Below are 102,722 nucleotides of genomic sequence, written 5' to 3'. Positions count from 1 at the left end.
TCTGAGTTGGTATTATGGGGGAAACTGAGGGGCTGTTTTTTTCAGAAAAATATCAGGGTTTCTGGAATCAAGAGTTCATAAATGAAAAGAACATGGGAGAGAACCAAGAGGGACAGGACCCAGGCCCATGCAAAAATAACCTCCCTCTGTTCTCCCATGGCTTATGCAAAGGGAAATTCTATATCCCAGAAGGTCACAAGTTGGTGGCTTATAGGCTAAATGCATCCACAGATGCATTTTATTTTGCCTGCATCCTTTCAAGCAAGTTTGCAACAATATTGTAGAAATTTTTGCTATTTCATATACAAAATCTGGTGCTTTCTGGAACAAAGGACTCTGGTTTGCCTTCCTATGCAGCAAAGGCTGCCCGTGCTAGGCGTAGGTGCCTCTTTAAACCTATCTGAAGGTGTTTAATATCAAAGGTGTTTAAACAATGGCTAGCGGTCAGGGGTTTATGTGCTTTTATTCTTGGAGAAGAGACTGGGTTAGGGACTCTTGTCCAAGTGTGCCTGGAACCCCCCGCTCCTCTTTCCCTCTGCCAGATATGCAGACATCTCAAGTTGGGGTTCTCCTTTTGGTCCCCTGCTGCAGAACCAATGAAGGGAAGACTTACTTAGAGGGACTCCGGGAGGTCAGAGGAAAAGAGGATAGATCTGAGGAATAACAGAACCACCGGCGTTGGCTGGGAGGGGAGGGGCGGGGAAGGTGGGGTCCAGGATGGCTGGACTTTGAGCTTAGGTAGTCAGCAGCAGACCATGAATGAAGCAGGACACAGAAGTGCCACTGACCAAGCTGGAAAATTTGGCAGAAGGAGCAGTTTCGAGATGAAATTCAAATCCGGATATGTTTCCACCACGTGCCTAGGGCCCTTACCCTCACGTTGCCCTGCAAGGCCCAACTTCACCTGCCTCACCCACTCTATACCCCTCAGACTTATTTTTTTCCTTTTCTCGACTCCTGCCTCAGCTGTAGCCGTGCCGACCTCCTTGCTACTCCTCAAGGAGCAGGCCCCTGTCTCAGGGCCTTTGCACTCACAGTTCCTTTTGCCAGGAACACCTTTCTGGATGTTCACAGGGCTGATTTTTTTCTCCTTTGAGTTTTGTTCAAATGCCAGCTCAATGGTTTCCTGATCACCCTCTTTAAAACTTCTCACACACGTCCAGCTGACACTCCCTTCTGTTAGTTTTTGTTCTTACTATAGCACTTATTCTTTGTGTTGTCTTGCTTACCCACGACATTATCTCCAGGAAGACAGGGAGTGTGTTTTCTTCATTCCTGTTCCTCCAGTGCCTAGAGGAGTGTCTGACACTTAGTAGGTACTCAATCAATCTTGCCTGAATGAAGGCCAAGGAGGTACCTTCTTTTCCCTGGCTCAGTCCCAACCTCAGCTCTCTTCCCATCTACCTCCAGTGCTTCCTGTCTGGAAGCATAATTCCTAAAATCAGCCCAGTTCATGGACACCTACTCTGCCTTTTTCTATCCCAAGGGTAGCTGCACAGGACATTTTTTCACATGCCCCTACCCCCTTGTGTCTGTCAGGCTGTTCCTGAGTGGGACATTTGGGCCCTGGTTTATGTGCCTTTTAGATCCCTGATTGTCAATCTTAATGTATCTGACTCCACAGTGATGCTGTCCCAGCCCCCTTGCCTTGTGCCAACTGCCATGGGGTATTTTGTGACTTCTGATTCTGGCCAGGTTGCCAGGGGAAAATGGTGTCATTCACACTTCTCTAGTAAGAAAGGAGGCCCTGCATCTTTTCAGTCAAGTTGCTTTTGCTAGGATTTCAAGTGTTTCCTTCATGGGAACAACCTGGACACCATCTAAGAAGCACCACACGCCCCTCATCACCCTGCCACAGGATCAGGCAGATCCAGGTCCAGCTCCCTTGGAATACCACAAACACTGGATGCACTCACTTCTCAACTGGTGGCATTTTATCTGTCCCTTCTCCCTCTCAAATGCAGACCAGAGGGATGTCTCCTTAGGTGTTAAAACATGGGTGAAGAACCACCTTTCCAAGTTCTTCTGGTGATAGTTAAAAGATCCTTGATCTTGTTTCCTTAGCTGCAGACTAGTAGCAGCATTAGATACCCGAGTTGTTCTGCTTGTTTTGGCAGCATGTATACTAAAATTGAAAGACACCTAAGTTCTTAAGAAAAAAAAAAAAAAAAATCTCCAAGAAAAAAAAAGTGTAAGGTCTTATCTGAGTATAATTTGGTACAGTTTACATACTCCACCTACAGGCTCAGAGTTTAAGAACAGTGATCTGAGTGGACCACACCATACCACCCACTCCTGTGCCTGGACAGTCCACCCTCCTTGTGAGCAGGGTATACTCCCAACAGACAGAAAGAATGAGGAGGACAGGGAGAGAGAGGAGAGCAAGAGAGACGGCGTATCTGTAAGAAAAGTCAGTATATTTATGGTTTGCTTTATAAAAGTTACTATAATACAATGGTACATAGTATTGAATTCACAAAAATATGAACAAATATTTACAGCAAGACACACCCACAACGGAAACACTTCTCTTCAAAACAAGTTACACACTGATGGAGGACAGAGTCTATACGTACAAACATCTCTAAAACTTATTAGTTCTCTTCTTTGCAGGGGGAGGGAAAGAGGAAGAGGGAGGGGAAGAGGAAAATGAAAAAAAAAAAAAAAAAAAAAAAGCAGAAACCCCCAACACTTCAAAAGCAGAGAATCTGTTCAATGAAAACAAAGGCTTTGAGAGAAAAATGGGCCAACACATATGTGGATTATTGCCTGGGGGGTCCCGGGGAAGATGGGGGCCCAGTCCCTCGCCCTTGGTCGAGGCCGGTCAAGAGTTAACACAGCCTCCTTGCCGGGCGAGGGGAGGCACGGTGAGGGCCCAGGTGGGCCCTACCTGGATTCCTCACATCCTCCCCACTTTTCTTTTATGGGGGCGGAGGGGAGAGAATGGAGACAGCCCCTTGGGGGCTGCACAAGTAACTTAAGTCAGCTGTCTACAAACTACACATTTCCTTGTGTGAAAAATAAATATTTCCTCAGTTGCACCATTAAGCAGAAAACCGCAAACGGAAGAGAAGGTCGTCGCTGTGTCCAGGTAACCCCCTGTCCTAATGCCATCGATTTCCTTGACCTTGGAACTGGTGGGCACGGTCTCAAACAGAGGGCCTGCGGTGAAGAAATTAAAACAAAAACAAAAACAAAAAAAACCCACACACACACACACACACACACACACACACACACAAAACAAAACCACCAACGACAAAAAAGAGAAAAATAACAATTCTTTGTACAGAATTTACATGATAACAAGCTTGACACAAGCTGAGATACCAGAGGCTGGCAGCCTGGGCCGCGGTGGGCGCGGCTCCCACCCGGCGCTCCCCTCGGTGAGCACCCGGGTCACAACAGTCAGTTCCAGAGATTATTTACACGCCTGCTCTGCTTTCCAGGGGGTGGGGGACTTGCGTTCGTGTCTTGTTTTTTTTTTTGTTTTGTTTTTTTTGGAAGTACAAAGAAATGAGCAAAAGTCTTCCCACATGTTTCTACAAGAAACAAGTTCCCGAGAAAAAGTCCTTTATGGCAGTCTATATACAAAGTTGGTTCTGAACTTCAAAAACCTATTTTTTTCCCTTCGTTTTGATTTTATACACGCACTAGAAAAAAAAAAAATCCATGGAAATAAACCCTGAAGAGGATGAGAAGGGAGGGGAGGAAGGGTTAAAAGGAGAAAAAGAACCACTGTCGAAGACTTAGATCTGAGTTTTAAAATCTTTCCCAAGATTTTTCTTTCTCTGGGAGAAATAACCTGCTCACTCCAAAAATAAATATGCTCTGGCCTTTGGGGGGCTGGGGGAGGGTGGCAGGGGAGGTGGGTGTGGGTGGGGGCGAGCGGGTGAAGCTTATAAATGAAAAAATGCCACATGCATAAGGTCAGACAACCCGTAATGGCAAGGTGGGGGACCCCTGCCCTGGGAGCCCCCTCAGCCTTCGCGGGTTGAGGGCAGTGGAGAGTGGAGACCACCCTTGCCAGTGCCCCCCACGCTGGGCCCCAGGGAGGCCCCCTCATTGCTGGCATCAGAATGAGAAAGTAAACATTGAGCCCAAGGATTTGGGGGGCAAGGGGTGGTGGCAGGGAGTGCCCAGAGGACCCTCCTGCCTAGGACCAGCTTGGCTCCCCCAGGGTCTGCCCAGGGAGATGGTGCCGAGGTCCTGGGGAAGGGACAGACTGGGACGGGTCAGGGAAGGTGTGGGGTCTCCTCACTGCACCCACTGGCAGAGAGGGGGCCTTTCGGCTTTGTAGTGTTGAGGTCAAGGCCACTGGCCCAGCCCTTCCCCCTCAGCACCTGGCCCGGTCTGCCCAGAGGGTGCAGGAACCCTCGGTCACAGAGGCCTCTGGCCCTGCCGGGTTCCCCCTCTCTGTTCTGCCTTCACATTTCAACGGTTAATATGTCTTTTCTTATGACAAGGAGGAAAATAAAAAGAAGACAAAACAACATAGCAGCATTCGTGGGAAGAGGCCGAGGCGGAGGACGGGAAGGAGACAGAAGAGAGCAACAGGGACTGGGAGACACACCAGGGAGAGACAGAGAGATGGTGTCCGGTTAAGCACACCTGGAAATCTGGAAAGGAGCGTTTCTTAAAAAACGAAAGAGACACAGGTGGAGAGACAGAGAAGCCCTTTCCCGCAGCGGGGCTGGAGCTGCGGGTGGGTCCTGGGGTAGTGTTGGGGGCGCCAGGCCCTGATGTGGCCGCGGGGGTGAGGGACAGCACCTGAAATGGGGCGGGAGGGGCCGGCCCGGGGCCTGGGGGCCGGCCCAGGCGTCAGCGGACATCCTTCGGTTTGGTGCTGGGGGCCTAGTTGAGGGTCCCCCGGCAGTTCTCGGAGCCGCAGAGGCAGGGGATCTTGACGTCCTCGATGGGGAACTTGTAGTCATAGGTGATCTCCTCATTCACATTGATGTGCTGCTTGGAGTAGATGACGATCTTCTTCTGTGACTCCACGGTGATCACCTTGGCGTAGCAGTTGGGCTGCAGGGAGGGGTGGGTGGTGAGGCAGGCGGCAGGCCCAGGCCCAGGCCCAGGCCCTCAAACCTAGCCTGGCCGAGACAGGTCAGCTGCTCCAGGCTCAGCCCATCCCCTCCTCTGGGTGACAAGAACCCCTTGCTTCTGATGTTAAGTAAAAATGACGACCATGATGGTGATTTCCCGGGGCCACCGCTGCCTTTTCCGTTTCTCCGTAGGTGACGCCTAGAATTACATTTCCGGCCCAGGCCTCACTTCTTTTCTTCTGCGTGTGAGCCCAGGGGACTTTACCACTGAGCTACATCCCAAGTCCTGTTCTTATTTATTTGTTTATTTTAAAATTTTGAGGTAGGGGGGTCTTACTAAATTGTCCAGTCTGGCCTTGAACTTGCAAACCTTCCCCCTCAGCCTCCCAAGTTACTGGGATTATAGATGTGGCCAGGCCTCACTTTTCTGAGTCCTAAATAGGTCAGCAAACTAGGAGACTCAGCTGCCTGTTTTTGTGAATAAAGTTTTATTGGCACACAGCCACACTTGTCCATCACTTGCTCATCACCTGTGGCTGCTTTTGTTACAGGGTACAGTTAAGCCTGCTACAGAGGTCACTGGGGCTCAAAGACAAAACTATTTACCACCTGGCTCTGCACAGAAAAGGCATGCCAGCTCCCGACCCGCAGCCAGAAACCCAACTGCCTGCTCAGGGACAGGAAGTAACCCTCACTCCTGGCGTGCTCCTGCTCCGGCCCCCAGCACCCAGCTACCACGTCCTCCATCAGTGCTGGCTCTGCACCCCCTCCCATGTCTAGGTGACTCTCTTGCCTAACGGCCTCTGGAGTTTGACCTCTGCTGCTCCTGTCACTGCGCACCTGGACCACAACAGCCCTTGCTGCCACTGAGAGAATCAGCAGCCAGGGGCGGGTTTCCCAAGGGACGGCAGATTCTGTCACCCCATGGTTCCATACCCTCTAGTGGCCGCCTAGGCTTTTATATTTATTCTATTTTTCAAATTTCTTTGGTGCTAGGGATTGAACTTAGGGCCCAATTTGCCTTTTCGAGAAACTCCTCAGCTCAGCTGACAGGCCTGTGACTTGGCATGCCTGCCTGTCCCCCTTGTCCTCTCCCACACTCCACACCCATTGTCCCCTTGCTGCCCCTCAAATAGGTGTTCTCCACTGCCCAGGGCCGCTGGCCACATGCCTGCCCTAGTCCCTTCCCGGGCGATGCCCTCCTAACCCTCAGATCTCACAGGACAGTCACAGAAAAGACTCCACTGGCCCCTCCAGCCCAATCAAGGAGGGCCAGCACATGCCAAGGACTTGTCACTGTCGGCACCTTCCACAGGGCACGTGCAGTAGCACATCTGACTCTCCCCACAGCCTCCAAGAAGGGACTTCACAGCCCCTGTTTACAGATGAAGAAACTGTCCATGGGAGCCCATTAAGCAGCACTGCACAGCTCGCACCCAGCCCCGGCCGGCCTGCTGCTGCGCGGAGCTTCCTGCCTTCAGCCTTCGGTGCTCCCTCCCATAGCCATGAACACTGTCTACTATGAAGTTCGTTACAACTAAGTAACGCTGAAACTCCATTTCTCAGTTGCAGTGGCCACTCAAGTGCTCAAAACACACTAGAGGACAGCACAGTTGATGTCACACCACTGTGGAAAGGTCTGGGGCTGGCATGCAGCTCAGTGGTAGCGCACTTGTCTGGCATGTGTGAGGCCCTGGGTTCCATCCCCAGCACCAGAAATACAACAACAACAAAAACAAACAAACAAACAAAAAAAACAGGATAGTTCTTTTGGGTGACTTGAGACGGTCTTGCTGAGTTGCTGAGGCTGGTCTCAAACTTGCAATCCTCCTGCCCTAGCCTCCCGAGGTGCTGGATTGCACGTGCGCACCACCGCGCACTGTGAACCGACCACTTCTGGAGCACCTGCAGTTCCCACCCAGCAGTACTCAGCCCGAGTCTCACTGTACTCAGTTTACAGATGAGACAACTGAGGCTTCGATGCGACAGGCCACACCTCCCCACACCCCAGTTGACGCGAGTGTGGAAGGAAGCCAAGCCAGCTCCTGGGCTCGGGACTCCCAGGGCCCGGTGCAGAGCCCCCCTTGTCGGGCACTCACGTTGCAGCTGTGGTTAATGAAGCGTGCAAAGTTGCCGCACTTGGTGGCGTCGATGATGGTGTCATGGTCCACCCGGAACATGTAGCTGCTGCCGATGCCCTCGTCCTCATACCGTTTCTCCCGCATGTCTGCAATCACCTAGCCACAAAAGGACGTCAGTGTGGGCGGACCCGTGCCCACCCTGTGCCCATCCTGCTGGGCAGCACCTACCTGTCGGATGTTCTGGCCCACGTACTCGATGACCATCTCATCGGCTGCGATGGGCTCCATGGCGAACAAGCCCCAGTCATGAATGTGGCTCTTGCAGAATCTGAGCTTTTTCTTCCGGAACTGGGGGAGGAAGCGAGGGGAGGGGTGAGGTCCTGGCCTCAGGTCCTGCTTCAGCCCCGGCGGCCCTGGGGGCCCCAGCCTCACCTTGAGCTGGTTGAACTTGAGCAGGTCACTGTCGCAGCTGCCAGTGAAGGAGGACAGCAGGCGGCGCTGCTCTGAGCGCCGCTCCGAGCCCGCACGAGTGGAGGCGTGGGGCTGTGCGGGGATGCTCATGCCCTGCCGAGCACAACAGGGACGGTCCGACACAGACGCAGGCCAGAGGCCCCACCTCCTCGTCCCTAAGCTCTGCGTCTCTGTTGTCCCCACTCCCGGGGTTCCTTGCCCTGGGCTCCTCTGGCCTGTCCACCCCTAGTCATTGAGCTCTCTGCCTCCTCCTTCCCTCCGGCATCTACATGCACCCAAGTTGTTCCCATCGTAAAAACATCACAACTTCCCTTCAACCTTTGCCACCTTTTCCTGACCTCAGTTAAGAGAGGTGAAGTAGGCAGGTGTCTGCCCCAGCCTCCTGAGAACCCCAGCAAGGCTCCAGCATGCCACACGGTTCCCTCCTTCCCTGGCCTCCCCGACCTCCACCCCACCCCTGAGCTTCCAGGTCGGCTCCCTCCTCTGGCACGCTCTCCACTCTGCCTAGGTCTTGGAAAGCCAGCTCCATCCTGATGACAGCTGTTCAGAGTCCCCAGACCGGAAGCCCCATCCCCAAGCTCTACGGCTATACCTCCCTTCCTGGTGTCGCACAGACCCCAAACTGAGGTAATCCCAAAGTGAAGATGTCATCTGCATGCCCACCTCAGGCTTGGCATCCAGCCCAAGCTGCAAGTCAGACCCTTAGCTGCCCACTCAATTTCTTCCTTTCCTATCCCCAATCCAGGCCCAATTCTGTCCATCTGACTTCCTGACAGTCTTCGAATACATCCACTCTTCTCCTCATGGCCACAAGAGTCCAACCCGCCCTCAGGTCTGGCCTGGAAACTGCAGCACAGCCACTGCACTGGCATCTCCCCTGTGTCCCTGCAGCCAATTCTGCAGTGGCCAACGTGAGCTTCCATCATGGAGTGATCCGCAATGCCCCACTTCTCTCAACAGCTGTCCCCCAGCTTGCCAGCACATACAGAATACAAATCTGACCTTGTCACCCCAGCCCCCAGGACCCTGACAACCTGTCCCCTGCCTCTCTAGCCAGAGCTGGTCTATCTCCGCTGTTGAGCTCCCCCTGCCTGAGGACCCTTGCACATGCTGCTTTCTTTGTACACGACCTACTGGACTCAGGGAGCTCCTCTCCTGTATTAACTTTTTGTGGGAGTCTTTCTACTTCTCTGTGGTCTCTCCCTGTTCCACGTAGCTGGTTTCCTCACCTCATTCAGGTCTGGTTCAAATGTGACCTCTGAACTCTGCCTACCTGCCAATCCCTGACTTCCTCTCCCGTCTTCTCTGTAGCATTTGCTTTTCCTGTAATTATGTGACTATTGTCATGGGAGTATTTCCTTCCCATCCCACTAAAACATAAATCCCGCCAGGTGCAGTGGTGCATGCCTTTAATCCCAGCAGCTCAGGAGGCTGAGGCAGGAGGATGGTGAGTTCAAAGCCAGCCTCAGCAACTCTGGGAGGCACTTAGCAACTTAGTGAGACCCTGTCTCTAAATAAAATACAAAAAAGGACTGGGGATATGGCTCAGTGGTTATGCACCCCTGGGTTCAATCCCTAGTACCAGAAATAAAATAAAATACAAATCCCATGAGGAAATGGCTTTTGTCCACTCCTGTACCCCTCACACAGTGCCTGCTACTCAGCAGACGCTCAAGGAATATTTGCCAAATTAAAAAAAGGAATGAGCTGGGTCATGCCTGAAAGCAGCTGATGGGGAGGCTGAGGGAGGAGGACCTAGGCCAGCCTCAGCAACTTAGTGAGACTCTGTCTTCAAATAAAAAAATAAAGAGGGCTGGGGTGTAGCTCAGTGGTAGCCCTTGGGTTCAATCCCACACTACTGTCAATATTTAAAGAATAGGATGCATCAACCTCTGGAAGTATAATTCTACTTTGTCCCTGATTAAAGCCCTCTGGAAGCTCCTCTCTGCCCACAGAACAAAGAGCTGGGCTGTCCTGGGTCCTAGGCCACACCCACCCCTGTCCTCCCCAGCATATGGGTGGGGAGCATTCTGCAGGCCAGCGCCCCCTGCAGGACGGCCCCACCTGAGGCTCCACAGGGGGCTCCACAGGGGGCTCCCGGTGCCAGTACCTGGGTATCTGCAGGGGGCTCATCAGTGCTGGCCCGGCTGCTGTTGAGGTATCTGAGCTTGTCCTTCTTGTCGATGGTGTAGAAGCCCTCGCTGCGGGCACAGCCTGTCACATGCTCACGGATGCCATCGTCCCGTTTCTTTTTCTTAGCTGAAGAGAGGCTGGTGGGTGGGTGTGGGTCAAGGGTCACATGGACATTCTCAGAGCCCTCAGGAGATCTGTCCCAGCAGGTCCAGCCTTGCCAACCTCAGACCCCTGTCCAGGGGCATCACCGCCGACCTCCACGCCGCTCTGCCACCTCCACCCCATGGCCCCACTGCTCCGATGGTGCGCCCTGGGCACGTCTACTAACCACCTTGCCTCAGTCTCCCCCTGCACACTGGCATAAAAATGGTGCCTCTGAACAACTAAACATACTTAGCAGGGTCTCTGAGGCAGAGTAAAGGTTCACTGACGGGTTTAGAGCCGTGGGGACACTGAAAGCTCCGGCCTCACAGTGACAAGCAGCGAGAGACAAGCAGCGAGAGCATCCTGGTGAGGAGCTCCCATTCCGGAACCAGATCTGCCCAAGTCCAAATCTCAGCTCTGCACCTTATAGCTACATGACTTGGGCAGAGGGCTTTGCCTCTCTGTGCCCATTTCTTCACCTATAAAGGGAACGCCAACTGCCCTGCCCCTGCTGGACCGTGGGATTAAACTAGACGGGGAGGCGCCAGCAGTGGACGTACATCAGTCTCGGCCACTGTTGCCAAGTTCTGCAATCTCGTCCCCACTGACTCAGGATGAGACGGGCCTGGCACAAAGGGTGTTTAAAGTGACAGTGGTGACTCAGTCAGGAGCCTGGCACAGTGCCAGCACAAGTACTACCTGGGCAACAGTGGCCAGTGCCACCAGCTTCATAGGGACTGAGGACTGCTACAGGCGGGGAGGGGGGCCCGCAGGGTGGTGAGGACTTCCTGCATCCTAAAAGACGTCTAGCCACGCCCAACAGGATATAGGGATGGTAGACCCAGAGTGTGTCGTTGAGCCAGTCCATGCCATTGTCCTGCTGCAGTAGCCGCTCATAGGTGACACACAGGAAGCGGATGTCCTCCTCATCGATGCCACCATTCCAGATGTCATACAGGATGGTCATCTCCTCAAACTCTGAGCGGGGCCGGAAGAGGGGCTGGGGTGGCGAGAGCTCAGGTGAGGCAGAGGGGGCCACCAGATCCTCATGGCGCTTCTTAGGTGGCCGGCGCCATGGCCCCCGGACCTTGGTCAGATCCATGTACTCCTCAGTGACTTCATCTCGCCCACGAGGGCCTGGGGGGATGGCCTCACAGGGCCACTGGTTGTCCAGCTCCTTAAAGGGCAGCTTGGTGGGCTCAACAGGGGGTGGAGGCGGGGGTGGAGGTGGCTGGGGGGGAAGGGGCGGAGGGGGTGCTGGGATCCCTGCGTTCCGGAAGTCCAGAGTCACAGCCCGGGGATCATGGGTGCTGGGAAAGATGGGGGTCTGTGGCTGGCCTGGCAGGAGCAGGAGGTCCCTTCCAAGGGCAGCCCCTGCTGGTGGCCGCACCAAGGGCCCATCCAAGGTCAGCATAGATGGTGGCGATCGCCGGGGCCGGCCCGGCTTCCTTTTGATGGGGGGTGGGCAGGGGGCCAGGGTGGCGGGAAGCAGAGGCGGCAGCTGGGCAGGGGCCCGAGCCTGGGCCCTCAGCACCGGGACAGGCAACGCCAGGGGCAGGGGCAGGGGCAGGGGCAGGGGGAGAGGCAGGCCCGTCTCCAAGAGCACCGGGGAGGCCAGAGGGCCAGAGCGCTCGTCACGCCGGCCAGCCGGGAGGGGGCAGACAGGTAGGAGCAGGGGCCCACTGGGTTCCGGGAAGGTGGGCGTGAAGCTGAAGTCCCGGCCAGGTGTCCGTGGGAGGCCCCCACTGCTCAAGCTAGGGGACTGGGATGGGTAGGAAAAGGGACTGCCGGGCACCTGTGGGGAGCTCAGGGACAGGCTGCTGCTGCCCCCTGACAGCGGGGGCTCCCCGCCTGGTGTGGCTGGCACTGTCTCCGTGCTCTGCGACTTGGCCAGGCTGCCACAGAGGCCAGGAGTACGTGGGGGCTGGTCCTCAGGGGGAGGTTCCAGAGGGACAGGTGGGTGTGGGGGTTCTGGGGTCTCAGGCTCTGGGGGTGGGCTGGGTGGCCGTGGTGGCCGGGGTGGCGGCAATGGTGGCTGCAGGGGCAAGGAGAGCACTGGAGGGGGCTCAGGTTCTGCGTCCAGGTGATCTGCAGAGGAGGCAAAATCCAGAACATCGTTATCTGATCCAGACATCTCTTAGTACATTACTACTGCAGCCCTACTATGCACTGGGTACTGGAGGGCCCCTGGTTCTGTGGGCAGACATTAAACCCAGTTAAACCAAAGACTGCTCAGCCCCCAGCCAGGGGCGCAGTTGGTGCGTCATTTAAACGGTGGTGGGGCTTGTCGAAAACACAGGAAACAGTTGCTAGCCGTTCCCTGTGTCTTCCTGGGGCTGGGCTGTGGCTCAGTGATGGCGTGGTTGTCTAGCATGCATAGGCCCTGGGTTCCATGCACAGCACCACGAAAAACACAAGCAAAAAAACTACATTTCTGTGGCCCAAGAAAACTTGCTCTGCGATGGAACAAGATCCAACAAGCCTCCTCTGCAAGGCTTGTCAGTGCCTGCAGGGAACCCTAACACACTCTTCGCTGTCACAGAACACATTTTTTAATGGACCTGTTGTCACCTCACCCTGCCCCAGAATATAAACTCCACGAGGACAGGTATTCTTGTCTGTCTGATCCACTCTTGTATTTTAGTGCCTAAAATAGTACTGGGGACCCACAGAATCTTAATGTTGAATCTGTATTCAAAGATCTGTGGTTTGTGGTCAAAGAAATAAAATACATTAAACTGAATACAGCAGTTTGTGTCCTAATGACTTTGTCAAGGCAGGTACTAAGCACATGTGGCTATGCTGAAATTAAATGGCATCACACGTCTGGCTCCACAGCTGCTCTGGCCACGCTGCAGCTCAGTAAGCGCCACCGCATCTGAGGGCCACGGCACCGGCCCGTGCAGACAGAGCATTTCTGCTGACGTGCGATCAGAGCCTCTGATGCTCTGCGCAGCTCCACCGAGGCAGTGGGGGGTGCAGAGCTCGCAGCCCCTCTCCCTTGGACTGGTACCTCAAGGCCACCCCACTCGCCTGGAACTAAAATGACCAGGGATATCAGCCCTCCCCTCTGCGAGCATCTCATTGGACCAACGGTCCACGGATAAACTGCAGGGGAAATCCTGGCACTGTGGAAGGGAATGGCCTGGCCCCTGCCGGGCTCGCTCCTGAGGTTCTGTGGCATGCCAGGTACCTCATCTCACTATGAGCCCCCATGCGACCCCGTGAGGGAGATGCTTCTGTTGATGCCATTTCAGAGGCAACAGAGACTTGCGACAGGAGCTGGGCTGATTCTGACAGCAAGGACTTCGTGCCTCCCCCACCGCCCTCTCAGGAGGCAGCGTGCGGTACCTGGAACGCGTTCAGGGGATGATGGGGGCCGAGCCTCCGTCTCCCCAGCAGGGGGCTCTGGAGACAGCAACATGGCCTCTTCCTGGTTCAGGCTAGCCTCTTCCAGGGGCTCCTTGCACCCTGCCAGCTCCTCGACACCCACAGGCAAGGGGGGCTCCTCCAGGAGAGGGGTCTGCTCCTCGGAGGCTTCAGCCTCAGCCTCAATGTCCACCTCCTCTTCCGTACCCAGCGACTCCACTGCAGGTGCCCCTGGGGCCAGAGACACCTCTTCCTTATCCTGCTCAAAGTCCTTGGCAACTGCAGGTGGCGTGCTCTCCTCCGCCACTGCCACTGCCTCCTCCGCCTCCACCTCTTCCTCCTCCTGTTCTTCCTCTTGTCCTGCCACCATCTCCTCTTCATCCTCCGAGGATGAGGACGAGGACTCGGAACTTGACTCAAATTCGGAAGACTCAGAACTCTCGCTGGATGATCCCGCCTCTGCCTTGGAGGTGGCGATGCTCACTGTCTCCTCTGCATGGGGGGCAGAGAGGCTGGTGATCCGTGGTGCTCCCGCCCCATGCCAGATGCCCCCCCAGGAGCCACCAACTGGGGCACCTGGGCTGAGCACCGCCCTCAGGTAGGTGTGGGGGGGTGGGGTTGATAACTACACATCACTTTTTAAAAACTGAAGTGAAGTTCACATAACAAAACCAACTGTTCACTTTAAAGTGAGCAATTCCACGCGGCACAGTGGTGCAGATCCAAGGCCAGTCTGGGCAACTCAGCAAGGCCCTGCATCAGAATAGAATTTAAAAGGTAGGGGGCGTAGCTTGCTTGCCTAGGACATATGAGACTCTGCATTCCATCCCTGATCCTGCAAAAAATAATAGATCAAGAGAACAATTCCAGGGCTGGCCTGGGGCTGAGCGGTAGAGCGCTTGTCGAGCACACGTGAAGCACTGGGTTCAAGCGTCAGCACCACGTAAAAATAGATAAAATAAAGGCATTGTGTTCATTTACAACTAAAACAATTATTTTAAAAAAAGAGAACGATGCCAGTGGTTCACCAAGCTTCTCCAGGGGCAGGACATCTCGTATGCTCCCTGGCCCGCTGCCGGCCCCACCCCAGGCGCGAGGCTCTGCCCTAAAGCTCTGTGGCCTTGCAGATGCTGGCTACTTCAACAAGTGGCACCAGAAAATATTGTCGGTGCTCTGGTGAGTGAATATGTCAAGAGCATGAATTGTTGCCCCAAAGCACTCTGACTACTGCTCTCTGGGCTCCTTGCACCCTGCCAGCTCGACACCTCTGGGGAGGCCCAGGGCTGGCCACCTGCTCGGCCCACTCACCGCCTTCGGAGTCCCCTTCGTCCTCACTGGCTCCCGACAGGGCTGCATCTTCACCCTCGTTCTCAGTGTCATCGCTGTCCTCGTCGTCTTCGTCATCCTGGGGGACGGGGATGGGTGAGGACAGGTAAGCAGATGGCCTAGGGTTAGGGTTAGGGTTAGGCCTAGAACCCGAGGCGGCCCCTCCTGAGTCGGACCTTCTTGGACGTGCTGGAGCTGGAGGAGCAGGACACCTGGCTCCGGGGGCCCTCCTCCTCCTCCTCCTCCTCTTCCTCCTCCTCCTCCTCCTCCTCCTCAGCCTCCTCCTCCTCCGCTTCCTCCTCCTCCGCTTCCTCCTCAGTGCTTTCCCGCTCCTCCTCCTTGTCAGAGGCCGAGGATGAGGGTGAGGTGGTGGACGACCCCGAGGACGAGGATCCCGACGAGGACGAGGACACTGACAAGGACTCCTTCTCATCCTCCTCCCCGCCGCTGTCCAGCTCCAGCGGCCGAGCTGGCCGCCGCCGCACACCCACACCCTTGGGGTCCCGCTTGGCCAGCTCGCAGGGGGCATCCGCCATGTCACGGTCCCGCTCCCGCTCAGACTCTGCAGGAAGAGAGGGGAGTCACAGCCAGGTGGGGGAAATGGGGGTGACGGGGAACCCCAGCACCCAGTGAGAAGCTGGAGGTGACCAGGCACAAACCTTCATCTTCCTCATCCACAGAGGTTGAGGGCCGCAGCCGCTTCTGGTCACCAGATGAGGTTGTGTCTGGTGGCTCCTTCCTCTTGACCTTGAAGGAAGGCAGGCGAATGGCCCCACGCAGCCCAATGCCCAGGCCCAGGCCCTCGTAGCCCAGGCCCTCACCCTTGCCCCACGACTCTAGCAGGCAGGAGGCGATTCGGTCCTTGGGCTTTGGCCGGTCCTCATCCTTGTGCTCGCCCGACTTCACAGGGGTCAGCGAAGCCTGTGATGGGAGAAGGGGGACGTCACTGTGGCTGGAACACTGCTGCCAACCCCACGGGCCGCCTTCTCGGAATGGCAGTGACAGCAGCCTCAGGCGACAGGGACCTGCTCTCCGCACACCTGGCACACAGCACACGCTTCCTCAGGAGGCGCCAGAGCCCTGCTCCGCCTCACTGACCTTCATCCTCCTCACCTGCAAAGTGGGCTACCTTCCTCACAACAGAGGCCCCTGCACTAGGGAGGCGGGAATCCAAAAGGACACATTCTCACTGTAGGCACGTGATCTCTACCACTGGGACGCAAGTTTCACAAATAAGATTTACACTGTCCTTACTTTTCTGTGCTGTTCCAAGGCATTAAACAGCACCCACAGACCTTTCACTGCACACTAAGAGGCGGCCCCTGCAGTTCCAAAATGCTCTGCCTTTGAGGAACATTTTAAAACAAGCCACATTAAAAGCTTCACGTGGTGCAGGTCACCAAGGCATGGTGGGTCCTTTTATGCAAATTGTTATTGGTAGCTATTAGTTAGCTGTCACCCTGACTCATCTGGCAGGCCAACGTAGTTAAGGTGAACCACAAAGCTTCAGACATCCGTGGTGTCAGGAGGCTCATTCTCCTTTTACTGTCCCACCTTACAGATGAGGAACGGGTTCTGACAGGTGTGCTTACCTGGACTGCAGAGAGCAGGCTCTTAGTCACGGCAGCGTTTCCCAAAGCATGCTTGGGGGAAGGGGGGACAGCAAAAGTGATAACCCTGGTCACCTCTGGGGGCGGGGGGGGCAGGGGGGACTGGGCCTAGGGGTAGTGACTGAGGGAATTTTGAGACAGTAAAGATGCTGGGCATGATGGCACACAGCTGTGGTCCCAGCTGCTGGGGGCAGGGCCTGCTTGAGCCCAGGAGTTTGGGGCCAGCCTGGGCAGCATAGCCAGAACCCAACTCCAAAAAGAAAGAAAAGAAAGAAAGAAAATGCTCTCTCTTATGTAGACTGAAAGAGGTTGCAACTCATTTCTAAGATCATGAATAGACAAACACTATGTAAAAAGGGGACTCTGCCAAAGGCGCCCAGGACAAGGGGGCAGCCCAGTTCAGAGCACCTTGGTGTGGCCCACCTGTGCTGCTGGGCACGTTGTGCCTCTGTGCCGTCCCAGGTGGTGGCCACTGGGCACGTGAGAATGCTGAGCACTTGAAATCTGGTGAGGGTGAATGAAGAACCCAATTCATGCTTTCATTTCAACCAATTTAAATGTAAACGAGCGGACTAGCGGGCACTGTTGACAATAGTCAGTAGCACTCTGAAAGTGCCAACTAGTCCATCGCCCCCACACAGGGGTGCAGATGGCAGTGTACCCATAACACGCCTTGGAGGAGGGGGCACCTGGCCAGCTTCCTGCCCACCCCCACGGGGCACCTGGGGTGCTCCACGCCCGCCTACCCACCTTGGCCATCCGCTCCTTCTTGTCCCACCACTCGTCAAAGGCCCGGAAGGCCACCACCTCCACCATCTTGCGATTCAGGTCACGCTTCATGATGGCCTTAAGCTCCTTGAGTACGACCAGTAGGACGCCATCCACTGTGGCCTTGTGTGGGTCCTCCTGACGCGGCACATAGCCTGGCGGTGGCACTGATGGGTCAAACTTGGGCAGGGGTGGCCAGGGCTGCCCACGGCCTGGGCCACTGCTGCTTAGGGAGAAGGGGCCCCGGTAGGGTGGCAGGTTGACAAACTGCAGCCCAGCTGAAGCAGCAGCGGCTGCAGCGGCCATGAAGGGTGGGTAGGGACAAGCACCCTGGCCTGTCATCAGACGGCTCAGCATCTGCGTCTGCATCTGGAAGGACATGGGCATGCCACCCCACTGGCCGCCCAGCACATGGCTCATATCCACCTGCATCACAGGAAACAGCCCTGGTGGAAAGGGCGGCAGAGGTGGCAGGATGGGTGGCGGGGGGACGCCTGGCGGCGGCGCTGGTAGGGGTGGTGGGGGCACAGTCACCGCAGGATGGGCTGGCGGTGGCGGTGGGGGTGGTGGAGGCAGAGGAGGGGGCATGGGGAAGCCGGGCTGGGGCGGGGGTGGGGGCGGGGGCAGTGGAGGGAAGCCGGGTGGCGGGGGCAGTGGCAGGGTCGGGGCCAGCACGTTGGGGCCTGCCACAGCTGCTCCCCCTGCGGTCACCACCATGGGCTTGGGGCAATCGGCACTGGTGATGGGGGCTGAGGGCATCTCGTCATCCGAGATCTCCATGTCCTCCCCTGAGGACTGCTGGCCCTGTGGAGAAAGCAGAGAGGGCAGTGAGGGAGGCAGGGAGGCCAGGCAACTCCAGAAGCCCTTCTGAGCAGCCAAAGGCTGGAGCTGAGCCCTCCTGCAAGGTGGATTAGCAACCTGGGCTCCCGGCTGTGTGACCTATTCCAAGTCACTCAACTTCTTCAAGCCTCAGTTTCTCCATGTGCATAAGGGACATGACAGCGCCTGCGTCATGGGGTTGCCAGGGGATTTGAGCAATTATTCATTCAACACACGATCAGCACCTGCACGCCAGGCACAGTTCTAGTACTCAGGGACACAAAGGCGAGCGAGAAAAACACAAATCTTGCTTTTGTGGTGCTGAATTTCTAGGAGGAGGAGGCAAAAGACAGCCAGAATGAAGGCAGGAAGTACATCATGGAGAAAGAGAAAGTGGTTGGGTAGGGGGCAGAGAGAGGGAAGTAGCTTCTGTTTCAATTTGAGACCGTTTCAGTGTGTATTCAGAGAAGATGATATCAAGAGTTAACACTTCTACAGCGTTTCCTACGTGATAAGCAACTTCACGCATATTAACGTAGCTGATCCTTAGAACCACCGTGCAAAGTAGATGTTATCTCCATTTTTACTAATGAGGAAATTGGGACACAGAGAGCTTAAGCAACTTGCCCAAGGCCACACAGTCAGTCAGACACAAGCCAGGATTCAAACCAGGAAGTGGCTCAGTCTGCCTGCTATCCTCACTCTGGCCAAGAGGGTCTGGAGTAGGTGACAACTGAGCTGGGGGTGGGTGGGTGAGTGAGCGGGGTTAGCAACACTAAGGACTTGTAAATAGGAAGCATGTCTTTCTTTTTCCTTCATCATTCCGCACCTAGTCTTGGGGCTACACACACGTGGGCCAGTGTGGGGCTGAGAGCAGGACACCCTTCCACATCTCATTTCCTTTTTGTTTTCTGCAGTGCTGGGGATGGAACCCAGGGCCTGGTTTGTGCTAGGCAAGTGCTCTACCTCTGAGCTACATCCCCAGCCCCCCACATCTCATTTCTTATCTGAAGAAGAACCCAAGAACCTTGTAACCTGGGGCTCCTCTGTGATTCCTTTGGACAGATGAGGAAATAGACTCTGCAGGGGCAGTCTGTCAGAAATAGGGCCAGGACCACCCTGCAGACACCTGTCCTCAGGGGCTGTGGTGGGAACGCAGGATGCAGCAAGGGCTGGGAGGTGTGTCGCTTTGCTGTAGGACCCAGGTGCACAGGCTTGGATGTAGGGGAGGCCTGGGTTCCTCTTGCTGTAGGTGGAGCTGGAAGCTGGAGGAGGGGTGGGGGTGAGAGGGAGGGGTCACCCCCTGGGCTCTTGTGTGGCCCAGCCCCCAGCCCCCAGCCAGGGCTTCTGTAGGCTCAAAGCAGGAGTGCTGCTGGGAGGCTGAGAGGATGGGGTCGGCGAGGGGTGCAAGGTCAGAGGTCAGGCCTAGAGGTGAGGCAGGCCTCAAAGACAAACTGGAGGTGAGGGAAGAAGAAAAACACCAAAGTAGGAAGCCCTGGATTTTACTAGGCACCCTACACACACACACACACATACACACACACACACACACATGCACGCACGCACGCCTCCCTCCCCCAGAGTAGTTTTGCACTTGAGGAAGGGCAGGCAGGTTGGGCTAGATATTGAGAGACAACGCCCCAGGACATCCGTTCTGGACAGTAGTGAGCAGGTGAGCAAGCCCAGAGCAGCACACAGAGGGTTAACCCAGGCCACTGCAGGCGGCCAATCACAGGAGCCCCAGCAGAGTTCCAGCCCCTTGGCCGAGCAGGGTGGAGCCGGTGCCTGGCGCTTCCCAGGCAGCGCCTCCCTCCATCTGAGACAGGGAGGCAGGGGGTCTCACTGGCCCATTTGACAGATTGATGAAACTGAGATGCAGAGAGGGAAATGTCACATAACCCAGAAGTAACAGAGCTGAGGTTTACGGACTGAAAACCAGGCTTTTCGGAAGCCTCTGTGGAGCAGGAACTCTCCTCCCACTGGTCCCTCTGGGTGGCTCCCCAGCCTCAACCCCAGCCTGGACTGCGACTCGGAGTACAGCACGCGCAGCTCTCTACACACACACCAGCCCCGGGGCCCCATCCTGCTCTACTGGCTGCCAGTAGAGGGCTCCCAAGGGCCAGCCTGGAGCTCAGCTGCGCTCAGGACTTCTGTCCCCAGGCACCCGGGAGTCCCCCAGACTCCAAGTCGCAGGTCCTCACTATCCCCTTGTCTACAACAGCCCAGAGGAGGAGACCCTACTGGCTGGTGACTCTGGGTTTCTTAGCCCTGGACCAGCTGGTCAGCATGGGGAACACCCCCAGCCCCAGGCGGCCCAGGAGGGGTTAGGGCCCGCGGCTCTCCACCTCTGCACACCTGTGTCAACTCCCCGTGCCTGGACCACTTGCTGCCAGAAACCACTTCCCCAGAACTGCCTGGGGGGGCCCTGGAGCCCCAGCCACCTGCAGCCCCTTCCCAGGGAGGCCAAGTTCCTCTCTGTTCCTCCCTGAGGCAGCCAAACCGGTCTCATCAAAGGGCCCAGAAAGGGGGGACTCTCCTCCCTGCTGCCCACAGGGGCACAGAGCTCTGTCTGCGCCCCTGGCTGCTCATGCCTGCCGGGCCCACAAACTCCAAGACAGGTGTCTAGGAGGGCCAAGGCACAGGCCTGGACCAGGAGCAGAGGGGGCGGAGCCAAGCTATAGGAGGGTGACCTAACCCTCTCCAAAGAGAACCTGGCAGCACCCAAAACCCAATCCCTGAGTGCAACTTTCTGGGGCTAGAGATTTGGGTGAATGAGATCAACGTGAAGTGAGGAGATAGCGGGCACAACTAACTTTGCCCACTTCCGGCTACTGCCCCCTAAACCAACTCCTCCCCTGAAGAAGCCAGCAGGAGAGGAAACCTACCTGCCTCCCCTGCTTCCCCATCTCTTCAGAGGGCACCAGGCTTTAAAAGAGACCTCCTGCTGGCCTGGCTCAGCACAGCGCCCTGGCCAGTCCCTCTCCTCTCTGCCTGAGCATTCCTAAAAATGTTCAACAAAGAAGCGGGCCTAGAACCATCACCAGAGCCCATGCTCTCTAGGGGTCTCTGCAAACTCCATCAGAGCAGCTCAGGTCAGCAGGGCACAGTGGCCCACACATGTAATCCCAGTGGCTTAGAAGGCTGAGGCAGGAGGATGCAAGTTTGAACCAAGCCTCAGCAATTTAGTAAGGTCCTATCTCAAAATAAAAAATAAAAAGGGATGTAACCCCATGGGTAAAGTGCTTCTGGGTTTAATTCCCAGTATCAGGGGAAAAAAAGCAGCTAGGGTGAGAATTTATCCCTTGGAAAACTCTCAACTGCCCTTACAAGGAGAGCAACAGAACTCAGCCATGATCTCTTTTTCTCCTTGGCTGCCAGGGAGCTGAGAGACAAAGCAGCTGCTCCATCATAGCCTCTGGAGATTTTGCCATCCTCTTTTTATTTTCTAAATTCAATCTGTTGTACTAGCTTCCCTGTTGGGGAAGGGATTGGTCTCCTATCCCTTTTGCTTCCAGGTCTTAGCTAGTTATCTTAAATGTTTTCGGGGGAAAGAGCGGGACAGAGATAGACAAAATCAATCCCAGACAGATGGACAGACACGGTGGTACCTCATCCATCTTCTCTGAGGTCGGTGTCCTGTCTCCAGCCAGGTCCAAGGCCCCCTCAGCTGTCTGGCCCAGAAAACCGGCAGGGTCTGGGGGGCCTGGCTCGGGTGGGGGTCGAGGCCCCAGGCCCACATCCAGTTCATCATCTTCATCAGAGTCGGGCAGAGGCGTCGGGCTGATGTCCTCCAGGCCTGTGCTGGAGGGGCGTGAGGACGGGGGTGTCGGGCCACGGAAGCCCGGCTGGGAGTTAGTGCCAAAGGGGGCCAGTGGGGAGAGCTGGGAGGAGGAGGAGGAGATGGGGCTCCCCTCCATCTGCAGCTCGGGGTCCGAGTCCTGCTCCCGCAGGAAGGGCAGCTTGGTGCGCTGCTCCTTCAGCAGCATCTCGATGCGCGAGTCCAGGCTGTCGTGGGGCTTCTCTGGCCCGGCGGGAGACGACTCTAGCGTCGGCGTGCCTGGGCTGTCACAGGGCTCAGGACTCCAACCGAAGGTCGGCCGGCCGCCCAGCTCCATGCTGTTGGCGTCAGGGGGCGGGGGGCCGGGCGGCGTGCCTGGCTTCTCCTTGGCCAGAGGCTCGGCAGGTGGCAGGGGTGGGGGTGCAGGTGCCCTCCGGAACTCCCCACTCTCACGGGCCCCGAAGGTGGTTGTGGTGGGGGGCTCCTCTGGGGGAGGGGGAAACGGGGGTGCAGGGGTCTGGTATGGAGAGAAAGCCGACTTGAATCCAGCAGAGGGGGCTGCTTGGGCAGGCGGTGGCGTATGGGCAAAGGTGGCCGAGTCCTGTGGCTGGGCTTTGAAGGGAGGGCCACTGCCGCCCCCACTGCTGCCAACTGCCCCAAATGGGAGGTCCGAGGAGCCCCGGAAGGTAGCTGTGGCTCCGGCCACTGCAGTGACTGCAGAAGAATTGTGGACATAATGATGCTCATGGCGGCGATTGTAGGCATCAGTGAACTTGCTCTCATGGCGCCGAGCCTTGAAGGTCGCTGTGGGGTCCTGGCCGAAGAGGTAGGAGGGTGTGGGCTGGCGGCTGGAGTAGCTGGAGTCCTGGGAGAAGGGGGTGCCCAGGCGCGGTGTGAGTGGGGTGCCCTGTCCGTAGGAGTTGGGCGTGTCCAGACGGCAGCTGGAATAAGCCGTGTCCTGGGAGAAGGGGGTCCCGCCACTATTGGGGGTGACAGAGGAGGAGCCAGAGCCACAGCCTGTAGACAGGCTGCCATCCTTGAGGCGCTTCAGGGCATCTGACAACTAGAGAGAGAGAGAGAGGTGAGATCTCGGGTGGGGGCTCTGAGTAGACAGGCACAAGGGACCAGAAGTCTTCCCTTCTTATTCTGCCTGCTGGGGACTCAGAGCCAAGTTGTCCTGCACAACTTGTCTTAATGTTACTCTTAGGAGTAGCCGATCATCCTCAGGAAATCTTGAGGACTTTTTTTTACTCCCAAAGCAGAGTAAAGACAAAACCCTGATATCGTGGTACAGGCTGGGATTTCTCCCTGCTTGAGGCTGTCAGGCATTGAGAACCTTCTAGGCACAAGTATGACCGAGAGCTAGGATTTGGGGGTTGAATGGCTGCAGGCTTGGTTCTGCCCAGCCTCACAGAGTCTCAGGGTTTAAACAGTGTGGTAGGGGGAAGCATCTGACGAACGTCCTGGCTGACCAGCAGATGAAACTGAGACCTTACCTCCTGAGCATGTGGCTAATGCAGAGGAGGAGCTGGGACAGCCCAGTGAGAGTGCTGCGAGGCGGCGGTCTAGGAAGTGGGGCCTGAACTCTGCTTTCTGGGGGCAAGGATAGGGAAATACCCCAGACAACGTCCACCAGGGCTTTGGGCACAGCAGTGTTTCAGCATCGGGGTGGAAAAACAGCTCCGTCTGTGGGAACCCCATCCGTGCTGGGGGAAGGTGGGAGGGAGGGGCTGAGTGGGCTCGAGGCCACAGGGCACAGGATCAATCCCAGGGGAGCGGCACTGAACTGAGCTTAGAAAAACACGACTTGTAGACCCCACTCTGAACCTGTGGTGGGTGTGGCAGGCTCATTTCCCTCCTAGGCCTTGGTCTCCAAGACTGGAGATAGTGAGCTGAGGGCTGGGATGGGGGTCTGATCAGGGAGTTAGAAGCTTCCAGAGGTGTGATGGGGGCACTGGTGTGACAAACCCACCTGCAGGGTCTCATTCACGATTGGAGAGACAGCATCAAGCTCACCCACTGGGAGGGTCTGGGGGGTATATCGACCAGTAACCAGCAGTTCGTAGAAGCGCATGCGGGTTTCTCCTGTGAAGAAGGGAGGGGCACTCAGCTAAGCTCCAGGATGGGGCAGCCCCCATGGGGACTCTGAACTGTTTGGCATCCTGGTGTGCCCGTATGTCTGAGATCCTGGGCCGGGGGAGCGGTGTGACCCCTGACCAATTTCCCACTCTCCCTCCCCTTGCATCTCATTCAGGATCCTCATCTGTTGAAGGATGCTGTGAAACTGTTTGATATTTCTTATCTTGAGACTCAGAATTTAATGCCTTGTAGGGCTAGGACTCCCCCAAATCCAGAACTGCCCAGCCCTGCACAAAGTCCCTTCCCATTACCTGGGCCATGGTGCCCAAAGAAAGAGCACCCTCCTCCCCACCCCTGCTTCTCTCACCTTCCCACTTAACAGCCAGGGCTCATAGCAGGGATGGGGGAAGTCCGGTGACATGGAGGTGATAGTTTGCTAACTATCTGGGGCCAGGTGACAAGCAGAGCTTGCAGAACACATTCTAGTAGCACATTACTGTGAACTCTGCACTGCCTTCCACCAGCTGAGGACCCAGGACTGGGGAGTCTGGGGAATGCATAGGGTACTATCCCACTGAAAACCATGCAGAACCCTCCACCCCTCAGCAAAGAGGTCTTTACAGACCAGGGCCCCAGATTACTGATATTTATAGAACCTCAGAGGCAGCTGGCTGCATATGCAAAGGAGACACATTCCTTGAGCTACACTTTACACTTTGCTGGTCTCGCTCGAAATACAAACTTAGGTGGCAGTCTCTGCAGGTCTTTTTTTCCTTCTCTCTCTCTTTTTTTTTTTCCAGAAACAAAATTGTGGTGTGACCTGACTCCTCAAGATGTGGGTATGTGATGCAGGAGCAGGCTGCACACTTGATTCTCAGGGGGAAATCAGACTGCAGTCACCCATGGGGGAAGGTAGATTTAAAAGTATACAGGCCCCTCCCCACCCAGAGACTGAGGAGCTAGGGAAATGAGGGGTGGGGCTGTGGATTGGCCACAAACCTCAGATTTGTGCCCTGAGGAGAGGTACATCTAGGTATAGGGTTGGCAATTGTGGATGGGGTAGTCAAAAAACCCAGCATGGGGGCTGGGGTTGTGGCTCAGTGGTAGCGCTCACCTAGCATGCATGAGGCCTTGGGTTTGATCCTCAGCACCACATAAAAATAAAATAAAGGTATTGTGTCCATCTACAACTAATATATATATACATATATATATATATATATATATATATATACATGAAAAGGTATTGTGTCCATCTGCAACTAATATATATATATATATATATATGAAAAGGTATTGTGTCCATTTATAATATATATATATATATATATATATATATATATGAAAAGAACTTAAGGAAAAAATACCCAGCATCATCTTAGAGACTCAACTAATATGCATTAATTATTAAAAGCAAAACAACAACAAAAAGGTTTAGATTTCCCTATTTGGGGTTTGGTGCACTCAGATGCCCCCAAACCTTATGCTCACAAAACCCCTGGAGTGGCTGCACCTAGTCTTCTGAGGCAGGGTTCCCAGGTGGCCCCAGTGAGCTGGGGATCTAACAGTGTGTTCACAGGGCTGTCTGGTCCCAGAGCAGCTGGCACCTCCTTTCATATAGGTGGCAACTTCTTAGAGAGGCCACAGGCAAATTTTGGGGGACACCCACTGAGAAATGTAAGACACTCCAGCCAGCATTCCGGGGAGTCTAGGCAGCCAGAGGGTGGGAGGTGTGGCTCCCCAGCCTGGCTCTGAATCAAGCAGGACTCTGCTAGGAAGGTGCTGCGGTCTCTTTAAGAGAGAGGAGGGAAGACAAAGTGTCAACCCTTGAGCACCCAGAGCAGCCCGCCCCCTCAGCCCTATCGGGAACATTATCAATGAAACAACACTCTTGGCCCAGATTGGTTAGGGGAAGGGGCAGTGGGGGAGGGGGGTACCCATTCTTGAAGGATTCTCTTTTTAGTTGAGGGGCCTTCTCTTTTATGTATTTAAAGGTACCTTAGTGGCTCTCCCTCAGCACCCCCCAAATAAACAAACTGCCTCCTGCTAACAGGCAGCAACACTGGGGACTGCCTAAACCCAGGCCACCTCGGCTCTGAGAGGGACCCGCAAGGGGGGTTGTCAGCAGTGGGGAAGCCTCTTGGTAGTCTCTAGGGGTGCAGTGGCCAAGAACCAGCACATTTGGTAAATTATAGCCTGTCTCTTAGCAACAGACAACACATTTAGCTCCATGTGACTCTACTCTCAGGAGGGGTCAAAAAAATATACATACATATATATCTATATATCTATATATATATAAAAAGTTGTGGGAGGGGATCCCAAGGAAGAACTGTTGGGGCCTCCCAACAGTGCAGGAGGAAGCTGGGGAAAAGGGTCAAGCTGACAGGAAGCCTTCGGCTCCGCCCCCAGGGCGCCCAGCCGGTCCCCACTAACCTTTGGTGTCCAGCTCCACGTGTATGATGTTGCCCATGACCGAGGTGCTGTGCAAATGCTGAACAGCCTCCTTGGCTCCCCTGACTGTGGCAAAGACCACCTTGGCGATGCCCAGGTGCTTCTTGGTCTTGGGGTTGTACAAAATCTCCACCTCCTCCACCTCCCCATACTTCTTGCACATGTCCCTCAGGAAGTTTTCGCGGATGTTATCATTCAGCTTGGCAAATGTCACCTGCTTAGGAGGCACCGGGCCCACATAGAACTCATCGATCTGGCAGGGGCCGAGGGGGAGGGGAGTTTGGAAAACATTAAAACCGAAGGGAAATCGCAACATTCCCCACTCACCCCGCGCTTAAAACAAAACAAAACAAAACAAACAAACAAAAACAACAACCACAACAAAGGGTTAAAAATATTTTTTTTTCCCCCGAAAAATTTTTTGGAAAAAAAAAATGCACGCGGGCGGGCCCGGGAAGCGGAGGATTAAATCGTTTGGAACGTGGAAGTCCTCTGGGTTCGGAAGGAAAGGGGAAAAAGAAACAGTTTCTCTTTCCCCACCCCCCCATCCTGGCCTCCCCTCCTTGCTGACCCGTCAGGGGCTACCCCTTGGGCAAGGAAGTTGTCCCCTCAAAGTCACCCGGCTGGGAAGGGGGGCGGGTCCCGGAGCCAGGCCTCTGGACGAGCAGGAGCCAGGTGGGGATCCAGATCCCCCAGCGGGACGTGCGGGACACTGTATCAGCGCCCTGATTACAGTTTCACCGAGTGTTATTTTGTTTACAGTGGCCAGGAGGGGGACACCCCACTCCCCCTCCCCGCCAAAACTTCCCGGCCCTGGACGGCGGGAACTCAGAATCCGGCTGGGCTTGGTCAGGGCTGGCGTTATTTTCGAACTCGGGGAGGGAGGGGGGAGGGACCGCGGGCAGGGGGGAGGGGTCCTACCTTGAATTTGGGCACCGACAGCTCCAGCTCCTTGTTTTTGGTCCAGATCCCGACGACCCGGGGATCTTCGACAATTTCCACCGGGCGGTTGCTGGACATCTGCGGAGGGGATGGGGAGGAATGGGCGGGCTGGTCCCCCCCCCCCCCCCCCCAAGGGCAGGGGCAGACCCCCTTCCCCAGGTCACGATCCAACTCCAGGAGTGGGGCCCTGGCTGACAGTTGGCCGGGTGGTGGGCAGCGGGGCGCCGGCCGCTCGGCCCCTCCGGCGGCGCGGCCGGGGGGCGGTGGGGGCGGCGGGAGGCGCGCCGGCTACTCACCGCCAGGCTGAAATGCTGCCCATCGTAGCGGTACAGTTTATGATGCCCCTTTTTCAAAGCCGGGTCAATCATCAACTTGTAACTTCTCCAATGGTGGTTCCTCCTCTCGCCCGAAGGGCCGGGCTGCGGCGGGGGCTGCTGGTGGTGGTGGTGGGGGGGGTGACTGTTCTCCATGCCGTTAACCCAACCTGAAAACCAGCAAGTTGTTGTCGTCTCCGCCGCGGCGGCGGCCGCTTCTACACACACGCGAAAGAATCGGCTCGGCCGGCCCCCACCCCCTCCCACCTTACCAGCGCGCCCCGAAAGGAGCTGTCTCGCTGGCTCCCCCCAAAATGAGAATGGAGCGAGAGAATAACCCTTCCGGGAGAATTACGCGCCCGCCCGCTCGGCCACCGTCTCCGGGAGGCAGCGAGGGGCTCCCGGGGGCCCCCGGTGCGGGCTGGTGGGGCCCGGGGCGCCCGGAGGACGCGGACTCCGGCCCATGGTGCCCGCCCGGCCGCCCGGCGTGGCGCTCGCTCGCCCGCTCGGCCCGGCTCGGGCGCGGGGCTCGCGGCAGGCCTGGCGCCGCCCGCCCGCCCGGGCCGGGGGCTCGCGCCGCCCGGCTGCTGGCCGCGGCCTCTCCCTCCCCAGCCGCGCTTACATCCCCGCCGGGCGCCGGCCTCCCTGCGCCGCCAGCCAGTACATGGTGTCCCCCGCGGGAGCCGAGGCCGGGGCGGCCGGACGGGGGGCCGGGAGGGGGGGGCGCCGCCGCCGCGGCTGCCGGGCCCGGAGCTGCCGCCGCCGCTGCTGCTGCTGCTGCTGCTGCCCGGGAGGCGGCTGGCGGCGGAGGCTCGGCTCCCAGTAGCCGCACATCCCACAATACACCGCTAAGGAGCCCGACCCGAGCGCTCACCCTCCTCCTCTTCCTCCTCCTCCTCCTCTTCCTCCTCCCCTCTCCTTCCTCGCCGCTTCCCCAGGCACTCTCCCGGCGGCGGCAGCTGCGCCGCCAAAGCCCCGGGCCCCAGCGGCCCCCCACCCCTCACTCGCGCGCTCCCACACTGCCTCCCCCTCCCGGGGGGGAAGGCCTTTTAATTTATTTATTCTGCTGGGACTGAGGTGGGGGGCTTGGCTGGCGGGGGAGGGGGTCTCCCCTGGCTCTACCTCCCAAGACTGGGGCTACCCTCCGAGCCGCGGCCGCCACGGCGTGCGCCTCGGGCCTCCCAAACTGTTTCCAAACTGCCAAGACTGGAGGTGGGCGCGTGGGGACACGGGGAGAGGAGCCGAGTTTGGGGGAGGCGATTGTGTGTTTAGACGCTGGGAGCCGTGGGGAAGGCAGACGTCGACCTAAGGCGAGTTGCAATCGAGGTATCTCCGCTCCGGCTTCCTCTTCGGCCCGGCGACCCCCTCCCCCCGGAGCTGAGCTGGGGAAGGGAAACCAGGATTTTAACCACATTAGCATTCACGTTCCTGGGAGGATGCAGCCCTCGCCTGGACCTGAGTGATAGAAGCTATTTTCTCTGTTTTTATTTTTGGAGGGGAGCGCCCTGTAATTGTCCTGAACACATGCTTCTCCCCCCCCCCCACTGGCTCCAGCCACCAACGAAAGAGAGTCCCCCTTTTTTGCATTTATCTTTTCCTTCCCCTTTCTTTATTAAAGGTCCGGGAGTGGCGGTGACCAATCAGAGCGCGGCTTCCATTTTGTGAGTTCAACTCGGAGGCTCCCGGGCTTCGCGAGGACGCGTTTGCAGCCCCCTCTGCCTCTCCTCTCGGGCGGCTGAGGCGAACGAGCCGCCTCGTTGGGGCTTCGTGGTCGTGTATTTCATATTGGGGCTCTTTTCGGGGTTTGTAATTTGGCCGTGGGTAGGTAATTGGCTGGAGCAGGGCGGCAGGGCGCGGCAGCCAATCAGCGCGTGGCTTCTATAGGGCTTGAGTTATTAGACGCTGATCTCAAAACATCCTTCATCAGACACCAAGGAGAGGCCAACAGATGAGGGGAGCCATTTTTCTGCAATGGAATTAAATGGCCAAGTGGGTTTTTCCTTTGTTGCAAATGGGGAATGTTTTTCCTTTGACTCCACCATCCAGTTCAGGACGCCTGAATGTGTTTAACATTTGTCAACAGGCTAAAGGACTCACTATTGGAAGAATGAAGAAGACCTTTTAAAAAGATCTGGATTTTTCCTTATGACTTGGAATCCATCTTTGTCTTGTATAACTAGGTCATAGCACACCATTAATGTCAGCAGTTAACAGTTTTGAATTCCAAAAAACCTAAGTAAATGACATATTTAATTTTTTTCCTCTTTTTTTCTTGGGTGGGTGGGGGAGTTTGGAGCTGTCTTAATCTGTATTCTCTTTGAACAATAAATTTTTAAATATAGTTTCCTCTATTAAACACTTAAACCTGGCCATCTTATTAACTCCTTCTCTCTTTTTAACAAGGTAATGTTTTAAATGTCTAGTTTTAGGACTAGCGAAATGGCAGCTACCAAAAAAAATTGTGAGCAGTTGTTACTGTTTTAAATTTTTAAAAACCTTTTACATTGTAAGTACCCAATCCATTCTGTCCTTACGCAGTGCAGTTTTCATGTTAATGTTGGCTGAGATGTCCTTTAATTTTGCGAACCTTCATCTGCATGTATGTCTTTGTCTCTCTTGTCTAATAGAAGCCAGTTAAAATGCTTTTAGACGATTTTGCTTTTATAAAGCTAAGGTTTTTGGCTTCAAGCTTTTGAAAATGTTTACAGCAATAAATGCTAGTCAGCTTTCTTCCCAGTAACTTGTACACTTTCTTTGAAAATCGATCTATTTGAAGAAAAAAAGCTCTTGTTTTTCTCGTCTTGGTGGTGGTGGGGGGGGCGGTTAGCGAGAGAAAGGAAGACCTTCTCTTTGTGTAGAAAGACTAAAGCCGTCACAGGAAACTAGATTAAAACTGGAAAACAAGTCCTAGCTGGCTCGAGCCAAACACCAACGTTAACTCGGTGGTATTTTCTATGGTGGTTGGGATGGCTGTTGCGCCTTTTGCCTTTTGTTTGATTTGACTGTGTGTTTTCGCCTTTTGTCTCTTAATGACGATCACACCATTGCTATATCCAGAGCAGTAAACAGTCCTCAGCGAAGCCGACTTTTTGCCAACCCAACTCTGGAAAGTGCAGACGTGGAAGGAAGCAGAAAGTGCCATGAGAGTATACCTTACAAAAAGGTAACAACAACAAAAAAAGACAATACCATAAACCCAAATTTTCCCAACTAAACAATCAAAAAAATATTTTTTATAATAATGTCTCCAAAACCACCGCCCAGCTTCATCTTCTAGACTCCATGGCATCTGGTTGAGCGGGTAAGTAAAAAAAAAAAAAAAGAAAGAAAGAAAAAAAAAAGTGCCTTTTGCCCCTTCGAGGAAATGCTTTAGTGAGCAGGCCAAGGGCTGCAAATGTTTGGGAGCTGAGGGGAGAAGGTTTCTGGAACTTTGTGTTTGGCAGCCAGAGCGGAGAGCGGGGACGAGGAGGGTTCTTAAGACCCCTTTGCCTCTTCGGCCCCAGAGGCCAGAAGAGGGTCTCCCCAGCGACGCTCCGGCATCCTTGGAGCCGCCTGCGCTCGCCCCGCTAGCTCTCCCAGGTTTGAGCCCTGGTGGGGAGAAGGCATCGAAGTGCTTTGGAGACAGGGTCTCAAAAATCGGGGGAAGCTCCCCGCCCGCTCGACGGCCTCCTTCCCTCTTAATTGGGGGGGTTTGCACCCCGAAGCCGGCTTTTCGGGGCTCCAGGGCGCGCCTGCGCTTCCAAGGCGAGAAAGGACAAAAGGCCGGCGTCCATGTTGGCACCATGACGCAGCATCTCTCCCGCCTGCAGCCGGGCGCTGCCTGTCCTCCCGGCCGCGCTCGCTCCTCCCTCCCAAACACGAGTTTTATTTTCAGGTTTCGAGCAGAGCCGCGGGCTGGGCCGGGCTGCGGCTGGGGCTGCGGGCGGGCCCGGCCGGCAGGGCTGCGCTGGCTAATGGCGGCCGCTCTCCTCTTCCGTCCTCCCCCTGCTTCCCCGCTTGTCAGGCGCCCGGAGCCGGCGGCGGGCTCGCGGCCGGCCCGGGCCCGAGAGCCGGCAGTGCACGGCGCCGAGGGCGCGGGCCCGGGACGCCGGGCCCTTTTCGGGGGCCGCGGGCCTCGGGGGCGTCGCGCGCGGCGACTCCCGCGCTCGCCTCCTCCGGGCGCGGCGGCCAGGCGGGCGCCATTTCGCGCGCCGCCTGCGGCTCGGGCGGTGGCGGCCGCCGAGCGCCAGGCTGGAGGAGGGGAGGAGAGGTCTGGCGAGCCGCCGCCCGCGTTCCAGGCCGCCGGGGGCGGGGACCCGGCTCTCCGCAGCGGCCCGGGACTTGGAGGCCCACGCGGGCACGAGGAGGCCTAGCTACCTGGCCGGCTGCCGCGGCTCTTCCTCCCTCGCGCGCGGGAGCCAGTAGCAAAGGGCCACGGAGCCGGCCCGGGCGCGGAAGCCTCCCCGTGGCCCAGCCCTGACCCCCGGACACCCCCTGCCGCCCACCCGAGCTGGGCGTCAGGGCCCTGCCTCGCAGTCGTCCTTTGATAGCCGAGCCAGAGGGGCGGGTCTCCCCTTTTGTCCCCACTTGGGGCATCAGGCCCTTGCAGTGGCCGCGGACGCCCCATTTGGCCGTCCTGGGCACACCCCTCCGACCCAGCTCTCCAGGCTGGAGGTGGGGGTTGGGGCCTGGGAAAGCCGAGTGGGCCTCCCCGGGATCCCCCCAGCGCCTGGGCTCTAGGGTAAAGCCTCAGATCTCGGCCTTCCTGGGGGAGGGGATGCGGACGGGGCGGGCCTTTGGAAATGCAGATGAGTCGCCTCCTGGCGCTCGTCGCCCGGGCTGAACCTAGGTGACTCAGCCACCCCCACCCCCCATCCATTCCAGGGTGAGGGCCGCCCTGGCAGCTGGGAAGTGGGGGTAGCATTTGTGAGGTTCCCTTTCCGTCCAGAAGACCCTGTTGGTTTGCATTTGGCCAGTCAATTAATTCTCTGACACATGCTGGGGCTGCCTTACAGGCCCTGGGAATTCTTCCCTTAGGTTCTTGGCCGGAGAAGGGGTCATGTTTTGGTACCCCCCAGGGAGAACAATCCTGGACAGCAGGAGCAAGCCTAGTGTGACTGACAGTCCTCCCATTAAGGTAGGTGAGAGCCCTTTCCCAGGCTGTGAGGGCGATTTGGGGGGCTTTGGCATGAGGCCCAGGGAGGGTGAGTTGGGATCCCCAAACCCGCTGGGCTGGTTCTGCAGCCCCTCCCCCACACAGATGCCTCGGCTGTGTGTGTGAAATGGGCGGCCTGCTGGGTCCATCCAGCCCCGCCTGTCAGCTTCTGTTGTCAGGCATTTGGGGCGTGCAGCTCTGCCGAATTTAGCAGCTAACTAGAGGCTGCCCTTGCAAGTATTTCCCAGTTGTGTTTTTGTGGTGGGGGGAGGGCCCTGGCTGCTGCCTGGAAGCCCAGCAGTGCTGCAGTCCCCTCTTCTGGCCCCCAGTAAGGGGTGACAGTATGTGCCACCTCTGCTCTCTGGGTGCTAGGGAGGCGAAGAACTGACAGACGTGAGATCTGGGCCAGCTTTCCTAGAGGTTTCCTTGACTTCCCGCCCTTTCCAGAGTATCCTCCTGGCTCCCCAAAGGAGCAGGCATATGTAACCCGGTTTCTAGAATTGGACAGTGTGGAACTTTACCAACCATTTACCAGCTGTGACCTGCAGGGTCTCCGATCCCCATTTTCCCCACCACCAGACTGGATCAAGGATTCTCAAACTTGAGCAGGCACCAAAATCCCGAAGGAGACTTAAAACCGACTGTCCCTGGTCCTTGGATTTCTGGTTCAGATGGAGCATGAGAATTTGCACTTCTAACGAGTTCCCTGCTGATGCCATGTATTGAGACCCTCTGTGCTAGGCAACACCTGGGGCGTTGAGGTGCCACGTGCACAGCAGTTGTTCAGTGGGTGCAGCTGACCTCGGTTGCCTGCCCTCCTCGCCATCCAGGAAGCTGTCCGGCTGGAGATGGTGTGCTCCTTGATCCCTGGCCCCTGCTCCCAGGTGAGCTCTAGTTTGTGACTCTGACAAACCAATTGGGTCCAGGTGCCTCCTCTCTTGACCCCCCTGGCTTCAGGAGCAGCCCTGGCCTCACCCCAGTGTAAGGGCTAAACTGGCTTGGGGGAGCCTACAGGGTTTGTTGGAGGCCTCTTGGTGCTTAATCAAAGGAGACTCTAAGCAGCTGTGGGTTGGAATCTGGATGGTGCTGGTGACCTTGGGCGAGCGTCTCCCCTGTGAAATGACAGTAATGATGCATGCTGAAAAGGGCGGTGGGAGGATTAAGTGCGATTAAGGGGGCCGTCCTCCCCAGCCAGCTTCACACTACTCGGCCCTCCATTGTGATCTGGGTTGTTGCTGGGAGTGGCTGCAGGGTGGGGGCTGGGCCATCTCCAGCGCTCCTCCCCTGCCAGCCCACCTCCCGGAGCACGTGGGGAAGCCTCCAGGCAGAGTGGAAAATGCCTTCCCTAGGCAGGCAGCTTGCTGGTCTCTGCTGTAGACCGGGCTGCTGATAGCAGCCTGTGATAGGAATGATTTGGGGTAACCCACCAATGGCCCGGGAGAAGTGACTGGCCTACGGTTGGGAGGCCACTACTGGCTCAGCCTCCATGGGGTTCCAGGTGTCTTGACTCCCAGCCAGTGCTTGAGCCCATGGCACCCCGTCGCCCCAGCTGTCTGGGTTATTTTGGGCTCCCTCTGGTGCCAGCTGTCTGCTGGCATTACTGCCCAAGAGCTGTCTGGTTGGAAGTAGCCAGCATGGTGCTGTTTGCTCCTCCTGGCAAGGGTCAGCTGGGTCTCCAGTCCCAGATGAGCTGGCCTTGGTCCCTCTCCTTTGCTGGGTGTGGGGCTCCACCTCCTCCCCCAGCCCGAATGAAGGGAGAGGGTGAAAGTGTTTTGTGAAGTTGATGTGGTTCAGCTTATGCCCATGCCTGAGTCAGTTAAATGATAACCTCAGTGAGCACCCTCAGTCCACCTGGTCATTCATCCCTTTGGACAGAACCCTTATCCCCGGGGTCTTTACCTCTGCCTGATTCAGATGCCTGAATGATTTGTATCTTCCCCTCCCAACTGGTCTACAGCCAGTGCTTCCACCCCTGCCCTTGGACCCTTAGGAAGCAATTAGGTGCTAAATTATGGTCTGGATGTGATTCTTGGAAGGTAGAAATGTCCCAGAGCAACGTGGAAGGATTGTGCCTCTCCCTGCTTTCGACTTTCCTGTACCTCCCTCCCTCTTTCTCCTTTCTTTGTCCCCACCTCCCTTCTCCTGGGACTTGGAGGGGCGGGGCAATCTGGCCTCCGCTGTTCTGGCCGGGAGACGGGTGCTCCGCCCACCGGTCACCCAGCAAGCTAGGGGCGGGTCTGCTCCTGGCATGCGGAGAGAAAGCCACGCCAGCGGAAGGATTGCTAGGGCTGGGAGGTGGCTGGACTAACCTTACTACTGAGAGGCCAGTGTTCCGCCTCTTCCGGCCCTGCACCAGGAGCCCTGGTGCTGAATATGACCTTTCAGACCCTCGGTGTGGAGACCGAAGGCATCCAGCTGCTGGGCTGGGGAGAGGGACATCCCATCTTATCCGATCTCTGGACCCCAATGCTTTTTCCAGCCTTTTTGACCACCCTTTAAGTTCCTGCCTACGTGAACTGGAAGGGGAAGTTGAAGGATATAACCTTCTGAGTTCTTTCTAAATTTTTTTTAAAGAGAGGGATCTCACTTTGTTATCCAGACTGGCCTCAAACTCCTGGCTAAGTGATCCTCTGCCTCAGCCTCCCAAGTAGCAGGGACCACAGGTACATACCATCCTGGCTTCTGAGGGGAGCATTTTATACTCCAGAAGTGACCTCCCCTGCTCCCCAATGCTTATAGGCTGCTGAGGTCTAGAGGGAGTCCTCTGGCCACGTGGATAGACAGCCTGGTACTCCCAGGTACCCTGGCTTAGTCACCTGCCTTCTCTGGACCCTCAGGGAGCAGCTTAAAGCTCCTGTCTCTGGGCGGGGGGTGCTGGGGTCTTTATCTTCCACTGAGATCAGTGCTGTCAACCTTGGGGGTTAAATAATTGATGGTGCCTCAGAATACCCAGGGAAGCGGGTGCCCCATCCTACCCTGGACTGGCTGGATCTTGCCCTGAAAGACCACAGTGGATCAATGCCCCCCCACACCCCTACTCAGTTTCCCTGTTGGCTTCACTATGGCAGAGGTCTCCTTGTGACCACAGAGGCCACCTGGTATCTCCCTGGGACTTCTGTGTCCCCCAGCTCTTGCAGCAAGAACCAGCCTAAAGACTTGTTTCCCTTCTAAAACTCTCCAGGAATTCCTGGTGAATAGGAGATTGACACGGGTCTGGGTCCTGAGAACATCTTGCAGGTGAGGCAGCAAGCCTCCTGGGTGAGTGTGCCTGGCTTCACAGCTGGCCTAGCCTGGCCAGTCTCCCCTTAGGAAGCTCTGAGCAGCTGGCTGGGCTCCTGGGTATTTTTAGCTACATATCCAGCCCCACCATTACCATGAGTCCCGGGTCCAAATCAAACACGCTCCAGACTGGATGGGGCTGGGGCTCTGCCAGCCTTCTGACCAGGCAGGGGTGGGTGGGTAGGCAGTCTGGGGCCTGTGGCAGCTGTTCTCCCTGGGTCCGGGCAGGGAACACTGGTGTTTGCTCCTTTCCTCCCTTGAGTTGTGTGCAGGCTTGCTCTGTCACAGAGATCGTGGCCACATTTCTAGGATGAAGAGTGGAGACCATGGATACTGAGGTCTGAGGATTTTGAGGAATGTCAGGAGCCCTCCCATGGTGTGTGGTAAACCAGGTTTCATGAGCCTAAGGGAATTCTCAGATCCCTTGCCAGTAGGCGGTGTCCCTCTCTTCCTGGCCCCATCTTTCAGTGAGCTTCAGGGTCCTGGGTGCAGCACCAGGCCCGAGATAGCCAGAGGTGCGAAGCCTGGGGTCCCTGCAAAGGTAAGTGGTCCCTCTTCCCCTGCGCAACCTTAGGGTGCCAACTGAGAGATGGCCCCAGCTCCAGCCCTTCCTCACCAGCACACCATGGCTCCTTCCTGGTCGCCCTGGGATAGCTCTGGCCTACTTGTGGTTGGACTCCTCCCTTGCTTAGGAGCCTCCTTCCAATACCCACCTTGAGCCTGGCAGTCAGGCCCTCCAGGTTGAACCCCTGTTACCTGGACACCTATGTCCTAGTGGTCTTGCTTCCCAGCCACTGCAGAACCAGAAACTTTCCTAGTTATAGTACATTTGCCCAGTCAGGGCATCTGGTATACCATCCAACACTGTCCAGCTTAGTTCAGATGCCAGCCACCTCAGCCATCCCTGGGCCCTTGGTTGTGCTCTCTAAATTGTTCACACCTCCCAAACCCCATTGACTGCTTCCCCCAAGACTGAGCTCTTGGGGAGGCAGGAACACAATTGCCTCTCAATAAACATGTTGCAAAAAAGGAACGGATGAGTTGCTGTAAATTTGTCTAGGGAGTCCTTGACCCAGAAGATGCTTCTCTACCCTGTGTCAGGAAGGGTTTTCCACCTAACACCCTGGGTGGGTGCTGGCCCGCCCTCCCTGGCTCTGGCTGTTGTCTTGGTTTCCACAAGCAGTTGCTGCTGCCCTCTGGTGGTCAGAACTTGCCTAGCACCTGCTGGAACCAAACTAGCACTTATGGAGCACCTAGGTTGGCAAGTTACCATTTACCTCCACGGAGTGAGATTTACTTGACTTTCCTTGAGAACTAGAAAATTAAGAGTCTTCTAGGCGTGGCGAGGGGCAAGAACATCCTGAGTTCTGCCAGCTTATCCTTGAAGAAACCATGTCATTTGCCACACACACCCCAGTGATGCTGCTCAGAGTTTTATTAGACATGAGCTTTACCTACCCCAGCAGGGAGGACCACACTCATTCGACCGTGCCCCAGTACTACTAAGGATAGCTTCCACGGGTCCCTTTGCCATCTCTGACCAGGCCTCGCTTGAGTTGGGGAAGTCAGCTCACGGTAACACGAAGGGATGGCCACAAGTGATCTCAGCCAGCTATCCTGATAGTACCTGCATGTAAGCTCTTGACCAACAGTGGTTTTGATCAGGGGATGGGAGGGGTCCTGGGGTGATGAATGTGAGGCTTCTTGGCCAGAACATTTCATTACCTTTCTTGTGGGACCTCGTCCAAGTAGGTCTCCCTTGGCTTGCCCCTTCCCGAACCACGATGTCTTGCTTTAGCTCCTGCGGGAAGGAGGCGATTGTCCACGAGTTTGGGTACTAACCCTCGAAAGCCATTCACCTGCGGCCTGCTCCAAAACCTCGCCCAAAAGAGGGCGCCACACCTCCCTGTAAGACCTAGGGATGTGGAGGGAGTTGGATCACTACTGTTCCCCACTGCTAACCTGCAAACGCACCAAGGTCCCTTGAGGGTCAGAGCCATCCTAGGTGAGCAGACATGATCCCTGTGCCAGTAGCCTACCGGGCACCACCGTAGCTACATCCTATGGGGAAACAGGCCAGAGGCCAACTTGAGCCATGCTACATAGCCGGAGCTGGGGCAAAGCTGGGGACTTACCCCAGAGCTTGAAACCGGGACTCCCAGAACCGGTGCTAGGGATACAACGCTCCAATCAATAAGTTCCTGGCCGAGGGGGGCGGCGAGATGGCCAATCAGAGGGTCCTCGCCAGAAAGGCGGAGCCTGCCAATCAGGGGTGCGGATTGTGGAGCGGCGGAAAGGATCTGGCCTTGCCCGCGGGGACCACGCTGTGATGCGCTGGGGTGGGAGTGGGAACTGCGAGCCGGCGAGCACCCCGTTTCTCAGCTACCTCAGTTTCCCTGGGATTTGGAAGTGACCCAGGGCCAGGACCACGACAGAAAGGAAACGAGCAGAAGGTGGGCTTGGGAGGCTGCCTGGCGGAGGTGGCGTCGGCTCGGGGGCGGGGCCTCCTTGGCTCCGCCCTGCAGCCCCACCCCCGCAGCGGCAGCTCAGCCTGGTTTGCCGGGCGCGCAGCCTCTAGTGCTGCTGGCTCCGGGCTATGGACACCCCCGGGGCCGGGGCTCCGGCCGCCACCGCGGCTCCGCGCCCGGGCAAGAAGGAGCTGAAGATCGTAATCGTAGGTGACGGCGGCTGCGGTAAGACGTCGCTGCTCATGGTGTACAGCCAGGGCTCCTTTCCCGAGGTGAGGACCGCCGGTGGGTGGGAGGGGCTTGGGACCACTGGGAGTGAGGGACGTCCTCAGACCGCGCCCCAAGCCTCAACCCAGGGGCCCCCGAAGTCCGGAGCTTCTAGAGGGGGCTGCCACCCCGGGGTACCCCATGGGAATTCCAGAGTCCAGCGGGTTGTGGGGCACTGAGCTGCAGGGGGTGAGGTTGGTAGGCAGTGGGGGTTCAGCCGGACCCTGGGCCCCCGCCGCACCCCTTAAAGACCCCCCTGCTCTTTCTCCTACAGCAGTACGCCCCGTCGGTGTTTGAGAAGTACACGGCCAGCGTGACGGTGGGCAACAAGGAGGTGACCCTGAACCTCTACGACACGGCCGGTAAGTGCCCCAGCCAGCTCAGGTTGCTCTCCAGGGGTTTCCCCGCTGGGGCATCCCGGTCTGGCAGCCCCTGCCCAGCCCTGCTGCTCCATCAGACCCGGAGGCAGCCCAGGGCTGCTGGCTGTGCGGCTCGGGCTGCGAGCCCTCCCACCTGTAAACGGAGGTGATAGAATGAGGTGACCTCCTAGGCCACCCTCCCATGGTTGTGCTGAGAGCCCCCTCCCGTCTCCTGGCTTGTTTCTCTCCCGTGGTTCTAGAAAACGTGGGCAGTGCTCTGCCTTCCGTCGTTCCAGGATTTCATGAGTTTCTTGCTGTGGTCTCTTGAAGATTCCGTGGGCCACAGATTTGAGTCCCCAGGGATTCTCCCAGCTGCCTTTCTGAGTCCTGTGATTCTGGGATACTCAGTTCCCCATCTGAGCTGGGTTCCAGCAAGCTGTGGCTGGCAAATCTGTGTCTGTGTCCCTGGATTTGGGGATTCCGTGGACTGGATTTCCTGGTACTGGAAATCTGTAGCTACAGTTGACTTTGTGCTTTCCTGATTTTTCTCAGGGGGGAAAACCAGACAGCTTAAGAAAAGGAACTGAGGAAGAAACAGAGTTCTAGAAAACATAGGCCCCAAATAAGGCTCTGTCTGCCACCTGCAGCTTCTCAGAGGGGTGTATGATTTTCTGGCGTTGAGTTGGGGGATGGGAGAAACACAGGGAAAAGACCCTGCTTGTTTCTGGGCGTCATCAACATTGGGGAGCAAAGGTTGGGATCCCCAGGTGGAGCCTCACCCAGCTCTGTGACTCAGTCCTCAGTGACCTGGGTGGAACTGTGTCACCAAGTGTCCCTTCCCCTGCCTACCCAGCTTTGTGCGTGTGAGGTGAAGTCTCTGACTGACTTTGGATGAAGCCAAAATATAGACATCCCCCTTGGAGAGGGGTGCCCCTGGTCTGGACCTCTCCCCTATTCCTGCCTGGAGCCGGCTTTGCTTGTAGGAGTGCCCCACCCCTACAGTAGCCTCTGAGGATCCAGGCTTTTGGATGAGGGCCTTGCAGGGCTGCCAGAGTAGAAGCGTGCCTCCAGGCCTAGGTGAACCAGGAAAGCCAGAGGAGCTCCCACGGCAGGGTCCAGAGGGCAGACATCTATCTGTCTGGGACATGTTTTCATTTTCACATTTGTTGTCTAGGCTCCAGGGATGGGCAGGGCTATTAACCCCACTCTGTGGGTGAAGTGCCCGGGGAGGGGGGAAGCCCTTGCTAGCAACCTGAGGCTCTGGGAGAGGAGAGGGGAGTTTGCGCTCTCCTCCCTCTAGCAGGCCTTTCCTGTTAGATCCCGGAGTTCCCTGTGCAGGGCAGCCTCCCGCATCAGACCAGGAACAGAGACCGCTTCTAGTTTCTGGCCTTATCCAGAGAAAGATGCTCACAGAATACCTCAGAGTAGATTGTCACATGAAGGTTCCAGAAAGTTGCTTCTTGGTGGTAGAGTTTGTGACCAGAGACCTTTCTGGAGGGATGGAGGGAGTGCCTGTTAGCTGTCATTAGAAGCTTGTGGCCACTGTGCAGTGATGGTCCTGTCCACAGCTTCCTGCCACCTGTTTTGGAGTTAGACCAGGGCTCACTTGCTGTGTTTTATTAGGGACGTCCAGGCCTCAGTTTCCTCATCTGTCATCAGGGCTAAGAAGATTATGAGAATTAAATCAGACTAATACGATGTGTGGCACTTAGCACAGCGGCTGGCTCTGAGGAAGGTACATGTTGTCACTGGGATTTAATTAAATCCTCCTGATGGACCCAGGACCTGAGAGCTCTGTGCTAGCCCCTAGGCCCAGTTGTACTTGGGACAATCATCTTCCTGGCAAGACTCTTACAAGCAACAGAAAAGCCGTGCTGCGATTATATCCTCCGTGAATGTGGGGAGCCAGGGAGGTGGCCTCACAATCAACATGGTGGACCAAGGAGGGATGCTCAGTGGGGAGGGAATCTAGCTGCTCCCTCCAGGGCAGCCACTGTGACCGGGGAAGCCCTGCTGGTGGGAGGAAACTCCCTGGTTGGTGAGGACAGCAGGGATGAGCCCAGGTCATTCCTCTTATTTCCTCTTATGTACCGAGTGCTTGTCCCAGAGGCAGCTCAGGAAGTGACTGTGGAATGGATTAACAATACACCTGAATGTTGGTGATAGTTCAGCTCTACTTCGGGGAAGGAGCATGGATATTGGGAGAACTGGGCAGAAAAGCCTGGCCAGGTGATCACCTAGAGGAAGGTGGAGGCTAAGGAGGGGAAGGGAATGGCTGAGCTAGAGAGGAGTCTAGTAAATGTTGTAAAAAGTTCTAGAACCTGAAGGGTTCGCTGTGGTGAGGGAAGGAGGCATCTTCCCCATCAATGGTGATCAAAGCTTTGGGAATTGGGTGGCCCCAGGGAGGCAGAATTTCTTCACACGCCTGACCAAGTGACAGCTGTGGGCGGTGCCGGGACCTTGCCCACAGGGCCCGCATGCAAGGCCAGTCTGGCTGCCTGTCTCCCTCCTGCGGAAGCAGTTACAGACACCCAGCAGTTTAACAGAGCACCCAGTGCTCAGAGGTGGAGAGTGGGTGGGGCCCAGAGCGCCCATTGCTCCAACAGCCTAGCTCCACCCTGACATCCTCAGAGACAGGAAGCTGTGGTGAGGCCTGAAGGTTCCCAGGCAGAGGGGTGGCAGGGCCAGGGGGGCTCAGACACCAACTAGAGACTGCACTCATGGGCCTGGGGACAGGATCCAGGGTTAGAGGGGCACAGAGCAGGGAGGGAACCTGAGATGGGAACAGTAGGAAAAGAGGGGGACAGAGGATCTGCTAAGAAGAGGAATCAGAGACAAGAGGAGTGCTGTGGAGCCCGGGGGCAGGCCAGAGCTGGGGACCAGTCAGAACATGGTTCCGGCTGAGGATCAGGGCTGCCCCAGCTACTCCTGTCTCTAGGGAGGAAATGCAGGTGGGTGGGCCCCAGCAGAGCTAGTAGGAGTGGGTTCCTCCTCTTGCAGCTTCCCCTTCTCAGGCTGTCTGCACCCCTCCCTGACCAACGCCCTGGACAGAGCTGGGAACCACCTGCTCTGTGCATGTCCTCCAGCAGATTTGGGGACAGCCATGTGGCACGGTGACACTCTTTCTCTCCTCAACCCAGCTTTGAGCATTAGTGACGCCTGCCCCGGAAAGAGGACTACAGAGGTGCGGAGCCCCATCCCACACAGGAAGTACCCCCAGGTTGGGTGAGAACCTCACTTCTAGCCTGTCCCACACTGACTGTGGGAAAATGGGTGGTTTCAAAGGAGCCTGGACCCAGAGACCTTTCCTCATGAGAAACAAGTGCGTCCTTTTGCACAGGACCCTGAGACGTTTTAACCGCCAAGCCCATCATGGAGGCCAGGTGGCAGCCCTGCATGACCAGGCAGGTGACTTGGTCCCTGTAAGTCTTGGCATCAGTATGGGCAAAATGGCCGGGAAGTCCCCTAAAATTGTGGCTCTTAACTTCCCCCAGAAGTTTCTACTTCAGTAGGAACCACTGCAGCAGTCTCTCACCTCTGGCTGGCCTTGCATGGCCGACAGGTCAGCTGAGGCCCAGGAAAGGAAGGTGCCCAGGTCCTGGAGTGTGCATTCCACCCCCGCCAGGGAGGCAGGGGTCAGCAGCTCACAGAAGTACCTCGTCTGCAGCCCTGGGCCCTGTGAGAGGCGCTCACGGAATCCGAGGAAAAGCTGAGTTGGGTGGAGTCAGGCTGGGAAGGCAGGCTGGAGGAGGCTCTGGGGCTTGGGCTGTCTGCCTGTCTCCTCCCAGAGTCCCTCTTTCTTTCTTTCTTTCTTTTTTTTTTTTTTTTTTTTCCCCCAATCCCTGGTCAGGGGCACTTGACCCCTGGGTCACATGCCAGCCCTCTTTTGTGTTTTATTTAGAGATAGGGGCTCAGTGAGTTGCTTAGGGTCTCACTTTTGCTGAGGCTGGCTTTGAACTCTTGCTCCTCCTGTCTCAGCCTCCCAAGCTGCTGGGATCACAGGCATTTGCCTCCACACCCGGCAGAGTCCCTCTTTCTTGAGATGACTGTATCTGCAGCGGTGTTTCCTCACCTGGTCAGGGCTGGAGGGGGTAGGTTGAGACTTATTCCGTGCCTTCTGGGGTGGGCTGAGAGAAAGGCACCTGTATAGTCCTCTATAAAGCTTCCCCTTAGCTGGGTGACTTTGACAAGTTACTTCAACTCTTTGAGCCTTGGTTTCTCTGTCTGTAAAATGGGGATAACAGTAGTGTCTACCTTGTAGGGTTGTGAGAAAAGCTGAGGTCATGCAGGTAAAGGACTTTGGACAGGATAAGTGTTCATGGATGACAGCTGTCATTATTAACCACCCGTATGGTCGCTATTGCCAAAGCAGACCTGCTTTTCACATGACCATTTTGCAGATGAGGAAACTTGAGGGCCAGGAGTTCATTCCTAGAGGTGAAGATTGCCTGAGAGAGCTGGTACTCTTGAGTGACCTGCAGGCAGCTGACCTGGGCACTGGGGACTGAGCTGGTGTCCCAGTTCACAGGGTGTCTGCCCCTGACCCTGACAGAGGCCCCCTCAGCCACATGGGCTCTTACTGGACAGAGCCTTCCCTGCCTGGCTTACCCCTGGGTCACTGCTTGAACTGACACAAGCTGGAAAGGGAGATGCCCTTGTGAGCAGGCAGGGGAAATGCCACAGTGAGCAGTAGAGAGAGACAGCCCGTGCTCAGGGGCAGACAACAGAAAAGAGAAGAAACCGGCACGTCAGGTGGCCATTCGTGCTGTGAACCAAACACAGCTTCTGCCACAGCAGGCCAGGCTGCCAAGGAGGCTGCCATTGCAGGGTGGTCGGCAGGAAAGGAGGCGGCCAGCCAGGCTGGAAGGGGGGCAGCAAGAGCAGCGCCCCGAGCGGATCAGCTGGGTGACCGCTCCCCGCCCTTGTGGTCAGACTTCCTCCTGCAGCCTGGCTGCCACCCCGACATCTCCACCGAGACTGTTCCTCTGTCACCGCAGCCCATCGTTGCTAACCCACTGGGCACACTGCAGCCCTCATCTCTGCTGCCTTAGACAAGAGCCGAGCCACTTCAGGAAGCAATCAGCCAGTATTTCCTGGATGCCAGGAATTATTTTAAGGACAGACACGGTCCCTGCCCTCATGTGTGCACCGTCTATAGGGCAGACAGTAAACAAGTCAGTTTCGAAGGACGGCGGTGGGCCGTCAGGGGCCTGGTTAGATACGACCTCGAAGGAAAGGCCTCTCGGAGCAGGTGGTGTTCCAACCCAGGGTGAGTCCGCCCTGGAGAAAAGGGGAGGAGAGAAAGGAGGGGAGAGGGCCCGAGTGTCCTTGGGCCCCATGTTATACCACTGGCTCCCTCCTGCAGAATTTCTAGAACCCACTGTTAAGTCTTAGAGGCCCAGAACGGTTTTTTTTTTTTTTTGGTGATAGGAATTGAATCCAGAGGATCTCTACCATTGAGCTACACCCCCAGCCCTTTTTTATTTGTATTTTGAGGCAAGGTCTCCCTAAGTTGCCCAGGCTGCAGTCCTCCTGCCTCAGCCTCCATAGTTGGGTGGCATGCACCACCATATCCAGCTCCAGAGCCTGTTTTGGTATAATACAAAACCAGACAGCATTCATTTGTATCAGCAGAAGGAATATTTCATTTGGAATTTCACAAACTGGGTTGTTCACGGATTGAGTGACTTTGGGCAAGGCACTTGTTTATCTTTCTAAGAAATGGGAGGATAGGCCTCCTCCTGGATCTGTGACCACCCACAGGTTCCTAAATTCATTGGTGCTCAAGTCCCTGGTGTAAAACGGAGCAGTATTTGCATATAATCTATGCACATCCCCCATAACTTTAAATCATCTCTAAATTACTTATAATACCTCATATAATATCAGTGCCATGTGAAGAGTTGTTATTGTTTAGGGAATAATGATAATTTTAAAACTCAGTATGCATTCAATACAGATGCATTTTTTTTCTGACCATTTTCTAACCAAGGTTGTTTCTGTGGATAGGGGGCCTGACACGCGGAGGGCTGACTTTGCCATCATATTGACTTGTAGCGGAAGGATTTCTTTATCACCTGTAGACAGAAGCACTCTAGAAACTGTGTGACATATGAGGTGTATTATGAAAGTAGAAGTAGAGAGTAGGCATGAAACCTAAAAAATAAAATAATATAGTCTGAATGTTTACCAAAAAAAATGCATGAAGAAAATGAGGGAAAGGGGGCTGGGGCTGGGGCTCAGTGGTACAGCGCTTGCCTGGCATGTGTGAGGCTCTGGGTTCGATTCTTAGCCCCACAGACAAATAAATAAAATAAAGGCCCATCACAACTAAAAAAATTTTGTTTTAAATGGGGGGGAAAAGAAAGCAATGAGGGAAGAACATCCCAGGTGTTGGGGACAGTAAGCACAAAGGTTCCAAAGCACAAGAGCTTGGTGGGCTTGAGAAACGGAGCTGGTGGCCTGGATTGGACTGCAGTGGGCAAGCAGGTATGGAGGGAGACCAAGTTGGTCAATGGGTGCCAGGCTGTGTGGACCCCATTGGGTTTGGATTTTATACAAAGGACAGTAGGGAGCCATTGAAGGTGTTTCTGCTGTGGAGAGGGGGGCAGGATCTGATTGGTGCTTTAAGATTGCTCCAACAGCCAGGTGGAGAATGGGTTCATCAAGGGCTGCGGGCGACCAGGGCAGAGAAGGCTTGCAGAGGATGGTTCTGGGTGGAGCGGGGACGGCTGGCAAGCAGTAGAGCCCGCTGTCAAAGACTTTCTGGAATGACGGGGATGCTCTCTACCTGACCCACCTGTTGCGGTGACCACTGTCCCTGGGTGGCAGCCAATCACTTGAAATGTAGCTAGTGCAACTGAGAAACTGAATTCTTAAATGTTAATTTGCGTTTAAATAGCCAGATGGAGCAGGTGACAGCCCTATGGCACAGCACAGGTTAGAGGGACGTGGACAGAGGTTAGGACAGGGGATAGTTTGGGGACACGTGTGGAGCAGCATGCTGGATCAGTGTCCCCTGTGTCCAACAGCTTCCTGGTGGGGCTTGGACTCACCACCCCTTCTCCAGGGCGACAGGGACTTTGGTTGAAGGACACTAGGCACAGTCCTGGCCCAGTCCTAGTCACAGCCATGGCTTCCATTCACACTCTCATGACCCCCGTGCATTGGTGCGTCGGCTGGGGTCAGTCCTGTGAGGCAGGTTTTATTAAGACACCTGTGTTCCAGGTGGGGAAACTGGTGCCCACGGGTGACCTAAGTCAAGGTCACGTAGAAGTGAGAGGCAGCTGGGATTTGAACTCCTGTCTCCTCTGTCTGTAGTGCCCAGGACCTTCAGCACTGTGCTGCAGTGGAGCTGGCTGAGGGCCTTCAGGGTCCGCGGGTGAAGGGGGAGCCAGAAGAGAGGGTGACTAGGGGGCGTGGCCTGGCTGTGCTCCGTGGAGAGACCACTTGTCCTGAGAGGACTTTGGCCGGGAAGGAGCGGAGGGCAGACCAGCACCATCAGGGCACCCCTACCTGTGGGGTAGGTAGGGCGATTCCTGGGCCTCCACATCCTTGTTCAGTGGAAGGACATCACAGAACCTTTCTGCAGAAAGTTGCTCATGAGCCTTTAACTTCTCACTGTGGAAATTTTGAAAAAATACCAAGGCATTAGGACCAAGGAAGATGCATAACCCTGGCCAGCTCCTGGACTAGGAAAAATATAAAGGACATTATTGATGAAATGGGCAAACTCTAACAAGGCCAGAGTACAGGGTCAGTGTGGCTTCCTGGGTTTGACATCACAGGTAAGAGAAGCCTCTGTTCTTAGGAAATTACTTCTCAGCTCTTGAGGGGTAAAGGCTAGAATATCTGCAATTACCTCTCACTGGTTCAGAGACAAAAGTTTATACATAGATAGAGCAAGTGGAGTAAAATGTAAACACTGTGAATCTGAGTAGGGAGCGCTTTACAACTCTTTGTTGCAATTTTTTTGTAAATGGAAACTATCAGCATAAAAAGTTACCCCCAAACTTTAAAAAAGCCTAAGAATCCAGCCATGCAGAAGGCCAGTTTCTGTGTTCTGATTCCCCTGGGGTCAGGGAGTGTGGACGCCAGGATTGTTCCCTACTCCAGGTGGGCCCGACATACAGCTGAATGACAGAGGCTGCAGGGCCGCGGGTGCTGCTTGCTGGTACTTCCATCAGCCCCCTGCCTCCCGGCATCTCCACGCACAGGCAGCGGAAGCCAGCCAATCACCACAGAACCAAGGAGACTGGAGGCTGAAGTCCGCGCAGGCTCTGGGCCTCGAGAGCCACCCCCTCCCCGGGCCCCCATGGGTCTGAATCTCAGGGATGGGGGCTCCAGAGTTTAAACCTTCACCCTGAGCGTTGGGCAGGGGAAGTGCACAGAGCGCCTCCCAGTTTTTCCAGCAGTCAGCCCAGCTCTGAGCACTGCCTGGGTTTGTTCTCGTGTAATCTACTGCCCCATTCTATGGAAGAGGAAACTGAGACCTAGAGGTCACCCCCGCCCCACTAATGGAAGCCTAGACAGGGGGCTCCAGGCAGACAGAGATGTGTACCTGCCTGATGACACCCTCTGGTTTCAGGGCAGGAAGACTACGATCGGCTGCGGCCCCTCTCCTACCAGAACACCCACCTTGTGCTCATCTGCTATGATGTCATGAACCCCACCAGCTATGACAATGTCCTCATCAAGGTGAGGCCCCCAGCCTGTCTTTGGGGTTAGGGCCATGGAATCAGGACAGCTCCAGCCTTGATGCTCTGCCTCCTCCTTCCACAGTGGTTCCCTGAGGTCACACATTTCTGTCGAGGGACCCCCATGGTGCTCATCGGCTGCAAGACAGACCTGAGGAAGGACAAGGAGCAGCTGCGGAAGCTCCGGGCAGCCCAGCTGGAGCCCATCACCTACACACAGGTGGGCCAGGGGCCAGGGGCCCTGCACGCGACCATGGCAGAAAGCCCTCCAGACTTTTGTCCTCTGTAACTGGGGTACCTTAGTGGACTTGCTGGGAGCTGAAGCAAGCAGGAGTCTAAGAATAATTTTTAAAAATATTTTTAGTTGTGGATGAACACAATACCTTTATTTTATTTATTTTTATGTGGTGCTGAGGATGGAACCCAGTGAGTCACACATGCTAGACAAGTGCTCTACCACTGAGCCACAACCCCAGCCCTCTGAGAATAATTTTAAAAGCTTGATAGCTCATAGATCTGAAACACACTGCATTACGTGTGCCATTTAATTCTTACATCTCTGAGGCAGGTTCTGATAACCTCCCTCAGTTCACAGGGTAGAAACTGAGGCCCACGGAGATTAAACAACCTGCCCAGGGTCATGTGGCAGCCTGAAGTGGAGTCAGGATACGGTCCCAATCGCTGAGGACCGAGAGTCTGCTCTCTCAACCTCCATCCTGTCGTGTCTACCCAGGGCGACCAGGAGTGCAGTTCTTCTTAGAACTCCTCTACAGCCTCTGAGAGTCAGGGGCAAATCCAAACCTTGCAGTTTTGGGGGTGAGACATGTGAAAATAATTAGAATAAAAGGAACACAAAAGAAAATTTAATAAAGAAATTTTAATAAAAGGAATAAGCTTAATAATGACTAATTAATTTTAAAAAGTTTTTTGTTTGTTCCTTTGGTTTTAACTCACAAGCTTAGTGGTTTAATTGTGTTTTCAGAGTAGAGAAGGGAGAGAGGTGCCTAGGAGGAGGGACTTTCTGTCTTGGGGCCACCCAGCCTTCCTCATGGGCGGGAGAGACACCCCCAGCCCCACCTCAGAATCCAGCCCGCCCTCTGCCTGAAGCTGGAGAGGCTGGGGTGAGGCAGTGCCGGGCTTCTCCCAGGAGCAGCAGCCAGCGGGGTTACCACACGGCCCCAAGTTCCATCCACACACGCTGGGGCCCTGGGGTGAAGGGACAGGGGTCCAGCCAAGGCCCCCACCTCTGAAGAGGGCCCAAGCCAGCCCCAGCCCCCGAATCTCTGCAAGCCCCCACTCCGGGCTCCTCATCTAATGGTGCCTCTCCCACTCAGGGGCTGAACGCCTGTGAGCAGATCCGAGCCGCGCGCTACCTGGAGTGTTCCGCCAAGTTCCGGGAGAACGTGGAAGACGTCTTTAGAGAAGCAGCCAAGGTGGCCCTCAGTGCTCTGAAGAAAGCCCAGCGGCAGAAGCAGCACCGGCTCTGCTTGCTGCTGTGACCAGCGCAGTGGCCCTCAGGATGGGACTAGCAGGCCGGGACCCAGGCCTAAGAGACCCCTAGGATTCTGCCCTGCCCCAGCCCTGCAGCATGTGGGACCTCAGGCTGCACTCTCAGAACATTCTGGAACTCTCTCCTTTCCTGTGAACTCACCTTCAGGCTCACATTGAGTGTAGGGGTGAATGAGGGAGCTGGTTACATGTCCCTCTACCCTGGAACCAGCTTTTGTTCCCAAGACTCAGGAGGGCCCTGTCACGGTCTCCCCCATATGCGTCCCCTTTGCACACCCAATTCATGCTTTACTTAGGACTTCACGCGGGTAAGCGTGGATCTGGCACCACGCCACATGGGTGCCCCAAGCCCGCTGCACCCATGTCGCCCGCCTCCCTGGCCTCCCAAGATAGGCATGGCTGCATCCTCCACCTCTTCCTTCTTTCCCCCAGGACTTGGGGGCCATCACAGGACCAGGGCTATCAAGAGAGCACAGACCACAGCCCTGGAAGTGAGACTGGCACTAGACCCTCCCTCCTCGTCTTCTGTCCCACACAGCGGAACTCAGCCTTTAGATTGGGCACCATCACATGTGCCCAGGGGGAGAAGAAACAATCTCTCAAAAGGCCAGATGCCCTGGGCCACCCCCTGACCCCTGCTCCAGGTCTTACCTCTGGACCACACTCGCACCCCATTAGGGGCTCGGCATGGAAGGTGCCCGGGAGACCTCCGTTCTCCCCGGGACTGTTTCCCATCTGCAGGAGGCCAGGATCCGGCCACTTAAATAGACTTCCCACATGCCCCTCACAGCCTCTGCTTGTGTCAGGGTGTGGAGCTCAGAACTGCCCATCCTGGTCCCCTTCGAGAACTGACATGATCAAACCCCCTGCCCACACAGGCCCACAGACTGCCTGTGTCCCTGCCAGCCATCTGCCTAAGTCCTGAACCTTCCAGAAGGTCTGAGTTTGGGGGTCCAGGACTTTGCAAACAAGTTCTGCAGTGGCTCTAATGCTTGAGACAGAGCTGCGCGGTCGTGAGTGGACCTGAGTCAGTGTTCCCGAGGTGGTACCAGGATTTTGGCTGGCATCTGCTCTGCCCAGTACTGCCTGCCTCAATCCCTTCCAGGGAAGTCAGGGTGCCAGTGAAGGAGACTTCTGAAAACCACCCCAGTAGGTACCCAAGGCCCTGCTGTCCCTGGGGAGTCACCCAAAGACCTCTCGCTCTCTCAGAATCCAAGGCCTTATGGACACATGATGGTTTAGGGTGGAGGTCAGCAAACTGGCCTACAGGCCATATCTGGCGACTACCTATTTTTATAAATAAAAGTTTTATTGGCACAGCCATACCACTTGCGTACACGCTGGCTCCTTCTGCTCTCCAACTTCCGACTAGTCACTACAGAGGCCATGTAAGACATTTACCCTCTGGCCTCTGATAGAGAAAGTCTGCTGACTCCCAACAGGGCAAACCTGGGTGCCTACGAAGGGCCGAAGGAAGATCCAAGACCAGGGGAGTAGGGCGGGGACAAAGGGCATGGCAGCGCTGTCCACTCGGAGAGCTGGTGCCTGATCTTACCATGGGGTGCGGTCAGATCTTTTTGTGTGTGGTGGGGGCGGGATTGACCTCAGGGGCTTTCTACCACTGAGCTATACCCCCAGCCCTTTTTAAAGACACTTTCTTGCTCCAGTTACCCAGGCTGGCCTTGAACTTGTGATCCTCCTGCCTCAATCTCCTGAGTGGCTGGGATAACAGGTGTGCACTACTGAGCCCAGCTCTTTCTATTTTCTAGAAGAAGTAGAAGTCTGACTTTTAATATGAAATCTCACTGTGGGGGAGGGCATAATTTTTTAAATATAACTAGTTAAAATAATTCAAAACCCCTTTGCGCAGGGCACGGTGGCAGACACCTGTAATCCCGGCTACTTGGGAGGCTGAGGCAGGAGTATCGTGAGTTTGAGGCCATCCTGGGCACCTTAGCCAGACTGTGACACAAAATGAAAAAAAGGGCTGGGGATGTGGCTACGCTGCCCGTGTGAGGCCCTGGGTTTAACCCCGACACACACAGACACACACCTCTGAAAGCCAGACCGAGTCCGCGGGTCCCAGCTGTGAGTCTGGTCTGGGTGGGTGTTTAGGGAAATAGTCAGCTGAGGCCTGTGCACAGGGGGAAGGGGCAGGACGTTCGACTGAACCTGTTGGCTCCTCCACCCTCCCTACTACAGGCTGGCCTCTGGTAGTGAGCCTACTGTCCCCTCCTGCCCACACATTACAGAACCTCTAAGGTGGAGAGAGGTGGGGAAGGGGCAGTCTCCAAGATGGCCTAAGTCCTAGCCAGCACTGAGCGGGTGGCTCCTACTCCAAGTACTTGGGGCACGTTCTGGAAGGTGGGCTGAAGGGAGGGGTGGTGGGAGGGATGGGTACTTCCAGTATCAACCACCTGGGCACCCAACAACCAGAGGCTGGGCTGCCCTCTGCTGGCCAACTCCTTAAACCCTCCCACCTTAGGGCCAGCCTCCCAGTGACTCCAAGCAGGTCCCAGGAAGGCAACGCCACTTTCCCAAGGGCCAGCAGGCAGGTGACTCAGGAAGCACAAAGAACATGAGGCAAACACAGGCAGTGGTTCTCTGAGAACTTAAATAATCCCCCACCACTGAGGTCAGGGGCTGTGGAGGGGGCTTACAGCAGGGGCAGCCGGGGCCCAGGGGAGGGGGCTCCACAGGATGCTGGAAGGTTCCATTCCACCCTGCGCCCGGGTGCGGTAAGCAGCAAGTCAGCCTGAGTCCGACCCCTGCGAGGCACATCCAAACCCCTTCGTGAGGCGTTCAAATGACGGGAGTGGGGACAAAGGGTCTCCCTGAGGACTTGGGCCCCTCCCCTTGGAAGAGCAGCGGGGAAGGCCTCAGATTCCAGGGAAGCTGGAAGGACCGGTATTAAATATGTCATAAATAGGGAGGCTAACACTGCGGACAGGTGGGCTTCACATTCCTCATGTCCTGCTGGGAGTGGGAGGTCTCGGCCCTGCTCCCAGCAATGCCCCTGGCCCCTGAGTTGCTACTGCCCTTGGCCACCAGTGACCAGCACCCAGGGTGCCAACGGGAATCCCCAGCAGTCTCAAAGTCCGGGACCCCAAGGGCACAAAGGTCGAGAGGCTCACGGCCTCTTCATCTCATTGCTGCTCTTCTGGAATTTGGCGCACACAACCTTGCATGCAGTCAAGTCCAAGGCTCATGGCTTCTTCGTCTTGTTTCTGTTTTTCTGGAGTTTGGCGTGCACGACCTTGAGTGTGGTCAGGAAATTGCCAAGGAAGAGGACGAGGAAGGTGAGCGCCAGCACGAACACCTGCAGGCCCAGAGGGATGCAGCGCCCAGCAGCACACGGAGGCCCAGGTAGCAGAGAGGAGAGAGAAGCTGGGTCAAGTCCCCTGCTGACATGCAGGTCCCCACCGTGGGCCCGGGGCCACAGCAAAGCTGCAAGGGTTGCCAGGGACAGAGGTAGGCATGCTGGGTAAAGACAGCGAGTCCCCAGGGTTGGGCTGGCCCTGGAGGAGCATTTGATGGGGTGGGCCTCCTTGGTCCCTAGATCCCCGAGGGGCTCCGTGGGCCCCTGGAATCCCTCCCACTATCTCCCAGGCCCCGGTAGCAAAGACTTCTGGGCAGTAGGGCTGGTAGTAGAAAGGGAGGTGGCTGAGGACAGAAATCTCCCTAGGCCAGCTCAGCACCCACGAGGCCACACGCCATACCTGCCATTCTCTGCATTCTTCATGGCTGGAGAGCTCAAACAGCGTGACAGCGTTGTAGAGCTGCCAGAACTGCAGACAGGAAGACAGGCACTGCTCACCCACTGACACGCCGGGAAACGGAGCAGCCCCCAGCGTCCAGCACCAACTACACAGACACACACCTTCCCCCAGCTAACACGCACCCTAGGCAGGGCAGGTCTGAGGGCCAGTTCCAGCTCCTGTCCTTAGAGTCCCTGAACCCAGAGGGCATGGGGACAAAGGGGGACCCTGAGGCTTCTTGCTCCTGCAGGAAGACTGATCTGACCTTGGCCATTGGCCAACAGCAGCAGGCAAGGCCTCAGATTCTGGGGAGGTTGGGATTCAATACGTCATCAACAGGGTGGGCTCAGGCTGTGCGGAGAGGAGAGGTGGGCTTCACGGTTCAGCTGCCTGGAGACAACTGGTGAAGGAGGGGTCAGCACAGACAGGGGCACCCCAAAACTTCAGGGGGGACTCACGTGGCCACAGAAGAGGAAAGGCAGGAGGAAGGTGAGGCCCCGCCACATCCAGGACTGGAACCCTTCTGTAGGAAGCAGCAAGGAGACAAGGGCCTGTTGAGGGGACTCAGGGTGCCCCCTGTCCTACCAGGTACCCTAAGATTAGCCAGGAACACACAGCAGGCAGGTGGCATTCACCTTCAGTTGGGGGGTGAGCAGTCCTCTGTGGCAACAGCCCAGAGACCTGCAGAGCTCTGCCACCACACCTCCACTCTCAAGTGACCGTGAGGCAGGACTGACAATACTCACCCAGCCCCAAGTGCAGCGTTTCCATTAATTTCCTTCATTGGTGCAGGAGTTGGCATTTTTTTAAAAAAACTTTAGATGGATACAAACTTTGGATACAATTTCTTTTTTTTTTTTTGCGGTGCTGGGGCTCGAACCCAGGACCTTGTGCTTGCAAGGCAAGCACTCTACTGACTGAGCTATCTCCCCAGCCCTGTTTGTTTATTTTTATGTGGTGCTGAGGATCCAACCCAGTGCCTCACACGTGCTAGGCCAGCGCTCTGCCACTGAGCCACACCCACAGCCCAGGGTTTGCATTTTGAACTGGGCATTTGCATATATCATTTCAGTCACATCGAATTTTTTTTTCCCGGTACCAGGGTTTGAACCTAGGAGCACTTAACCACTGAACCATATCCTCAGCCCCTTTTTTTTTATATTTTAGTAGAGACAGGGTCTTGCTGAATTGCTTAGGGCCTTGTTAAGTTACTGAGGCTGGTTCTGAAGTCAAGATCGCTCCTGCCTCAGCCTCCCAAGTAGGTAAGATTATAGGCAAGCACCAAAGTGCCGGGCAACTGGAGCCAATTTTGTAGATTAGTTGGGTAGAAATGACCTCCTTCAGTGATAGCAGAGCTTTATTAGAAATCGCTTCCCCTGAAAGTTTAAAAGGAGTCTCTAAACTCTTTTGATTGGGCACCCTATGGATGAAAAGGATTAAGCACACATTTCCAATGGACATGTGTTTATACGTTTTTAAAAGTTTTTGGTGCCAAGAATTGAACCCAGGGCCTTGCACTTCTAAGCGAGCACTCTAGCACTGAACTATCCCCCCAACCCATTTACACACATTTATATGTATATGTGTAATACACGAATTATATGCAAACCAATACTAGGTTAACGGTGTGTGTGTGTGTGTATGTATTTTTTAAAGACTTTTTTTAAATACACTTTTTCAGATGTTGACAGACCTGTATTTTATTTATTTGTATGTGGTGCTGAGAATGGAACCCAGGACCCCACTGAGCCCCAGCCCAGCCCTATGTGTGTGTATTTTCAAGATGGGATCTTGCTATGTTGCCTAGGTTGTCCTCAAACTCCTGGGCTCAAGCCATCTACCTACCTCAGGCTCCGGAGCAGCTGGGACCATGTGCACACACACCATGCCCACCTAACATTTTGTATATTGTAAAATGCAGACAGAGAGTAATACCCAAAAAGAATAAGGTCGAGGCCCAGCACTGAGGGCCTGGCACTGAGCCAGCCTTGCACTGGGCAACTGAAACAGAATCCACGATGAATTATAAAAAGCAACTCAGATAAAGAATGGCGGCCCTGGCTCTGCTGGGTGGAAGGTCTCATGTCCTTGCAAGGACGTCCCCCAGCGTGGGGACCTGGGCAGACCCAGGGCTTGCTCCCCCCTGCCTGGCTACTCACCCACCGTGAGGTCCAGGTGATTCCTCTCACCCAGGGCTCGCAAGCGGTAGAGGCAGCCCCTCTGGTAATAATACTGTAGGAACTGGACGCAGCCTGCAGGGGGAGCACAGCACCGGGCTCAGGGCTGACAAACCCCAGGACAGGACTTCGCCTCTCCCCCAAAGCCCCAAGGCTCCCAAGTTCAGCAGACCTTACGAAACCACAGGCTGGTGGGACGTTGCCAGCCAGAAGACAGAAAAGCCACCCTGATACAACCTCCTCCCACCCCCCAACCCCCCCACACACACACCCTCTCCCTCTCCCTCCCTCCCTCTCTCTCTGAGCCCTCCTGGCCCCCACTAGTCTGAACCTGCTTTAGCCCTTATCCAGAATACAAAGAGAGCTCAGATATGTGAGGACCCATTTAAGCCCCAACTAGACTGGACACTTCTGGAGTTTTCCTAGGCATGCAGTAGGTACTCAATAGATGCTTGCTGGAATGCAAGATGTGCTGAGCTAAGCTGGAAGTTGCATGCAGTGCTAAGATACACAAGAGATGATTCTATATAATGGAATATTTTGTAGTTGCTAAATAAGGAGGTACTAACATAACAAAATAGCTGTGATAAATTGTTAAAATAAAAATTTTAAAAGTAAGTTACAGATGAAACGCTAGGCAGTAATATTGGCCAAATGATATTGTTGTATTATATATTATGTTTGTGTATGGATATGTAACAAACCCCACCAGTATTTACAACTATAATGCACAACAAAAAATGTGGGAAAAAATAAAATCAAGTTATAATAGTAAAGTTCTACATCCAAATATGTAAAATATGCATAATGCAATACATACACATACATGTGTATTAATAAAAACATTTGAAAGGACATAGATCTTAATGTTGCTCACCCCTGAAGATGGATTACACACAATCTTCATTCTTGAATTTATACATTTATATTTGTTTGCAAGTAAGTTTTTATTTACGAGTCAGGTAGTATCTTTTTAAAAGGCAATATGGAGGACTGGGGATACAGCTCAGTGTTAGAGCACTTGCCCAACATGCGCCAGGCCCTGGGTTCGATCCCCAGTACCTCAGGAAATTAAAAAAAGGTAATAAGGAGCCAAGTATGGTGGTTGCACCTATAGTCCCAGAACTTAGAAGGCTGAGGCAGGACCAGAAGTTTGGGGCCAACCTGAGTTACACAGCAAGACCCTGTCTTAGGGGTGCAGCTCAGTGGCAGGGCACATGCTCAGCATGCAGAAGGCTGGGGATTCCAGCCCCAGTACTGAAGAAAGAAAAGGGAAGAGGGGAGGGGAGGGGGGATGATGGAGAGAAAGCAGGAGGCAACCCTTCAGGACCGATTCATTGAACACCAATCCAGAGCTATTCTCTGTTTTGTTTTGGTTTTTGTTTTTGTTTTTGTTTTTTTTCCCTCTGGTACTAGGGATTGGATTCAGTTCAAGGGGTGGAAAGACCCAGACCCTGAGCTACATCCCAGCCCTTTTCATTATATCTTGAGACAGGGTTTCATTAAGGTGTTTAGGCTGCCTGGGACTTTCCATCCTCCTGACTCAGTCTCCCGAGTCACTGGGATTACAGGTGAGCACCACCACCTCCAAATGAAAAAAATAATACATATTTGCATTTTAAGGAATGATTTAAAACTGGGAGCCAAGGTTAGTGGCCCCAACACTGCTCAGTTCCCACAGGGTGCACTCAGGCCCACCCAGACAGAGCCAGGGGCTCAGGGGCAGGGGCAGGCTGGCTTTCCCCTCCCAGGGCTGGGGGCAGGGAGGTAGGATGGAGTTCATCAGCAGGGGGTGGAAACGGTTCTGTTCTGGATTTCTGGTCAGGGCCCTCTCCCTCCCTGGTCACCCTTCTACACAGGCCAGTAGTGATATCCACTGGGGGGGCCCTTTCAGTGAGAGCCCCAAGAAATCAGCCCTTTCCCCAAAGCTGGGTTCAGACACTCACTCTGAAAAATTGAGAATGCTAAAACTGATTGCGGAACTTCTGATAAATTAGTCCATTAGGCCTGGAGAGAAAGAGAAAGAAAAGAGCTGAGGCGCTTTGGAATCTGACATTGGTCTCTGTCCCAGCTCCACTCCAACCAAGGGAGAAGAAAAGGTTTTAAAGTTAAACCCTGGTTCCTGATTTCTGCCCTTATTTGTCCTGGAGCTGGGCCAGGTTATGCCCACCATTCTTTCCAGAACCAAGGGAGTTCATGCGGTCATTCCTAAGCCTCATTCATTCCTTTGGTCTTGCTGTTCCCTGTCACCTCTGCCCCAGCCTGCGGGCAACGGGGAAACATTCCCAGCTATGAAACTCCCAGCTGGCCCGACAGGGTCCTGTTTAAGCTCTTACTTGCCTTCCTGACCCAAAGGTCTCCCCTGGAGCACCCCCGCCCCACACGGGCCAGCCTTTAACTCATCCAGCTCCCTGGGAAGGTTCCAGGGGCCCAGACCCGGGCGACTCACCACGTCAGCATCACCCCCGACAGGAACGTAGAGACGTAATGGTGAGACACCCACCAGCCTTTAATTCTTGGGGGAAAAAAGAAGGAAAGAGGCTCAGGGGGGGAGAGAAGTACAGGCGATGGTGGTCTCTGTTCCCAACGGCAGCGGGGCTGCTCTGCAGCTGGAAACAGCTTCTCGGGGTGAGGGATGGACAACATCAAGGGCTGAGAAGTGGCTCGGTGTAGAGCACTTGCCTAGGAACGGGCGCCTGCCCCTTGGTGATCCTAAGGAGACAAAAAATCCTACGCCGACGACCTGCAGATTATCCCAGAGACCCACTCGGGGCTCCAGGGGCTTTGGAGACCCTCAGAACACATCCCTAAGGTCACCTGGCCTCAGGCCCGCCTCCCTGTCCTCCTGGGCATGCTGGCCTTTTCTTGAGCTCACCAAGCCTGCTGCTGCCTCAGGGCCATTAGGGACTGAACTGTGCCCCTCAAATCCCCATGTTGACACCCACCCCGCCCCCTGTACCTTAGAATGTGACCGTATTTGCAGACAGGTCTTTAAAGAGGTAACTGAAGTTACAGAAGTCACAAAAGTGACCTAATCCAATGTGGCTGGTGTCCCTGTACAAAGAGGAAGAGACACCAGGGATACGTGTGCCCTGAGAAAAGGTCAAGTGAGGACACACTGAGAAGGTGGCCCTCTGAAGGCCAAGGAAAAGAAAGCTCAGGAGAGACCAGTGTGCCAGCACCCTGACCCTGGGTTTCCAGCCTTTGGATCCTTTAAAACTGAAGATGTGTTAAGAGGCCCGGTACAGGACGCTTCTCATGGCAGCCCAGCAGGCTGACGCAGGACCTTTGCACCTGCTGTTCTCTCTGCTCCAAGACTTTTGCGTGCCTGGGTCTGGTCTGGGTTTGAATCAAAGTTTCAGACCAATTGTCACCTTCTCCGAAAGGCCTTCCCTGCCCACCTTGCTGAAACCCGGATCATATTCCTGTTTAACTTCCTTCACGGTGCTTATGGCCATCTGAGAGCACCTACTCACGTGTTATCTGAGCCTCCTTTCCCACTCATACCTGAACCCCAGCAGAGCAGGGACCTCGTCTCTGTTGCTCACTGATGTACCCGTGACACCCAGATCAGAGCAGCTGCTCGTAAACGTGTTGAACAGACACAGGAATTAAACAGGAATATGATCCGGGTTTCAGCAAGGTGGGCAGGGAAGGCCTTTCGGAGAAGGTGACAGTTGGTCTGAAACTTTGATTCAAACCCAGACACAGGTGTATGCACTCACACGGAGCTGGACACGCTACCCGGGACAGACACCCGATGACAGGCTCCACGTGTGGCATCTCCCTGGGAGCCACATGCCCCAGGTTCATCGTCATCTATGGTAGACCCCTGCCCAGCCCTGGACTTCATTCATCCAGCCCAGGAGCTGTGGGGGCCGTGTTCTCAGACCCCGCCTGTCCTGGCCTGGGGCCCTCAGGGTGCCTGAGAGGAGAGGAGTTGAAAGGTGAGGATCTTCACCTTTCGAAGTCCCCACAGCTGTCTCAGGTCTCTGCTGGCTTCCCCAGCTCCTCTCTGGGAGCTGCTGGCCAAACCATGGAGCATGAGCTCTTCTAAACACCCCGGGGAGCAGCGGGTGACGGCGTGGGAACAGCAGTCCCCTCCGCTCCGTCAGAACTCTACAGAGCACTGGGGCAGGACCGAGCAGGGAGAGCCCAGGTGCCGCCTCTCACCAGGAGGACCCATGAGGCTCTGCCGGGGACGGGATGCTGGACGAGGCTTTCTTTTTAGCTAACATCAGCCTGCAGCTTGCTCTCCTGTCACCATCGCCAGGCCGAGCGGCAGCCACGGGCCTGTTGTTCTTAAATGTCACACGACATTCCAAGGAGTGGCTCTGCCATGGTCTACTTGGCGCTTCCACAATGGTCACCTTGCCTCTCAGTGCTATTGTGACATCCTTGTGGAAGTCCCCTGGCATGACGCTCTCTCCATGGTGGCTACCAGAAGCAGGATGGCTGGGTCTGGGTATGTCTTGTTACCTGTCAAATCATCCTCCAAAACGGCTTCCCCAATGTACACGCCCATCGGCAGTACATTTGTTTCCCCAAACCCTCACCACCTCACCAACACTGGAGATAACATTTAAAATTTTCGTCACTGTCCTTTTTTTTTTTCTTTTTGGGGTACTGGGGATTGAACCCAGGGCCTTGTGCGTGCCAGGCAAACACTCTGCCACTGGGCTACATCCCAGCCGCTGTTATTGGGATCTTAACTTGCATTTCCTAACAGGTGGGTTGGATCCATCAGAAAACCTTCCTTCTAGCATGTGCACATCACAAGAACGAGGGCTGAATCTTAACCACCCCCTCTCCTCTTTTCAGCCCATAAGACATTTCTGGATATAAATTAGCTGTTCGGGAAATAGCCTGTGTGTGTGTGATTCAGGGATTATGGTAAGAGATGAGGTTTTACATGGCTCTGTTTTCCTAGCACTAACGGCACCAGGTAAACAACAAGTATTCAATAAATGTTGTCACGAATGAAGTGATGTCCAGGAGGTATGGTGGGTGAAAGAAGCAGCTAGTCTGTATGCCAACCACCACAGGGTGACAGGAGATCACATTCATCCAAATCTTTGTCCCCGGCACTGTCCCAATTCTACTATCCCCATCTTGCCTGTCCGAGTCTAAGAGGACCCCTAAATCCAATTTCCTAATAGTAAATACAGCTGACCAGATCCTCAGACCTGGCTTAAAGACCAGCCAAGGGCCTGGCCCGGCAGTGCACGCCTGTCACCTAGCTACTCAGGATGCTGAGGCAGGGAGATGGCAAGTTTGAGGCTAGCCTGAAACTTAGTGAGACCTTGCCTTTAAATAAAATTAAGGGTTGGGATGTAGCCTAGTGGGTAGAGTGCTTGCCCTGCAAGCACAGGGCCCTGGGTCCAACCCCCAGCACAAAAAAAAAAAAAAAAAAATTAAAAGGGCTGTGGATGTAGCTCAGGGGAAGGACACTCATCTAGCATGCATGAGGTCCTTGGTTCAATCCAGGACTGCCCTCCATCAAAGGGCAACCAAGAGGTCTCACTGCAGCCCCCAGAGCTCTGCAAAGCCACAAAGGAGCCCTCAGATCTTGACCCCCACCACTCCTTTGTCCTATACCCCCAAGTTTCCCTGAAAAATCCCCTTTCCCTGTCTGCTTGGGCCAGACCAGGCTCTGGACAAGCTTGACTGAGCAGCAGCTTTTAATTTCACAGCTCATGGTGCCCGCAGCCCAGTTCTGACAGATGCCACCAATAAACACAGCTCAGCAACATGGGGTGAAGCTAGAAATGGCATCTTCCCCAGCTCAGCATTCACGAGCCTCACTGTCCATCTGCACACCCCAGGGCTCTGGGCTGGTTTTGTGTCTGCGTGTGTTTATATAACAGGTCTGATTGTGATATAGTTCAGATACCGTCCAATTCATCCATTTGTACAATTCAGTGGTTTTTATTATATTCCCAGAGCTGTGTCACCACCACGATCAATTCAGAACCTTTGAATCACCTCAAAGAGAAACCTGCAAAAACCCCGTAGCAGTCACTCTCTGGGCCTGTTTGCCATAAAAATAAGGCCTGTGGACTTGTTTTTACAAGCAGACGGTGGAGGGCCCAGGAAGAGCAGGTGCGTGTGTGGCCGGAACGGAGGGACAGCATGTTTTGGACTCTGCGAATTGTGCGGAGAGATTGCCGCTTCTCCCTTCAGGACACACATGATACGTCTGCGCCTGTGCAGAAGAGATGCGCAGCAGGCATTGGTCAACCCACGGCAGTTTCTGGCTTTGGGGTTCCGGCAATCTGGACCACTGGGGAACGGCTTCCACAAAGGGGGCTCCTCCCCTGCCTGCCACCCGCTACCTGTCTGTTCCCAGGACAGGCCCCTGAAAAGCCAGGGACCCAAGCACTGCAGCTCCAGGAAGACCAACCCGACTGCCAGTCATTATTGATTCTGGCCGAGAACTAACTGTGGTGGACATCAGCTGTTTTGCCATCTGCCAGTCGCCACCCATCCTGGTCCATGAACTCCCGTTGTGGACAGTCACCTGACTCGCACACCTTTGGGTGGTTTGGGCAGAGCAGTCCGGCATGACTCAGAACTGGCCAGTCGGTGCTCAGCAGCTCTCTGGCAACAGCAAGTGGCTCAGGGGTCAGCAAGTCACCCCAGCCTAACTGAGCAGAAATCTGAAGATTCCCTTGGGATCAGTGAGGACACAGGAGGGGCTCTCAGCTCTGGGCTGCTGACCTGGTACCAGGTCAGCCTGGGCTGTGGGGAAAACAATAGGGCGTCGGTGTGGGGCTAACACTGCTGGAAGTGGTCACGGTGGTGCACGGCCCAATCCCAGCGACTCAGGAGCCTGAGGCAGGAGATGGTCAAGTTCGAAGACAGCCTTGGCAACTTAATGAGGCCCTGTCTCAAAAAATAAAAAGGGCTGTGGGGGAGCTCGGTGGCAGCACCCCGGGTTCAATCCCCAGTACTGGGGTGAGGGACACTGCCTTTTTCTCCTCCTTTTTCCAGTTATTTGGGCTCACAAGTGCCCCTTCAACCTGGGTGGGTTGCCATCATTTGTCAAATTAGAAAAGGGAAGCTCATTTGTTTCTTGAGCGAATGAGCTACATCTCAGGTGGGAGGCAGCACACCCTGGTGGCTCCATTCTATGCTGGGAACCCACCCCTGCCCCAAGCCTGCGTCTCAGAGTACACCTCCTGTCCAAAGTCACGTCTCAGACACAACCAGGAAATGCACGGGTCTCAGGGATCCACATCATGTACGGCCACAAGAGTGGGAACCTAAATAGAGTAGGTTATACTTTATGTATGTACGTTCTGCCAAAATACACTCTGCTGTCATGTATAACTAAAAATCGAAAATGAGATATTTAAAAAAAAAAAAAAAAAAAAAGAGTCTCAGGGAGACAAGCCTCCAGGAGGCACACATGGTTGGCTCTGCTCTACTGTCCCTAGAACACCAGTATGGTCCCAAAGACTTTCCTCACTGCAGAGCGTGGCTTGGGTTCATTTCAACAAAGTCCATGGGGTGTTCACTGGGTACCAGCCCTGAGTGCCTGGGCTACTGCAGAAATGAGAAAAGTGCGTACTGACCTGGATCCCTCCTGCTGTCTGTTTCCAGGACAGGACCCTGAAAAGCCAGGGACCCAAGCACCTTTGGATGGTTGGGGCGGAGCAGTCCGGCATAATTCTCCCGATGATGGAGGAGAGTCTGGGTTACATGCTAGGACATCTCCGCACATGCTCTTGGGGAATGGTTTCTTAGCTATTCCCTGATGAGGGGCCAGAGCGGGAGAAACCTCCAAGACCTCCTTCTTCATCTGCCCCAGGATAAATCAGCTTTGAGAAGGCGCTGGGGGAGGATGGAGGCTAAATCTGCAACAGATGTTGAAAACGAGTCGCAAGCTTGAGTCACCCAGACTCAGCCCGCCTGCCTCGCCTCCACCCCCACTCCTGCACTCATTCTAGAAGCCGAGGCCCTCACTGGGGCCAGCTCGGGAAGACAGGCCTGGAGGAACGGTTCCATCACAAGCTGAGATCGCAAGGACCACACTTACCATGCCAGGGCCGTCTTTTAACTCGCTGGGTGTTCCCAAAAGGTAGTGGGAGTTACTCTAACTCTGGTGCTCACTGAACATGTGACGAACAGCACATGCGGGGGGCAGGCAGAGCAGGCTGCACAGAGCTTGGCAGGGAAAGTGCAGAGACAACCGCTCCTGCTCTTCCTCCAGTATGGACACCCAGGCGCCGGGAAAAGTTCCAGCAAAACTGTTAGGACCAGTGAGGCTTGTCTCTGGAACTCCATCCCTCCCTTACGTACCTCCAGTGAGCGCCACGATTTCAGGGACTCTCTCTCAGTCCTGCTCCTTCTCTTGGTAACCACCCCCCAATAGCTCAACATAGTAAAAACAAGCAAACTCACCAGAATAACTCTTACTAAAGTGCGAATGGCTGTTAAGGATAAAGCATGCCCCCAAGCACTCTAATAGCTCAGCAGAAGGGTGAAACACCAAGACTGAGGGTAAGCCCACGGCTACAGAAAAGAATCAGTGGTAAAAGTGTCTTGCCAATTGCCCTGGTCCCGTTTCCCCACCATGTACTACTCTGGACTCTCTCCAACCACATCCCAAAGCAGATAGATACTATTCACTCTAAAATCAAGGGAAACTATGAATGTTACTCATTTGATAAGGTCTTCTACTTCAGTGTTTCCCAAAGTATGGGCACATGCCACCCAGTTTTAGGATGACACCAGAAAATCCCACCAGATGCAGTGAACCGCAGGGGAAGGTCCATCGTTTAGTTCTTTACCATTCTCCCGATTATGGAGGAGAGTCTGGGTTATATGCGAGGACATCTTTAATGTTCCCTCTTATTTTTTTTTTTTATTTATTTTTTTTGGTACCGGGGATTGAACTTAGGGACACTCAACCACTGAACTACACGCCCAGCCCTGTTTTGTATTTTATTTAGAGACAGGGTCTCACTGAGTTGCTTAGCGCCTTGCCATTGCTGAGGCTGGCTTTGAACTCTTGATCCTCCTGCCTCAACCTCCCTCCCAGAGATTACAGGCATGTGCCACGGCGCCTGGCTTTAATGCTTCCTGAGATCTGCTCACCTCCCTTTCTCTATACACACACGCACAGACAGCAGACCTCAGGCCCAGGAGCTAGAGAAACAAGAATAACTGACACCGGGGTTTCTACAGGGAAAATAAAGGGATGCTTTTACAGAATGCTTCTACAACTACTGCTCGCTTTCCATGAACGGTGGTGAAATCGTTTTCTTATCATCGTAAATCAACATACATTTAAGTTTTAAAAAAAAAGTAAGGTTGATTTAAAATGCAGGTTGTCGTGAATATGGCAAAAATGGCGAGGACAGGACAGAACGAGCAGTTTGAGAAACACTGAGCCGTCCGCACAGCTCTGTGCTGCAGGCTGCGGTCCCGAGTCACGGTGCGCGCTGGGCTGACAGGAGGGAGCAGCTGGTCCTTACCTCTTGGCTCTACATGCAGAGTGAGATCCGGCAGGGCACGGACCTGCCATAAGAGACCACCAGGCAAAAAAGTGAGAAGGTGGCAAGTAATTTCAGGGGCTTGGCAGATGTCCCCAGGCTTCAATATTTAGTTCTTGGCTGATCCTTACCAGTCCCAGGAGGGAGGAAGTGGGGAGGGGCTGGGAGGCTGTTCCATGGTCACCCCAAAAGAATCAGACCTTCAGAAAAGGGTCCTCCAAGGGGCAAGACGTGGGTCTTTTATTCCCCCAGTGCTGGGGGTCCAGGCCAGGGCCCTGTGCATACCAAGCACAGGCTTTTCCCGGAGCTGTACCCCCACATTAGGGATCCTAACTGGGTCCCGTGGCTCAGCTCGGGGGCAGGCAGAACAGAAAGGAGACCAAGAGAAAATGTGGGGTTTCTCAGACTCAGAGTCCTGTAGAGCTGGGCAAAGAGGGGCCCCCCGTCATGCCAAGATTCCCTCAGGACACTAACACAATCACTCCCTGCAAGGGACCTGGAACCTGCCCAAAGAGGGGACATGGCCTGCTCAGGGTCACAGAGCGGCTCAGCGACAGCACCAGGACGAACCCAGGAATCCTCTCTCCTGACACAGGACAGGCTTGGCCCAAGACCTTCACCCCTGTCCATCCTTCTCCCCCTCCAGCTGTGGAGGCCCATCCACTCTTGTCACCAAGACCCATCCGTCCTCCTAGAAATAATATCCCGGTGCTCCTCTGAGGAGCCACGCCTCTCCTGTGCTGCTCATGATGGGGCCATGGGCAGGAGGCCCCGGCCTAGCCAATCACAGCAGTGCAACGGTGGGCAAGTGACTGGTTCAGAGACCTGGTCAGCTCCTGGACCCAACCAATGGGACCCAGTTGCTGAGTCATGGAAGAGAGGAATGTGTCCTGTTTGCCAGGAGGGATGGCATGGAGCCTGAGAGTAAAGACAAGACAGGAGAGGGCAGAGGTGAGAGATGAAGAGGAACTGGGTCCTGGTGGCACTCTCAGAACACCTAGATCAAGCCTTACCTGAAGTCAGAACCAACAAACCTGCTCTTTTTTATGAGACAACAGATTTCCTGTTACGCTAAACCAGTTTGAGTTAGGGCTCCTTTTGCTCCTCAGCAGAGTAACTGTAAATAAGACGCTGTGCCAATAGCACCAGACCCAGTGTCCCTCCCTCTCTGGGTCTGAGCAGTCACAGAGCCCCCAAGGGGAAAGGGAATGCAGGTCGAGGGTGTCAACCCACACCTGAGTCTCCTTCAGGACAACTCCTTCTGGCTCCCTCTGTGCCCCCCGCCCCCAAACTGGGCTCCCAGTTACCTCGAGCCGTTGCTGATGAGAATACTCTCCCGGATCGTCAGGGTGCAGTAATACCACACCAGCAGGAAGTTAAAAACTTCATCCGTCACCCTGGCACGAAGAAAACAGCCCCGGGGTGGGGAACAACATGAGCACCAGGTCAGCCAGTCCTTCACCCCAAAAGGACAGCACACGGGGTGAGGGCTGCCCGCGGCAGGTCCCACCTCCGGAACCCCTCTCCACCCTGGCAAGCAGAGGAGTCGGGCCCTGGGACACCTCCTCTCCCTGAGGCGTCCGAGGCCACTCCGCATTCCACCTGGCCCTCCCTGCACTCCGAGCTCTGGCTGAGGAAGCCCACCTCCCCAGGCCATTCGACCCGGGGCGACCCATCTCTGTTCTGAACTCAGGCTGTCTGGGAAGCTTCGGGGTGACAACAGAAGGAGTTGAAGAACTGGAAACTCACAGTTCTATTCTAGGTTGTCCGCAGTGGTAAGATGCAAATTCCTCCCATCTCCTTAAACCAGGTACACTTTTTTGGGGAGGGTTTGGGTTACTGGGGATTGACTCTAGGGGGCTTTACCATTGAGATACATCCCCAGATCTTTTTGTTTAATTTGTGACAGGATCTCTCGCTAAGTTGCTGAGCCTGGCCTCAAACTTAGGATCCTCTTGCCTCAACCTCTATAGTCACTGGGATTGCAGGTGTGTGCCACCACCCCTGGTTAAACCAGATATAAATTTGTTATGCCTACAAAACAAGTCTCGCAGCCTGTGTGGCTATAAGGCTAATGAAGAAATAATCATTTGCCTCCTCTCCCGTGGTCACGGCCTGGAGCCTGGCTGAGCAGGCCTCAGATGTGGACAGAATGGACGGCTGAAGCCCTGCCAGAGACCCACTGGCCTCAGGCTGCCATCTGTAAAGTGAGGAGGCTGGCCCCCGATCGGAGCATTCCTGGGTGAGGGTCCTGGGAGACGCCAGTGACAGACAGCCCTCGGAGGCACCCCCGCCACCACCGACTCTGGGGAGGGCTTTGTCTTCGACCCTGACAGGGAAGCTCTTCTGCTCCTGCCTGTGTCAGACGTCTCCTGGGAGAAGTGACCACGGGCCTGGGCTGTCTGCAGAGAGGGGAGGAACAACACCCCCAATCTCCACCCTGAGAGAAGTGGGATGTCCCTGAGCTGGGAGAGGAAGGATGCAGCCCGAGTGGCAATGGGGTACAAGTAGGGGCGTCTCCGAAGCTGTGACTGTTTTGTGGGGTGAGAAGACAGTCACCCTCAGACCCAGGGCTAAACTGTTGTCGCCCACAGAGACAGACTCAGGAAGGTCAGGACCACACTCCGCAATTCCAGGGCCTGAGTTCAAATCCCAGCTCTGCCCCTTCCCAGCTGCGGGACGGAGGGTGACTGTTTCTCCTGGGAGCCGTGCGTCCCCTGGGTGAGCGCAGTGGCACCTGCGGTGCAGGCTGTTAGCAGAGTGCTTCAGACGCTGTCCCTATCCTGGGCTACAACTCTGGAAGTACCAGACCATCCAGCCTGCAAAATGAGGTTCGGAGGAATCAGAGGAATCAGACTGACAGGAATTTGACGGGAAGTGATGGTGGCCAGGGACAGGTCTCCCAAGACAGAGGGTCACTTTCAATGCAGGTTTTCCTGTTCACCTTCAGCAGGAGGCAAGCTCAATAGCCAGTCGTGGATACAAGGACACTTTTTCCAGTCCCTTCCTAAATCTTCCGGATGAAGACAAAACATTAACCAAGGGCAGTGGCACAGGCCTGTAATCCCAGCTCGGGAGGCTGAGGCAGGAGGATCGCAAGTTCAAAGTCAGCCTCAGCAAGAGCAAGGCACTAAGCAACTCAATGAGACCCTGTCTCTAAAAGAAAATACAAAATAGGGCTGGGGATGCCTGTGGTTCAGTGGGTGAGTGCCCCTGAGCTCAATCCCTGATACCCCATCCCCCAAAATGTTATGGCTCCAGCACTTGCTCCAACATGCTTGAGGTGCTGGCCTCATCTGCTTGGCTAAGCGTATGAGTCTCCTGTGGCTGCTGTAACGAATCACCACCAACTTAATGGTTCACAGAAACCATTTATTCTCCTACAGTTCTGGAGGTCAAAAGTCTGAACTGGGTCTTACTAGGTTAAAACCAACCTCTTGGCAGGCCTGATGCCTCCTGGTGGCTCTCAGGGAGAATATGCTTTCTGTCCCTTTTTAGCTCCTAGAGGCTGCCATATTTCTTGTCCCTGTACCCCTCCTATTTTGGTTTCTGTCATCACGACTCCTTCTGTGACTCTGACTCTTGTGAGGACTCTTCTGAGGACCCTGGGCCCACGTGAAAAAACCCAGGATAACCCACCCATCTCCAGATCTGTAGTCCAGTCGCATCTGCAGAGCCCCTCTTGCTCTATAAGGCCACATGTGCACAGGTTCCAGATGGGGATGTGCCCACGACTCAGCCTCTCACACAGGCAGGTGTGTCCACTGCGCCCTTGTTTGTGTGACTTCCAACTGCCACCCAGCCCCACTCCCCTGCCCCTCTGTCAGCCTACAGGAGGTGTCCCCCAAATAGTGTCCCCATTGGGACCTCAGCATGTGACCTCATTTGGAAACAGGGTCTTTATAAATGTGATTAGTTAGAAGGAGGCCATGCCGGGTTATGGAGAGTCCTCCGTCCTGGCTGTTGTCCTTACAGGAAGGCCATTAGTGAGACGCTCAGGGAAGGAGCCATGTGATGACAGATGCCAAGGACCGCCAAGGACTGCCAAGGACGGCCAGCTGGGACAGCCGAGGAGGAACCTGCCTCAGAGCCTTCACTTTGCTTTCCAGCCTCCAGAACCACGAAAGGCTGCATCTCTGTGGTTTTAAGCCCCCGGTTGGGGGTACTTCATTACGGCAGCCCCAGGAGACTCACGCAGAGGGGAGGGAGAGCCACGGGACTGTCCATCAGGCCCAGGGTGGAGCACTTGACAACACAGCCCAGGCTGCCCCGGGAGGGCCCCGGAGGGTCCCACCCAAGGGACTGAGGGAACGTGGTTGCACACCAAGAACTGTTACCCCTTCCAGAAGGGAGAGTGTGCCCAGCCTCTGCCCCCGGGGAAGTGGGCCAGGCCCCTCGCGGCAGGCAGCCCAGGGCCTGCAAGAGCCTGTCAGGTTACTCGAGTAGCTAGACCAGCAGCAGGACTCTCAGACAAGCACGGGCCAGAAAATAAACCCTTGACGCGTGGGCCAAATCCCAAACCGTACTTGGCTGCCTCCCCTCCGGGCAGAAGACCCAAGGCCAGTGGGAAGAAGGGACCCCAGGCAGTGCCGTGCAGCCCCCGCCTCCCTCCTCAGAGAGCTTGGCCACCGGCAGTGTGGACTCGCTGACTGTCACCACCCTGTGAGCTATGGCCTGCTGTCACCTTGTCTTACAGATGGGGACACTGAGGCTCCCGGGGGAGCCTCCCCATGATAACAGCCAGTTAGTCTCAAAGCCAGGGTTTAAACACAGGCAGCGTGGGCTGAATCTTTTTCTTTCTTCTTTATTTTTTTGCAGTTGAGATATAATTCACATACCATAAAATTCACCCTTGGAAAGTAGGTAATTCAGTGGATTTTGTTACGTTTGCAGAATTGTGTACAACAGATATTACCTAATCTCAGAACTTTCTCTTCACCCCAAAAAGAAACCCTATGGCCCATGAACAGCCACTGCCTGCTCCCCTCCTCCAGCCCCTGGCGGGCCCTTCACCGTCTCCAGGGATGGACCATTTGGGTATCTCATATCCGTGCCACCATGCAACGTGGCTCTCTGGGTCTGGCTCCCTCCTCGGCAGCGTGTCAGCCCTTCCGTCCGCTCCGTGGCTGAACGGCTGCGCGTCCTATGGCCGTCACCAGCCTCTGAACTGCTAATCGGCGGGCCCTCCGGCAGCCCGTTAAGGGATGGACACAGGGTGCTGGCACTGCCACTTCCCGTGAGGAACGTCCGTCCCCACCCTACGTCTTACCACACCAAACACTCCAGAAGCAGGGGGCCCTGGCCTCCACCGGACCCCTCTCTCCTGCCCCCTCCTCTTGCCCTGTGTGCCCACACACACTGCCACCCCCGCTACCTGTAGTGAAGGACAAAGCGACAGGCCACAGCACCCAGGAGCAGGATTATCGTCAGGTAGAGCTTGAACTTCTCATACTCGTCCTTGTAGGCAAACCTGCCATGACATAACCCCCGAGGAAGGTCACCCCCAGCCCCGCCAGCCTACCGCTGCCGCCACAACCCACGAGGCCCTGCCCATTCCACTAAGGGAGGCAGTGGCCTTGCGTCAGTGAGGACCATCGAGGGAAAGAGGGCCAACTATGAAAGGTCCCTCTGCCCCTGGACTCCTGGGTTAGGGCTTTGGGCCCACGATATGAAGAGGCCGGGCAGAGACAGTCTCTCCCTCAACCAAGTGCCTCAGCAGAAACACAAAGGTCACTGTTGCCTGGAAATGGAGAGATTCCAGTGGGCAGGAGCACCCTTTCCCATGGGAAATGCTCTCATGAGGCACGTAATAAATGCTGTAAGAAGGGAACAGAGCAGGGACCATTTTGGTGGGAAACGGGGAGTCTTATCCAGCAACACACTGACTCTGGGGAAAGAAGGAAGGAAACCTTTCCCAAGCAGTCTACCCACTGAGGAGGACCAGGCCAGAAAGACCGAAAGCCAGAAGCCCAAGTGCTAACCTGCTTTGCTTTACGTAATAATCCAAGCTAGGACCCATCTTCCCCAAGTAAAAAGCGCAAGATGTCTGGATTTTGAGCCAGTCTTGGGGGAGGGGGAGATCCGGGCATACTTACTTGGCCTGGTTGCTGAGGAGGGTCACGTTCACATTGCCAAGGACCAGATTCAAGTAGAGCCTGGAAGGAAGGACCTGTGATAGTCACATTCCTGAACAGCCTTGAGAGTAGGTCCCACCCAAAATTCTGCAGGCTTAGAAAGCCTGCACTGAGCACTTCGAGTGAGAAAACAGGCCCCACAGCAAATGAGAACAATAACTCAAGACTATGGCAACTTGGGCATGACTGTCTGATTAGCTCATTTGTCCCCATCAAAGCTGGCTTTTTCCCAGTCTCCCTTGCAGCCGGATGTGAGCATGTGACTAAGTTCTAGGCAATGAGATAAAGGCATAAGTATAATCTCTAGATCAATTTAGAAAGGGTTTTTTGTTGTTGTTGTTTTGTTTTTGGTGATACTGAGGACTGAACCCAAGGGTGCTCTACCACTGAACTACATCCCCAGCCCATTTTATACTTTTTCTTGAGACAAGAGTCACCCTAAGTTGCTGAGGCTGGTCTCAAACTTGCAATCCTCCAGCCTCAGTCCCTTGAGTCACTGGGATTCCAGGTATGCACTAAGGTGCCTACCTAGGATTCTATTTAAAATTAAGGCATAAACTTCAAAAGTGTATGTCTTAAGCATAAGCATGATGGATTTCTATGTATTTATACAGGTGACCAACACCAGGTCAAAGAATATGACATTTCCAGCCCCAGGAGGCTCCCTCATGCCCACCCCAACCGGGGTTAGTAGCTTCCACCATGAATTCCTTTTGCCTATTTTTAAACTCCACATGAATGTATACAGGGCAGAATCTTTTGCACTTGGCTTCCTTCCCTGGATATTCCAAGCTGCATCCATGTGGAGGGTATTTGGCTTGTTCCCTTTTCCATGGTAAGTAGTATTCCATGAGTGGATACACCACCACTGATTCAATTCTTTTACTTCTGATGAACATTTGGTTTATTTTCTGGTTTTGGTTGCTTTTCAATGTATTGCAAGAGTACCGAAAAAGTCTACTTTCAGCAAATTTCCAATACATAAGACGGCATTTTTAAAGACAGTTCTCATGCTGTGGGCCAATCCTCAAGACTGGGAGAGCACTTGCCTAGAATGTACAAGACCCTGGGTTCCAAACCCGGAAGCCGGCACCATAAACAAACAAACAAAGCCCCTCTGTGCTTAGTCAAACTATGTAACAAGTTTGTTGCTTGACATTTCCCCACTTGCCCTGTGCCCCTGCCCTTGGTAACTACCTTTCCATTCTCTTCTTCTATTTATTCACTTTTTTTTATACCACATATAAGTGAGATCATACAGTACTTTTTCTTTTTGCATCTGGCTTATTTCACCGAACATAACATCCTCCAGGTTTATCCGTGTGTTTTTGGTTTTTGGCTAGTTGTGAATATACTTTTTTAAAAACTAAGACATAATTCACATACCATAAATTGTGCCCTTTTAAAGTACGCAATTTAATGACCAATAACGCAGTTACAATGCCAAGCACCCATCCCTATTACCTAATTCCATACCATTTCCACCAAACGGGACGCAGCACCACCAGCAATCCCTCCCCACTCTCCCTCCCCCGGCCCCTGGCGACCCATCTACTCTCTGTCCCTATGGATTTGCCTATTCCAGACATTTCATCTAAATAGTGTCATACAATCCCTGGCCTTTTGTGTCTCACTAATTTGCTGTGAGCATTCCTACATAGTCTTGCGCAGGATATAAACACTCATTTCCCCTGGGGATGTGCCCAGGAACCGATTCTGGGTCACAGTGTAGGAATGTGTCCACCTTCCATTGGAAATGGCGAACATTTGCCGTAAAAAGGGATCTGCTTGCTCTCGTGCTTCTCCTTCCCTTCCAGATACCGTGAGGGTGGGAGCCGGATTTGCACCTGCATGTCGGGAGCTCTCCCCAGATGGAGGGGCATCTGCTGAAGGGCACCTTCAGCACCTCGCAGCATGCGGGAGGGCAGGATCTCCCTGCTGGAGCCATTGAATGGTTGGGCCTCCACCGCGAGAGCCACCAAAGGGCAGACAAGGGACCTCAGGGGAGGAAGGACAAATCCCACACAGGGATGGGGGTCTGGAAAGGCTTCACTGAGGTGGCGACATTTGCATTAGGCTTTGGATAGTAAACTTGAGAGGAAATAAAAGAACAAATGGAAGAGCCATCTTTCTAGCTACCATGGGATTCCTGGGGCATTTCCGGTCTGCTATAACTGGAATGGAAGTATAAAGAGGGCTCTATCTATTCTCTTCTGCCCAGCATTGAATCCCGAGTTTCTTCACCAGCAAAGCGGGAGAATCACTACCCTACTAAGATCAGAGGGGAAGGGACATGACCGTGGCTAAGCCAATCAAAGCAATGTGTCCTCATGATTGGTCAAGAATGGTCACGTGACACAATTTAGGACAATGAGACTTTCTTCCCAGAGCCACTGAGGAACAGACTGTCTCTACTGGGATTACTACACAGGTAGGATATAAACTCAGAGCTCCTGCAGACCCGTTTATAAAGTCTGCCTAGATATGAAATATACACATTAGAAAAGAAAGGTTAAAAAAGCTAAATGAGACAGGTCCTAAGGGTATCATTTGAGCAGCAGGATCCTGCAATACCTGAAGCTATATCTAGACTTTTCAGTTACAGGAGCCAATAAATCCTCCATTTCCTTTTAGGCAACTTTAAGGTGGGTTTTCTGTCATTTGTAGCATAAAGATTCCTGACTGGTGTCAAATGCACAAAGAACTGGGGACAGAGAAGTTAGGGAGGGGGGTTTGAGCAACACTGCAAAGAGGATCATGCAGTCAGGAGCAGAGGCACACGTCTGTGATCCCTGCTACTTGGGAGATTGAGACCAGGGATCATAAGTCCCAGGCCAGCCTGGGACATAAGACCCTGTGTCAAAAACAAAAAAATGCAAAGGTCCAGGGACACAGCTCAGGAGAGCACTTGCCTAGCATGTGTGAGCCCTGGGTCCCATACCCAGTACAGTGCAAAAAAAAGGTCATAAATGCTGGGCTGCTCTTTCATCCTGTGGAAAATGACTGCCACCTAACTCATGGGAGCTTTTAATCCACATAAGCAAAAAAAAAGAGACACTAGGAGGAATGGGTCAGAATGTAACAGGGCTAGAGAGCCACCTCCCATCCCACTGGGGCCTGATGGGTGGAGGCTCTGACAGCACTAGGGAGCCAAGAAACAGGGTCAGGGTCAGAATGTCTCACATCACATCCTGAGCCCCCTGGGCCGAATATTCCTTAATGCTTCTGAACCTTGTGGAATGGAGATACCCTGATCTGATGCACCAGGTTATTGAGAATAAAATGACTGATACAATAGGAGCCTCCAGCGCAATGCTGGGCATGCAGTAGGCACACAATATATGTTGGTTCTCTTGGTACGAAACACCATTCCTCTCGACCCCAGGTGGCACTCTCAAAAGAGTCCTCCCAGGAACGTTACTACCACCCGGCAGGGGCTGAGGCCTCTTCTGGACTCAAGCTCCGTGGGGAAGCACCCTTCTTCCTTTCTCGCGTCCTCCTTTCCTCTCAACCTCGGGCCCCTGAAGGGAGGGGAGAGTCCCACAGCAGGGCTGGATGGTCCCGCTCCTACCCGTTCTTCTTGGGCAGGTAGGCCTCCATGTCAAAGAAGACGTTCTGCCGCTCCTTGATGTGGGCACTCATCTGCTGGGCCAGCTCTGCCTCCTCCTGGCTGGCATGGCGCTTATACCTGTGGCGGGAGGGTGGGTGCAGAGGGAAGGGCATTACTCAGATTGGGGGAGAGTTGGGACTCTGGGCATTGCCCTCCACGTGTCCACCCCGACCAGGGCCTCTCGCAAGCTTGGTTCTCCCTCTGTACCCTCTGGGCGTGACACTGGCTCCCTGTAGCCTTGGGACCTTGGAAAAGTCCTCCAATTTCTTTGCCTTATTTTCCACACTGGAAAGTGGGGAAAGCAGGGGCCTTCCTCATAGACAACAGCCTGTGGGAATGAGTCAATGAGTCAAAGGAGTGTAAAGCACGGATCCTACTGTACTTGGCACACGGTAGGATCTCAGTGGATCAGCTGGCAAAACTATTTTTCTTCTCATGGTTCTACAGGAAAATAGGTAGAAGTATAAGCAGCCAATCACAGTCTGCCTGTCTCCCTCTGGTGAGATGTAACTCTCAAACCTAGAAAAATGAAGTCTTGAGACAAAGCACCCTCAGGAGGGTGGGAGGAAGGGGTCCTTAGTCCAGAGCCCTAACTCACAGGTTGGCCTTGCAGCTGGGGACACTGGCAATGTCTGGAGACATTCCAGTTGTCACAACAGGAGTGGGGCGCCCCACGGGCATTCAGTGGGCAGGGGTCAGGGATGCTGCCAAACATCCTACAACACCCAGAACAGTCCTTCACGGCAGAGACTCATCAACAGTGCTGAGGCTGAAAAACTCTGGGCTGAAAACAGATGGGACTCTGGAGGCTGCCATCGGAAAGATGCGCTTTGCCAAGAGTGGTGATGTGTTTACATGGAACAATCCACACCTGCTTATCCCATCGCTAATGAGCTCCCGACTCCAAACTGTGCCGCCAAAGCTACGGATGGGATCAACACCTTCCCCCAACACTGCCCACGAGGGAAGGGAAGAACTGACCAGGAGGCACGAAATCTAAAACGGAGGTCAAGGTAAATGGCCTGGGCACATTACTTAGAGCCTCAATTTCCCTGCCTGCCTGGGGATAACAGCATCCATGAATGCCCTCACCTACAAGGGATGAACTTCCAAACCTGGAGACATGAGGACCACGAGGTGAATGTGATCTGGGCTCAAGAACTAACTAAGCCATGAGCTCAAGCACTTCTCCCCCTGGGACCCCAGCCCAGGACCTCCAACACCAGAGACCCGGCGGGGAGCACCCCGCATCTGTGAGAATACCTGCTCAACCTGGCCAGCAGGACTCCTTCCATCAGCACCCCGGCTCTCACCTGAGAAACCTCTCATTCTCTTCCGCCCTCCATTTGGACTGAGGAGGGCTCTCCCGCCCACTAAGGTCCACAGACCGAGCACATGACTTAGTCTTACTCAAGCAGAGTCGCAGTGACCAGTACAAAGATGGGCATATGACCAATCCCAGCCAATGCAGGGCAATCCCAGAACTTCCTCTAAAACACTGGGAAAGACAAGTTTTATTCTACTGGGGGGACGGGACCAACCCAACAGGAAAGAAGCCTAGAGGCTCTAAACTTGATATTGTAAGTGGCCATCTCAGTGACCAGGAGGGGACAGTCAGCCTGAGAGCAAAGCCAATTTGGAAGATGACAGAATTTAGAGGAAAAAAACAGATTCCCTGTGTCCAGCGCTGCGTGAGGCTGATCCTGCTCTCTCACCGTTAGAATTTCCATTCTCTGTTTAAGCCCCACCTACCTCTGAAGCGCGTGCTTCAAGTCCTTGAGGCGCCTCTTCTGCTTGTGGATGGAACCGCTGCACAAGGCCTGCAGGGCCGTCAGCTCCTCCAGCTTCTGCCTGTAGGTCCTGTGGGTCTCCTGAGGGACGGGGTGGCCAGGGCAGAATTTAGGGGGGGAACATGAACAGGTCGTTTTTCATTGTTTGCGATCGGGGACATGACGACAGAGGTCACAGGCTGACGGAAAGCAGCATGACACAGCACCTGTCATAAGGAACCACTGCTTTTCCCTGCCCAGGTTCCCTGTTCCTTCTGATGCTGACATCAATCAAACGTGCCACCAAGGGGCTCCCGCTAGTCAATTCCTAGTCCAGATGCTTTGGTAGAACTGAGGTTCCATCCCAAGGGGGGTCATGTGACCCTGCCCGGGCCAACCAGTATCCTCCAGTTCCCTGGCAACTGCTGGGTTCAGAGTTGAACACGTGGCTCCTGATGGCCCAATGAGAGAGGGCCCCGGGACTCTGGCTAGAAGGACTGGCTTAGAGATCTTCTTTTCCTTGAGGTTTGCTGATCTGGTAGAACTTACACATGGACTCTGAGTGGGGAGAGCCTTCCTAAGAATGAAGTCAAACAGAAAAACAGAACTGAACTGAGAGATGGCAAGGGGTGCAGTTCTCATAGCATTGGATATGGTGTATCTCCCAGGGTTCACGTGCTGGAAGCTTGGTCACCAATGTAATGGTGCTGAGAGGTGGCAGGACCTTTAAGAGGTTGGACCATGTGGGAGGTGATTAGATCATGGGAGAACCACCCTTGGAAGAGATTGCCTGTCTTGCAGGAGTAGGTAAGGTCTCAGTGGGTTGGATTAGTACTCATGAGGGCAGATTGTTATAAGCAAGGCTGGCACCTTCCCCTGAATCTCACTTAAACACAGGTACCCACTGGTCACTCTCACACATGCTTCTACCATTTGATGCCATCTTCCAAGTTATGGGACAGCAAGAGGTCCTTGCCAGATATGACCACTTAAGCTTAGACTTTGCAGCCTCCAAAACCCAAGTCAAAATAAACCTCTTTTCCTTATAAAGCAACCAACCTCAGATAGTTTATTATAGCAACAGAAAATGAATTTTGGATCTTGGGTCTAAGCAAGTCTCAATGGCATGCTATCCAATACCCTGGGTTCTATGAACTGATAAATTCCTGTTCACTTACGGCTCCCTTTGACTTCAGTTTCTGATCCCAGCAATGGAGAGAGTGCTAAGTCAACTAGGCAAAGAACATACCTCTTCCCTTACAGCCACCTGCCCTCCCCCATACACAGTAACTCAATAAACTTGCTATCTCATTCTTGGAAATAACCATTCAGAGCCACAGGAGACTGCATCCCAATGCTGGGAGAATGGAACACAGTAATTTTGAATTGCTGCTTCGAGGAAAGCAACTAATAGGAAAATGTGGAACATGAAGTTAAAATCAATAAGCCAATGGACATAATTTAAATGGCTGTTTTTTGGCTGTTGAGGAAACATTTTTAACAAAGGGAGAAAAGGGGGATGGCTGGCCAGTAAGGACAGAGCCTGCCAGGCAGGGTCTCCAGATGCGAAGGTTCAGCCAGAAAATGAGGAAGCAGTGAAGTTGGTCACCTGAGCAGATACTCAGGAGTGAAGTCCCGGATGAGCGAGCGAGTCACCGTGGCCACCCACCTGGAAGACAGAAGGACCATAGCCTCCCTCGCTCTTCCTGGGTCTCCCAAAGAAGGAAATCTTGCTGGGGTTTTTTGTGTTTGTTTTGTTTTAAATTTTAAAAATGTCAAGCTTGCAGAATGATAAGAACAATTAAAAAACTTCTATTCTTGCCCTAGATTGACCCACTATTTTCCTTAAGTTGCATTTGCTTGTCACCTGTGTGTCCTGTTTCTATATCACACATCAGTCAGCTACAGCCCACAGGCCAAATTTGGCTCTCTAATTCTGTGCGGGCAGTAAGGACATGGGCTGTGCAGGGTTGAAAAGGAAAAATCAAAAGAATACTTTGTGACACGTGAAAATTAAATGCAGTTGGAATGCAGTATCCATATGTCCAGTCTTCCTGGCACACGGCCACACCCACTCATGTACATATGGTCATGGCTGCTTTGGCACCCAAGCAGCAGAGTGAGTGCCTGTGACAGAGACCATATGTCCCCCAAAACCTAAAATCGTCACTATTTGGTCTTTGACCAAAAACGTTGCCCACTCCCGTGTTAAAGCATTTGGGATTTAGTTGTAGACACCACGCCTTCCTACTTCTAAGAAAAAATCCTTCAGTGTGTGTGATATTCTCTTGTACGTCCAGAATACAATGATCAAAGAGAGAAAACTTGGCCTTGACACCAAGCAATGCTGTGGCTGCAAAGACCATCCCAACTCACGTTCTGGTACCAGTTTCTTTCCCGGCACTTCCCCCCAGGCCTGGATCCAGCTCAGTTTCAAGCCCTTCATTATTACTGCTGGTGTCTCCAGCTTCTTTTAACCTGCGATGGTGCCTCAACCTTTGTGTTTCAGGAATTGATGTTTCTAGAGAGTTCGGTCTAGAGGCTTTGGAGGACATCCCTCAGCCCGGGTTTGCCTGAGGTTTCCTGGTGGTTAGATTGTGCTTATACACAGGGGCTGGACATGGTGCCGGTGACCTTGACTTTGACTGCTGGGTGAAGGTGTCCGTCCACCAGTGTATCCGCTATACAGTGGCCAACTTCCTTTCTTCCTTTCTTCCTTTATTTATTTATTTTGGGGGGGGGCATGTGAAGCAAACATTGTACCACTGAGCCATACCCCAAACTTTCCATTTGTAATTAGTAAGTTATCTCAGGGCTGAGGGTGAGGCTCAGTGGTATGTCACTTGCCTCATAAGTGCCAAGCCCTGGGTTCAAGTCCCCAGCACCAAAAATAAATAAGTAAAATAATAAGTTAACTGTGTGGAGAAAGACCACGTGGGAATCACTTCTGAATTCCTCAGTGCGAGACAGCCCTCACACTCGAGGAATATCTGCTAGTAACAAAGGAAGCCCACCAGAGCAGGAGGGGGAAGACAGGGACAGAGATAACCTTCCAGAAGGAGGGGCTGTGGATGAGCAGCGAGGGGAGATAAAGGGCCACGCTGCCTCCCAGCTCCCTGGTGTTGGTTCCATCGTGGAGAGATAAGACAAAGGCCACACGACCAGCAGCCAGATGCTCACCAGGCGCTCTTCAGTGTGAATTAATATTTAATTTCACAAGTAAAACATGAAGACATTATCCTTGTTAAAAATTAAAACACTATGTCACTGAACCTCTCTGGCTTCAGGAAAGCAGGAAGTCTTGGTAATCGAGGCCAAATGATCATCGGCCCAGTTGTGTTTGCTTTGGAGGGACAAGACAGAGATACCCCCTGCCAAGGTTTATCAAAACCAGGACTTGACATCATTTCCCTACACACACACACACACACACACACACACACACACATTGTTTCATGTGGGAAAAAATGAACGCATAATCCCAACAACTCAGGAGGCTGAGGCAGGAGAACTGCAAGTTCGAGGCTAGCCTCAGCAACTCAGCAAGACCCTGTCTCAAAATAAAAAAATAAAAAGGGCTGGGAGTGTAGTCATGGGTACAGCAGCCTTGGGTTCAATCCCCAGTACTGGGAAAAAAAAAAAAAAATTAAAACACTACAACCACAGCTAAAGTCTGCTTTGAATATCCTTCTTCCCCAAAACTAACCGTTGTTACCCACTTCTTCTAGATCTTCCTGCTCTCTCTCTCTCTTTAGTTCAACAAGATCTCAATATGTTGCCAAGGCGGCCTCGAACTCTCCATCCTCCTGCCTCTGCCTCCTGAGTAGCTGGGGAACAGGTGCCCACTGCCACACCTAGCTAGCTCTTCTGTGAATTCTGCCAGGCTATATTCCATGTATTTCTGTTTCTTTTAAAAAGCAAAAGTTTAGCAGAGCATGGTAGCATACACCTGTAATCATAGCTACTTGCAAGACTGAGGTAGGAGCCTCACAAGTTCAAGACCAGCCTAGGCAACTCAGTGCAAGGTTCTGGGTTCAATCCCCAACACCCAAAGAAACAAAAACCCATTTTATTGAGGTATGCCTGACAAGCAGCAGCAAGCTGTACATAATCAATACATACAATGTGATGAATTTGGAGATTACTGTATACCTGTGAAATCACCACCATCTGTGCTTAAACCTGTCCATCACCTCCAAATGTTTCCTCCTGCCCTCTTTATTATCACTTCTGTGTAATAAGAGCATTTAACAAAAGATCTATCCTCTTGGCAAATGTGTAAGTATATAACACAGTATAAGTATAGATAACTGTAGGCACTATGCTATGCACTGAGATGAATTAGCCTCCAGGACTTCCTTATCTTGTATAGCTGAAACAAAGTACCCTTTGACTTACCTCCCCACTCCCTGTATTCTATATTCTTTTTTTTTTTTTTTTTTTTTTTTTTTGCGGTGCTGAGGATTGAACCCAGGGCCTTGTGCTTACAAGGCAAGCACTCTACCAACTGAGCTATCTCCCCAGCCCCCTTGTATTCTATATTCTATATAGAGCTATTTCTATACACATGAATATATATACACATATATATGCATGTATTAAAAAATACACATAGTTGCAAAAAAAATATTATCCCCAATACTTAGTCTCTTTTGTTTCCTTTTAATAATAGTATCCCACCAGTCTGTAGCTGAACACATGGCTGCTCAGCTAGGGACTACATTTCCCAGCCCCTTTTGCAGCTAGATATAGCAGTAAAGAGAGGTAAACAGGAGCAAAATGTTCAAGGTTTTTGCTTTTGTTTATTTGTTTTCATGGTGCTAGGGACTGAACTCAAGCACTTGCACATGCAAAGTATATATTCCACCACTGACATATCCACCCCAATGGGTACAAGTTCTGAACCATGTTTCTTTCTTTTTTTCTTTTTCTTTTTTTTTTTTTGTGATGCTGGGTATTGAACCCAGGGCCTTGTGCTTGCAAGGCAAGCACTCTACCAACTGAGCTATCTCCCCAGCCCTAAACCATGTTTCTTTATGGAATTTCTTGCCTGCCGCTCTGGTTCTCTGGCTGTGATACAACAACAATGGATCCATTTATCTTGAAACCAGAGATGAAAACCACATGATGCAAATGGCAGAGAACACTGTCCCCTCCCCAACCAAATCAACCTGGGTTCTAGAGTGGCATGCATCAGATTCCCACCTATGATGGTTTTAAAGCATGGTCACCCATTCGTTAGCATGCATTACATACAGAGGTGGGATCTCTGTCCCCACCCCTTAAATCTAGACAGGCTGAGACCAATTTGACCAGTAGAAAGTGGAAGAAGAAACACCATTCGGCGTCTAAAGAAGTCACAGGTGGCCATGCAGCTTCTAATTTATTTACTGGAACATTCCCTCTTGGAGCAGAGTCCAACTACCCTGAGCCTATCATGACATGTGGAAGCCCTTTCAGTATAGAGAAGCCACGTGTGGACACTCCAATCAATGATACTAAGACAAATCTTCCCGTCATGGAAGCCCAGGTGTCAGACGTGGGCGTAAAACCTCCAGAGGATTCCAGCCCCAGCCAGGTGAGTTTTTCCCAGACTTTCAGGTCTTCCCCACTAAGACCCCAGATGTCATAAAGCACAGCCAAGCATCCCTACTATGCCCTGCCTAAATCCCTGACCCACAAAAATCAATGAATTTGATAAGGCAACAGATAACTGAAACCTCACTCACCTGCACCTCACCTTCCTCTACGCTATCATGTAAAAAAGAAAGAAAAGAAGTCGGGCACGGTGGTACCCGCCTGTAATCCCAGTGGCTGGGAGGCTGAGGCATTAGGATTGTAAGCTCAAAGCCAGCCTCAGCAATGATGAGGCGCTAAGCAGCTCAGTGAGACCCTGTCTCTAAATAAAATACAAAATAGGGCTGGGGATGTGGCTCAGTGGTTGAGTGCCCCTGAGTTCAATCCCCGGTACCAAAAAAATAAATAAATAAAAAGAAAGAAAGAAAGAAATACACTACCTCCTAAAAGTGATTTTACTTTGGGATCACTGTTACAACAGAATAGCTTATGCCCTAAAGCACATTCTTCACTCTTATTTCGAGCTACGGGCCTACTACAGCTTATTTTGTCATTCCCCCACTGTTGGATGTTTAGGTTGTTGCTGGGCTCCCGACCCTCACCAACAGCACAACACTGACTAATATCCTCGAGTAGCTTCTCTGGGCATACAAGCAAGTATCTCCCTGGGGAAGATGCTCTCTGGGGAAAAGAAGTGGAATTCTTGGGCCAGAGAGCACAGGCTTGTTGTAGTTTCAACAGCTCTTAACTAACTGCCCCCATGGCTGGCTATACCAATGTCTGCTCCCTCCCACGGCAAGTGACAGCTGTACATACCTCACCAACGCTCAAGGCCATTGCCATTTAATTTTTCCCAGGTGTTTTTCTAATGTTCCACTAGCAATATTTTCAGCTCAAACCCCAAGGCATTAGACTGGATAGGGACAGAAAGTCCACAGGCCTTCCCATAACTTTGTCCTCTGGCAAATGGGGTCATTCCTACTCCCCTGCAGTTGTCTGGCTCTGCATAGGCCAGCGTCTCCGCTTCCCAGGGAGATCCCATCCTGGAGACCACACACCTGGGTCACAGACCTGGTCACTCCAAGTGACCAGGCTCCAAGGCTCAGAATTTGTCAGCCATAAAGAGGGCAAATTGGGGTGGGGGAGTCAGAAACAAGGACCTTTATATGACACACTGTCCCTAGGGTACTCCTCACCTATACCAAGTCTTCGCAGATTTCACCCAAGCAGAAGAAAAAGTTCATTTCTCGGAATCCTTTTTTCCAGACAGCTGTCTCTACTATACATATCTATTTTTTTGTACTGGAGATTGAACCCAGAGACGCTCAACCAATGAGCTACATCCGTGGCTCTTTTTATTTTGAGACAGGGTCCCACTCAGTTGCTTAAGGCCTTGCTAAACTGCTGAGGCTGGCCTCAATTTGCCATCTGCCTGCCTCAGCCGCCTGAGTTGCTGAGATTACAGGCATGCACCCTCACGCCAGCTCTCCATGTCTTTAATTGTGATGAAACACACAGAATTTGCCATCTTAACCATCGTACGTGAACCGTGACATCAAGTATGTTCACACTGTTGTACAACCATCTAGCTCCGGAACTTGTCTCCCCGTGAAACAGAAACAACAAACCGATCCGCCCACTGCCCCTTCTCCAGTCCCCAGCAACCGCTATTCTAGGGTCTGTCTCTCTGAATCTGCCTACTCCAGGGTCACCCCGTGAGAGGAATCCAGCAACATTTATCCTTTGTGACCGGTTCATTTACACTTGGCATAATGTGTTCAAGGTGCACCATGCTGCAGTGTGTATCAGAATTTCCTTCCTTCTTAAGTCTGAATCATGTCCCATCACACTGATGGACCCTTGGGTTGCTTCCACTTTGGGCTATCATGACTAATGCTGCTGAGTGTGGATGTATACTTTTTTTTTCAAGATCCTGCTTTTAATTCTTTAAGATATACACTCAGGAGTAAGAATGCTGGATCGTATGGTAATTCTATACTTAATTTTTTGTGTGTATGTATGGTGCTGGGGACTGAACCCAGGACCTTGTGCATGTGAGGCAAGCACTCTACCAACTGAGCTACCTCCCCAGCCCTATACTTAATTTTTTAAAAAAATTTTTAGATGTTGATAGACCTTTATTGTATTCTTTTATTTATCTGTGGTGCTGAGAATCAAACCCAGGGCCTCACACAAGCTAGGCAAGCGCTCTACCACTGAGCCACAACCCCAGCCCCTACACATAATTTTTGAGCAATCACAATACTGTTTTCCACAGAGGCTGCACAGTTTATTTTAGTTAGTTTTTGTTTTTGTTTTCCAGTGCATGGGACTGAACCTAGGGCTTTGTTCATGCTCTACCTCTGAACTACATCCCCAGCCCCTCCTTTCTTTATTTTGAGACAAGGTCTTCCTGAGTTCCCCAGGCTCGCCTTGAACCTGTGATCCACCAGCTTAACCTCCTGAGCAGCTAGGAATGCGGCATGTGCCACGGCGCCCGGCTGGCGGCACCATCTTTTAACCGTCTCGATGTGGCCGTGGACATTCCTAGCAGGTAGAGATGACGCTCTTCCTGTCTTCCCTCTGCACCCAGGGTGTCTCCGTCACCCCCTCATTTGGACCTGTGCTGTGAGCTGCTTTTCCCAGAAGCAGATGAGCCGACGGAGGCAATCCACGGCCGCCTCTCATCCAAACAACCCTGCCCTCCTCAGATAGAACCAGCAGGCCAGATGGAGGCCTTCTGTTGTTTTTTGCTAACCAGGCAGCGATTCCTCTTCTGGGTTAGATCCCCAGTTTCTTTGGAGATCCATCTCTCCCTACACTCTGTCCACAAGATCCAGCTAGGAGGGGTTGGCCCTCTCCCAGGCTCCAGAGGAAGGGACAGCCCGGGTCTGGCCAACCAGCCCATCAGCCTCCCGACCCAACTGGCTGCCTCAAGTATCGACATTCCTAACCAAGGAAAGTCAGTACAGGGCTTGAGTGAGCACTGCAGAGAGAAAGAAGCTCTGGCCCCAGTAGTTTTGAAGGTGGCAAGCTAGAGGCCAGAGCTCATGATGGAGCTGTCTTGCCAACATTTGTGGACCTTGCCTGAGAATGAATCCAACCTAGGAAAATGAGGCTGTGAGGGAGGTGAAGGCTGAGCCTAATGGTTTTACTGGAGCCCTGAATCGGCTTCCGTCTGAAGGCAGCGCACCTCGACTCCCCCATCGCAGAGGCAGATGCCATTCTGTTCCATGGCGCTTTGCCAGTTTGCGTTGGGAGTCTCCACTGCAGAGGCAAGTGTCAGAATCCAGAGGAAGAGGGCGAAGAAGGGAGGTTTCCTTCTGGGCGAAGTTTACCATGCTAGTTAAGAAGAGAAGCTATGATCACTGGAGTCAGTATTAACTACCACCTCTTGCGCAGGGCACTAGCACTTAAAGACACCCAAACCGACGACCTGCAGCTTTGCTGAATGATCTCTTCATCAAGCCAGCAACTAAACAGACATGCAAAAATACAGATCTTTGGGGCTGGGAGATAGCTCAGTCGGTAGAGTGCTTGCCTTGTAAGCACAAGGCCCTGGGTTCGATCCCCAGCACCCAAAAAAAAAAAAAAAAAAAATACAGATCTTTGAACACCCAACATGGGTTTTTTTCTACCAAATGAAGACCCTAAAGAATTATTTTAAACAACTTCATGGATGGATAATTTATATACCATAAATTCACCCACGTGACATGCACAATTCAGTGACTTATGCATTTACCAACTTGGACAACCATCACCACAGCTAGTGTGGGAACATTCACGTCATCACCCAATAAGATCCAGAATATCTATTAGCAGTCATTCCCTGTTTCCTCTCCTGCCCAGCCCCTGGCAACCACAAATCTTCTTTCTGCCTCTATAAATGTATCTTCTCTAGATATCTCATGTAATTGGAATCATTATAATATATGGTTTCTGCATCTGGTTTCTCTGACTTAGCATAAATTTTTGAGGTTTATCTATGTGATAGAATATATCAGCATTTTTTTATGACTAGTCAGCGATAAAAATGTGATACAGATAAACCGGTTTTTGGACATTTGGCTTATTTCCACTTTTGGTTTATTGTGAATAATGCTGCTATGCACATTCATGTACAAGTTTTGTGTAGACATGTATTTTCATTTCTATTGGGTAGATACCTAAAAGGAGAATTGCTGGTCTGTACAGTAAATTTCTAACTTGGTGTGGAGGCACACACCTGTAATCCAAGTGACTTGGGAGGCTGAGACAGGAGGATCACAAGTTTGAGGCCAGCCTCAGCAACTTAGCAAGACCCTGTCTCAAAATAAAAAATTAAAGAAGGAGTAGAAATGTAGCTCAGTGGTAAAATGCCCCAAGTACCAATTAAAAAAAAAAATTAAAGAAAATGCCAAACTGCTGAACTGCTATTTTTATTCCTAAGCTTGGCAGCAGTGAACTGGACCACTGGAGACACTCACCCCAAACTGGGAGTCAGCTCTCTGCAGACAGAGCCATTTGCTTGGTAAACCAGCTTATTAAATGTGATTGACTCCCACTTCCAGTTGCTACCTCTAAAAATAACCAAGAGTGCTGGGGGCACAGGGCAGACAAGCAGCTGAGGAGGAAAGGACTCCATTCTGTGGCCCAAAGCAAGCCCCAGTCCCCCAAATGCCTAGTTCAAGGCCAATCCAAACAAACAAACACTTGATAGAACACCCAAAGATGGAGCCAGGGGGTAGAGGGGTTAACTAGAAAGAAAACAACATCCAGCGAAGAATCAAATGCTAGCAAGTTTAGTTTTCCAAGAGTGAAAACATACTTTTTTTTTTTTTTTTTTTTTTTTTTTGTACCTGGGATTGAACTCAGGGGCACTTGACCACTGAGCCACCTCCCCAGCCCTATTTTGTATTTTATTTAAAGACAGGGGCTCACTGAACTGCTTAGCGCCTGCCAATGCTGAGGCTGGCTTTAAACTCGAGATCCTCCTGCCTCAGCCTCCCAAGCTGCTGGGATTATAGGCGTGCACCACCAACGCCCAGCTGAAAACATAATCTTAATACACGACTTGATTCTGCCATAAATGATGTTCCTGTGGTCCTAATCCACAAATGACTGACACTGAGTCTAGAGTTATTTTTCTTTATAATCTTTTTAGTCTACTGCTCATTTTTTTATGAAATATTTCAGGCATACAAAAAAAGACAGTTCCATAATTAACACCTACCTTCTCACCCTTAAGTAATAGTAGAGCAAAGGGGGTGAAAGACCCTAGACAGTCTTCCCATCCTCCAGTCACAAAAGGGTGAATGGGGTTTTGTTTTGGTTTTTTGCAGTGCTGGGGATTGAACCCGGGGCCTTGTGCTTGCCAAGTAAGTGCTCTACCATTGAGTCACATTCCCACTGCTGTACCCCACACCTCCCCAACGGCTCCTGCTCTGCCCCTGAGCTGACGTTAGCCAATGGGAGTCCCCACAGAGGACAGGAAGGTAAGAGGAGAGAGCTGGAGAATTTGGCTCCTTGGTCTGCCACATCCTTCAGTCACTACAGCTCTTGACTACAGCTTCTCTTCCCCACAACAAGCAATGGCCAGCTCAGATGACCACCTTCCCAGTGCTCTCCCCTTAGGGACAGGACAAGTAAAGGCTCCCTACTGTGGCCCACTACAGGAACCTCCCCATTAAACTGCCCACACCTCTGAAAATTGCCCCTTCTTTTCAGTAAGATGCTTCTGACAGAATGATTTGCTTCCTGCCAGGGCCCTGCTACACTAAAGCTGGTCTGTAAGGTTCCCCTGAAGTCTTTACACTTACACAACATACATATGTATCATTAAATAAAAACATAGTTGCTTTTTGTTTTGTTTTGGCTTTTCTTTTCCTTTTTTTTTTTGGGGGGGGGGTGTGCTGGGGGTTTGAATCCAGGATCACTTTACCTTTCACTGAGTTACACCCCCAGCCCTCTTTTATTTTGAGACAGGGTCTTGCTATATTGCTGAGGCTGGCCTCTAACTTGTGATCCTCCTGCCTCCGCCTCCCAACATCACTGGGATTACAGATGTGCACCACCCTTCCTGGCTCATGCTACTATTTTGAACAATTTTACCTTTATTATAAAAAGCATACTGTACACACCTGTCTGCAACTGCAACGTTCTGCTCAACTTCAATATATCTAGCTCCAGTTTATTCTATGGATTACTCTGCATGTTCAGTTATAAAAATTATTGTACAGATCTGCTATTAGAGTTTTTAATTGTATGGCTATATATTAGTTATAAAGTAGATAGGATTCCGTTTGGATTAGGGAAAAAAAAAACAGAGTTGTGCTGATATCAGTTCTGGGAGCCAGGATGTCCCTCGCATCTTTTCTGCATGTTTAATTACCATTCTCCACATGTAGGAAACACAAACAAACAGGTTTCCAACAGAGACGCCGGGAGCTCTGCCACTTCTCCTGTCCTCTGACATTCCACACTCCACCCCAGAGGGAAGATGAGGTTAATGACTTCAGGTCCCAGCCTGGCTGTGAAACATCTGGCGGCACCTTCTCAACAAAGAGGCTGAGTCATGAGATCCACGACTTGGGAATCAGACCTCCAGAGTCAACATTTCTTGTAAGAATCGCCAGACGGGCATCTCGTGGCATCTATAGACAGGGCTCTGACGGAGGAGTGTCAGAGGGTGGCAATCTGGAAAACCACAGCATAACCATGGTGTCCCCTGACCTGCCTTCTGCTGGTAGGGAACTTTCATGAGATGACTTTTATACAGTTTGCTTTCTAAGAAATCATCTTCCAATAGGTTTAACTAGGACCTGTCACCATAGAAACATTACCAAGGATGGCAAGTTGACTTCACATGAAGGGTATTGATTCTGTACTGGGAAAGGGTCTGAGTCATCAGCCAGGATCAATAGGTGTTCTAGGAGCAGTAAGTGGGGGTGTATACCCGGATGTCAGAGGCAGGACAGCCTAATGGTTACGTGGTTAGGTTCTGTAGTCAGACCACTGAGTTCAAACCAGAGCCTGACACTTAGTAGCAGTCAAGTTGTATAATCTCTTTGTGCCTCAGTTTCCTCTACAGTGAAAAGGCTGGGAAACAGGTCTGTACAATAGGTCACGTGCTGTTACAAAGATGTAATGTCATCAAAAAGAATGGAGTGGGCTGGGCTTGGAGCTCACCCAGCATGCATCAGGTCCTGGGTTCAATCCTCAGCACCACATAAAAAACAATAAATAAAGGTAATGTGTCCACCTATGACTAAAACAGAATATTAAAAAAAAGAGAATGGAATGTGATCTAATGTGCAACTGTGAAATGTTCCAAAGGTAGCACGTTAAGTGGTGTCTAACAAGTCATTGTGCAGCCCCTGAAAACTTAAATTATCCTATAGTGCCCCTATGAGCTGGCTGTAGCACCTTGAGGGTGCCTTGGCACACAGTTTGGGGATCATAAACAAATTCTATTACATGTCCCCCCACCAAAAAGAGATGCTTGTCCAGCATCTCTGGTTTTTACTTTCAGTATTTTGATTTTCCTTCATGGAAATACACCCCCCCCCACACACACACACACACACACTCATCCCAGGTAATTCTGGGATCCCACTCCTAGGTTCCAGAGGTAGACATGTGACCACAGCTTGGCCACTTCTTGCCACAGAGACCAATTAATTAAGGGATAATCACATGACCCAAGCTGGGTCAATGAGAATCGGTCCTGGGATTTTTACTAGAACTAAAGGAGGTTGGGGGAAGAGGCTCTGTGTCTACCAGCTTCGCCATGTTGGTGGACATCAGTCAGGGGCTACCAGTGGCCATCTTTGCCAGAACATGGAAGAGAGTACCTGAAAATAAAGCTGACAAAGAGAGACACACACAGATCATCTGGTCTAGCCTTGCAGGAAACCATTTGCCAGCTGACTTCCCAATACATGAGCCAATAAAACTCCTTTTTTGGCTTAAAACCAGTTGAACTGGGTTTCTGTCACTTGTAACTAAAGTCCTGACCAGTGAATGTGTAAGAACTCCACACAAATGAAAAGAGACTCAGCAAGTTCAAGTTTTCTTCTAGACCTAGGAGTCTCCAGATATTTTTTGACCCACTGTGTGGGAACACAAAAAGCATCTGAGTCAAACACAAGCCTAGGCTCAAATTCTGGCTCCATGATTTTTAAGGTGCTTAACATCTCAGCCTCAGTCTCTTTATCTATAAAACAGGGAAGGTTATTGTTCAGATTAAATAAAATAATCCAAGTATCACATGGTTTGCTATCCACTGTTGTCACTGAATTATTGCCAGCCTTTGCTTTGTAGATAGAGAAACTCAAACTCAGGGAGGTGTCTTGCCGTAGGTCAGATACTGGACAGTGGCAGAGCCAGGACTTCAATCCTGTCCAATGTTCTTTCTGCACCATGTGTTTCTAACAAAAATGGCCACAAGATGGAACCCAATACTCAGTTATAAAGAAGAATAAAATTATGGCATTTGCAGGTAAGTGGATGGAGTTGGAGAATATCATGCTAAGTGAAATAAGCTAATCCCAAAAAACCAAAGGTCGAATGTTTTCTCTGACAAGTGGATGCTGATACATAACAGGGCCAGGGGAGTGGGTAAGGGAAGCATGGAAGAAGGACGGATTATCTAGAGGGAAATGAGGGGTGGGGAGGGGGCGGGGGGAAGGAAAGATAATGGAATGAGACAAACATCATTACATGTATGATTGTGTACATGTATGATTACGCACGTGGTGTGACTCTACTTCATGTCCAACCAGAGAAATGAAAAGTTGTATCCCATTTGTGTACAATGAATCAAAAAAATAAAATAAAATTCAAAAAGAGGAAACCCAAGATGGAAGAAAACAAAAGTTAAGAAAAGAGCACCTGTGCCTCTGCTAGTGGTTAAGAGCACACGCTGGTGTTCAGCAGTCCATGCTCAGATCCTGGCTCCAGCATTTACAAGCCAGGTGACCATAGGTAACCAATTTATCCTCTGTAAAATGGTGTAACAGGATCTGTTTTATGAGGCTTTGATGAGATAGTACTGACCCTCCTGCTTCTAGCCCACCTCCCTGTATTTTTATTACTTTTTAAAATTTTTGGTAGTGCTGGGAATTGAACCCGGGGCCTCAGGTGTGCTAGGCAAGCACTCTACCACTGCTGTAACCCCCGGCCCCTCCCTCTGTATTCTATACACAGCAGCCAGAGAGACGCCAACTTCACTGTCAGTGAAAGTCAGAATCTTTACAATGGCCTACAAGGTCCCTGTCACCCTGTGAGGTCAGGATTCAGGAAAGGCTACTTTGGACTACCTCCTTCCTGAGCCAGAAGGGACAGGTCAGGTTTCCAGGGATATAAGGCAGGAACTGCTCATCAAATCACCTGTCACGTGTCTGTAGGTGACCTTCTGTGGTCACACCACAGGTCAGGGGGCCAGATTCTCAGACTGATAATCAATTCACCAGACTGGCCAAAACCCAACTGCCCAAAAACTATGTCATCATGGTGACAACTTTCCCTGGAGTCCAGTAAGGCCCTGACAGATGCAAATCAAGTCTGAAGAAAACTGATTCTCTAGAAAGTCCCACACTGTGCTGGGGCTTTCTGTGGAGGAGGGGGAGTTCCAAAGACCTTTCAAATCCTCCAGAGTCTGAGAACTGGGCTTCCTCTTTCCTTCATTTCAAAGAGAGAGAGAGAGAGAGAGAGAGAAAACACAAAGATCCCCAAATCAAATAGAGGCAAATATGAAACCCCAAAATCCCAGATTCTCAGGCAGATGTAGGAAAATCTGAACCGGTCAGGATATTCTGGTGCAAAAAAAAAGTCCTTTGTATTGTTGACCTTCTTAGTTGCAGCCTTCCCCCGACCCCTCCCTGCGTTACCTCCTTGTTCCTCAACCACAGTCTCAGGTTAGAGCCTCTCTCCAGCACACTCACACACACCGACTCATCACATGCAGAGCTCCAGGGACTTTCAGACCACAGGTGCAGAGATCTCCCAAGTAGAGAAGACAGAGAGGAGCCTCCCAACATTTCAGAACTAAGTTCTAGCGCCACTTTTACCACCAAATAGCTGTGTGAGCTCAGCTCAGTCAAGGAGCATGTCCAAGCTTCAGCTTCCTCATCTGTGAACTGAAGATGTAAATGGTGTTTTTGCTCCAGTGACTTTTTTGTAGTACCAGGGATTGAACCCAGGGTGTTCAACCACTGAGCCACATCCCCAACCCTTTTTTATTTTGAGACAGGGTCTCACTGAGTTGCTTAGGACCTCTATAAATTGCTGAGGCTGGCCTTGAACTCTCAGTCTTTCTGCCTCAGCCTCCCAAGCTGCTGGGATTACAGGTATGCTCCACCGTGCCTGGCCGATCAATGTTCTTGACCCCCAGGAGGCCATCTGTCACCAGTTGACCACCAAAGCCTGCAACCAGCAGAGTCCCTCTTCCCCAAAGTAGGACCCAGTCTACCATCTCTAAAGAACTGAACGATGTCACTCTTCACTACAACACTTGCTGTACACCAAGGGAAGAACTCCAGACTCAGTTCCCAATTCCTCTGTCCCTGACACACCTGAGCATCTAAGACATCAAAAGGAACATAACAACAAATCAAAGGACTCCTTTGCAATCTCTGCCTGCCAAGACTTGCTTTCTAATTGCTGTTAATTGCAATAATTGCATAGCTCTGAAGGGTAAGGCTCCTCCTCCTCCTCCCCCTCCTAGTCTGAGGCAGGGCAAGGGAAAGGAATTATCAACAACAGAAGCTTCACACAGCATACCTCTTCTTCTTTTCTGCTCCTGACCCTAAGAACTACTCTGTGGCTCCACAGCAGGACATGAGTTCAGAGCCCAGTGAGACAAAGCCTTAAGACATGGCTGAGGGAGCCAGGCGTGGTGGTGCATGCCTATAATACCAGTGCCTCGGAGGCTGAGGCAGGAGGATCGCAAGTTAGAGGCCAGCCTCAGCAACTTAGCAAGACCCTGCCTCAAAATAAAAAATAAAAAGGGCCAGGTATGTAGCTTGGTGGTAGAGTGTCCTGAGTTCAATTCAGAGTGAAAAAAAAAAAAAAAAAAAGTAGTAGTTGTTCTTGTGGAGCTGGGTACGGTGGCATGTACCTGTAGTCCCACCTACTCAGGAAGTTGAGGTGGGATGCCCAAGAGTTCAAGGCCAGACTGGGCAATATAGTAAGAACCAATCTCAAAAAAAAAAAAAAAAGAAGAAGAAGAAGAAGAAAAAGAATTAGTCTTCTCCATGAAGGTGGAACAAAAAGGGACACAAGCTCTAGACCTGAAGGTGAAGGCGCCAAGCTGAAGAAGGCATGAATCCACATTTGCTGGAAGACCATGCTGGGTACCTTACCCTCTGTCCGTGGCTGAAACGGCACCTCATTTCCTGCCCAGGCTCCCCAGCACCCCATAGCCATTCATCAGGACCTACAGTCTCATGTTTAGAGAGACATCACAGACACCCTTGGCCACCTCCTCTTCCCTCCTCTGGACACTAAGACAACCCAACTACAGACAATAGCTACATGGACAGGGAAGATGCTCCAACTGAAGAGAGGAGGGGAGAAGGGCAGGGGGTGTGGTGTGATTTCATGCAAACAGAGCATAAGCCCCTGGGAAAACAGTCCTGTGGCTGGAGAGGGAACATTAAAAACAGTCCCTGCGTCCCTCTTGGTCAATCACCAAGGGTTCCTAAGGCTCTCTAGTCATCCAAGTGGGTAGCTGAGGCCTCTATCGGGAACAAAGCTCCTGCTGGGACCCCTGACAGCAATGTTGTTCTCTCAAGGGACACATCACACAAGCGCCCTAGTCCCACCTGGGGTACAGCTCTGGGCCAAAAGGGTGAGGCTGGGTGAGGCAACCCAGCTGTCAGAACTGACAGGTGCCAACCACAACACACACTCAACCTGCAGCAGCCTAGAGAGGGCAGGCGCCACACAAGAGTTCCCAAAGACGGAAATGGGGATCCCTAATCCCCAAGCACAGTCTGGGGGTTCAAGGTGAACTGCTCCTAAGCACATGTCCCAAAATGGAGCAGCAGAAGAGAGAGCTGCCCTGCCAGCGGGAGAGGGGTGGTCGAGTGCCGAAAGCAGATATGGTGGGTGGCATCGGGGGAGACCCCTGCGGCGGTGGGTGCTGGGCTGTCCTCTTTGAACCCTAGCACTACCCGGCCCCCTCAGTCTTGATCCACATGGACACAACCTGGAATTTGCCCTCGGAGGCCACAGACCAACTTTCTGCAGCGAATAAGGTGCGCAGAGCAAAGAGCGGGTGAGAGGGCGGGAGAATAGGGGCTTCGACAGGGCGCCCCAGGAGGGTAAAGAACTGGAACGCTGGGAGGGGGTTGGGGGCTGGTCCAGGCCGACCACCAGCGCCCAGGGGCTAGCCAGGCGCACCCCGGGGCCCCGTCGCCCCACCTCCCGGGCTCGGCGGGTGGGAAGGGGAAGACACTGCACCGCAAGTAGCAGGGTTGCGGGACCAGGTGGTCCGGCCCTACCTGCAGTTCCTGAAATTCCCCCTCCAGCTCGTGCCACTCGCGCTCGCAGCACTCCAGCTGCCCCGACATGGTGCAGTGGTGCAAGGCGGCGGCGGCCGCGGCTGCTCCCGCAGCGTGGCCCCGCCAGCCACCAGCACCCCACGCCTGCCCGCCCGCCGGCCGCCTTCAGAGGCACCAGCTGTTCCTGCGCAGCCGGAGCCACGCGCGCACCTGACGTCACGGTCCCCGCCCCGGCGACCGCCCCACCCCCTCGCCCGAGAGGCGGGGCCCCGCGCGTGCGCACTCGGCTCCCCGGCTCCCTACCCGCACTCTGCGCGCCCGCCCGGTACTAAGGCATTTTGCAGGTCTTAGCTGGGTCTGTCGCTGCCCCCTCGGGATATCTCGGCGCCTTCAGGACCCCTCTCTTCTCGGAGGGGCGGGCCAGAGTTTGTCCGCAAGCTGCTTTTGCAGCACTTATGTTATTTAGGTTGTGGTTTGGGGAGCGTCGGCTGGTGGGGGTGAGAAAGATTTGGGAGAGATCAAAGTTCACCACCACCACCAGTACCCCTTAATCGCTAACCTGGCCCAAGGCCAGTGCCCTGGAATGCCAGAGCTGACATTGACCATGTCGCAAGGTCGGGGACAGGGCGGGGAAGACCTGTCATTTCACATTACTATTTACTGCAACCTATGCATTCTAGATTCCTGCCCTCTAAGACTGGGTGACTCTTAACAGCTGTCTCTTTCACTCACTGAAGGACACAACTTCCTCCAAACTAATTTCATCCAGTTTCCTTCCCTCCTCTGCAAAGTGTTCCAAGATCTGCCCCAGCCTGGCTTTTCGGTCCCCTACATTGACGACAGATCCTGCTTTCCAGCCCTTGTTTTTTGTCTTCCGGGCCTTGCATGGCATACTCTTCCCTCTGCATCCTATACCCGCTCTTTCTCATGACCAGAGCCTCGGTTCATTTGACACCTGCTTTAGTTTCCTAGGGCTGTGGTAACAACAAACTGGATGATTCAAGTACCGCAAACGAGGTGGCCTAAACAATAGAAATGTATTTCTCTCACATATATTTCAGGCTGAAAGTCCGAAATCAAGGTGTCAGCAGGGCCTTGCTTCTTCAGAGTCCCTGGGAAAAATCCTTCCTTGTTTATGATGGTGGCTACTAATCCTAGGTGTGCCTTGACTTGGGACTGTACCACTCCAATCTCTGACCTGTGTCACATGGCCTTTGGTGTATCCTCTCTTCATATCTACTCTATTATAGCATCTCAACTAATCACATCTGCAAAGACTCCATTTCCAAATAAGGTCATGTTCTGAGGTGAGAATTCTATCTTTCTGGGGGACACAAGGCAATTCATAATATCGCCTCTGAGCAAAGATCCTCCATGAACAACCAGAAGTTCACACCTCCCCTGGCACTTGCTATAGAACCTGCTTTATTTTCTTCATGCAAGTTACTATTATATGAAGTGATTTGTTCCCAATTGGTTATATGTTTCCCTCCCTGAGTGAATAACCTCCATGAAATCTCAGGGAACTAATCCTTGGTTGTCATTGAATCCCCAAGAGTTTCAGCCACTATAGACACTCAATAAATATTTGTTGAATGAATGGAAGGAATGAAATGTTTTTTCTTTTTTTTTTTTTTTTTTTTTTTTTTGGTGCTGGGGATCGAACCCATGGCCTTGTGCTTGCAAGGCAAGCACTCTACCGACTGAGCTATCTCCCCAGCCCAGGAATGAACTTTATTGAAAATCACCCACCACAGAGGTTCACAATGTTGCCAGATGTGGTAGTGCAGGCCTGAAATCTCAGCAACTCTGGAGGCTGGGACAGGAGGATTACAAATTCAAGACCAGTCTCATTAACTTACCGAGACCCTGTCTCAAAATAAAAAATAAAAAGAACTGGGGATGTGGTTCAGTGGGTAAGCCCCTCTGGGTTCAATCCCAGTACCAAAAAAAGAAAGAAGGGGCTGGGGAGATAACTCAGTCGATAGAGTGCTTGCCTTGTAATAAGCATAATTACACCCAGCACCGCCCCCCCCCAAAAAAAAAAGAAGAAGAAGAAGAAGAAGAAGATAGAAAGAAAAAGAAAAGGCTCCCAATGTTTTGGGTTCGTAGATATCTCCAAGAACTTTGAATGGGAAAAATGCACATATGCACACAGAGAGATACTTGAAATTCTTATTGAGCCCTGAAAAAGGATGCAATCTACCTAAGATCTAGCCATTGTTGCACGCCTATAATCCTAGCGGCTGAGGCAGGAGGGTCACAATTTCAAAGCCAGCTTCAGAAATTTAACAAGACCCTAAGCAATTTAGTGAGACCCTATCTCAAAATAAAGTATAAAAAGCGCTGGGGATGTGGCTCAGTGGTTAAGCACCCCTGGATTCCATCCCTGGTACAAAAAAAAAAAAAAAAAAAAAAAAAATCTAATTAGTGATAAACTTTGAATTAAGGTTCCCATCTGTGACTCCCAAACATTGTATCAATTAATAAATCAAACATCCCCGAAGCTCAGTGGTGGGCTATGGGCAATCAAATTCAGAAACTGTTTATTGTACTGCAAGTGAGTGAGGAAGTTTGGCTTCATGAAGTTTGGCTGCTGTCTTTCCATAAATGCGTCACAGGATCTGATGCTGGGATAAAAAACCTGAGCTGGGCAGTAATTCCAGTCAGTCAGGAGGCTGAGGCAGGAAGAGCCCAAGTTTGGGGTCAGCCTGAGCTAGACTGTGTCTCAAAACAAAAAAATTCAAAAGGGCCGGGATATAGTGCAGTGGTAAAGCATACCTAGGTTCAATCCCCAGTACCAGAAAGGAGAGAGAGAGAGAGAGAGAGAGAGAGAGAGAGAGAGAGAGAGAGAGAGAGAGAACTGGAAAGGAGCAATCCCTCATTTATCTATTCTAAAAATATTCATTGTGGCTGTTGCTGCCTCAGGCTTTGGAGATAGAGCAACTACCAAAACAAGACAAAAACTCCTGTCCTCATAAAGTTTAGATGCTAGAGAGTCTAAAACTCCAAACTGAAGTATTTATGAGTTTTTTTGTTTGTTTTTGCAGTGATAAGGATTGAGCCCACAGTCTCAGGAATGTTAGGCAAATACTCTACCTCAGAGTTACATCCCAGGGCTGTGTTTTGTTTTTATAGAGAAAACTTCAGACATACCCAAAAACAGAAAGAACAGCACCCAACACTCAATTTCAACACTCAACTGATAACCAATCTTATTTTATCTACATCTCTACCCATTTGTCTGCCTTTTGTATTATTTTGAAGTAAATTTCAGATATCCTATTCCAAAGAGTTTCTTTTTGTAATATTGGATGAAGTATAATTTTTCTTTTCATTTTAAACAAGAAGTTTATTTAAACAACAAGACGCTTGACTTGAAGGGAAAACTATCTAGGAATCTTTTTTATTTTTTTAAGAGTAATTTACCCCTACTTAAAGACAGATTGCCCTACATGTAACAGCTATGTACAAAAAAGTTATAAAATTGTCCTTGGTTTTACGATGATAAATGAAAAACATTAAAATTCTCCAATCGAACAAGGTATGCAAGGATTTTTATGTTGCTCAGGGTTTTTTTTTTGTTGTTGTTGTTAAAACAGTGAGCACAAAATAACTTACTGGAATATAAAGATAAGAGCTGAATGGGCATGCCACTAATGGAGAAAGGGGATAATTTCACAGAACCAGCATTTTTCCCCATCCCATCTCCATTTCATGTCAATCAAAACATATAATTGGCCATTTAGTTAAAAAAAATGTCATGTGCTTGTGCACATACACCAGTTACTTTATGTACAACAAAGGAATGGGGAAGGGGAAAATGAAAGAATAGAGAAAACTATACTGTAGTAGTCAGGATGTGGTGGAACCAAATTGCAGTTTTCTAATTAAGAATGTATTCTTGGTCTGTAGGAACAGAGATCTGAAGTAAAGTAGCAGGTTCCTTTTTTAGTAGACACCTCCTATCTGCTACTGGAACACATCCATTGTATCTTCATCCTCCATTTCCAACCGTGCAGGTGTGTCTGTTTCATTAATCAGCTGCCCATCAAATCAGAATCTGATCTGCCTCATCCACAAACCCTGTCGTTCCCAATAGGCTTTCATTAGTTCACTAAGTGGTGTCTGCCCCTTCATCTTACACTGCACTGCAGAACCATCCTGCCCTCCCACCTTCAAGTTATTATGATCGTTGTTCTCAGTCTTGACTCCTTCCTTGGGATTTTCGTGGGCCACGGCAAGTGCCAGAGTCTCCTCAGCTGCCGCTTCACAAAAGAGGTACCAGGTCCGCACGGAACGAGCATGCCATGAAGTATAACTTATATATAATAAAATCATTCTTTTTGATGTACAGTTGCATGAGTTTTGATAAATATATAGTTACGTATGTGATCACATACCCAAAATGGACAGTTCCTAGTGTTCGTTTCCTAAGGGCTCTTCTAGTTCATTGATCTTTTCTTCTCTAATGCCTAATCCACCATTAATCATATCCAAACTAGAAGTTATACTTGGATCTTTTTTATATTTTCTATACTTCCACTTAACCTTGCTAATATGTGAAACAGTAATTAATAACTAAAATAATTAACACTAAAAGTGTCCTCTGCTAATTTTAACATCTGTGTGGTTTTGATTAATCTATTTTTCTTCTTCTTTTTTTTTTTTTTTTTTTTCTTTTTGCAGGGTGAGTACTGGGGATTGAACTCAGGGGCACTCAACCACTGAACCACATCCCCAGCCTTATTTTGTATTTTATTTAGAGACAGGGTCTCACTGAGTTGCTTAGCACCTCACCATTGCTGAGGCTGGCTTTGAACTCTCGATCCTCCTGCCTCAGACTCCCCAGCTGCTGGGATCACATGCGCGCTCCACTGCACCCGGCTTATTTTTCTCTTGATAAAATGCCTGGTTATTATTGATTATATGTCAGACACTGGAATCCATGAATTTTCCTTTTCAGGTACTTCCTCTCTCCTTTTTCTTCTCCTCTTCATGCTTTCCTTTTCTTTCTCCCTCCTTCCTTTCTTCTCTTGTATTTTGGAATGCCGAAACATATTTTGTTTTTGGTTTTGTTTTGGGTACTGGGAATTGAACCCAGGGGCACTTTACCACTGAGTTACCTCCCCAGTTCCCAGTTGTGGTTTCTGTTTTTTTGTTTTTTGGGGAGTACCACTTAACCACAGAGCCACAACCCCAGTCCTCTTTGTTTCTTGAGACAAGGTCTTGCTAATATGCCAAGTCTGGCCTCAAACTAGAGATACTTCAGCCTCAGCCTCCCAAAAATAGCTGGCAATGGGAGGATGCAGGGGCACATCCTGTAATCCCAGGCTTGGGAGGCTGAGGCAGGAGGATTGCAAGTCCAAGTAACTGGTGTTACAGGTGTGCACTACCACCCAGTGCATCTTGTTTTAAGTGCAATCAAAACAGTGCCAAATCTAGAGCTCATGTTTCCCACTGCTGAGGTGAGACGGATGTCCCATGAATCATCAGGTTTTCCAGGCTGGCTGGTGTACAAGCACTCTTCCTTGCTGCGCGTGAGCATCATGCACGTGTACCCCTACCCTTTTCAGACTTTATTCTGGCTGGGGTCACTGCCTTCCCTTGAAGGGGTCAGTCAGTCTTCAGCTGACTGCAGACCTCTGGACTTGTGCCAGTACAGGTGTCTCCTCTCCAGAGTGTCAAGCCCTTGGTCCTCCCAGACTCTCAGTCCCATCTTTCAAGTCAGGGCCTCCGCCAGACTCCACCTGGAATCCCCCCTCATGCACTGTGGCCTGGAAACTCTCAAGACAGGAAGCTGGGGCAGTTGTAGAGCTAAATCCACGTGTTTCCTGTCTCTCAGGGATCACCGTCCTTCATTGACCAATGTCCATTGTCTGTTTGGGGCGTCGTTTCCAGTAAGAAAGTAAATCCAGTCCCTGATACTACATTGTGGTCAGCATAAAGCATCTGCAGTTCATCCATGCTCTTGTCTATATCAGCCATTCATTCCTTTTTTTTTCTTTTTTAAATTTTTTTAACTTTATTTGTTCTAATTAGTTGTACATGACAGTAGAATGCATTTATACATTTTGACAGATCATATATAAATGGAGCGTATCTCTCATTTTTCTGACGTTACATATTGCAGGATCACATTGGTCATGCAGTCATACATGTACTTAAGGTAATAATGTGTTTCACTCTGTCCTTCCTTCCCCCATGTCCCTTCCCCTCCTTCACTCCCCTCTACCTAATATAAAGTGCTTTTATTCTTCCCTATCCCACCCCTTATTGTGAATTAGCTTTCGCCATATCAGAGAAAACATTTGGCCGTTGGTTTTGTGAGTTTGGCTTATTCACTTAGCATGATATTCTCTAACTCCATCCATTTACCAGCAGATGCCAGAATTTCATTCTTCTTTAAAGCTGAGTAATATTCCATCATAAATATATACCATATTTTCTTTATCCGTTCATCTGTTGAAGGGCCCCTAGGTTGGTTCCATAGTTAGCTAATATGAATTAACTGCTATGAACATTGATGTGGCTGTCACCGTAGTATGTTGATTTTAAGTCTTTTGGGTATAAACCAAGGAGCGGGGATAACTGGGTCAAATGTTGGTTCCATCCAAGTTTTCTTCTTTTTTTTTTCCTGAGCACAGTTTCATTACATGAGTATGTCACAGTTTGCTTATCCATTAGCCAGTTAAGGGACATTTGGGTTCTTTCAAGTTTGGGTTGATTTTTAATAAAGTTGCTATAAATATTTGTTAGAGTTTCTAAATTAAAAAAAAAAAGATTTTAGGGCTGGGGTTGTAGCTCAGTGGTAGAGCACTTGCCTAGCATGGGTGAGGCACTGGGTTCAATCTTCAGCACCGCATAAAAAAATAAATAAATAAGTTATCAAGTCCATCTACAATTAAAAGTAGTTTTAAAAATATTTTATATAAAAATCTAGACATTCTTTTTTGCTGTTGTTGTTACTGGGAACTGAATCCAGAGGCACTCTTCTACTGAGCCACATCACCAGACCTTTTTATTGCTAAGTTGCTTACCTTTCTAAATTATTGAGGCTGGACTTAAACTAGCAATCCTCCTGCCCCAGCCTCCTGAGTCACTGGGATTACAGGAAAGTACCAATGTGCCCAGTTTCCCCCTTCCTCCTTCCCTCCCTCCCTCCCTCTCTCACTTCCTTCCTTCCTTTCTTTCTTCTTCAGTGCTGGGATTGAACCCAAGGCCTCACAAGTTGAGGCAAGGACCCTACCACTGAGCTATATTTCCAGCCCCACATCTGTTTTTATAAGGTGCTCCACTTAGGGACAACCAGTCCCACGACTTAAGCAACGGCAGAGAGACACAAGTAGAACACATAGCAGTATGCAGCTGTCCAGGCATGGCCGTGCATACCTGTCACCCCAGCAATTTGGGAAGCTGAGGTAGAAGGATTACAAGTTCAAGGCCAGCCTCTGCAACTTAGTAAGACCCTGTCTCAAAAAAAAAAAAAAAAAGAGTCACGTAGCAATATGTGCTGGTGCTCCTCTGTAGACCACATAGTGTGCATTAACTCTTCATGACAACCTTATATGGAAGGACGGTAATTATTCCCGTTGGACAGCGCGGACGTGCACTGACTTACAGTGGTGTTAGGCCCCAGGAAACACCTCATAAGTCAAAAATATCTTTAGGTCAAAAATGCATTTAATACACCTAATCTGCCAATCATCACAGCTTAGCAACACAGCACACTGTAGCGTGTCGGCTGTTTCTCACTGGAAGCGTACTGCTTTCCCACCACCAGAGTCAAAAAATTCAAAGTCCAACCATAGTTAGCGGGGGACTGCCTGTACTCTTAAAGCAAAATTTCCCCTACTTATTATTTTTTAAAATTTTTTGTGTTTTTTGTTACTGGGGGTTGAACCCAAGGTGCTTTACCACTGAGCTACATCCCCAGACCTTTTTACTTTGAGTCAGGTTCTCACTAATTTGTTTGATGTTCTCACTAAACTGCTGAGGCTGTCCTCAAACTTGAGATCTTCCTGCCCCAGCTTCCTAAGTTGCTAGGATTACAGATGTGTGCCAGTGCACATTGGGTTTGATTCTCCAACTTTTAACGTACCCATAAACCAGGTTCTTGGGATCTTATTAAAATGTAGATTCTGACTGATCACTAGTAGTGCAGGCCTGTAATCGCAGCCACTAGGGAGGCTGAGGAAGAAGGATCATATTTTCGAGGCTGGCCTGGGCAATTTAGCAAGACCCTAGCTTCAAAAAACAAAAGGCCTGGAGATGTAACCCAGTGGTACAGTGGTAAAGTGTCCCTGAGTTCAATCCCCAGTACCACAAAATACAGATTCTGATCCAGAAGATTCTAGGAGATGCCCAAGACCCTATAATTCTATAAACTCCCAGACAAGGCTGCAGGCCAAGGCATAACTAGGTAAAGGCACGCACGCAAGATCACCCAGCTACAAGTAGCTATATTAACTTATACATGGCAAAAAATACCTAAGGCCAATTCTCAAAAAAAGTACACCTGTCTAAGGCAAAGTTAAAATTCTAGAGACTTTCGACTTTCTGGGAATGTAACTCAGTGGTAGAGCACTTGCCCAGTATATAAAAGGCCCTGGGTTCAATCCCTAGTAGTGCCAAAAAAAAAAAAAAAAAATTTCCAGGGAC

At 52.5% G+C, this 102,722-nt stretch overlaps 3 protein-coding genes and 1 non-coding gene across 21 annotated transcripts; 1 reads left to right on the top strand and 3 right to left on the bottom strand.

The window, feature by feature from the left end:
• Positions 1-3,448: 3,448 nt before the first annotated feature.
• On the bottom strand, positions 3,449-28,186 carry Setd1b (SET domain containing 1B, histone lysine methyltransferase). 2 transcript variants are annotated; one of them, XM_047560647.1, is made up of 18 exons: positions 27,959-28,186; positions 27,319-27,506; positions 27,002-27,100; positions 26,063-26,333; positions 23,520-23,632; positions 21,378-22,610; positions 16,933-17,754; positions 16,606-16,686; positions 15,232-15,493; positions 14,749-15,134; positions 14,555-14,651; positions 13,229-13,738; positions 10,706-11,965; positions 9,711-9,877; positions 7,562-7,693; positions 7,358-7,477; positions 7,148-7,285; positions 3,449-5,028 (listed from the first exon to the last, which is right to left on the bottom strand). In XM_047560647.1, the coding sequence occupies exons 2-18, from the start codon at positions 27,490-27,492 to the stop codon at positions 4,855-4,857; spliced, it is 6,039 nt and encodes a 2,012-aa protein (XP_047416603.1). In that variant the 5' UTR covers positions 27,493-27,506; positions 27,959-28,186; the 3' UTR covers positions 3,449-4,854. The 2 variants fall into 2 exon arrangements, with proteins under 2 accessions (XP_047416603.1, XP_047416604.1); XM_047560648.1 differs by lacking the exon at positions 16,606-16,686.
• Positions 27,874-50,390, top strand: Rhof (ras homolog family member F, filopodia associated). 17 transcript variants are annotated; one of them, XM_047560660.1, is made up of 8 exons: positions 27,874-28,997; positions 29,264-29,325; positions 29,420-32,056; positions 32,331-38,489; positions 38,759-38,846; positions 47,431-47,540; positions 47,625-47,759; positions 48,874-50,390. In XM_047560660.1, exons 4-8 carry the CDS (start codon positions 38,346-38,348, stop codon positions 49,036-49,038), a joined length of 642 nt encoding a protein of 213 aa, XP_047416616.1. In that variant the 5' UTR covers positions 27,874-28,997; positions 29,264-29,325; positions 29,420-32,056; positions 32,331-38,345; the 3' UTR covers positions 49,039-50,390. The 17 variants fall into 17 exon arrangements, with proteins under 17 accessions (XP_047416616.1, XP_047416620.1, XP_047416622.1 ...); XM_047560664.1 differs by lacking the exon at positions 29,264-29,325 and having other exon boundaries at positions 28,982-28,997; XM_047560666.1 differs by lacking the exon at positions 27,874-28,997 and having other exon boundaries at positions 29,005-29,325; positions 30,394-30,499; positions 32,353-38,489.
• Positions 50,391-50,980: 590 nt separating this feature from the next.
• Positions 50,981-94,260, bottom strand: Tmem120b (transmembrane protein 120B). The gene is given in 13 exon segments (XM_047560649.1): positions 50,981-52,367; positions 52,768-52,836; positions 53,265-53,329; positions 54,966-55,058; positions 56,930-56,950; positions 56,953-56,990; positions 57,433-57,498; positions 65,791-65,880; positions 69,858-69,953; positions 70,579-70,638; positions 74,189-74,305; positions 75,980-76,098; positions 94,062-94,260. Coding segments are annotated over 13 exon segments (1,017 nt in total). The 5' UTR covers positions 94,131-94,260; the 3' UTR covers positions 50,981-52,253.
• On the bottom strand, positions 59,602-59,673 carry Trnaa-ggc (transfer RNA alanine (anticodon GGC)). Its single transcript has one exon. It is a non-coding gene; the product is annotated as a tRNA-Ala (tRNA).
• Positions 94,261-102,722: the final 8,462 nt, after the last annotated feature.

Source organism: Sciurus carolinensis, chromosome 8 (assembly GCF_902686445.1).
Source record: "Sciurus carolinensis chromosome 8, mSciCar1.2, whole genome shotgun sequence".
Classification (NCBI taxonomy): domain Eukaryota; kingdom Metazoa; phylum Chordata; class Mammalia; order Rodentia; family Sciuridae; genus Sciurus; species Sciurus carolinensis.
This window is presented reverse-complemented; position numbering and strand designations above follow the sequence as displayed.

Excerpts from the sequence above, each read along its gene's own strand:
- Setd1b (XM_047560647.1), bottom strand. The coding sequence starts at position 27,492 with ATGGAGAACAGTCACCCCCCCCACCACCACCACCAGCAGCCCCCGCCG. Across the intron at positions 27,101-27,318 it reads GGCAGCATTTCAGCCTGGCG|ATGTCCAGCAACCGCCCGGT; the intron begins GTGAGTAGCCGG and ends TCCCCTCCGCAG. Across the intron at positions 9,878-10,705 it reads ACTCTGGGTCTACCATCCCT|CCACCAGCCTCTCTTCAGCT; the intron begins ATATCCTGTTGG and ends ACCCACACCCAC.
- Rhof (XM_047560660.1), top strand. The coding sequence starts at position 38,346 with ATGGACACCCCCGGGGCCGGGGCTCCGGCCGCCACCGCGGCTCCGCGC. Across the intron at positions 47,541-47,624 it reads ATGACAATGTCCTCATCAAG|TGGTTCCCTGAGGTCACACA; the intron begins GTGAGGCCCCCA and ends CTCCTTCCACAG. Across the intron at positions 47,760-48,873 it reads AGCCCATCACCTACACACAG|GGGCTGAACGCCTGTGAGCA; the intron begins GTGGGCCAGGGG and ends TCTCCCACTCAG.